Here is a 123651-nt window from a genome sequence, read left to right as displayed (position 1 = left end):
GATTTAAGATAGGAAGGTAAAAATAAAAAAAACACTGTTCATTCATCTGATTCTGATATGATTCTTGTCATAATATGAATTCTAATAGTTTTCCAATAAGGCTGTCAGTTGTGTTTCAAAGTGTCTTCAGCACAACACAATAGTTTTTTGTGTGTTTTTTTTTAACCTTCATAACAGTGTTTTCGTTCACATGTGTTTTCCTGTTGTTTCCCTTTAGTGTCTATTCCTTGAATAACTTTTGTGTAATGCGTGCGCCTGTGTGTTGTGTAAGGCATGCGCCTGTGTGTTGTGTAATGCGTGTTTTGTCATGCTCTTGTACTATTGTGTCTATTTTTAATTTGTATAGAGTTGCTTTTCTCGCGCGCACCTTGATAGTTTGACTTTTTGAGTCTCCAAAGATGTTGCACAAACATATACTGTAGATGGAAATCTAAAGTGCTATTCCAGATATCTTGCAAATGCTTATTACGTCAAACTATAAAACACTGACACAATGTCCCATCAGGAAAGTCACCTGAAGCAAACCCAGTCAGATAACACATACCTCAAACAAACCACATGTACCGAGAATTACATGCTGCTCAAATAAATGAGCAGGTTTGAGTCTGTGTGTGAGAGCGATAACAAAAAATCCTATCCTCTCTGGAACGGTGACAGCAACGCGAGAATGCAGCTGTGTGTTTTATTGTCGGCCATAACGAGTCCATAGGCCGCTTTACTATTTAAAACACCGGTTTGGAGAAAGAACCCACATGGCCGCGCGTAGACGTATTTATGGCTGGTGCATTGTCGTATTTTGGCTTGTTTTACGTGGGATTATTCAGCAGGGGCTGTGCAATCCCACCACAAGGGTCTGGTTTAAAGGAAATTTTCCTTGGCTGCCTTTGAGAAAGCATCTGGTGGATAGATGAAACCTCAGTTCTAAATCTCACCTCTAACATCAGCCGGGGAAATTGTGTTTGGATTATCACGGCCTGTGTAGCAGTATGGAAGTGATCTTAGCATTTGGCTGTTGGTAACATGTAATGCTTCGGACGTGAGCGCGGCTCAATGTTTCGTAAATGTATCATTACTGGAGGATTCAAACACCCCGTGTGGTTCATTTGATGTAATACACTTTTTGTGTGCTAAATGTTGCGTTTACTTTAGGCTTCACCTTTAAGCTTTAAGGGCATGCAAAGCTCAACAACAACACTTCTACTTCAGGTTTTCATTTTCACATCTGGCTCATATTGTTTCGTTGCAGCTGCACCAACTTCAGCAGCGTGAGGAGATACTAAGATGCAGCGTTTTGTTTCATGAAGTATTGACTCTGACTTGAGGTGGATATCGTGAAAATTCGTAAAAGGGCAACTAATGTGTTGATTTAAGTGTGTCTTAAATAGATCTTGGACCTCTATTTTACTCATCAGTATGTGTCTGTTTGTAAAAAAAAAACCTCTGTTTTCATTCAAATACTATAAATAAAATAAAAAATGTGTTTAAGCCCCGCCCCCTGAACACTTTGTTTTTCTGTAGATGCAATCTTTTTTTCCATAACCACACACACTCTGCTGTGACTGGTCAAGCATTGAGGTTTGTCACCGCACGTCATCAATCTCCAATCTCCACCTCCAAGGGACTCAGTGTCTAAACAAAGCGGGTGTGATAACAGCTGGTTGAAGGAGTTACTGCATCTCGGAAGACTTCAACGTCTGAAACATGTGAGTGAGTCAGGAGAGTTGGGTTTTCACATTAGTTGCCCTTGGTAGTAGCATAACCATCTAGACCAGGGGTGGGCAAACTCGGTCCTCGAGGGCCGCAGGGTGTCCAGGTTTTTGTTCCAACCGATCAAGAGGACACATTTTGACCAATCAGGTGTCTTAGGAGTGTAATCAGTTGATTGCCAGTCTGGTGTTGCTTATTTCAGCTGAAACCTCATTGGTTAAAATGTGCATGCTGGATCGGTTGGAACAAAAACCTGCACACGGCCCTTGAGGACCGAGTTTGCCCACCCCTGATCTAGACGGATCAGAAATGTGGCATTTAACTACAAGGTCTTGGTTTCTGCCAACACAATGCTAAAATATATAAAAGATTACGCCTACAAAGAAGAAATAATAATGCGAAAAATAAACTTTTGATTAAGTAAACTACTAACAAGATCATGGAACTAAAATGTTCTAAACAATGAAAGAGAGATGCAGACCTCTGCCAAGAAGCTCATATTTTCCCTCATGAAGTCATTTTCATCAATTAATTCCCTACATCTGTTTTATCTGTAACTCATCATTTTTATCATTTCTACTAAAAATTTAAATGACCTCTTAAACTTGATCAGACAACAAAGTGGAACTCAAGCTGCAGTGTAGGTCAAGTAAATATGGTTCTACAGAATCTAGACGGCAAATCAGAAAAACCACCCAGATGTCGTCATCTGTTCCTTCTCCTCTTTTATTAAAGCTTCGGTAATACATTCAAAATTGTCAACAACTTTCCGTCCAGCTGCACTTGATGTGCATCATCTTATTATGTTAATAACCTGCTTATTATGAGTTTGAAGATACATTAAAAAGATATTAATTGTTCATGATAACTTACAATTACTGTCATTAACTGGTTTCATCTTTATCTTGTTGGCCAAGATATTCTGATGAGACTATTTTATAACCTCTTTCAACAAGACAGCAATTAACCTGTTACTAAACCAGTAAATTGTTGTTTAATGGTACTGTTTAAAGATAAGCATAGATCAACAAGAGCCTCTGATGACTGGAAATATTTCATACTCCCTTTTATTTTTTTTAGAATCCCTTATTAGTCCCACGATTGTCTTAGTAAGTAAATAAAAAACATGTTTTTTTAAAAGGACTTTTCGACTCACATCATGTACCTACTTTCTAAAACTATCTATTTTGGTCTTTTTCAGGGGTAGTTTCGTGGTGTGGAAAACCTATTTTTACTTTCTCTTCTGCACCAAACCCATATCTTCTGTCCCTCTCTCTGCCACTGATGAATCTGCTGGCTCAGCTCCAACTTCGACTCTCTTATTTGGAAAAGGAAGGATAAATGGGCATTGCATACTGGTTTGTGTGTCCCCCTCCTCCTCAAAACAATGTGGTTTATGAGTGGTAACAGATCAGATACACCCCCTCCTCCACACCCTGATGCACACATGGTTGTCATTATGTGCCGACAGAAAGACACAAGAAGAGATACAATCATGACGAGAAAACGTAATTGTGTCTGGACGGGGTTTCTTTTATGAATAAAGATGATGATGAGAAGCTGATAACGGATATGGATGGTCTGGCTGGTTACTCCTCAAAAACAAATGGTCAGACGACCCGTTGACATCCAACTTGTTTGAATAACATTAAACATCCTGGTTGAAAGTGGAGTTTTAAAGGTCAGATGAAGCTTTGGGTTTCACCTTAAAACATTTTAGGTGGATCCTCACAGTTGAGACCACAGTGGATTGAAATTGCTCAAAAGAGACACACAATGGAACAAACCTGACTCATCAACTTCGACCGTAAAAAAGGCAGCTGGACGACAAATGTGCCAAACGGACACAACATCGTCACCAGAGACCAACTGAGTGGGAATAAATCTGCAAACACCAAATACTTTATCTTTTATATGTTTCGTGTGCGTGGTTTTGGGTCCTACAAGGCAGGACAATTCTTTATGTCACACACACACACACACACACACACAATGTTTCTTTAAAAGATCTTGATTTGTGAGAAACATCGCCACCTTTAGACACCAACCTCAGAATGAGAATTTTTATTTCCATTAAGAGTTCAGGGTTGCATAAATAAGGTAATAATAATTAGTTTTGGTAGCGTTGTGCAATATTAAACATAAATTAAAATCTTAAACATAATACATAATATAAAATACGGTGAAACTATTAACACAGTGCAGATAAAGAAATGAAAGTGTGTATTATTGTAGGCATGTGTTCAAGAGTCTTATTGCTGTGGGGAAGAAACTGTTGTTGGGGCGGTTCTTGGTCGGATTGACCGGAATCTCCTGCCCGAGGGGAGAGGAATAAAAACTCCTGGTTGTTCCATCTAACTGATAAGATCTTTCCTGTGCCAGTACTATTCAGTGTGTTTACTCAAGCTTCATTATCCTTGAATACACCACACGCACCTGAAGAAAACCGACTTTACTCCAAACAGGTTGAAGAGCTCCCCCTGAGGATGCATGCCAGACGAGGATTCATCCAAGTTCAATTAATGCTGTTGCTCCCATTGAGGTCAATGAAGCGTGTATTTCCGACACAGGGAATTCAAACAGAAAAAAAAAGGAAAAGAGGAATGTAAAGATACTTGTTTGCAAAGTTTATGCTGTATATTTATATCTTCTTAGTTCTCACATGCTATTTTTTACTAAATCAGTGTTATTGATAGATCTTTTGTTTAATAGATTTTGGTTTTTATTTCAGGGAAATCTCAGTGTTAGGGAGGTTAAGTATGTTCGACCGTCTTTTATTTTAGTAATAGTTCACCAAAACTTCTCTCATTTTCTTCTCACCCTCATGTTGACTAAGGGTTGGGATTAATCATATCCTTTATAGAGTTATAAGCAAAAAAGGTATGTTCATTTTAATGTAACAACTGGAGCTGTGTTGTATTAAAAACCTCCAAAAACCTCTGTACTGCTCGTCTGTAACGTCTTGAATTGAAGCCTCGACATGAGGAATTGTTCCCCAAAACTTAAACAAGTCTTATATGTAGCTGTAGTTAAAACATTAACATGCTACACGAACAGATCACTCTGAATAATGTCAACACTCAGTCAACATGAGGGTGAGTAGAAAATGATCAAAAATATCAATATCATATCACTTTAAACCAAAATTGAAGCGACTATTTAAGAGGCAGATTGGCGAAAATTGAGAAAGTGGTGAAGAAACAAAAAAAATTAAATCTAAAAGACAAAGACGGAAAGAGGGCCAAGATTTCCTTCTCACAAAAGCTATTTTTATGGGAACTAGGAGTCTCAGAAATAAGTCATCAATCCAGCATGTTCTGTCCTTTGACCATAATTCCAACACGATCGAGAGGAAATCCTGTCAAGATGCTCGAAACACTTCTATTGTTTAGAGGTGAGTAACTTGTATGATTTCATGATGTTCTTCATTTGAACCTCCATCATTGTAAATCCACTTTTTTAACCCACTTTTCATTTTTTTTTTAAGTCTCCACGTTGGTCAGTTGAATGTGTCTAACCTGTCCTGGACACAGAAAGAAAAGGCATTTCAAGTTTCTCTGGTGAAGCTTCCAACACAAAGAGGTGCAGGGATGACAAAAACGTTTGGGTCTTAGTTCATTGACCTAAAGATCTTTGACCTAAAATATAACATTAGCACATAATGCTTTCTTATAAAACCATTGCGTACTATTCAGAAGTGTTGAAAAATAAGTAGCAGGAGAACTTCTCTATCATTGCACACATCAGAACGATGTAATCTTTAGTAGCAGCTTTTGGTAACTATACAAATGACACACAAAAACACAGAGCTAGCTGAAAAAGCATATTAGTGCCTCCATATTTCTGGACGAAACTGTACATATCATGCTTGAAATATTCTTTTTCTCTCTCTGCCGCCGCTGCTTCTCTTTGGAGAAAAAAAAAATCTTTTCGTTTTCGTTTTGTTTTCTGTTGGTTTAAAACAAAATAAGTGAAAAGCACAAGTCTCCTGTTAACACCCACAGCCAGATGTGAAGGAGTTAAAGTGAGCACTGGAATTCTCCAACAAACCGAACACATCTTCTACAAAAAAATCAGTAATCAGGTCTTGAAGCCATCAAAACAAAAAAAACACTTCACCCTGGCTTGGTCTGTCAAATGTATCCATGAAGATTATTATCAGAACAGTTCCTGCTAACACAGATGCTACGTCTCTGAATAGTTTTTTATTTATTTATTTATTAAATAAAACATTTCTAATGCTCTCAACAGTCATCATCAAATAAAAAAAATGTTTAAAAAAATGATTAATTTTATTATTTCATTTATAAACCAAAATGGAAATCCATACTTGCACACGAAAGGTCTGACAGTTCAAAACATCAGGTCGTGTGAGGACAGGTTTATCGCTCCACTTGTTGTTTCTGTCTTCACGCCTCAAGGTGAATAAAAATTGCTCTGTGACAGAACTGGCATGTCAAGCTCACAGAATACTCCGGGACATGGCGCCGCCGCAGGAATGTGGGATCCCGCTTCGGTGTCAACCCTTGATTTCATTGTGCAGGAACATGTCGGCCCACTTCACACAGAGATGCGCCCGATGTGTGAGAACGTGTGCGAAGATGAGCAGACGGTTCAGTCGTGACTCATGCCGATTCTATTTAGTGCTGCCGTACAGAGTCTGTGTGTGTGAAACAGAAGATAGTGTACTATCAGGTTACTAAACCAGTTCGAGTAAATAAGACAAATGTCATATCCTTGTCTGAACCCAGAGCTTTTTTTACGCTGCACCTTGACTGGTATCTGCTGACCAAATATCATTCCATGTTGATTTAAACGTGACAGATCTGAAAGAAATGGATTGTAAGAATTTGTGGTGTAGCACTTATTTGTCTTAAGCTTATAATAATATTGACCCCAATGATGTGACATCATTTTAAATAATTTCTCTTTTTTTTTTCAACAACATAACCCACTTCTGCTATTGGTCACTTAAACTGCTACTGCAACCATCACCGAAACTGATAGTTCTAGTTTGATTATGACTGTTGCTTCTGCTACTGCTATTAGTAATACTGGTACTAATACCAATTTTATTCCTACAACAAATACTACTATGGCTTATATCTGTACATAAGAAGTCATTGTACCTTTGTTTTTTTCTTTAAAGTGGCTCTATATTACATTGATTTTTTTTCTGTGATTAGTTCTAGTGGTTCTCTTCACCTTATCTCTTTGTCTCAGTAAATTGAGGGTTTGAAGGCAGACCTGGAAAATGTGCAGCCCGGGGGCCACATTTGGCCCTTTGTCTTATTTCTGTGGCCCTTATGAAGTGAATTGTGCCTCTTTCTGTGAATACTGTACATCACACCTAAAATTAGTGAAAACAGTTACCAATATATATATATATAAAATATATCGTTTATTTTTCTTGTATTTCTTGATTCATTACCCATTTGCAATAGTCCCAGTTTATAATGTGGCCCCAAAGGAAATTTTATTTTGTACTTTTTGCTTAAAATGAAAATAAAACAGTAAATGTTGGTTATCAATTATTCATAGACGTGGAAATATGGAGCTCTTGTAAGGGCCTGGACAGGACTATCATCTCCAAAAGCCTCCTAATAATATGATGATGAATTATCGATGAGTAAACTGTGAATTCTTAAACAATGAGACAAATGGAAGTACAAAGAATAAAAGTATCCTAAAAGATGTTGATGGTGATATTATTTCGCAATACTTTGAGTTTCAAGTCTGAAAGAAACATACATTCTAAAGTATTTAATGTGATACATGTATACTTAAAATGGATAAAACATATTTATATAAAACGTGGAAAAGTGATGAAAGAAAATGAGAAATAAAAATAAATTAAGACACTTTTTGTAAAAGCTACACATAATTAAGTTTTAATAAATGTACCACATAAAATAAATGAACCTTTTTTTGGGCCAGCGTCCTTCAGAGGAAAACATAGAGATACTGTAGAACATTTCTCTCAGGACACATCAAGTCAAAGTTCAAAAGAGCTCTAAGCAGGTAAATCAAAGCTACTTAATTTACACATCAACGTTGATATTTGAAGGAAGAGCGTTGTTGTGCAGACCGTAGAAAACATTTACGATGTAATAAAATACTGATATAAGTTAGAGATTATTTTCTGCCTGAAGTCGAACTGTGTTAATGGGTTTCCAAAAATCACTCTCAAGTTCGGAAAATTCATAAAAGACAAACCTGAATTCTTGGGAATTTACTGTACTGTTCCCTCTGGCTGTTGAGCTACACCGACTGCTATGAAACCAGTTCTAAACAAGTTCTAAAATGGAGTTGGCAACCTCAGCATGTACCATTTTCCTAAGTACCAACTCTCAGTAGTAGTCGTAATGAAACATCACGAAGGGGCCAGAACATGGCTGGAGGGCAGTGATGCTGTTTACCTCCACTTCTGCTCTCACTTGGCTGACAGGCCAGTAGCTCTGGTCCTGACATGTCAAAAAAAGGAAGACATTTTTGACCCCAAGGCTGTTTTTGCATGGCAGCATTTTTAAGGACTAAAATAGCAGTAGTTTAGAAATATTTTTGGTAGTTCCTACATATATGAAGTGACATCGTGAACAGATTCATAGAGTTAATGTATAGAAGAAAAAAAACCTGGGCACACAGGGGCGCTGTTGAAAATCCCTGAGTGTGTGCATGAATGGTTGCACATTCAGCAGCTGGGATAGGTGGTGGAAAAATGAATTGGCAAACTATCAACAAACCACATTATAATCATGCAATGATTGCAATCCTACATCTCATACTGTAGATTCTTGCCAACACACAAATCTATGAAATAAGGAATTAATGCTTAACTTGAAAAACAATTCCTACCAGATTTTCTCTTTTGTATTTAATCAATAAAGAATCATCTCAGCATCTGCTACAAGGTTTCCGTCATTCCACTTGGATTGATGTGTGAAGGTTGCACAATGATAAATGTAGTCCAACAGAAATTGGAAGGTGAATGCAGACATTGATGGGTGCAGTCAGGGCAAGTCTCCAGCTTATGGCTCCACTGCCAAGCTACATAAAACAAAATGATCCGTCTGTTAGAAACACACCTGTGTGCAACAACTTTCATTACTTTCAAAATAGATCTTTCCAATTCAGATCAAAATGATTGATGAAAGAAACAATGATTCATGAAAGACACGAATGTTAGGCAACCAGATTCTTCTCAACCAACTTACATTAAGTTTGTTCAAAATAAAGCACTAATATTTTGACATAAATTATTAATTTCTTAACTTCTCTGTGATGATGGCGTAATTTGTAGTGGGTCAGAGACCCTAATTTGTACTTGCAGCCTTTTTGAACTCACCAGGAAAATAAAACCAGAAACTGACATACAAAAAGATTTGTTTTGTTGACAAATGTACAAAAACAGAACATTGGCAATGTTGAAATAGTTAATTTCTGACATTGCAGTTGGAATGTTTATGCAATAGAGGGAGCCAGGAACACTGTTTGTTTTCTACTTATTACCTACCTACCTACCTTTGAATTAACTTTTTTTTCAAATCATGACTTGTTATAACTTGTTTTATTTAATGTCTCACTTTGGTGAGCCCCTTCGTAAATTGTATCATCCATCCCTGTAACAATCAAATATGATTGATTTCATCACTGCTCTGCTTAATTATCTGAATGTTATTGGATTATTTTGAAAAGCGAGATCAGTTATTTATACTTAATATACTGTATCTGCTGTTTCCTACAGTCAACAACCTTGGCTTCCATGTATAATCTCTCAAAACAACCCAATTCACAGTTAAATTCCAATTCTGAAAGTACAACTTCACTGAGGACTGAATGTGTAGAATATGAAATAATCCAATAGCAAATACTATATTAATCCTTTTGAATGTGAAGTTACACACCAGCACCAAGTGACAGACTGATCGTATTATAATACATGAGAGTGGAATAAAAATTATTTATTTTTTACTGTGAGTGTGTTTGAAATCAAATACCGCAGCCTAAATGTCCTGCAGCTGAAGCCGGAGTTCTTCCAAATCTACTAAACCATTAATGCATGTTTAGATTATATATTAAGTCGTGAAGACCAAAGTTGGGAAACAATGAAACATTTTTCAAATACTGCAGAGGCCTGTAAAAACTGAGAAGGGTTTCACTCCACGGTACAGTTAAAGCTCTTTCATATTTCCCAGCTGATGCCATCATACGAAAACAAATGAGGTGATTGGATCGAAATGCTTCACTTTATAATAGCAGACATGAAACACAAGAGCAGGTGGAATCGTGAATGTGTCACGTATGGTCGGCCTCACGAGACCAGCATTGTATTAAAATCACATTGTGTTGGTGTGTGAATGCAGCAACCTCATGTGAGGAAACAATGTGACGCTTAATGGAAGAGCTCAAGGAACAATAGATTCCGCTTTTAGAATCTACAATCAGGGAATGTTTGTGCACAGAGATCATAGAACCACATTGCTTACTACATGGTTTAATGTGACCTCATCGTCAGACTTTGGTGAGCTAGTGCTGTCCAGGAGACAACAAATATGGACATAAACATGGACTTTATAATGAATGTTGGTGTTCCATTCAAACTTAAAAAAGGGTGGCAGGAGTAAATTTAAGATAATGTTGTCTTGAGCTTGACGTGTCGAGGTACTTCTTGTCCGGCTTTTTTTTTTCTTTTTTTTTTTTTTTAGAATCCCTTATTAGTCCCGCGAGGGGAAATTCAGTCCAGCACTCTCCAGGGAGAAGGAGAAATGATGAATCCTCCTTTTGTTTTACTTCCAATGATTGATAGAAGCAGCCAACAAATAAATAAAATAGATTTCTCCAGAGAAGCATCGTGACAATTCACCTGAATAAGTGAAGAAAATACAAAAATGGGGATCAAGAGTAGCAACATATATAGACCTGAAAACAAAGAAATCCAGCTCTTGGCTAAGCTCTTTCTCCCCCAGGACAGACATAGAAACAGGAAAGATTGAGGTTATCCACTTTTCTATCTGTAGATTCTTCCTCTTCCTAAAGAAAAAACTGACCTCCAACCTGAACAGAACATTCTTTCATTTTATGACTCAATTTCATCTTTTCTATTCATTATCTGCAAACAGACATGAGATCTGGTAAAATAACTTACAGATGTCTCACACAGGAAGTGCTAAGAATTATAAATTATAAAGAATATATATGGCATTATTGCTGGAAACACAAAATGGGAAGAAAATTGAAAATGTATTTAATAAAGCAACAAATGAATATTTTCTACATTAGTGAAGAAGAAGTCAGGGATGTCCAAAATTTAAATAAAGTGAGCCCTCACATACACACACACACATACCTACACACACACACACACACACAGGTGCACTGTAAATCTCAGGTTTAGCTGCAGTTGAAGATCGACCTGGTCTGATTGGAGGAAAGTGTTTGAAAGCGAGCCACGAAAAAACACACGCTATGATTTCCCTAATGATAACAAAAATTCATGCGCGCACACAGCAACACACATATGGCTCTGGTTATATGTTGTGCTTAAGGTTAGACAGGAGAAACATTTCGCCATGTGGATCTGGATTTCATTTTCCCTAAATCAGATCTCCTTCAAGAGCAATTAGAGCCGGAGACCATGGCAGATGTGTGTTTTTGTGCGTTGCCAGGAGCAACCGGGGGCACTGATGGAAACAATAGTATCGCTGAAATGTACAACGTGCTGGCACAACTTTAATTCTGCTAACACGCAGAAGTCAGTTTACAGTAATTACCTGCCAAATGTTGTTACGTTTTACGCTGTTTCATGCCAAATAACACACAAGCGCGCACGCACAGAGACACACAATGTACACACACGGTGTTAATAAAAGATACAAGCCAAATCTACAGCAACGCGTGTACAGGAGCCTAAATAACAACTTATCGAGATGTGTTTGTATGTTAAAGGAGCCATATATTTAGATTCTAAATTAATTTTTGAAGTCCTGGAAATTAAGAGAATATATTGTATTATGGACAACCTTAATAATCATCTGCTTTCCTTACGTCATATTGTAAATAGTCAACTATGCAGCAAAAGCACAAATAACACCAACATTTTACCGTCTTAGTTCATTCTACAAATCATTCGACTTTTACTGGCATCAATTAGAGAATCTTCTTGAATAAACATGAGAGATTATGAAGAAAGAAAGGTATTATATTCAGATCATTTTGGAATGCCTTGATGGTAATGCAGATTAATAAATCATAAAGAAAAGTAACTCAGCATAGATAGTTTACTAGTCAGATATTCTATTATATAAGTAGCCTATGCTGAGACAGAATCACTGATTTTCTTAGGGTATTCTACAGTCACTGAGAAAAGGAGAAAATAACACGAGTAAACCACCGAGCAGATGTAGAGCCAACTGGTCTAGCAATGGTCTCGACTTCACCAGAGTGTGTGTGTAGTTGCGGCGACAGACAATGCCCCCCCCCCCCTCTAACCAGAGCTTTAACTGCCTGTCCTGTAACCATCAAACACTGGTTTCCTACAAGGCTTTGGAGCGAGGGGAACATGAAACGCAGAAGAGGAAGACGAAGGTCCCCACTTCTCCTCTGGATATGGTAATAGATGGGTAGGGTTGGCGGCTGTTGCTAATTGGTAGCTTGGTGTTTAAAGAGGGTCCATCAACTGAAAAACCTCATGGGAGGTCTTTAATTTAGGCTACTAAATACGCCCCTCTCCTCCATGCACAAACCGACAACGCATGAGCTGCAGACATTGATGTTTAGTTTGAGTGTGTGCGTGAATGTGAGTGTGTTCCCCACATGATGTCTCCGAACAGATGAAATGATGAGGCACATGTGGCGCCCGCAAAAGAACAAGTCAGGGGTCAATCCTGGTAAGTATCAGTGGTCACAGACTCGACTCGCCACGAGGCCACCTGAGGTCAGTTCGTGTGGGTTGCAGGCTGGAGAGTCTTTCTACTGTTTATTCTGCACATCCTCAATTTAATTTAGAATTTAATGGTTTTTAGATGTTTGTGTTTTCAACAATTTTGCCAATGTTATCTTCTCTTTTAAATAAATCTGTTCCATCCAAAGTGTATGATTAAAGCTTAATAAATAAAAACACTTGGCAGAACCGTTGTTTTTTATTTTCTGTCTACAAAGGTGGCTGCAGTTTTAGGACCACTGGTATGTACGGGTGGTTCCATCATGATTCCTCACATTGTAGGATCCTTTAAAAAAGATTATTTTCTACTTACTCAATCCTGGTTTCTTCATCCATCCTCCATCACTGACAAAAACCTTGACATCACAACGCTGATCATCTGACTGAGGAGAAACAGTTCAATTGTATGGAAAACAATTATCACTAGCTTCACCATCGGTGTAACATAAGAACTCCAATGTTAGAAGTTACCGGACCATGTTTGCTGAAGAAAGGAAAAAAAGGACATATTTAGAGATTCCGCAACAACCTCCCATCTTCTCTATGATGAGCTGTGTCGGATTGATAGGATCCATTCCTCACCATCATGTGCTTAGTTTGACGCTAAACATATATCATTAGGTCATTTGTTGCCCCCACTGGTTTTTATTCCACTAACTTTAAGTGGTTCCATGTGACTAACCTTTATATATGTAATTTGTTGGGATGTGTACAGACACCAAAATTACTTATGGTGACATAAACATGAGTTTGTTATAATGAAATATTTGATGTATCATTTGGAAAAATGTGGAAAATCAGCTTTTAGCAGACACTTTTCTCTTTACAGAATTTGACTTACAATAGAGAAAAAAGGAAGTAAATAATTGTTATTTGTAAAGCGAAGATAATATACAATAAAGTGGCAAACGGTAAGACGGGGCAAAGTACTGAAAAGTGCTTCAAGAATGTCTTGAAGGCTTCCTGATGCTTCCTTTTTAGGTCTGTTGGGACAACACTCCATCGGAGCAGAGTGGACGAGTTGTATTAGGAGATTTCACCAGATCACTAAAGTAGGTAGGATTAAACCCGTTAAGTACTTTGAGTGTTAGCTTAAGTAACTGGAATTTGATGTGGTCAGCCATGGATAGCCAGTTTAGCTCAGTGTGACATTTGCCCTTTTAGATCATCTGCACTGGTTTCACAACACTGGCTGGGAGGCCTGTTGGGAATGTGTGTCGCAGCAGTTAAGACAGGAGATAACTAAGTTCTCTACCAGGAATTGGCCTGTTAGAAATGGTCTTAACAGCTTCAACTCATTCATATATGTCAGAGAGAGATTCTGAGATTTGTGCAGAAAATTGGAGCATGATAGATAGAGCACAGCATTGGTATGAGAAACCGTGTGACCAGTGTTGGTGTACAAGAAGTGTTGTAGTCCAGACCACACTGACTGAGACCAAGTAATTATCTTGACTGGGGAGTATCAAGACCGAGACATTTGAAGGTCGAGACCAAGACATTTGGAGGTCGAGGGAGGGACAAGACCGAGACTACATATAGTTTAAGAACCCCGGTACATATCAAAGAAAAAAAAAAATGGAATAAAAAGCCATCAACTTTCTTTAACTCAAATATGCTTTTACATAAATGCGAAAGCACCATTTTATTTCCGGAAAGGTATATATTACTTTTCTCTGAACTTGGTCTTGACTGGTCTTGAACCGAAATCCTGAGTCCACCCAATCCGAGACAAGACCAAGAAAAAATGCATTCTATAAGATTTACTACAATTTGTATGTTTTTTGTTTGCCTCTAACTAATATTGCAGCAACAGCTAAAGATAAGGAAGATGAGCGGACCGTTAAAAAAATGTCTGTTTGTGTATTCGTGCAGGTGGATTTATGATCTGATAGAAAGAGATGGATCTACAATATTTAGATCCCCTTCAGTGGATCTGTAACAAGTGAAGGATTCCACAGACCCAAACACTTTTCGCTTGAAACTGAGAGAATCGCTGCGTGAGAGAAACTTGGCAAGAGAATATTAAAACTTTGGCGCATTTGTCTCATGAGTCTCCATCAGCCGAGGCAGAATTCCCCTTCTCGTGTGCGAGCATTCCTCAATCATTCCTTGGCTGTGGGCTCTGGAAACAGCCCAGGGACGAGAAAACATTAACATTTAGCAGCAGGGCCTGTTGGCTGGTCTGATACTGGACGCAGATCACCCTCAGGGTTCTTGTTTATATCGCCGTTCAACTTACCTTGGAGCTGGAGATTTCACCGGGACTGTTCTGTTCTTTGGCTCTCTGCTCATGGTAACGTTTAGGTCCAGGTGACCAGCACAGAGATCATATATGCTCACTCAAGGAATCCTAAACAAGAGCACATTATGACAAACATTATTAGACGTGACGCGTCGATGCACAGCACCTGAATCAACATGGCTGATCTGCTCATCATGTGGGTTAAAGACTACATTACACTGTTGAACGTTCTTTACAGTCCATCGAGTTTCATACTTAAAGTACATTTACTTCTAATGGATGCAACTTTATGGAATCTACTTTACAGATCCATTATGGCGAAACAAAAAGTGACACTTACATCTGTACATTAGTTGATGTAACACATCTGTTGCTGCATTTTTCCATCTTTATTTTATCTTTAACAGAACCAGTTTAGAGGATTTGAAGTAATAGATTCTGATTTCTGATGTGGAACATCTTTATCACATTATAGACAAGTATCTGACCTTAAGTATTACATTAAGGATTCCTGCTGCTGTTTACTTTTGGTTGTCAGAAAATACAGAAACAAAAACATCTGGCTTGAGCTTCGTCGTAGCTGTGAAAAAATGATGGTAATGATATGAAGAAATGTCCACGGTCCGTCTCGGGGAGCCATCCGGAGCCGAAGATTTCTTGAAATGTTTTATTTGTGGCTCACCAGATCGGTTCAAAAATGCAAGTAATGCCCTTAAATTCCAACTTCAAATGGGAAGCATATTAGCAGTACTTGACTAGATCTGAGGAGATTTGGTGAAAGTAATTGAGACATAAATAGCTGAACGCAAGCATCTTAAAGTGTTTGTTGTGTGGGTCAATGGCATTTCAGAATTAGGACGCTTCATGTTTTCAATCACTGAATAAGCTGAATCAAAAATAACCTTGGTATTTGTGCTGTGTTCATGGTTTTTTAAATGTATAAATGCACTGGCTAAAATACCCAACATTGCCCAGCTATTGAAAATATGCATTGTGTGCCTCCTTTATCTTGAAGATATTTTGTCGAGAAGTTTACGAGGCAAACCTACTATTTTATTTATATAAATATATAGATTAATTTCATATGGTTTCCCGGTGATCCAATTGTTCATTCCTGTAATACAGTTTGGACACCTTTAGTCAAGGCGTGTGAATGGAAAATGTCCTTTATATAGTTATATAGTTAGTCATCAATGTACTGTAACTTATGTACTTTATGTAACTAGTGCGACACTTCATTTAAAATATATATTCTGCATCAAGTAGCAAACACCAAAGTTGTGAATAATAAAAGGATTTTATTCTCTAACCTACTACCTGAGCATCTTTTTTGATCTCATGGTGGATCATGATCTAATTTTGTACTTTACTTCTTGTCCTTCTTGGCAACTATAATGTGAAGGCCAGACCCTTCCCGCCAACCCATTTAATGTGGCTCGCGAAACTTCTGACCCCTTATTTAATACTAGTTTAGTATTCAACAAAACCTAGATCACCCACAACACAGTGGGAATTCACGACCTGTGATACTAAAACAAGGTTGTTTTTCATAGAGAGACGGTTATAAATGTCACTTATTAATCCGAGAATTGAAGATAAAAGCTAATTTGCAAAAAGGGTAAAAGTGTTTAATTATAAAGGAGTCAACTTTTAATAACTTGTCTAGCAGTTTTGACAGGTTAAATTATTCCATAGAAACTTAAATGGAGGCTGACAGCACAGTCTGTTTAAACCCATGCTGAAAGTATGAGATCAAGCGAACAAAAACTTTTGAGTTACATTATACATCATCTATTTTGGAAGCAATGACCTCACAACCGCAAACAGCTACGTAGCAAATCTTAAGGGAACTTCTAAATAAAAAACATTAGATTTGCGTAGGGTGTGAACCCCGTACGACTTTTTAGGTCTAGATGAAAACTGAAGTTGAAGTGGAACTTGACACAACTCCACAATATTTTGAGGATTTCTTAAGCACCTTTTGAACGCTCAACCATGTACATCAAGCATCTTTTCTGCATTTACAGAGCGTTTTACTTCATATCCTCGCTCCCGTTTTGTCTTAAAAAGAGATGACATGATGTGATGAGTCGAAGCATCTCTTAAACATTTTCAGACTTTTGGGGCGGACTTGTGTTGAAGACGAGCGACTCGGAGCTCCAGGGATTAAAAACATAAAAAACTGCCGTTCCTAATGAACGCCGTCTGCCTGACGTTGGAAACTGTGGCCGTCGGTGGGGCCTGTTTTTCATCGTGTTACTTAAAGTGAATTACATCGGGTCAACGACTGCAGGTCTTGTTGCATTTCACAGTTGACTCCACGCCAACTTAGCTTGATAGTAATTTGGGGAATGAAAAACTGCAGCATCTCGCCGAGATCTGGCTTCGGTATTTATTTGAAGACTTGGGGAATTTGAGTGGGCTGATCTTCTGCCGTGAAATTGATGATGATCTCAAAAACAGTGAAATAGAACCTATAGGTTTATAGCAGTTGGTCAATAAAGGTTTCAATACTGTTTTCACTTAGGTCTGCTAAAGTGCTCACAAGTAATACTAAGAAACTGAATATCCTGTGATTACACCAAGTTTTATCTGTATCTCCTCAAAGATGCACATTATTGTGACAACTTTATGTCTTTTCTGCTGAGATTCATGTTTTGGAAATCTCTTAGAAGAGTCGGGAGGATTCCTGGATTCTCTGGGAGGAAAATAAGGAGCAGCTGCTCCTCCTGAGGATCATGCTGGATGCTGTGAAACTTAAACAAGTTGCCGTTCATCTATAACAGCGCTGTGCAAAGCTAATCGTGCAAGATTAGTTGATAAGTGTTTTTATGAACTGATTATGTGTCGTGATATAAAAAAAAACACAAGTCACAGGTGTGCAGCAGATGTGGATCAATAATGATGATGTAAAGATTTTACACGTTTCAGAAAATCATACTTTGAACTTTTATTTGGATAAAAAAAAGAAAGCGTGGCCATATTTTTTCATTCCCAACTTGTTTGAACCACATTTTGAGAGTGAGCTAAGACAAATAAATTGTGGGGCTTTTGTAAGGGGCTACAGGAATTAATCTGAAAAATAATAATGATATTTAAAATAAATAAATATATATATTTTTTATCTAATACTGTAAAATAGAATATGAAAAGGTGTGACCATGCTACTATGCTTATTTATGGCAATAGAAATAGTTGAAATCCTTTAATAAAATATATAGAATGATATTAATGCTTTTTCTATATATTTTATTTAAAGATTTTCAATTAAACTAAATAAGTATCTATGTTATTATCTGATTATCTATATGCACAAAACATGAAAATATGATAGAAAGGCACTACAGTATATTATAATCAGTCCTTTTATCAACATGAAAAAATGAACTCGGAAAATATTTTCTGCGTTATTCATCTTATATTGGACATTTCCGTTACTATTAATAACTTTATAGGATTATTAAACACCCCAGCTGGTGACAATTTAATTAAGGTTAATCCTGCAAGGAAGTTTTGTTACATTACCACACTTTAAATAAAATTTAAAAAAAATGTGCAAAGGTGATTCGTCACAAATATCAACGTGTTGGAGAGCAAAAACTAAATCAAAATTTAAGTACTAAAAATGTTGTGAATACGTCTCAAGTCAGAAAAATGAATACTAGAAATGAAGAAGTTAAACAACAATGTGGGGGAACGCTTCACCAGCTGATCGTCCAGGAGAGGACGAGGGATGGCTTGTTAAATCTTTTCCAAAGATAAAACACTGGATACAGTTGGACAGGAAGTGAAAATGTTGGAGAGTGACACGTAGTACAAATGTCCTCCCACTAAACAACTGGTGCACCATAAATATCAACGTTTTTAATTCGTTCCATGTGGAGAGACATGATTTCCAGCTTTGGGAAACAAGCCGTCACCATCAGTAACATCCATAACAAAGAAGTGAAGAGGCCAGGAAAACGTCTCCGTCTCTGGTGAGTTCAACTGCATGAGTCTAAATTTGTAAGTTAACCAAGTGTTGTTATTCTCCGAGTGTCAGTGTAAATACCAGACGTTATCGTAACAGACAAAATCCCCTTCGCTTTGACTCCAGACCAATATTTCCTCTGAGTGGTGTGTGTCTTCTGAGAAGTGTGTATTTCTCAGAGGATGGAAATTAAATGTTTTTTAAGTGAACTGTGATGGACCGGCGACCTTGCCAAGGTGGCGCCGGCCTCTAACCCCGTGTAGCTGGGATTGGCCAGGACCCAAAAGGTGAAATGTGTGTGCACAGAACATAATCAAATGTTTGACATTCTTATTTTTTCGTGAAATTAGATGAATAAATACTAAACAGTTAAAAAGAATGAGCGTGTTTAATAATAAGTGTCTAAGTATTATTTAATCATCACACTGAAAAAAAAGTATAATATTCAAAACAAGAACTTCCTTGATGTTGAGAGCAAAGGTGTTTCCCAGGAAGTTTTGAGTTATAGTGAGCAACACTTCCTTATACCTTTGACGTGTCTTTGATCTTTTGTAATTTCATGTCTGTAATCGCTTAACTGAACTGTGTCAGGAGCAGGTGAAGGATACCGAGTCTAGTCCTGCAAATGGTCCCTGTTTTAAACATTCTATTGTTTTCTATCAGAAGATAAAGGGATAGAAATGGTAGGAACTTGGAAAAAAAGAAACTCAGAAAGTGCAGGAATGGCAGAAGATTGTTTTCAGACACTTCTGGTCACTGGATAATAACTATGACAGATCTGGACTCTTTGCTTATTAATTCAAGGTGTGTTAAAAACTGTAGAAAAACAAGCTACTTTAAGTAAATGCTTAAATGGTTGAGATAGTAAAACTAAAGAGTGCACCTCTGTAAGCAGTTTGAAGCACTTGTTTATCTAAACAAAGCACATTTTCAAGTAAATCCAACTTTTTATTTGTGATTATTCATGATAACTCAAGGCTTATGATTCTGATTATGTCTATAAACATGTATTTACATCTGATCTAATGCTATGAAGCTGCATAGACAAGTGGAGATATTGGATTTATTATTGAAGGAGTTTTAAGGCTTCTAGAGTCGACAGGTTTGTACAAAAGCTTGAAAACTGGACTGTTTTTTGAAAAAATACGAGTTATAAATTAAGAAACAACCGGAGCGTGATGAACATATTGTTTTAATCTTCCACATATAGCTGCGTCATCTCTGTACTGTTGAGATAAGAATTAAACCCTGATTTTCTTTAAAAAAAAAATCATAGTTTTTATCGTAGTTGTGAGAGGTGGGTTCGGGGGGTTGTCTGATGGAATCAAGGAACCCTCAGAGCTGATTGCGACGTCAGCGTTTGCTGCTTCCACTTACTTCCATCAAAGGAACTGATAGGAGGTTTCAGATCTCTTAGATCAAGCGCACACACACACGCACACACACGCACACCTTCAGTTTGTGGTGATCCTCCTGGTTATTCAACGAGCGGTTTCACGATCAGTCTCGCTGCACACATGTGAGCCAAAGTGGAAGACCCCCTCCCCACAGCCGCCGCGGCGTGCTCCCTCTAATAAGAACAACCTGTCAGAAGTGCTCCCCTCACTCACCACATCTCTGTGGTCTCTTGTGTTGTCTGCGAGTGTGGTACCAGCCAGGACCTCGGGGGTCTCGCCTCAATCCACATAATGGCTCCTGATCACAGGCCTGGCAGCGACTAATGGCAGCATCTCTTTAATGATGTCTCCATTGATCCTTGATTCTATTTCAGGACCACTGTGGCTTCCCCCCCCCCGAAGCTCCCTCCACTCCTGATGCCGTGTCTGTCTTTACAAGGTGCCATTAGATGAGGTCGGGCCCGAGCGGGGAGCGTGGCCCACTTTGACGTGGCTCCGGGTTCTTGATGAGGAGAATGATGAGGCTAATTGAAAGCTTCAGCTCGAGGTTCTGCGTTAACAAGTGGCTGCTCAAGTATATTTTTGGACTGAAACAATGCAGTAGGATTGAGCTGTGCGAGGTTTACTGGAGTTCAAATCCGAGGAAGCAAAGGAACGAAGTATGAGAAAACCTCTTAATAAAAGATAAGCAACAAGGTCAAAGGTCAAATGTAATCATAACTAAAGAATAATACTTTGATAATTGATTGATTGTTTTAGTAGTTTATTAAATAATTAAGGAATATGATATAAATAACGCACTTCATTAAGAAAATGTATTTTTTGGCACAAAATAAAAATACAATTTAGAGCTCATTATATAATAATTATATCTATGTTTATATTTATTTTTAAGTGCAAAAATAAAATAATTCAATTATTATTTACTATGGGATCAAATAAGAATAGAATCATTCTGATTAACTACTTTTTTTCTTTAGTTTTCAGATTTTAAAACCAGGTATATATCTCACATTATTTTAATTTATTGTTTTTTATTTATCTAATTTGATTTTATTTACTCCATTATTTTATTTTGAAATGTGACCCCATGAAAATCCTGTTTGTTTACAATACAATAAAAGTTTCTGATTCGGATATATTCACACACAGTCACGATAGCTGCAACATCAGGTTTCAAGCTGTAGTGATGACAGTTTCAAGATATTGGTTAAAAGGTCAAACAATCATTGACGTATTGTCCTTCGCTATCACACAATGAATGCCATTTATTTGTTCATAAATATGAGCCAATCTTTGTACTTTCATAACAGATTGAACTACAGACAATTACAAATCTAGCATCTGGTCAACAGGAGAAAACAAGACAAAAACCAAACCAAACCCTACAATAAAAAAATATTTAGAAGAATAGATAACTGTAAATATTGCGCAACCACTTGTAAGTGGTTCCACTGACGCACACAAAGAACTTTTTCTTCAGGGTCAACATGAGTGAGTGGAGTGTTTGAACAAGTGTTTCTATAGATTTAATCATTGATCATTGTGACTGCTGGAGCACCTGATGGAGAGTGAGCAGGATGTTGGTTCAGGGTTTCCTTTCCCTCCTGTTGTTTCACTCTGGACTAATCTTATTACAACACTGGATGTTTTCCCTCAATATTGGGGATCATATTGCTGGAATGTGTGGCAGAGACTTGTTTCAGAATCTGTTTCCTCACACTCAAGCCTGTGAGGAGGAACTGGAGAAGGTTTGGACAGCGGTGTCACTTTCCATCATAATATTCACTTTCCCCTCAGAGGCCAGCATTATTGTGAGGCCGTTTCCTCTCTGCTTGCAGTGCACCTATATTGGAAGTATTCGCTATTAAAAGTGTTGTCAGATGTTACCGAGGTCAAATGTTGACTCTAAAGTTTTCCTGCCCAAGGCATCTGGGATACACTTGAGATACTTATTCAATCACAAATAGACTGTCAAACAGGAGATTGTTTTTAAAAAAACTGAAGCAAAGTTAGTGTGTTTAATAATGTGGTTTAATTGCGTTGCTAATTGAAATTTTAAAATTGAAATAATTTTGTGTTGATGCGCTTTTTTTCTCCCATTGAAACATTGGAAACATGCAGTTGAGTCAGAACTAAGATGTCAAGGAAAATGTTGTCATCGTACGGACGAAGTCTGGACTTAATTAGCGTCATTACTGTGACAACAGCACCACCTTGTGGAAGCATTAAGTACATTCCTTCAGTCATTTTTCTACCGCTTATTAAAGGGTCGCAGAGAGCAAGTGCAGAACTCAGCTTGGATGAGAGGTGAACGGTTCATATACAACACAACATGAGGTAAGTTTGGTGGTGGATATGTACAGTGGATAGAATTAATTAAACAAATGGCAAACATGTGTATTTTGGACGATTTATTTACCAAGTTTTGTTGGATTGTTTTCCTACACATATAAAATGACGGTAAGAGGTCATAACAAAAGGTTTACAATAGAAAATAAAGACACTTGATGAGTCGGTTTATACATGTGTTGAGTTGAGAGAGCATTTCTGACATCTGTCCAGAGGATAGTTAAACAAGTGACTGTTAACTCTTACAGTTTACTCTGCACGTGAGAGCCATATCAGGTTTGTCGCATTGATCATGTCTTGAATACAACTTGAGGACCTGGTGCTAACGGACAGTGAGACTTGGATGTTGGTGGTGAGGACCAGAAATGTTGAAGAGCTCATTCGGTGGGAGGGGCCTCAGGAGGTTCCCGGTTCACTGAAATAAAATCAACTGACATATTAGAGAGTCTATAGATCGACCTTCCGGTCACCCACCTTCTTCTCGAGCCTTCATACGGGCGACAAAGTTGTAGCTCTTGTTCCTGCGGTAGTTCTCATAGGGGTCATTGAGTGACACTCCCACGCCTTTGTATTGGTCCCATTTATCTCTGATGTCACCTCCTTTAATGGGGTCTTGGATACCCTGCTCCTTCGCTCCCAAACCACCACACCCACTCCAGCCTGCAAGCACAGAGAACTGTCAGGAGACTAGATTTATGACAACGAAGCAGAGACAAAAACTTTACCCATTTTCATCAGCAGCTGATGGCCTTTGTTCTCCTCGCCAAGTCTGCTGTCTGGCGGCAGTTTTGAAGGACCAGCCCCGAGACCTGCTGTGGCGCTGTGTGGAAGTTTTATAGTTAACTCGGTGTTCGATTGTGTTTGAATCACAAACCAGGGCCGATGCTTACGTTGGGGAGGAGCTGCGGGACTTGTTGCCACGTCGTTTTTTACCAGGCGACGTTGATCTAGACCTGGAGCGGGAACGACTACGAGAAGATCTGGATCGGCTCCTTGACCTGAGGAGATAATGTACATCACAGCAATTGTTCATTCCCAGGGATACTCTATATATTTTTAACCGGATTTATATTCAACAACGATTAGTCGAGTCTCCCTGTGTGTCAAGTTGTGTTGTGCATTTTCAGTTTGTGTTTATTTTCACACCTGGATCTGGAGTAGGAGCGGGAGCGGGAGCGAGATCGCGAGGAGCGGGATCGGGAGCGTGAGGACTTGGACGATCGAGAACTGGAGGCAGACGATGACCTCCCTCTGCTGCCTGAGCGACTCCTCGACTTGCTGCCACCACGTCCGCTGCAGCAGGTAAAACAAAGTTACCAAATGTACCAACATCTTAACCACAAACCGCATTTCAAGTCAAGTAAAAGTTGCATAGAATCTGGCTCGAGGCCGAGTGAACATGTCAAGATTCACCTGTTTCTTTTCTCTTGTCCTTTTTTCCTCTTCGCTCGCATCTTGGCTCTGAAGAACTCATATAGACCATTCTGTTCCCATCCTTCACTGAAAATAAAAACAGGGGTTTAATCAAAACAAAGTTAATCTATGTTTTGGTACAAAAATACAGCATCAACCATGTTTTCATTTACCTGTTGCGGGGACGATCGTGGGATGGCGGACTGTAAAAGGCCTCCACTGCAGCCAGCAGACGCTCACTGGGGGGCATGGGCGGAGGCAACCTGATGTCTTTTGGATCCAGAGGTTTATAATCGTAGTCCTCGAGCTGAGTGACAGAAGTGATAATGTTCATTGATAATTCCCGTTGTTAAGTCAAGCCTTAAACTCTGCGGGCCTACTTACTTTGACCAGGGGAGCCATTAAACCAGCAGGAAGATCGAAATAGGGAACGTTGGGAACCAAACTGGGGTCGTCTTGGACCGGATGTGGCCTTTGACGCACGTGAGGTGAGTGACCATTGAAGCCGTGGGGGGGTGGACCAAAGTCTGCGTGTTGGCCGCCACCACCACCGCTGCCTCCGCCGCCGCCGCCACCACCACCACCGCCGCCGCCGCCGCCGCCACCGCCGCCACCTCCGCCGCCGCCGCTTCCACCACCACCACCGCCGCCGCCGCCACCTCCGCCACCACCGCCGCCGCTGCCACCTCCGCCCCCCCACGGAGGATGTTCAGCCCCCATACCTGGTGGTGGGAGTCTCTGGTTACCATGGTGGTGTGGAGGGGGGGGACCAGGCATGTCTGGAAACAGGAAAGACATGAATAAAGCATGAAAAGAACATCCATCTTAAATCCAAACCAACGCTTCTCTCACCTCTGCATTCACCCCCTGGAAAGTCTCCTGGTGGGTAGTCGAACCGGTGAGGCGTGTAGGGCGGCCTGTCGTAGTGGTGTCTCGGGGGGAAGTCCTCCTGCATGAAGCGGGGAGGGAAACGTCCAAAGTTGTGTGGAGGAGGAGGGGGAGGCTGGTTGAAGTGACGGGGCTGCTGGTGGGGTGGGAACGGTCCTCGGAAGTGGGGGGGCCTCTGTGAGGGACGGCACAATGTTCATCAGTGGAAACACAACAAGAGCGGCAAGAAACGGGAGTGACCGTCAACACACCTGCATGCGTGGACCAAAGGGCGGCTCTCTCTGACCCCACGGGGGCTGCTCCGGCTGGTTCCCCCACGGTGGCTGTTGGTCATACTGGTTCCAAGACGGCGGACCTTGATCAGAACCTCCAGGACCACTCCAGGGTCCCCCTTCTCTGGGCGGACCTCCACTCCAGTTGGGTGGCTCCCTCTGCTCGTTCCACATTGCATCGTGACTGTTCCAGGGGGGGCAGGGTGGCGGTGGCTGGTTTGGGTCAAAGGGGGGCTGCAAAAAAAAAGAAATAAAGAAATTCAGTAAAAAAAATAAATAAAAAAAACAGAAAATCTTGATTCAGATTTAGTTTTTGCAACACAAAGAGATTTTAAATAAGACATTACTGGTTGATTGGGATTCCAGGGCCCCATGTGTTGAGGATCGAACCACCCAGGTTTGCCTGGAGGGATATCGGGGGGTCCGCCACTTGGATCCATTGGTCTGGATGGAGCTTCTTCATACTCCCCTGGTGGAGGACCTGTCATCGGAGGTTTGACCTCTCCTGCACACCAGAAGTCACATGTTTAGAGCTAAAGTCAAACATTTTGTATGAATCCAACCAAGTTTAAGGTGTAACTAGTACCCAGCCAACATAGCCCCCAAGATCTTGCATTTGATGAGACATTAAAACTATGTTTACCATACATAAACTTTATATTTTTTATTTAAGTTAAAGGTTAAACCGCTATGTTTGTGGCCCTGCAGACTTTACATTTGTTTGATCATGGATTCAATGTCACTTTTTGTTAATATCTGTGATCTTCCTCTCACCCGCTTGTGGGGTCATAGGAGGAGGCTTCTCGTGCTCGATGGGAGGGGGCAGCTGGGCAACAGGGGCCACCTGAGGAGGGGGTTGTTTCAGGTTTGCCAATAATTCCTCGTGTTGTGCCTTCAGGGTCTGGATCTGCTGCTGGAAGGCTAACTGGATGGGCTGCACCACAGCGGAAAACTCTGTGACAAGAGACGCCTGACACAAAGAAAGCCTTTAGTGAAGGCCTAGGATGAAACATACTTGGTTCTTTGCTACTTGCTTAATTCCACTCACCTGGTACTGGCCAAGACCAAGTGCTGGATTCTGAAGCTGCTGAATGGTCTCATCATTAAAGTAACCGTTCTTCTCCCAGAGCTGCAACAACTGAAGGACAGCACACACAAGGTTGAGCTCTTTAGACAAAACAAACCTTGAGTAACTCTCATGTGAATGCGTGGCTTGTGTCATTACTAGGAGTCGAACTAAGATCACACATATTCAGATCTTTATAGGCTTTTGGCCATCTTTGGTTATTAATTTAAACTCAAATATATTACTAAAACTACCTTTTCTACCAGAGTAACAAGGAGTATAACACGATTTTGAATACACCCCCACACCTTACATACATTTAAAAGTTAATTCTCATCATTCTTTTTTTCTTCTGCTTTGAACCTAAAGGGGTCACAGGAAGAGTTGAGAAAACTGGAAAGCCATTTACCCGAGTGATCTTCTGCTGTTTCTCCTCCTCAACAGCCAGGAAGCTGGTGCAGTAAATGGGAACGACTACTTTCTGAAGCGCTGCCAATAAATCCTTCTGCTGTTTCCTTTGGCTGTAGAGTCACATTAAAAGACAACAAGGCAACAAAAACTTTAGCACAAAAAAGTGAAATGACATGGTTATCACAGAACCTTGGGGTTTGACTAGATAATAGCTTTAAAGAGATGATGCATAAACATTTGTACCAGTGATGCAGAACATCGTTGGTCAAATAGATGAGGTGTAGCCGAAGCTCGAAGTGAGCATCTTCAGCGGTGATGCGGTTACGGAGGTGTGCCGTCATCAGTTCGCACTGATGCTGACCCTTGGCGTGGGTGAACATCCAGTTTTTACCAGCCTGAGATAAGAAGAGAGTTTTATCAGACACTGTTTGCACCAGTAACGAGATATAAAAGGTGGCATCCTCACTGAGATGGCATCCTTGGTGCAGGTGTCAATGATGGGCTGAAGAAGATTGTCAAATTCTGTGATGTCCAGCTGAGTGTCCAGCAGCAGTTTCTGGACCTGCTGCTCCATTGCGGTTGCGACGGCTGCAGTCACCTGTTCCTGCAGAAGCACCATCAGTATATTAACTACAATGTAACTGCAATTTAAATTGTAAATGTATTACAATCATAGTTGTTTATTTTAAAGCATAATCTGTTTTCCTATTAGCTTGACATTTATTTCAGGGTGATTTTTATGAAACATTTTGAGATAAATCCTCCAAGTGAATTTTCTTTTTTTAATACCTGTCTTAGTGTGTTCAGGTGTTGGAGGTTCCACTGATACTGTTGGTTGAGCTCGTCCATCGAAGGAGTAGATGGCGGGGGGATCTGTGGAGGAGGGATCATCGCCATGGGTGGGGGAGGAATGTCTATCAAGTCTTTGGCTCCTGGGTTGTACAGATCTGGAAAAATAGAAGAATAGAAATGCGACGTAATTTATGATATCAAGATCATATAAAGCTCTGATGCAAATGTATCGAACATCGAGGGCGTTGAAAAAAGTATCACAGCCACATCAAACATTCAGTGAAATTAGAACAGCCTAAACTGCAAGTGATCAAAATGTAACTTAAAAACATAAGAAAAAGTGCATGCAGAGAGACATGCCATTGAGGACCTTTGAAGCTGTTGGAACTTGATTCAAGGGCCATGCCATACAAATTGAAGAGAAGCCAAATTACAACAGGAGAAAGGCTTGTTTCTTCGTGTTTTAAATAGAATTATATAAACATGAATAGAGAAACATGCATTTAATTGAAATAATCAATATGAAGTTTGATATAATATAAAAACGTGTACATTATGTAAGGAAATGGATAAAGCTTCTGCAAATCACCAAATAAGTAAATGTTGTTATATTGTCACCAAGGCACAGTCAGTTAAGAATACTGTACAATTATGTACAAAGTATTAAAATATTTAGGACAGGTACGAGCCTCTTCTACAGTGTGTCCTCTTATCCTTTTAAATAATGAGTAGGTGAGCAGTCAGACAGTTTCTAATGACCATGTTAATCAAGGTTAAAAAATATTTAAGATAAGGTCCCCGGCTGTAATAACACATATCAAAACATCCCATAGACAGGTCATTTGTAATTCAGACATTCACAGTGTCTTTTCAATATTGAAAGTGAACCAAAAATTGCCAGGTCATCGAAAAAAACGTTACATTTGTTGGAACCCAAATACCATAATAGCTTATATCAAACAAAAATAGGAAAAATTAAACACAGACAAAACTAAAACATAATAATATTGAATTAACGATATTAAACAAAAGTGCAGGAAAATCAAGCAAAATATTTATTTTTGTTTGTTTTTTGTCTGATTCTTTTCTTTTTTTTACATCTTGGTTTCCAAATAAATACCTTCAGATTTATATTCCTCCCCATCGTGGGTAGAGGGATCTAAGTGGAGAAAAGCACATGTGATCATATTCAATTAAGTCAAAGTATTGACGATTTCATGCAACCCTTATCAGTGATTTTCAAGAGAACATGGTCCTCCAGGATTGTTATGCTTAATTAAAAGTTCAATACAATCTACTTTTTTAACATCTTCTTGAAGATAGAATATATGAGTGTAACTGCTTTGAAGCAGAAAAGTAGATGATTTGGATAATGTTTTGTTCAGTTTTGAAGATCAGATAGAGATTTTTTTAAATTTTTTACATGGATAGACTTTTATCTCCTAATGATGATAAAGACAATGAAATAAGTGAAAACAATAACACAAGAGCAATTATTAATGATGAAACCTCAAATAAAAAAAGATCTCAATAACAATAGGTAAACAAACCCCTTTGGTTTTATGTGCCCTAAATTTAAATGTATACTCACAAAGACTGGAATTGCATTAAGACATGACCTTTTTTAATAAAGACATAAGATGTATAGAATAAAGGTGCTTCTTAAATTCAGACATTGTAATCTGTCCAGCTAATCAGAAATGTGTATTGGTGTCAGTACATTAGGCCTGAGCTGAATTAGTAAACCGTTTGCAAAATATGATCCAACGTGAGGTAGAGGACAATATAGAGTCACCAAATGGGATCTATATTTATTATATTAGGTAATCATGCTGAAAATGTATGGACATCAGTTAACAGTCTTTATCCATCTACCATAATGGGTTACCTCATTACACTAATCATTACATTAGTAGATTAAATTAGAGGACAGTTTTAACTTGCAATAATAATTTAGGTGTAACATTAATATCTAGTTCTTATTTATCTCATGTATAGCACAACAGCTTATAACATGCATGTTTATTACATGCTTACATGTGTTACTTTTCTCCTGTTACTTAAGCTTGTATTATTTAGCACGTAGATCGTTTGTGAGTATTTTTTAAAACATTAATACCAGACTGCTCATTTAATGGAAAGTAGTCTGATGGCATATGGGTATTATTATTATTTCCTCTATGTAATAAATCCTATAAACATTACAACCACAGTATTTTGTTTCACTTTCTGATTACATACGCTGCTGTTGCTCCATGGCCAGCCTGCACCTGTAGTAACTGAAGTAATCGCCCCCAAAAAGGAAAGAGAACTTCAGGTTATCCTTCTGTTTGTCCATCGTCATCTTTTCGAACTCTGGTCCGTTTCTTGCGACAAACTGGGCCAACTTGTCAATGACATTTCGCAGCTCCTGATCTACAATAAAAAGGGAAATGGAACATGTAAAAAAATGGGTTTTCTAGAGTGTCCAATGGGCAAAAAATGTGTTACAGCTTCATTGTTGTGCTGCAACATTGAATCATTTGCACTGACTGAGACTACTTTACTTGTAAATCAATTACATGACTGTATTTTACGTTTGCAAATGAATTACAATTTGCTGTTGAAGGATGTCGGGTCAAGTAGCATTACAATTATCTATTGTAGTATATCGTACAACCGAGTGGTGAAAATAATATAGTACATAGAATGATATGCTAAAAGCTAGCAGCAGGTTAGCGTATGAGCTAAGCGACGTACAATGGAAAGTCTAAAAGTATTTACCTTCAGGCGGTGTGGGGATATCCATTTTGGAGCTTTAGTTGCAGCAAAAATGCTGAACCCCAAAACAGTCCGGAAAATGTACACAGAATACTCCTGATGGTTAATAAACGTTTAATTGAAGTGTAGCCACTGGCTTGACACCGCGATGCTCACCGGAAGTAGCGTCAGAGGAACGCGCCAGAGATCGAATGACTGAATCTGAGAGGAGCGACGCATGTGGCTATGGTGGGTCACAACAATGTTTTTTTATTTTTTATTATTCTACTTAAAAATACACCATACGTTTAATATTAATAATAGAGATTATGTTTAATCCATTTAAAACTATGACTGTAAACTATATAAAACCCACTTAGCACTTTTTTCCAAGTTTATAATCGATGAATGGTGATAGCGCTATTGTTCACCAGTAAAAAAAAATAAAAAAAATAAAGCAATTCTGAAATATGTTCAATACATTTGTAATGGTTTTTAATGGAACCTTTAATATATTTTTTATTTTATTGTGTAACTTTTGAGGAGCCCCTTATTCTGAAAAAGGAAAACGCTCACCTATGCGTCATATCCGGCTTACACAACCTGTTCACGCTGCTGGCTAGTCAACGTTGTTTAAGTGCGTTGTGAGGCTGGATATTTCAGGTAATGTCTGGCTAATGTCGTTTTTCTTCTTTTTCTATTTTGGTTTCACAGCAATGTTATTTTATCAGAAGATTTTCTGAGCTATTAACCAGTTTGTTGGAGCAGACAGGGGCGACTAGCCTTAAAGCGTGGAACATGTCAGAGTTATGTTAACTATCAGGTTCTATAATTCATACTTGTTTACCTTTAAAATAACTTTGATTTTAGTAGCACAGCTAACCCACGCTTGAATCTGAACTCGTATCAGAACAAAACCGTATTGGACGCAATAGTTAAAGCAGATTGATCTCCCAAAACCATTTTAAGTTTCTTTCTAGTTTCATGTTACATTTTGTCATTATGTACAATATTGTATCGAATTGAAAACATACATGGTCGTAAAGTGTAAATGTTCCTAAATGTTCCAATATATGAATAACATCAAATGCATTCATTATTTGGTTTATAAATACATTCTTATTTTCTTCCATCAGCATGGCCAGCGTGGAGCAGGTTGCTGCGGTGGGACAGGTTCTCGATGACCCGTCACAGCCACTGAAACTGAGGTTTAGAGCTCTTTTCACCCTGAAAAATTTGGGAGGTAAAACACAGCAACATATCTTTCAAAAATCATTTTAATTTATCTTTACGTAAACCCATGTGCATTATATTTAAACAGAAATAATGGACTAACTGTTGACTGAATAGGTGCTGAGGCCATTGAGTGGATCAGCAAAGCCTTCACCGATGAGTCCGCTCTGCTGAAACATGAACTAGCCTACTGTTTGGGCCAGATGCAGGACCCACGAGCCATATCCACTTTGACTGCTGTTCTCAAAGACACTGATCAGGAACCAATGGTCAGACATGAAGCAGGTGAACACAGCACGTCAGCTTTGATTGATTCAATAGTAAAATATTTTAGATGAAAACTGATTTTTGTCTCATACTTTGTGCACAGGTGAAGCTCTCGGAGCGATCGGTGATTGTAGCGTTCTGGACCTCCTTAAAGAGTACAGTCAAGATCCGGTCATAGAGGTAAGAGCACACACATGTTACCTTTAAATGCTCAAACATCACTTCAAGCATCATGTCACCAATCAGATACTTGATTTGTCACAAAGGCATTGAAAACACTAAATATCAAGGTAGAATCCCTGATGGGTCATTTCTGTGTGAAGGTAGCAGAGACGTGTCAACTAGCAGTGCGACGGTTGGAGTGGCTTGAGAGTGGAGGAGAGAAAGAGTTGCAGAAAGGCAAAACTGACAACAACCCCTACAGTTCGGTGGATCCGGCCCCTCCAGCAGAAAAGAAAGGCGTGTCAGATCTGCGCACCGCCTTGTTGGACGAGGACCTGCCGCTGTTTGAACGCTATCGTGCCATGTTTGCACTGCGTAACCGTGGTAGCGAGGAGGCAGTGCTGGCTCTGGGAGACGGTGAGGATGATACGATGTTCTCCACTGTATCTGAACACCTGCAGATTGATAATGACATGTATAATGTGATACAAACTTTAATGATTTCAAAAAATATTACAAATGGCATTAAATAAATTAAGTTTGAATTATTCATTTGACAGAAGCATGGATTTTATCATATCTTGAAGAGGTTGAGAGCATAAACATTTAGAATGGTAGTTTATAATGTGGCTTCTTCCCTCTCTAGGCCTGCAGTGTTCCAGCGCTCTATTCCGTCACGAGATTGGCTATGTCCTTGGTCAGATGCAGCACCCAGCTGCCATCCCAGCCCTCAAAGCTGCTCTGGAGCTTTCTGGTGAAAGCCCCATGGTCCGTCACGAAGCAGCTGAGGCACTTGGCTCCATTGGGAAAGACGAGTGCTTCGATGTTCTGCAGCGATACTGTGGCGACAAAGAGCGCGTGGTCAAGGAGAGCTGCGAGGTGGCTCTGGACATGCTGGACTATGAAAACAGTGACCAGTTTCAATATGCAGATGGAGTAGTCAGGTTGCAGGGTTGATGTCTGACAGTTTCCAGCTGCATAGGATGAATATCACATTTGATACTGAGGGATGTAATGGTGGCTGACAGAAATGAGTTTCAATCCACAGTCTTTGACTGATCTTTTGATGATACGGACTGCCTCGTGCACAGCAAAAGACAGAAATAAATGTGGAATCAACTCGTAAATTGCCACTCCTCTCTCCCATTCGATCTCTAGCATGTTGACTTACTTTTTGCAACAATTTATTTTATTGGCATTTTAAACTGCAATTACGAATTTCATTTTCCCTTTATTCTGGTACTCTTGAATTCTCTGCCATATAAATACTTTTTTTCTGCCTCTTGTTACAGTACATTTATTTTCTGGTGAGTTTAAAGTCTCCAGTGATTCTGGAGTGAAAGGTGTAGGGTCTGATGGTTTTACTGTACTGTAGGTGCAGGTTCAAAGTGAAATAAAAAAACCTGTATGTCTATTTGGATTTTACTTGAGCATTACTTCTGGATGATTGTTTTGTGCCTGTGATCATATTTTGCCGCTACTTCATCTAGAGAATCACCTTTCCATGAGAAGCATATTTGGTGGGTCAGCAACAACAAAGGCCCAATTATTGGGCCTTTGTTGTTGCTGTTGGAACTGAAGTTATATCCATGCAAAAGATGGAGGAGGACCCATTTGCGGTGCATTAGCCTTCTGGTTGTGGCACATGTCTGAAATCAAAACTAAACTTTATTATACAATTTTGAAAACCTGGGAAAACATTCACCTTGAAATATCCCGTCATAACCACTAACTCCCAACATTCTGGGATTGTTGAACACATACTTAAATACTGAATATCTTATAATTTACATTTAGGCCAAACCACTTAGCAATATTGACTTCGAAATTTTGAACATAGAAACCTAGTTTAAACATCTGGCTTGCAGGATTTAAACGATTTAATGTCCTTCTGACAAAAATAATTTGAGTCAAATAATCTCATAACGCGCCTCCGAGTGTTAGGTTTCCATAGCAACTTGCTCTTCCTGGTTCATCTTGTTCTCCGTTTTCTTTTGCTACTTTTTCACTTCAACATCGGTGCAGCGGCGAACTTGTTGTAGATAAGTAACTTAAAGTACAGTTGAAAGGACGAGTAGACGGAACCATGGGCGAGGAAACGATGCAAAAGTTGATGCAAGGAGCGACTTCCTTCAAATCCTTCTTGTTAACGAAGAGCAAGACAAGCAACACAAACCTGTGAGTATGAGCTCAAACCACTCTAACGTTAAATGTAAAATCTAAATCTCTCATCGATTTTAGATAATTCTTGTTAAATATATAAAGTTTTGACAAGTTAATCGCATGGCTTTTTTGTCAACGCCTGTTTCCCGTTTTTCATATATATTTTTTTAAAACAAAGAGAAATAACTCCATTATATTGGATTCAGACATTTTTAAATCTCTACCTGTTGTCAAATGAAACACTAACCGAGCCCATTGCCCAGCTATGACCACCTGACCAGGGTGCTGATGAAGGTGATGGACGAGCGCCCTCTAGATGCGGTGGACATGTTGGAGGACATCAGCATCGATGTGAAGCGTGCCTCTTTTGAGAACACCCAGAAACATATTCAGGAGGTACCACAGGTCCTGGCAACTGAGAAACTGGCTGAAGAGCAACAAAAGCTATTTAAACAAGAGACGGACCAGGACCAGGAGGACCCGGTACACACACACACACACACACACACACACACACACGCACACACGCACACACGCACACACGCACACACGCACACACGCACACACGCACACATACACACATACGCACACGACTTGAACTTCACTTTTAATGACCATTAAGATGTTTGTTTTCTTTCTTTTATTTCAAATGTACTTATAATACTTCCATTATAGACCATCATATATTTTTATTTTAAAGATAATTGTCTGAGGGTCTTCATGCTTAACAGAAATCTACAAACAATGAATCATTGCTTTGCTGCTGCTGGCTCACGTACATCAAATTCTCTCTCTCCTGGGCTGAAGCTGCCTCTTCCAAACGTGTGTGAGATCGCGTATTACCTGGAGCAGGCTGGTGTGGGTCTGGGCCGGGAGGAGATGATTAGGATCTTCCTGGCCATGAGGCAGCTGGTGGAGTCTCAGAATCTGCAGCGTTGCAGACTGTGGGGGAAGATCCTGGGGCGAGAGAGCAACTACATCGTGGCTGAGGCTGACTATCCCGATGGTGAGGAGGAAGAAGAGGAGGAGGAGGAGGAGGAAGAGGAGAAGGAGATTGAGGCGGCCGAGGCGGAAGGTGACGAGGGTGACGGAATGATGGATGAGGTGAGAGAGACTTAAGCTTTTAACTGACTTTGAACATTTGTGTCAAATGATTCTCTGTCTCGCAGGAGATCCCACTTCCCAAGTCCACATATAGACCTCCTCCACCGGTGCCCAAGGAGCCGATAGGCTCAGGAGCCAACAAGTTTGTATACTATGTGTGCAGTGAGCCTGGTCTACCTTGGATAAAACTTCCTCCAGTCACTCCTGGTCAGATCACAGTGGCACGACTGATTAGGAAGTTCTTCACGGGCAGACTGGACGCTCCAGTGCTCAGTTACCCACTGTTCCCTGGGAATGAGTCCAACCACCTGAGGGCACAGATCGCTCGCATATCCGCAGGAACTCACGTCAGCCCGCAGGGCTACTACAAGGTGGTGGATGAAGATGAGGAAGAAGATGAGCAGGCCTCCCGGGACACCTGCGAAGTCAACCCTGACTTCGAAAGCATCCCCGTCGCAAACATGGTGGATTCCGTGAACACATGGGTGCATCATGTTCAGCACGTGCTGAAGCAGGTAAGCCGTCCAGGTCTATAACGGGACACCTTCCTCTACAGCTTTGGTACATTCTCCTTCAGGGTCGCTGCACTTGGGTGAACATGAGTGTGAAATCTAAGGAAGAGTCTTTTGAGGATGGAGACGACGACAACGACGATGAGAACGAGGATGAGCCTGAAGAAATCGACCCTGAAGTTGGACGCCCCCTGCTGACATCCATCTCATTAGATAAAGGTCAGTCTCATGACTCATCGTGGCTAATATGATGAGCTGACACAAAAGTCTGGAAGGTAACATTTCAAATCCGGTCCTCAGGCATGTTCAACGATCAGGCCTGGACCGTCATGAGCTCCAGTACTTGTATATCTCAACACGCCATAGCCGTGGTGAGGTCCAACATCTGGCCTGGAGCCCACGCCTACGCTTGTGAAAGGTAAGCTGCAAAATGAACAAATTCCATGTTTTGAGAAGCAGGCGTTTCATCGAACTATCTGTTTGGTTGTAGGACCTTTGAGAACATCTACATTGGCTGGGGCCAGAAGTATATAATGCTTGGGTACAGCCCTCCTTTACCCCCACTGCCACAGAAGCAGTACCTGACCGGGCCTGAGATCACAGAGGACCTGGACCCGACCCTGGAGGAAGAGGAAGAACAGAAAGCTTTGGCACAAGAGGCGGAAGACATGATTAATGACGAGGAGCAGGACGAAGAGGAAGAGGAGGATGATTGAACATTGAGACGTCTGGCTGAAGGATTTTTAAAGTATTGTCAAAGAATTGTTTCTCATTTTTATGTGTGTATGATATCCATCTGTATTGTTTTAGGCAGCCCCTGCTTTCTGCACAGGGAGGACTTTCCTGAGCTTTCTTTTCATCTTTTGGGATTTTAATGGAGCAGATGATTTACCAGGTAAACGGTGAGAGCACAGAGGGAGCAGCTTAGCTTGAAAGACAAACCTGAGGCATTTTGGACAGAATCAATGTGAAGAAGGTGATTAGTGACCATTGGATTAGAAACACAACACAACAGCTACACTAAGTTTCATTCTTTGGCAGTCAGCTAAGAAATAAACGTTGACATGTTGAATTTTATTGTAGTTCATATTTCCTTGAATTCTCTCAGAAAGATTGGACAACTTGTATCTCTTTTATGGAATCAAATGAATTATCTTTAGGGCTCAAAAGTCCCACTAAATGATCATTAAATGGACCTGCTTCATTGCTTTAAGGAATAAAGGTGAATGTTAATTATTGGTGGAAAAAATCAGCTGTATTTGAGCACTGGCATTTTGTTCATCAAAACTCAACAAGAGACATTTTTTTGAAAAGATCGGTCTTTACAACCAAAAATTAAGATCTATGTAAATAAATGTGCATACAGATTCATAATAACTATTTCCTTGTATTTGTGAATATTCTATACTTGATAACTAATAACCATAATGCAGTTTATATACCAATATATTAATCTAACCATTATTAATATAATATATATATATTAATAATGAATTTCAATTTTCATCCTAAATATTTTAGTAATTGTCATTAAAACACTTTGAATGCTGCCTATCATTTTTCCCTAATGAGTCCTTAAAACTTCATAATGTAACAATAATTATTGAATATTTTCTGTAAGGATTGGTGTAATTATTGAATAGTCATGAGTCTAGTAGAACAACTATTGTTTTAATGGTGCCCTTCATTATTTATGCACCTGGTATTTGCATTTATTTCCATCATGGTGGAAATGCTGAGAGGAACTTTTGAGGTTTCCAAGATTAAAACGGGACTGCCAAGAGCAAACAAATGCACATGTGGAATGAGACGACAGTGCTGGTATCATTATTACATCACAAATCCATCCTTCTAAAAAATGAAGGTAATCTGCTTTAAATGAAGGTCACAATTTAATCAAACTTAAGCTTTTACTGCATCCATGGTTTGTTCAGGAAAAATGGGAGGTTAGATCTGAACCGCACCACTTGTTGAATGCTCTTTAATTTCTTTAAAATACAGTTTTATTAAATGGTTTAAGCAAAAGTTACCACTTGTTTTCAGTCATCTTAGTCGTCCTCTTCCTCTTCATCTTCTTCCACCTCATTAAGTTCTGCTTCTTCCTTTGCTCGCTCTTGCTCCTGCTCCTCATCCAGACTGGGGTCCAGGTCCTCTTTGATCTCAGGTCCACCCAAGTACTCCCTTTCTGGCACTGGGGGGATGGCAGGACTGTACCCTTCTCCCGAATACTTCTGGCCCCAGCCAATGTAAAAGTTCTCGAAATTCCTGAACAGAGATGCATGAGAGGATTTACTAGTTATTGTCATGATACTTTAACAAGTTTAGGGAAAATATTGACATTCACTTACCTTTCGGAAGCATATGTAAAAGCCCCAGGCCAGGTGTTGGACCGTACCACCGCTATTGCATGCTGGGTTATAATCTTGGTGGAAATCATGACACTCCAGGGAGGGCAGTCAAACAAATCTACAACAAAAACAGTCAGGGAGTAAAAATGACACATTTATGATGGACAAAAAACAAATCCTCTTACTGCTGTAGCAGATGCCAGTTTTATATCAGGGGAATAATGACTGCAGCGATAGAAAGTGAATTTAATGTATTTTATAGGACATTTTGTTATATTGATTATTATTTTTTTAATAGTTGAAAGATAAAAATATGCAAATTGACATTACTCTTGACTTATGAAGATACTTGTTTTGGTCAATTTTACAAAAAAAAAAAAACAGTATAGAGGACCTTGTTGCAGGCGATGGATCCTGCTGATTCAGCGCTATGTTGAGATATGTATATCATTCTTTTGACATTGGGGGTTCTTTGCCTGTCATGTTATTGTTTTTGCTGTTTATATCTAAAGTTAAATCAGTGAAAAACAACATTTACTGACGTAAAGAGGCCGTAACCTCAGCCTGATTAGTATAAAATTGGGTAGCTTTCTGGTTTCATATTACATCAAGAAAAGCATTATTTGGAAACCAAACATTACTTTCGTCTTCAAAAAGTGGAGTGAGCAGCGGTGGTCCAGACTCTGGCTCCGCCTCTTCATTCTCTTCCTCTGCCTCTTCAGCATCTTCATCGTCATTGGACAAATCCTCTACTTTGACTGCCAGGTTTACCCAAGTACAACGGCCCTGTAAGATGGATATGGTAAAACAGCTAACCAAAGAGGCAGGGGTGGGGTTAGCTACATCATCTATACCTGCTTCAGGATGTGCTGAACGTGATGCACCCATGACGTGGGAGAATCCACCATATTTGCCACTGGAATGCCTTCAAAGTCAGGGTTAACTTCACATGTGTCCCGAGCCGCCTCCTCATCTTCATCACCGTCTTCATCCACCACCTTATAGTAGCCTTGCGGGCTGACCTGAGTGCCTGCAGAGATGCGAGCGATCTGGGCTCTCAGATAGTTTGCTTCATTTCCAGGGAATGGTGGGTAGCTGATCACCGGAGCGTCCAGTCTGCCTGTGAAGAACTTTTGGATCTGTCGGGCCACGTTGATCTGAGCTGGATTGACTAATGGAAGTTTATTCCATGGTAAACCAGGTGCATTGCACACGTAGTACACAAACTTGTTGGCTCCGGTTCCTGCTGGCTCTTTCGGTACTGGCGGTGGGGGTTTATATGTGGACTTGGGAACTGGTATTTCCTGAGTAAGAAAAATACATTTTATAGTACATTTTGTATATCTTTATAAAAACCAAACACAAACAGATACATGAGCAGATATTGTCAACCACCTCAATATCCTGCATGGACATATCGGACAGGTCAGTTTCCTCGCCTCCGCTATCGTCTTCTCCTTCATCGTCCTCCGGATACTCAGCCTCGGCCACAATGTAGTTTTTCTCTCTTCCAAGAATCTTGCCCCACATTCTGCATCGCTGTAGGCCATGGGATTCCACCAACAGTTTGAGGGCCAGGAAGATTTTCATCATTTCTTCTCGACCCAGACCTACACCAGCTTGCTCCAGGTAAAACCCAATCTCCATCACATTGGGAATAGGTAGCTTTCAAACAAGAGAGACAGAAATTAGTTTAACTTGATGGACTTTTTTCTACAATTATTTGGACTATTTCGATTTTCATCTATTTTTCCAAGTACTCCAAGAGCAGACATATCAGCTTCTAACCATTCAAGGCCAGAGTATTCAGCTGATACTTCTCTATGGTCATCGGGTCAATGGTCTCCTACCAATCAATGGCCTAACCTTGGCTTACCCAGACTAGATGTAAGGTTCCCTTAACTGTGCGCTCGACTTTGCCAGAACTAAAGTCATTAGTCTTAATGAATTTAATGAATGTCCAACAATTACCGGGTCCTCTGGGTCAGACTCCTGTGTAAACAGAAAGCCCTGCTGCATTGCCAGTTTTTCAGATGCTCTGGTCACTTGCAGGTCCTGCATGATGTTTTGTTTGCTCTCAAACGAAGCTCGCTTCACATCGACGCTTATGTCCTCAATCATATCCACTGAATCGTGTGGCCGCTCATCTATTATCCTCATCAGTATTTTGGTGATGTGTTCATATCTGGAGATCAACCAACAACCATTATTCACCTTATAAAAATTATCCAGAACCTCAAAAAAACCACTTACAGGCTTGAGCTACTTTTGCTGCCTTTCTTTAACAACAACGATTTGAAGGCCTGGGCAGCTTGCATCATCCGGCGACGATTCTCTTCATCCATTTCAGTTTTTATTGGTTCTTATGTTGATTAATGAAACAAAAGTCTGATCTTTCCTAAATAATGAATCACTGGATTCATATGTATCTTGTATGTTCACACAAATGAGCTGCATTCAGCTGTGAATCTATTTTGACTGAGTAGGACCAAAGAAGACCTTTGAACTCTTTTACTTCTCCATAAAACTGTGTTACAAAAAAAACAAAAAACAATGAGTAAATAAAGACAAAAGAAAAAACAAAGACAACTATTACAGAACCAAAGGAAAAAAATATGATTTCCTCATCCTGGCAATAGTCATCACACTTTCCTTTTTCAAACCAGTTTCGAGCTAACGAAGGCGAGTAATGAACCTGCGTGGGTTAGGTTATTGGTTTATAGTCAGTATAGGTCAAGTATAGTCACAAATCTGACTTCAGCCTTAAAAAGGTGTTCATAGTCCAAAGTGTTTTTGTCAGGATTCACTTACTAAGGTGACAACTACAAATGCAGACAGGATCAAGTTTACAAAAATGACAATTTAATAAAGACACAAAAAAAACAACCATAATGTCCAGAAGATGGCAGTAAAGTCCTAATAGTATTTCCTCACAGTAATGAACAAGTCCAGAGTCCTTTCTCTATATAAACATATATAATAAAACATATATAAAAAAATCAAAGGGGTAAGTTCCAACAGGGCAGCAAGGCGCACTTTCCCCGAAGTGGAGTCAAAAATGACCAGGTGCGACTGGAAAGGAGCTGACAACTGCTGGCAGGAGGTCAGCCCTCTCTGACTGGTTGACTGGGGATGTTATCCGGACGTGATGCTGGAGGTGGAACCGATGGTTTTGCAGAAAGCTTGCCAGACCAGCGAGGTAAATTGAGGACCTAGATCTGACAGGAGAAGCGGTCGATGATCGTCAAGATGGTTGTTTTTCTGTTGATTGGGGAAGACCAATGATAAAGTCAGCGTTGGAAGTCCGGGAGAAGGGATGCTTGGTGGAAGTAAGTTTGGTTAATGCAGCGGCAACCTTACTTTAATCCTGTATTATGTCCTGGAGGTGACCGTTTTTTGATGTCATCCAGCATAGTTAGGTAGTGAAGCCACACAAGGGTTAACCACATATATTTGTCTACAATTAAATAAATGTGAGCCTATTTTCCATTCACTTTATGATCATTTACAATGTATTCTTATCACCAAAATCAATGTCAAATAAAAAAGTCAATACCACAATCCGAGCATTAACATACCTCACCACCATATTTCTCTCTATACTCAACTGAACTGGTGTGAACATTACACCATTTTGTCACTTGAGGCGAAAGGAGAAGGACAACAAACAACCCCAAAGCCAATTACACGAATGCTCAGACCAAAAAAACTAACAAACAGGAAAAATTCAAGACTGTACAACAACTCTCAAAAAAAATAAGAATAAAGGATCTCAGAATAAGTTACAACTGGCACGAACTGACAATGATTGAACACATACTGGGACTTTAACGAACAATGCAGTTATCAAAGTGAGGCATGAATTAGGGAAATAAGACATGTTAAAATAATTGAGGTAACAAGCAGACTGGAAAAGTGGCAGGTCATATGACAGGTCATGTGATTGTTCATGTGAAAGGAATACGGCAAAAACACAGACAGGCAGAGCAATATTAAAAGAGTCTGACACATGGTATCAAATGCTGCTTATATACTATTTAATAAAGAAGAAAGGATTTGATCTAATGAACTGTACCGCTTCTAGATCTACGTTCCTGGGCAAATGTAGGACAAGAGGACATTGATCATATTCTTGATGATGGGGTATTGGGGATGAAGATCATGAGGAAGAGAATGAGCCAAAGTCATCTCCCAGGCATCCACCCAGCGGACATTGACCCCTTTGAAGACAGCCCTTAGGACCTTTTCTCGCTCCATCGTTACAAAATCACTGTTGCTCCATGCCACGCTGGTTCTTAAAGAGCTGAGGTTTGAAGATCTGATGACAATCAGGGTTTCTGGAGCTCTATTCAGTAGTCGGATAACGGACCTACGGATGCCCTGGAGCCGCCGAATGTAAAACTCGATTGGGGTGGAGCCGAAGTGAGCCCAGACACCGATGACCACAACTGTGTTTGCTCCCCCGACCAGTGTGTCCAGTTCGTTAGCAACATAGCGAAGCTCGGCGACGGGGAGAGGAGGTGGTAATTGTTGAACAGGGACACCATGGAACCTGTATTGCACTATTGTGTCCCTTGTATAATCTATAGCCAAAAAAGGTCCAATATTCGTTCTGCTGTTTTTGTCAAACAGCTTGAAGTCTATAAACAGAAAAGAAAAAATAAATGTATTATTCAAATAATAAAGCCAACCAAAATAATGACAACTCCTGATGTGAAACACAGAGAATAGGAAAAAAGGAGAAGAAGCAAATGAATATGTCAAAAATCACCTTGTGTGCTAGTTAAATATTTGTACCACTGCTTGACAGTGGAGTCTCCATACAAGTAGATACTTTTATTTTCTATGCATTTACTGATGGCTGCAGGAGAGTTAAGCCGCTGAACTGGGGCACCAGTCAAACCTCGCCACACGCCTCGGTAGTAGTACCCAGGCGGCTGGCTGACCTTTGGAGTGGTTCTGACACCTGTGTATACAAAGTAAAGTAAAATAAAAACTCATAAGAACAATCTTAGTTGGCATGTACAAGTGTGCTCACCTTGAATCCTAGGCAGAACAGGGATGCTTGCGACGGTTAAGGGAGGAATGAAAACCTTCATGTTGATTTTACTGAGGAAGAAAGGCATTTGTTAAATATATGTATGTAAAATAAGTCTGTGTGTGTGTGTGCGTGTGTGTGTCCACCTGATTTTAGTGTTTCAGTTACGAATTAACAAAGTCTGGTCAAGAGAAAGATGGAAGGCTCGAGGGGGGGTTGATGTCCCCAACATGGGAATTCAAACTGTAATTGTAATTTAATGAAAAATAAACTATATGTTTTACAAAGCAAGTGAGAAATATTGACAGAATTTTAGTTTTAAGTGTAAGGGTAAACAAAAGAAAATTGAACTGTGTCCAATTTCTCAATCCATTTTTTCTCTGTCTTTCTGGTGTGTCACACTTCCCTTATTTATCTTGAGCATGACCTTTAGTTAGAAACATGCTTACCTATGAAAGAGCTTTGAGTAGACTCCAAAGTGTGCAGTAAAATATCTTAGGGAATGAGTGACTCTGGTGTCACAGTCCAGATTCTTTGGCTTGTAGCAGAACCACGGATCCCCTGTTCTGAGGTCAGTGAAGTTGCATATTGGCTCCATTGTGGGACGCAGACAAACATTACATGGCCTTGTTTCAGACTCGTCCGCCTTGCGGAAGATGCTAGAAAATTGGAGTCTATCGGGAAGTTCTTTGGCTTTCTTTTGCAGCACCGCTATGGCTTCACTGGTGTGAATTAAAGTCACCTACAAAGGAAAAAGTAAAGCTTAACTCCTTATTAACATGTTTTTTCTTCTTCAATCTCACCTCAACTGTTGCACTTCCTTTCCAGAGTAGAGAAAACACAGCAGAGTAAAGTCCGTTGAGATGATCCACAACCTGACCAGTGACACCAGCCCGTAGAAGGGGGTTGTGTAGTCGGGCAATTATGTAATCTCCTTCAGTGTTTTTAGATTTTCCCTGGAAGTCTTTCATTTGTATCATAACTTTTAGTTGGTCACCGACGTGCCACTGCATCCCATGATTGTTAGGTACAATAATGAAATGGCTGCCACGAGGATTGCTTGATTTAATGAAAGAGTAATTTGCTTTTATCGGCGGAGTTTCAGGCCAGCGATTAGATTCCAGAAGGAGTCGCTCTTCCAATGCATCTGCTGGCAAAAAAGGGTGAGGCGTGCAGGAAAAGACGTCATTGGGTGGAACAGTAAGGTTTGGCTGTGAAGTATATCTCAAGGTTTGTTCAACTTTATTTGGTGGACATGGAGATCTCCTCAGAAGAATGAAAACAGACATTCAGATTTCACTTTAAACAATATTCACATATATATTTATGTACATATGGGAAGGTGCATTTAAAAATGCATTGATATCTTAAGGTGGTCTAACTTAGGTCCAGAGCTGATAAAAAAAAAATAAGTAAGACTTTTTGACACCAGGAAGATAAAACCAGAAACTGACTCAACAAAAGCTTTAAAGAAAAGAAGCTATGTCGGCTCTCAGACAAAAAGCCCCTGAGTTATAGTCTTATCCTCATTTGGTCTTTATTATCTTGATGTGTTTTTCTCTCTCCACTCACCATGTTTTTATCCAGGTAGTGTGACAGAACCACAAAAGTGATTGACAGACACAAAAGTACTGCAAACAACTTTTGACAAGAGGACTTAATTGGGCTTCCGTTCGTCATGATCCTAGGTCAAGGTCTTCCAGAGTTCTGCCTGAAACGAACACATGCAATAAAATGAGTGACAAGAACTGATTTAAGTGAAATATGCAAACAAGCTATTTTTTTTTTAATATGTACTTATTTTTGCATAATTACATAGACCTAGAAATGAGCATATTACATTTTCAAACTTAATGTTGTTTTCATCCTTGCAGTAAACGTTTTTTTTTCTATTTTCTCTTGTTTAATTTTTAAGTGAAATCAAACTTTCAAGGGTTGAAGCTTCTTTTTTTATAGATCAAACTTATAGAGAACAAAGTGACATTTACGACAAAGAGCTAGGTAACCGATATAATAACAATCAAAAACATGGAGAAAATGTCAAAAGAACATCTGTCATTAACAATGCTCAGTCCACTATAGTTTGTTTTTTTATTCCACTTCTTGTTACTGATTGACATAGAATGGTGTATTTTCAACATAACGTTTACTAACCTATGGAGACTGAGTTAGCATATTCCAATATAAACTTAAAAACACATTTCCAGAAAAAAACTGGAAACTGAAGATATATCCTCAGATTTACCCACAGATATGTACTCATGTTTATCAAATGTTCATGTTAACAATATTTCTGGTACAACACTGCAGAAAACGGGCCAGAAACTATTTCCTTCAACTGAGAAAAATCTCTAAACTTGGGAAAAAGATGTCACAACATGATCTGGAGCTCGTAATCCATGCAATTGTGTCTTCTCATTTGGACATTTGTAACAGTTTATTTTCATGTCTAAACAAGGAGTTGTCTCACCTGCAGTTAATACAAAACTCTGCCATAAGAATTCCAACCAGCTCTAGTAGAGGAACTTACATTTCCCCAATCCTTAAAACTCTGCATTGGCTGCCAGTTTCTTTCAGGATCAACTTTAAAATTCTGGTTCTTACTTTCAGATCTATTCATGGTCAGACTCCTCCTTACATCAGTGATCTGATCCAACCTTACACCCAAGCTCGGGCTCTGAGGTCTGTGGATTAGAATCTACTGATGGTTCCTGAACACGCTTCTTGACCAGAGGAGAGAAATCTTTTAGTATATATCTTAACTGTGTATTGTTTCTGATTGCTTTACTTACTTGCTTACTTTTCTATTAGAACTTATATTGAAATATATTCCTGTATTCACCTTCATGACATTTGCTTTTATTATTCAAGAAACTAAGGTTGAACTATATTAATTTTAACATCCTGCATTCAAGTGGGTGATCAGTGTGTATTGAAAGTGTCAGAACTCTGGGGTATCTGCTTAGAAAGGTATGTGCTATGAAGCTCATCTTTGTTAAGATTATCTCTGCTCGTTAAAATTTTGAAGACCCAGAAAATAATGTAAACATCACAGGTTTTAAGTGACAACACAGAAGATATGGCCGAGGCTGACAGGACAGACTAATCAGATAATTTATGGTTGTATCAGTAAGGGTTGACAAGAACAGAAAACAGACAAAAAACATTTTAGTTTTAGTTAAGAGATGGAGTCAGATAGAGCCCTTATCCAGCTATGGGGTAAGAAGGGGGGCCATGGAGGCAAATGAAAGAAAGACATGTCTGGCACTAGGAGCTTGTATCTTGATTTTTGTAACTGTACTTAGGTCTTACATTGCCTATTATTCATAATCATTTTACCTTAAATAAATGTATCTGTGAGAGCAGTACTAAGAAAGGAAAAGCAAACATTAAACGTTAAATGTTTTGGTTTAAAGATAAAAGCTGATTTTAAGTAAAAGCCATTCTAAGTTTAACATATAAATAGTAATTTGCGTCAAAACTTAATAAGAAGATAAAACCATTGAAAATACATGGACACATATAGTAATAAAAAAGATATGTTTAAAAACTTTAAATGTTTAAAATCTAAGGTAGACCCTCCCCTTATATGGACACCTGAGTCGAGCAGGCTTGACGGGTTGAGTGGTGTGGGAGCACACAGATGTTCTACCTGTCGATTAGAAGAACTGGAATTTTCATATTTTTCTTTGATTCAATGGAAAATAAATGGACTTCAATGGATTACGTCTCAAGGTCTTGTAATAAATCTAGCCGGGACATTAGTAAGGAAAATAAAATAACCTAAAGACAGTAGAAACGCACAGCCTATATCAGGGAGTTCAGCTACTACAAGCCAGTGGACCAGACAACATACCTGGGTGTGTGCTGAGCGACCGTGCAGAGGGTCTCAAGGAGGTCTTCACTTCCTCAACAGCTCTCAGGGACAGGTTGTTATTCCATCATAATTCAAAAACACTGCCACTCATACCTTCTGCCGAAGAAATCCTCCCTATCTAGTCATGTCCCACATCAAAACCATCCACTGTGACACCGTCTCTGAGGACTAGTTTGGAGACCCATGCTCTAAGATCTGGATAAACTGGGCAAACTGGGCCTCAGCACCTCCCTCTGCAACTAGCTGCTGGAATTCCTCGGTCACAGAAAATAAATGATATGAGTCTGAAAAGCCCCTAGGCAGCATCACACTTTGTACAGTAGCTCCTCCAGGCAGCGGGCTCAGTCACAGTTCTCTCTAACAGGACAGTGAGGACATCTCGACTGACCATTGGTGCACCACTCCCCTCCCCGTGGGACATTAACACCACCCGCCTCACTCGGATCACGATTATGGACGATGCAAGTGCACCAGCGCACAACCTCTTAATTCCCGCACCATCAGACAGTCTGACAGGAGCTAGAATATTTCTGAACCACACCAAACCACTTTTACTGACTGCCTCTGAATCATAACTGTTCGACTCAAGTTAAAAAGGTTTACACTAATCCGATCTAAATCAAGAACTTGCTTTTTGACATGCAAGACAACCAGGAATACCTGTCATTCTTTGTGGGAATATTCCTTCAATATGCTTTAAAAGTTATGCAAGCAAGTGTCTTTCAGGGAGACTGAGAGAAAAAGTGCCAAGAATGAAAGATATATATGCATATGTGCATTGGAATGACCCAAACAAATAGATAATTCTCTCCACTGTCCTTAGCACTCTCCTCACAGTATCCAGTCCAAGGCGCTGCATCTGCATCCTGACCTCCTCTCTGTAGGCCTGGTCGTCCCTCATAAGGCCCACTATAATCTCCCCCTTTTTTCTCTTGCACTGTATCCTCCCTCACTCCTCTCTCCGTCTCCCCCCTCCTATCCTTCCTCCCAGCCGGTCACAGCAGGAGGCCGTCAACAATGAGTCTGGTTCTGCTTTCTAAAAAGAAGTTTTTCCTCGCCAACCCCACAATGTGATTTACTCATTGTTGAATTGCTGGGATCTGTTTTTCCTTTCTCCACTATAGTCTTACTTCAAGTGACTTAAGATAACTTTCTTAGGATAAATAAAATTGAATTACCGTTGTGTCATCCGCAAACGTCACAATGTGGTTGTAGGCAAACTTGGGGGGAGCAGTCATGTGCCATTAAAGTGAACAGGAGGGGGCTCAGGACACAGCCTTGAGAGCCTATACTGAAGGTGATGACATTGGAGGCGCTTTTTCCGACGCGCACTGGTGCTGGCTTGTCTGTGAGGAAGCCAAGGAACAAGTTACCAGACATCCCAGTTTGTGTACCAGGCATTGTGGGATGATGAACGCTGAACTGGAGTCCAGGTACAGCATCTGCACATGTGGCCTGCCATCTGTCCAACAACATCTGTTAGTCTGAAGCACAGGTGGCAAACTGGTCCAGAAAAGGGGCGACAGTGCAGGTTTTGGATCCAACCAGTCAAGCACTTATAGTTCAACGTCAGTCAGGAGTTGCTTGACTGGTTGGAACAAAAACCTGCTCCCTCTAGGCCCTATTCTGGACCAGTTTGACATCCCTGGTCTAAAGCAACCTTCAGTGTGACAGAACCTGATTCACTGGCTGTTCATGTCCCACCCTTGGCTCAACAGCTCACCATTTCTACGACAATGTCGAAAGAAATCGCAAATGAGATTGTTGAATGGAACAATAGAGGTGGCTCTGTTGATACAATACTCAAACAAACCTTGATTTGCAATTTCACTAGAAGAGCAATTTCTCATTGCTCTTCTAGTTGTATTATTTGTATTTATTACAAAATAGCTTTTTTAGCTTCAACATTTCCTCTCTTAAAAAAGATACAGTGTGCTGCAATATGAAGCTCAACAAATAGAGTGAAAGGCAAACAGCGATCTGGTTAGCAAATCATTCTGCTTTAGCAATTAATTCATTGGTTGTATGGAATTCAATAAGTTTAAGAATGTGAGAATATTTTTCACTCCAGTTAAAATGAAATGATCTCTATGTAGATGGGAAGTAAGATAGCTTTCAATGTACCGTCCTCCAATCATCTAAAAGGCATGACCTCTTTTTATGTGTCTTTATAACATTTAACTATCACTCCGATGGGAACCAATTTTTATTACAAAGTCAATTAGAAAGCTCCTCCCTATGATGTTACTACACTGAGTTTTTTTCTAATTATAGTTTTACATTTTATTAAGGGATATTTTCATGCGATTTCATAAACATCTTGTAATAATTACTTAACGACAATTCCAATAGGCACCATAATCATGTCACATGTAAATAGCATCCTCATAATGTTACTACAGTACTCTAGTTTTTCAAAGTTTAGTTTACGATTTTTAAAATAACTTCTTAACTACAACTTCCACTGGTACCAAAAGTGGGTCACTTATAAAGAATCTCCCTTTGATGTTACTTCACTCGTTAACATTTCAAATTATAGTTTTAAATTGGATTTTTATTTTTTAATACAACACTTCATAAACATTTCGTAACAACTCAAATGGGCACAACATTTGTCAATTATAGAGAAACTCCCTATGCCGTGACTACACTCAAAGAAACTACCAGAGAGATCCACTCCAGGACAGAATCATTCGTTTTTCAAATATCCTTTTCAATATCTTGTGCACATACTTCTACAATAACTGTATTATTCATTTAACATTTAACAGTAAAATAGTCTTTCTCTATAAGTTGCTCTATAATTCACCTACATTTAGTGCCCATAGATGGGCTCATTCCCTAAAAAGAATGTTTCTTATTGTGACTAATGAAACATATGTAAAGAAAGAAGCACCTACAGACGCTACTGGAACCGCAAGTATGTTCAAACTGTAGTAATTTGTCTTTGAATTAGTTTTTCGTTGCCAATGATTTTGTTGACATGCCATGTCTGGGGCTTTATAGAAAAAGGGTCAATCGGGCTGTGTCACATAGTTCTTGTTGCGTCTTCGCTTAGCTCGTAAATGCTTAAATCAACACTGCTATCTAGGCTATTATTTGAATCGTTATTGTATTTGTAAATCTGAATAGTAGTTCTAGATTTTGCCAGAAGAATGTCTTAAAAAAAAATACGCAGGCGATCTAACCGATGAATGCGAGTAATTGTTGATTACAATTCACATAATGTTTATTTGAAGTCAAACGAGTTATAGTATATTCACATTTTTGGATATCAAAACACATGTTTAAACCATAGACTATTTGAAGATCACCCTCGTTGCATTTACACATTTAAATAAAACAAAAATGTGCCTATACCCATCGTAGTTGTATTCAAGGAGTTATCTCATGTGAATGATGAAACCTTAAAAAGTATTTACAATTGTAAAAAATTCATTAACATGATCGGTGGATTGTATCAAGGTCGCTATAACTATTCTTTAACACTTTATTTTAACCTTTTAGTTGAGAGTTTTTTTTTATTGTTATGTCAGTTTTAAAATGAAATTGCCTAAAGACAGTGTATTATTATTTTTATTGTTATAATAGTTTTTCTGTCAGAACTATTTCGGCGGTTAAATACATGGTTTGATAATTCTGACATATGACGTCATCAAACGTTGCCGGAAGTAGATCACGTGCCGAAGAAAACTCCAGATAAACATGGCTGCCTACATCACCATGATCGGAGCGATCAGAAGAACTTTAGTAAAGCAGAAATGTCCTTCTTTGTTCATATCTCGTGTCGCTAACACAGAGGGCGCATGTCTCAGTCGCCCCCGGTGTTCTCGGAGTTATTCGAGCACCGAGTGTGCAAAAAGTCATGTTTCGGCCATGACAGCTAGGAGCCGACTGGCCGCCAGACCTCACCGCTGGAAGCGGGTCTGTAGTTCTCCGCTCGGAACCAGCAGCCTTCTCACGCCGTCTCGACGGTTCTTGGTGCAAGACAGAGCGTTCGGTAACCAGGCGAGTAACGCGGGCTTCTCCGGGGAAGACGACGGTGGCAGCGTGGGTTCTGGAGGCGGTGAGTCCAGCGGTGATGGAGGAGCATCTTACGGACCTCAGATGACCGCCCTGACCCCCATGATGGTCCCGGAGGTGTTCCCCAATGTTCCTCTGATCGCCGTGAGCAGGAACCCCGTGTTCCCCCGATTCATCAAGATCATCGAGGTGAGATGATGCAACCGTCAAGAGGTCAAGGACGAACAGGGTCGCTGATGTAACCACCGCGTTTTTATCTCCGTACACTTAACACGAGGAAATGTCTTTTCTGACATATAGTTGGAGATTCTGACACGTATAAGATAAGTCTAAGTAAAGGTAGTGTAAAAAAAAGTCATTAGTAATGTAGAAAAGTCTTTCAGTTTTCACTTGACAAGATGTTTTTTATTGAACTTGACTAGCAACACAGAAAGCAACATCACCCATAGTTTATAGTTTTAGTCTTTCTGTCAAAAGATTTATCCAAAACCAAATGGTTTTTTTTTTCCAAACATTTTTAAAAAAGAATGCAGTCTTTCGGATATATACAAATAATACACGTATCATTATTGTTTGAGTTAATTATATAACCAGTCAGTAGTTAATATAAAATCAAGGGTATTGCAGCAACTGTTAGTTTGGTTAAGAGCTCATGAATTATACAATAATTAATCTGCAGGATTTAATTAAGACCCAGTATTATATTTTTTGATATAGAGAAAGAAGGCTGTCAAATAAAAATACCTATTTTACTTTTAAATACAACTGGTTAATTAATGTTTGATACATTTAATTCCAAACTAACTGATAAAAATTATGATGAATCATGACAATATCTTAATTCTTCCGTCATTGGTGTCTGAAATATTTTATTTAAAGGCAGCTAATGTGAAAAGGCTTCCTCTCCAAGATGCAGTAAGTCCCTCATAAAGATGTTTTGAAGTAAATGATAAAGTTACCCCCGTCTGAAATCTCCACAAATGAGAGGTTACGAGACTGGAGTCCATTATGAAGTATTAATGAGACTCTTAATTCAATTAGTTGCAATTTAAACATGGATGACAAATAAACGGCTAAGTCTAAGTTCTATTTATTGAAACAGTAACTGCAGTGGAAAATTTGATAAATACAAAATAAATATTTTTAAAAACCTGTTTAAATTAACCAAAATGCAGGGTATATTGTTTTTTGTTAAACAATGAACTGTATTTTACCAAAAGTTTGTTTGGAAAAAGCATTTGTATCGTTTAATTGCTCCAGAATTGTATTTAATACAGTACAATGATTTGTGTTTGTTGTCAGGCAGTACACATGGCGGATATAATGAATCAACCATCACGTTATAATTGAGCAGCTCTGAGAGGGTTAATGTCAATCTGTGTTTATGGACAAAGCCCAAGTTCTATGAGTGATTAAATGATGTTTAAGTGCATTTTTGCTCTGCAGGTGAAGAACAAGGCGCTAATGGAGCTGCTGAGGAGGAAGGTTCGTCTGGCTCAGCCGTATGCTGGAGTATTCCTGAAGAGGGATGACAGGTCAGTCTGCTTGATTTACAACACACTTGGGTCCTTTTGGATCCTGGTTTCAACCTTGACTCATGAAGAAAGATGTCCTTGAGGACAGCAAGGGTCGAGTCAGTCAATTTTTTAAAATATGTGCATGTTTTGATTGAGTGTTGGTTTTCTACTGCTGAATAAGAATACATGTTAAATGATAGATTCGACATACTCTCGTTCTTGCTTCTGCAGTAATGAGTCTGATGTGGTGGAGTCTCTGGAGGACATTTATTCCACCGGGACCTTTGTTCAAATCCATGAGATGCAGGATCTGGGAGATAAACTGAGAATGATTGTGATGGGTTATCGCAGGTAAGATTTTTTTCACTTTGCACAAAAAAAACATTGTTGATCACTTGTAAACTCTCTCTCGCGATCTCAACAGAATTCGTATCAACAAGCGGCTGGAGGTGGAGCCTGAAGAACCAGTGACAGAAACACCAGCAGAGTCTGAGCTGGTACAAAAGACCTGGTCACGCCGCAAAGCCAAACGTGGCCGCAAGGACCAAACGGGTTCTTTGCCTGAACAGATGGAGGACAAGGTTAGTCACATGATTTGGCAAGTTTCCGCAAAACACTTTTTTTTTATTTTTTTCACTGAAACAAAATCATCCTAAAACACAAACCTGCCAAAACTAAATGCTTACTGTAAAGTTTTATTGTTTAATATTATCATAGGCTTTTAAAAGTGTTTGGGTTTCCAACAGAGGAGGGTTAAGGCTTTCTATGCTCACACTTTTCTCGCTGCATGAGTTGCTAACAAACCATGTCCAGATTTATTTAGAAAAGTCTTGTTTTACTGAAATCACACTTTGAAAAGAAGTTTCATAAAAGGTCAGATTTTTTATTCTTGGTTTGATTTATCTTTCATCAGTGTCGGTGGCCTTACATTTATTTTCTATCAAGATTTCAGAAGTAGACCTGAGTGCTGAGTTCCAGCCGCTTCCTTCTTCTGAGATTCTGATGGTGGAAGTGGACAACGTACAGCACGAGCAGTTCACAATTACGGAGGAGGTCAAGGTGTGTTCCTTTATCTATTCCTTTTTTATCTAGACTGGATGTCTCTTTAAGGATAACATCTTTTTTTTACCTTCATAATCTCTGCAAGAAATTAACTGTTTTTGCAGGCTCTGACCGCAGAAATCGTGAAGACCATCCGGGACATCATCACACTCAACCCCCTCTACAGGTCCGTGTCTTTTTAAAACACTTGTCGTGTCGCTAACTATTACATTTACATGTGTGTTTTCCACGTATCAGAGAGTCGGTCCTACAGATAATGCAGGCTGGTCAGCGGGTGGTGGACAATCCCATCTACCTGAGCGACATGGGAGCAGCTTTGACTGGTGCAGAATCCCATGAACTGCAGGACGTTCTGGAGGAGATCAATGTGAGCAGCAGCATGTCTGTCACTCAGTTTCTCTGTTGTATGCAAGTGATAAATCTCCTGATGTCAAAACTTGGGCCCCATTTCCTTGTTTGTTTCTGATGAGGAAGGACTTTACTGCTCTAGTCCTATGGAACATTTGTATTCTGAGGATTCGTGAGGCGCTGTGAATAATCAGGTTGTTTCTCTGCAGATTCCCAATCGGCTCTACAAGGCTCTCTCCCTGCTGAAGAAGGAGTTTGAGCTCAGTAAACTGCAGCAGCGACTTGGCAGAGAGGTATTTCTCATCATCCTCCTCACTACTGTAGTCTGATTTTATTATTACTTATTATTAATTATTTAAACATATAAACGACCAGGATACTTTATAAAGTTTGTTACCATGACACAAAACTGTCTAAGTGATATTAGTAAAGCTTGCATGATTTGATTTTATTCGCAGGTGGAGGAGAAGATCAAGCAGACCCACAGGAAATATCTACTGCAGGAGCAGCTCAAAATCATCAAGAAGGTACAATGAACATCGAGTTCAGTGAGTCAGAGCAGGGATATGACAGCATTTGGTTGCAGGAACTGGGTCTGGAGAAAGACGACAAGGACGCAATTGAGGAGAAGTTCAGAGAGAGACTAAAAGACCGAACTGTCGCTCCACACATTATGGACGTCATCAATGAAGAACTCAACAAACTAGGCTTGCTGGACAACCACTCGTCAGAGTTCAAGTAAGTGTCAAACAATCCTGCATGTGGGGATCCTCTTGTGACGACAGTGATGTACAGGTTTAGAATTTATTTTAAAGATAAATTAAAGTATATGGCAATTATTTAACTTTTATTTTCAGTCTTTATAGTATTATTTTAAGTAGAGAAAAGCTAAAACAAATTCTAGTCTTTTGTCATTTTATAATTCACTAAGACAGAGAAGATGCATTGAATTGATAATATACGTTCATTTGTTGGTCGGTTTTCTGGTAGTTTATAAGGCCAGTGTTATCCAAGTGTTTTAAGCTGAGTTAGTACTTGAAACAGGAAATTAAACTCTGCCTCCACTTCCTGACAAACATCTAAAACACATTCAAATTCCAAAAGTGCTTTTTTTTTCAACAGGTCTTCATTTCAGCCCTTCTCAGTGAATTCATCACGTCATTACCATGCCAAAATTCATAGTCTCTCATTATTTTCAGATACAGATTTTTATTTGCAGCATAAGGAGAAACTGTTGTAATACATCTGTCCGCACTACACATGGAAACCTTTTCTTAATCAAGTGACAAGATAGACTTCTGATTTGTGACTCTTTCGCAGTGTCACTCGTAACTACCTGGACTGGCTTACCAGCATGCCTTGGGGCACAAACAGCGAAGAGAACATGGCTCTCGATAGGGCCAAAGAGGTTCTAGAAGAGGACCATTATGGGATGGATGATGTGAAGATGAGAATATTGGTAAGAAAATGCAATTTTCAGTACATCTACATTTATTTCCATAATTATTTTGTAGATTTTTGTTTTGTTTTATTGTGAATTATAGTGATGGTTCAGTAAAAAAATAAATTTCACTCATTTTCTACTTGCCTTCATGTCGACTAAGAGTTTAGTTTATCTGTTCTTTTTTTAGAGGCAAAAAAATAAGACTATTTTAATGTTCTTTGTACAAAAACTTAAAAACATCCTAATGTCTGTAATTTTGTAGTACGTCATTTTAAGAATCTTCTTTGTGTGGAAACTGTTCATCCTCTGACCTCAAACCAAGTCCAAACATAACGCGGTTGATCAACTAAGCTGGTTCATCTTCATGTGTGCAGGAGTTTATTGCAGTGAGCCAGCTGCGAGGGTCCACTCAGGGAAAGATCCTCTGCCTCTATGGACCTCCTGGTGTAGGAAAAACATCCATCGCTCGCTCCATCGCCAGAGCCCTCAACAGACAGTACTTCAGGTTCAGCGTGGGAGGGATGACGGATGTGGCCGAGATCAAAGGACACAGGTTCGGATTGCACGACAGAATCCTATCAGCAGTGGGCGCTAAAATAATGTGTGATTTGCTGCAGGAGGACATATGTGGGAGCAATGCCGGGGAAGATCATCCAGTGCCTGAAGAAAACCAAGACTGAGAATCCACTGGTGTTGATTGATGAGGTGAAAGGGAAACTCCCTGAGAATCTGAACTAATTAAACCTGCTGATAAATAAATGGATTTAAACATTTAACCCACAGCATTTCTTGTCCACTCCAGGTAGATAAAATCGGCCGCGGTTATCAAGGAGATCCATCGTCGGCACTGCTGGAGCTTCTGGACCCTGAACAAAACGCCTACTTCCTGGATCATTACCTAGATGTCCCTGTGGACTTGTCCAAGGTGTGTTCGGACCCTAAACCAAGACCGTCTAGATAATGCATGAGGGTCGGTTGAATTCAGATTTCTGCTCCACTGCAGGTGCTCTTCATCTGCACGGCCAATGTGACTGACACCATCCCAGAGCCGCTCAAAGACAGGATGGAGATGATCAACGTGTCTGGATATGTGGCCCAAGAGAAGCTGGCTATTGCAGAGGTAATTTCCAAATTCTGCTGCCAGTCAACAATATTAATACTTTAAGTTGAAAAATAAAATGGTGTGTGTGCCTCTAGCGTTACCTGGTGCCCCAGCAACGCACTCTGTGTGGACTCGACGAGGAGAAGGCTTCTATCTCACCAGAAGCTCTCAATCTCCTCATCAAGCAGTACTGTCGGGAGTCTGGCGTGAGGAACCTGCAAAAACAAGTGGAGAAGGTAAAAGAAAATAAAGGAACCCAATGTGATGCATAACTGGTTTTCACACTAATATGAAGAACAAATCTTTTATGAGGTTTCCGGGCCACAGATAATCATTTTTAATATATTTGTTAATGTTTTTTTTGCTTTTTTTTTAAAGAAAAGGAAAACCCTTATTATTGGGTTTCTTTTCAAGCCAGTATCTAACAGCACCACTCCAGCAGAGAAGCCACTCTCGTGACTGTATATCTCCAATCCCACAGGGACATTATATACTGTGACTGTTGGGAAAACATTAAAAAACAAAATCTTGAAATGTTAGTTTTGCTGTGACATTGAGAAATTATTTATCAATATTACATTAATATTTACACAATTTTGATGCAGTATTATGTTGACCTTTAAAGTATACATTTTATTGAGTACTGTTTTGATCACCTGCAGGTTTTCCGCAAAGTGGCGTTCTCCATCGTCAGCGGGAAACAAACCTCGGTGACGGTGTCGCCTGAGAACCTGCAGGAGTACGTCGGTAAACCACTGTTCACCGTGGACCGAATGTATGACGTCACCCCGCCTGGCGTGGTCATGGGTCTGGCGTGGACGTCGATGGGTAATAAAACTGTCACTGCAGTCATTGGAAGGCGTTTTTTATGTTGTTGTTTTTTGTTTAGGAGGTTCAACGCTATTTATAGAGACGTCGCTACGCCGCCCTATTGGCAAGGGGGATCAGAAGGCTGAAGGGTCGCTAGAAGTCACAGGTAAGTCATTGGAAGAGTAAAGGTTGAAGACATTTGTGGATCAATTCTATTCCAAATGTGGCCTCTGTCACCTGATCTATGGTGATGCTGCCTGGGCTCGGTGTCAATGAGGATCAAGATATATTTAGGGGTAAAAAATGAAGGGTAAAATGGTTAAGATCTAGAACACTGCGAGAGTCATGGACAGCTGCGCCACCAAACCAAAACTTGCAATCAGCTCCAGGACACTGATAAGAAAACCACAGATAGATGGTGTGTTGAATTAGCTTATCTTATCTTCTGCGAGAGCTTATTTGGATTCGCAACAAGGCTCCTCTGACTGTCCTCCAGAGAGGGAATAAACCTCCTCCACCTGCTGCTGTCTGGGACACAATATCTCCATCCCAAATCAGGTTCTGTAATTAGAATTCAAGATTCTCTTTAACGGTGTCACACACACCAGCACCAGCTTTGGTCCAGCGAGGAATCCAAATCAGATGAGCTGCCTCTGTGCATCTTAAATCTGTTAAATAAGTTGATTCAACATATTTAAATGAAAAAAAAATCAGGGGAGAATGCTCGCAAAAAAAGGTGTCAAAATTTAGTGTTTTGCTGTGTGCAGGTCAGCTCGGTGACGTGATGAAGGAGAGCGCCAAGATTGCTTCTACGTTTGCCAGAGCCTTCCTGATGAACATCGACCCAGAAAATGACTTTCTGGTCAACTCTCACCTGCACCTGCATGTTCCTGAGGTAAATGTTCTTGTTGTGATTCATGTAGAATTCTGCATACAGCTCCATTAAGAAACGTCATTTTCTAAAACATGACAAATAATTTTTTATTTCCCAACCCTTTTTTTGTACTAAAGACCGGTTTAATGGTCGCCTTCAGAAAACAACGGCAAAGATAAATCAAAGAGTTTGTGTATTTCACTAGTTCACAGACTTCCTTTTAAGTTTAATTGATTGAAACGAGTGTTTTGACGTGTCAAGGGGTCACAGGCAAATGTTACTTTAGAGAAAATACCATCTTTTTCAAAACAAAACCTTTCAAACCCTGTTTCTCACTTAACTGGCGCTGGTCCAGTTCCAGGTCAGGAAACCTGGCTTTTGCCGTGAGCCCACAAAATCTTTCATTGATTTAATTGTTCGCTGTGTCTTTGTAAAATCATGTAAAATGAGCTCTTTGGCAGAGGTATGTGCTGTCTCAGTGCTTTTATACTTCATTACTGCCACAGCGTCTCTCCTTAGAGGTTTATTGAGTTATTACGATTGGTGGACAGGAAGTTGACTTTGTGTCCACTCCTGTCATGTTGATTTTTAGGGTGCAACACCGAAGGATGGACCAAGTGCCGGCTGCACCATCATCACAGCCCTGTTGTCCTTGGCAACCAACACATCCGTGCGCCCCAACATGGCCATGACTGGAGAGGTGTCGCTGACTGGAAAGATCCTGCCTGTGGGAGGAATCAAAGAGAAAACTATCGCTGTAAGTCCAGTGTGGGCCTCAGTGTCCACATCCTCATTATATACTCTGACTGCTGCGAGGTGCTGTCACGCTCAAAGATAGAGAGCCTAAATATAATTGGGTAACTTTAAAAAAAAAAGGATAAAAAAATAAATAAGAATGAGCTACAAAATTGTAATTATGCCATAACATTAAAAATTGGTAAGTAAGTAAACTAAGGCAAATATTTGTTTTGCTTTATATACATAAAATATCTACAATTCTATATATATATATATATATTTTTATGTGTATAGTAATATATAGTATTCTTTTAAAGTATTATATTTTAAATACTGACTTAAATGAAAACTTTGCACTTTTAAAAGAGCTGGAAAAGCATAAGCTATCGTTTCTGATGATTCAGCAATGCTAAAAAAGTATTTCTATTTTGTCTGCGTCATGTCACAGATGTGTAGATGCGATTGTTCAGGCAGGAAATGATTTATTAAAGTAAAGGGCATCCAGTCAATTGGCAATAAAAATCAATGTTAAACAGCCCTTAAATCACTTTTAACACTGAAGGATAAACAGTGTTTCATAAACAGTGCGCCTTCAGCAATACATCCCTCGCTGAAGAAGGTCTTGACACCATGGTAAAGTGAGCTTTGTTTTGATGGACAACATTCCCAAATTGAGTTTGACACCAGCCTGTACTGGCAAGGGTACCAATTGCACATTTGGCCCACATGTCGCTCTGGAAGTGAAATCAAGTACCAAATCTACAATTTACTTTAATGATCTAAAACCGTTATTTAAATGACGTATATTTAAACCTGAATAAAGTGTCACTATGTTTGTTGATTAAATTGAATACAGTTGTCAATGATGTCGTCAGTGACCTCTATTCTATCTTGCACATTTCTGACGAACCAACCCAACAAATTACTAAAAGGCAGACTTCAAAAATCAACATATAACAGCGTAACATAATTCACGCTTCTATGTCTGGGTTTCTGTCAGGCTCGCCGTGGCGGAGTGACGTGCATCATCCTGCCAGCTGAAAACAAGAAGGACTTTTCTGACCTGCCCGACTACATCACAGAGGGACTAGAGGTCCACTTCGTAGATCACTACAGCCAAATCTACCCTCTGGTGTTCACCAAAGATCAGTCCTAGAAGAGCATGTGCTGATCCAGGATCTGTCTCGATGTGCACTGAGCAGTCTGAGATGGAATATCTTGCTGAAAAAATCCAGAAGACTTGGCTGGGATGATTAATATCATGTGACTCACAACAGGTGAATAATGGAGAAACAAGGACGCACGGCTGCACTGACCAGACCAGAGCTGTTACACAAGGACCATGATGACAAACGTGTCAACACTTGTTATGACCACCTGAATGACGACCTTTACTTATCAGATGACCTATATAAGGAATACTCCGAATAAATCTCTTTGTATTTATTTAACACAAGTGTGAATCAAGTGTCTACATCCAAACTATACTTGTATTTTACTGCACCAATGTTGTTCTTTTCCGACCTCACAAGTTGTTGTAATTCTTCTTGATCGGGGGGTCTCCACTTCAATGGCTCAGGGGCCACCCAAGCTACATTCTTGTAGAGATTGGATTGCAGGCTGGGGCCTCTTTCTGCTGCGTGTCCTGCATCTATCCTTGTATCCTAATCTATATTAATATTTAGATGTTTAATGGTTTGAACATTTTTTTGTTTTTTGTTTTAACCATTTATGTCGAATTTAACTTGTCTTTTAAATCGGTACCGTCTTAACTATAAATACTGTATATATATATATATCATATATTTAAATGATCACATTTGATGGGATGATCTTTATTTCTGAAACATCTGTTATTGTACAAAGATGAAGTATCCTGCACAAACAATCTACTTCAGGTATATTGAATTTCTTATTTGCTGGTTTCCTCTTTTTTTTTTCTTTTTTTCTTTTTTAACTAAAATCAATTTAATGGCCTCTTGTTTCCAATATTTTATTTTTTATTTTTGTGTTGTTCTTTTGTAGTACCAGTTGGCTGTGAAAAATCTTTTAATTTTCGCTTTTATTCTCCAACGTGTTTTACGGAAGTGAGACCCCGCGCCGCTTCCGGTGTGTGCGCCAGCTTGACTGTTGGTCCAGCGCTTCAGCAGCGTGCGTAAGTTGGGGTTGAGCTGGACCGAACCACAGATGTGAATGAACGCCTGGATCCTGCGTTTTCTCTTCTATCCCCGAGTTTCTTCCCTCCGAGACGCCTCGCTTCCCCTCCTTTTTTTTTTCTCCCTCTCCCGGCAGAATCGACGCCCCCTTGTCCCCCGGATCCTCGCTCTGTTGTTCGGAGGATGCTGCGGGCCCGCGGTGTTCTCCTCTGCGCACCGTGGATGCATCCATCAGCTGCCGTTCAGGTCCTCGCTGCTCTCGCTGCTTCATCCTGAGCGGACGACATCGCCGCCAGTGAGCGGGACCACAGCATCCCTCGGCGGCGGAAAGGAGCGCAGCATCCGTCCTCCTCCATCCTCCTCCTCCATCCTCCCGGAGCTCAGCATCAGCAGATGTGAGTGGTTCTGTCTCCCATCAGTGGTCGTGCCGTCGCTGTTGGGTTTTTCTAGGAGCGGGTCTTGAAAGAGGGGGTGAGAGAAGGGGGTGTCCAGGTGGCCTGCAAGCCCGGTCAGGTCCAATGGTTTGGGGGAGATGCTCCTCTTTTTTTTTTGTTTTGTTTTGGCTCCACCGTGTCTGTGAGGGAGACTCGGGAACATCAACATGGGATGACAACAGCTGAGTCCATATGGACCGGACTAGGTTGGGTGAGAATCATCGGCTACAGGTAGAAACGTGTGACAAAAACAAAGGCAGGTGAGGTGTGAGTATGTCCACCTCTGCAGGAGGTAGGTCAGGTGTTTGGTCAGGTGGCAAAGATGGGAGGAGAATCTTTGTGAACCCCTTTTTTAGATGGACCGGGTCACCTCCCTCGCTAGTGTAAGCTACAGGTCCTGCTGCTGACTGGTGTTTAGAAGACGTTCTTTGGGGGTGTTTATTTGGAGGCTGACCCGTGAGGGACTTGAAGGAAAGACGTGTTGGATGAAGACATGTTGGATAAGAACATGAAGAGGACATGCGTGGCTGGAGAGGAGGATCAATAGAGGTTAAGGTGGAGGACGAAGTGATGGGAAATGCTGACAGAAGAAGATGGTGAGCGAGTCATGCTGGTGTGAAGAATCTATTGTGGTATTGTAAGCAGGTTTAGAGAAGAAGAAACCGGATTAGAAAATGATATTGGATTTAACATTCAAATAATAAAACTATAATACACTATTACGGTACATAGATATACAGTAAGTAGCATTACAGTTTACTAATGAAAACTTCATTATGTTAGACAGAAAGGAGTGTCAGACTCTCTCCTGCCTGCAGCCTGGGTGAATGAGTCTCTGACTCTGTTCCTCCTCCTCCACTGAGAACAGGCTTCTTCCTCCCGACCAGTCCATCCATCCTCTTCCTATCTCTGGCTGCGACGCTGTATTAAAGCTAAGGGTAAAACTCCAAAACTGATCTTGTACCAACTATTTAATGCTATTTTATTAGAATTATTCATGAGTGGTCCAATGCTAGCATAGCTTGTTGAAGTTGTTTGTTTAGGAGACTTGTTTTTTTGTTTTTAGTAGTAATTTTTGTGAGTATTTCTATAAGTTTTCAATACAAACTGTATGAAATGTATTGAAATGAAGATATTTTACATGACTTAAACATTAACATTTTAATATGATGCATTTAAAATGCAATATATCATATTAAATGAAAAAAAAAATGCATTTTTTGATGGTCTAGGATTATTACTAATTCAATGTTTCTATCTTATCCTGTGTGATTTTTTTTTTCCAACATATTCATAACCATTAAGTCCCTTTTTCCTCTTTTCTTTGGCTTGGTTTGGCAGCCCCTCAGAACAGTGCTGTGAGTGTGTTGCCCCCTGGTGTGAAGGGTAGAAGCCCAGGGCATTATTCTTATCCGGCGTGTTGTGGCAGCTCAGGTTGGTGTTTGTTTGACGAGCACGAGTGAAAATTGAGGCAGAAATCTCCCCAGGACTGCCTCCCCTCCTCATCTAATGATGGCCTGGACGCCAAAACTAGAAACTAAACGTCCTTGATGACTCACACATGTTTCCTGTGGCAACAGTTGATGAGCAAATTAAGCAGGAAAATGTGGCACTCATTGAATTATTGGCCGAGACACAAGGCAGCGATGCTACGGCAGCAGTTCTTCCTGCTGTCACTGCTGAAGCCTCCGCCGCCGTTGATCCTCATCTGCTCCGACGCTCACGCTCGGCTGATGCTCACGGTGCAGCCGCATGTCGGTGTCGGGCGTTTTTTTTTTTACTCGCTGTCGGGACGGCAGCGTAAAGTGGTGACATGTTTTTGACAGGGAGAGCAGATGGGACCAAGGATTTTCGAGAAGTTTAACACGGAATACAAGGTTCCACTGGCTTTCAAGATAGAAGCTCCGGGGCGACAGTGCATGAGAACGTGGGAGGTCCAGATTTATATTCAGTCGTTACTTTATCAGACACTCTCGTCGATGTCTGCCAGATTAAGTGATGAGGTGCTGAAGACGACGCTCAGTGCAGTAGTTGTAAAATATTTAGGAAAAAAAATGTCCTGAACATGACTTTAAGGGAGTTTGTATAGAATTCCCCCAAAAAAGGTTTGGTGCATCTTAAAAAGGGACGTCAAGCACGAGAAGTGCATCCTGCTCTTCAAACACTCACAAATCACCCACTACTGCTTTTAATGCTGGTCTTTTAGCATTTTAATCATAGACGGATGACAAGCCGGGACGCTAGTCGAGTAAAAAATGTGCTTTTTTTTTTTAAATGTCAAGAGAAAACGATTCACTTGCAAAAGTGCATTAGCCGTCATAGAGGTTGAACAGAGAGAAACCAAAAACAAATGTAACAAACCCCACTGTAAGTAAGTAAGTGAGTAATTATTATTTCTAAAGCGTCTTTCTAGACCAGGGTCACAAAGCGCTTTAACAATCAAAACAATACACATTTAAAATATATACTTTAAAAGACCAAGACACAGACACAGGAGTCCCAGAAAATCAAGGAAAAGCTTGCAACATAATAAGAATGTCTTAAGATGTTTCTTGAAAGTGTCGTTCCAAAGCTTAAGAGCAACAGCCGGGAAGGATTTCTCTCCTCTGGTACGGAATCGTGTTCAGGAACCATCAGTAAATTCTGATCCACAGACCTCAGAGCCCGAGCTGGGGTGTAAGTCTGGATCAGATCACTGATGGAAGGAGGAGCCTGACCATGAAAAGATCTGAAAGTAAGGACCAGAATTTTTAAAGTTGATCCTGAAAGAAACTGGAAGCCAGTGAAGAGATTTCAGGATCGGGAAATGTAAGTTCTTCTACTAGAGCAGCTCAGAATTCTTGCTGCAGAGTTGTGTATTAACTGCAGGCGAGACAGCTCCTTCTTGTTTACACACCTTGTTTAGACTGTGGGACGTGTAAAGGAATATCTTACCTTATCTCATGTGAGCTACATCAGAGCGATGTAAGAAGTATTCAACACCTTCAACAGCATAGAAAAATATGATCATTTCTATTCGTTTGTCCTTCATCTCTGAGCATTTCTTGAATTTATTTCCCAGATGAATGATATGACTGAAGCTCAGTCACATCTAAGGTGCGCCAGAACTCACTGGTGGGTCACTCCGCTGATTGTCCCACCAGCTGTGGAAACTAAACGATGACGGATGTCGGATCTAGACAGAGATGGAATTGCATTACTCCGCGATGAAAGTGTCGTCCGTGAAGATGTTTAGACCTAAACATGAAACACTGTCATCTAAGGAGAGCCCGGTACTGTTCTGTGATGCATTTGTTATCGGGCCACACTGAAAGATGAAAACTTTTTTATAATTTGTGGACAATTGATTTTCACCATCTATTAGGTGATTTATTTTGAAAGAAGCAACATTAGCTTGTGACTCTTGACACATTTGGTTAAATTTACTCCTAATAAACCAGTAAAATAATAAAAATGAACAAACAAAAACTTGAAAAAAAAATCAAATTTTATATAAATAATGCTAATATCCAACTCGTCTTAAAGTGAGAAGACTCACACGTACAGAACACAATCGTCGGCATACAATCAAACTGAGTAAAATAGACAGAAAATCGTTACTAGTCAAGAGCACCGGTTGATTCACAGTATAGTAAGATGTCATTTTTAATGCACTTTATTTCTTTTTTTTTCCAGTTATACTATTTTTTTAAAACGTTTTTTTATCCAAAGGCATTAAACCAGTTAACACGCGTGTTCAACTGAAGTTTGGCCAATTTTGTGTATGTGTTTACTCATTTCATGTGGCCGCGAGAGTTTTAACTCTTGTTTTATATCTGGGTCAAGGTGACCCGAAGGCCGAAAACAAATGTGTTTGTGGTATCCCTTTTGTTGTCTCAGGGTCATGGTGTTGTCAGGACTCCGGGTTACCTTGACCCTAGAGATAAAGCAAGGGTTAAGTTTAAGCTTAGTTTACAGAGTTAAAGTTTGCCCATGGACACGTCGTTTGCTGGAATCAGGGATTTTTACTGTGGACTATTAATCTGGAAAACAGAAAATCGAGTGCAAGTATATCGATATACATTATATTTGGCATTAGATCATATTTTATCATGTTGTTTGTAAGTAATTGAAGCTCAACGAATCCTTTCTCAAAGTCATGTATGGAAAATAAAACATGGCTGATGATGAGGCTGATTCCAGATCAGCTATACATGAAAAGATAACTGGACAGAATCCCGTAGAGGTCGAGCCAGTATTCCAACTTTCCTGGATGGAACAGGACACCCGTGTGACCTCTAAAATCTATTAGCGCCACGACCCCACTGATGCATCATGGGGAGGAGAGCGAGCAGGAAATACTGTGTGTTTGACCCCTCGCCCTCCTCATACATCACAGGTGACAGCGCCTCGTAAAAAGATGACTGTGTGTGGTCTTCTCATCAACTTCTGGGATGTTTAACAGCCTCGCTGCTGTCCTCCAGTGATATGTGGCGAGAAGATGTGACGCCGAAGGAGCGAATGTTTCGTCCGAGAGCGAAGAGGTTACACACCGTCCTACTAGAAACCACATCAATTCCAGGGAACTGATGTTTTTCAAATGCGTGAGGCATCTGCTCGACACAGACCGTTATTTGTGAATATCTTCCTGTCACAGTTATTGATCGCAATATTTGCACATTTTACGGCTCTGTACTCGGATCACTTTTATATTTATCTGTTTAACCTACGGAAGTATTGCAGTGCCACCAGAATATTAATGGTTGAATTTTACATTTACATTTGTGACATTTACTTTTTTTTATTGTTGTTTTAAACTTTGTTTTTTTTTAATGTTATAATTGTATACAATTATTTTTATATTGAAAGGTTGACTGTGTTTTCATAGAATAATTAGTCAATAATTTATATAATCAAAGTTTGAATTGGACTAATTGAACACAACTTTCTGATTTATTTATTTTTTGAATTAATGCAGTGTTTAGCACATGGTTTGATATTCCTATTCAAATGATTAAAAAAAAATCTTAATTCATTATTTGTTGCCTTTTATATTCCATATAAATTATTTTAACTCAAACTTATGTTTTTGAATGATGAGTAATTGAAATATCAACGTCAAAATAGTTTTTATAAATATTTAATGTTATTATGTCTACAAAAACTAAACTAATTCAACCTTTTAAAATATAAATTAATGGATTGAATTGTTAAATAATGCTTAAAAAACGTGTTAAATGTAACTGATCTATTTCCATAGTATGAAAGTAGTTCATAAGACGCAGCTTCAAAACCTGGATCCTGTACTAGTTCTGAGCTGCTCCCTCAGGTCCTCGGCTGTGATGGCGGTTCTGTCGGTGCTGCTGCTGACGGTGCTGCTGCTGGCTCTGCCGCCCGTCGCCCGGGCGTACCCGCCCTGTCCTGTGAGCTGCCGCTGCTACAGCCTGACGGTGGAGTGCGGCTCCACGGGCCTGCCCGGCCTCCCTAAACATGTCTCCGCGAGCACACAGGTGCGTCCACTGAACCCACGGCTTTACCCTCATTCACACTGACTCGACTGTCCCTCCACACAGACCCTCTTCCTGCAGGACAACGTCATCAGCCAGATCCGGAGAGAGGATCTGACCACACTGACACACCTGCACTATCTCTACCTGCAGGTGATCTTGGACAGCAGACTCCTGTGTCTGCTCCATTTTGTTACACTCTTGAAAATGTACAGAGGGGTCACACATCTATTTTAAATATTAATAATTAAGTAATTAATTGATAAGTAAAGTGTTTTGAATCACACATTGCATGTTTCGATAATACTGTAAATATATTTTTCTATTGGAATTATTACCAAAACATAAAGAATTTCTCTTAACCCTTAACCCTTATCTCAGGGTCCAGATGACCCGAAGGCTGCAAAACAAAGATAACACAAGGGTTAAGAAGACCTAACAACATATAAATTCCATATGATCATTTTATTATTTAAATATTGCCCCTGATACTATTAAATATTTGTTTATTTATTTAACTATATTTGACTTAATTATGGGCTTTTTTTGTTTTGTGTTTTTACACATTAATGCTTGTATGTTATGGCTTTTACAAAGACCATCTTTATTTAAGTGGCATCACAAAAAAAACTTTGCAGGAGCCAAGCTCACAAGCAGATAATTTCCCACATTGATATTTCTGTTCCTTTTACTATTTATTTGTTAAACCTCAAAACCTGTAACACAAAGATACTGAAAATCTTTTTTTTTCAACTGTAAAGTCAAGTGAAAGAAATTTGAAGCCTACTATACACTTGCTAGCTTAGCTAGTTCATCAAAAAAGAGTCTGAGGTGAAATATACCACCACCTACCAACAGTTTTTTTTAATTAAATTCTAAACTGAATCCAAGATTAAAAAACAAAATCTGTAATTTCTAAAAAGAAAAAAAAAACATTTTTGATTATATCTCTTACTTGTCAATACCATGAAGGTACAGGAACATTTATGGATCTATCATGGAGAACCTGGAAGAGACATTTTAAGATGAAAGATACGATTGAGAAGATTGTTGTTCAAAAAGGCAACACAAAGCGAGACTGCGTGTCACATTAAGTGTGTCTGATGAACTCTCATCCGTCCAGAACAACACCATCTCAGCGGTGGAGCCCAGCTCCTTCCAGAACCAGGGGCAGCTCCTGGAGCTGGCCCTGAACGGGAACCGGATCCACCTGGTCAGTGCCGACATGTTTCAGGGCCTGGAGCATTTGCGCATTCTGTACCTAGCGGGGAATGAGATCACGCGGCTGCTGGACTACACCTTCCGAGGGTTGCAGGTGTGTTGCATCTCGCCTGAGGTTTGATCTCGTGTAATTGTGTGTGTTTGTGTTTGTGTGTGTTTGTGTGAGCAGCGTCTGCAGGAGCTTCACCTGCAGCGCAACAGCATAGAGATGATAGCAGACCAGGCTCTGGTGGGACTGAGCTCTCTGGCTCTGCTGGACTTGAGCAGGAACAACCTTCATACCATCGGGCCGGCTTCCCTGAGACCTCTGGTCAGCCTGCAGGTGCTGCGTATCACAGGTGAGCTGGATCTACCACCAGATGTCATTTATTAATCTATAAATCTAGCAAAATATACTTTTTTTGTGTGCCGTCACCTCGATGTCTTTGATATATAAATGGTGTCGCTGTGTTTAAGGGACAGACCATTTAAATAATGAAGTGTAGAGCAGGCGGATCACGCAAACAGAAGAAAAATAATTAATAAAAACCTGATATGAAAAAATGAAGATACAGCTTTAAGTCCTGCAGCCTGACAGCAAGAAGGTTCTTCCTTCAATTCCAGCTTGAAGCAGTTGGATTTTGGATCTGGTCCTAACTGTGGGGACCCTCTGTCTTAATATGTGTGTGTCGGGTTGAGTTCTGTCCAGGGTGCACTCTCTTTGTAGAAACGTTTTGCTAGAGTGAATAAGCATTTTCTGATGTTTTCCCCTAAACAAGATGTTCAATTTGATCAAAGTTCATTCACTTTAGAAAACAAAACACAAGAGACAAAATTAATTCTGTGAACATGTAATCATTTCCAACATTACAACATTTAAAAAGTAATTATAAAGAAGCCAAGCACACGTTTGGTGTTTTACCACCATCAATATCAGCTATTTGAGCCACATTATTATTATTATTATGATGATGATGATTAACCAACAACTGAATGAAATGTGACTCTTACTAGAAAGTGTAACTTTTATTTACAGACCAAAGCAATAAAATACTCAAGTCACCATAACCCTGCAAATATTGCTACATTAAAGGCACACAGTTGTGTCATCTGTAGAGAAATGGAGGAGAAAGAAACAAAAACAAGAAACAGTCAATGGGACCTTTAAGTACTGCAATGCATGCTGGGAGAGTTTTCAGCCCAAGTTATTTTACCTGATAATAACAACAATTCAGTTAAAATATGTAATGATTTGTGTATTAAATAAATCATGTTCCATTGTTTATTTGCAGGAAAACCATCATTTTTTAATGAAAAGTAACAGGATCTATGAGCAAACTTCATGTTTAATCAAGTGGAACTTAAAGATCAACTAATGTGAAAACTCTCCTGAGTCACTCACATGTTTCAAATGTTGACGTCTTTGTCTCCAAGATGCAGTAAGTCTCTCATCGTGACCATGTTAGGAAGTTATTACTTTATAAAGTTCTCCACCGTCTGAAATCTCGGCGAACCAGAGGTTACGAGAGCGGAGTTCATTATGAAATAATAATGTCTTCACTCCTCCAGCCAGCCAAGAACTCATGAACGTATATAAAATAACAACAAACTTGACAAAAAGTTATAAAAAGTTTTTATTTTTTGCTCTCTGACCTTCTGAACTCTGACCCTCACCCAGACAACCCCTGGCGCTGCGACTGTGCGCTCCACTGGCTGCGCAGCTGGATCGACGAGGAGGGTCAGCGGCTGCTCAGCTCGGCCGAGCGCAGGCTGGTCTGCACGGAGCCGCCTCGACTCTCGCACCTGAGCCTGGTGGAGGTTCCTCTCAACAGCCTGGTGTGCATCCCTCCCTTGGTGCAGCTGGAGCCCAGAAGACTTGCCGTGAGACTCGGGGAGAGTCTCCGGGTGTCCTGCCACGCCTCCGGGTACCCCCGGCCACAGGTTCGACTCCCTCTTTTGTTTTTTCATACATTACACGCCTTCAGGCCGACCTGCCCTTAAATAAGAAAAGGCAGAAAAGTCAGCCAACAGTGACTTTTCTTCACTTTCTGACTTGAAACCAAACTTATTCTTGGGAGGACTTCCCTGCTGTTGTTGTTCATGTCCTTCCAACATAACACCAAACGTAATAAAACGACACATTTTGTGTTTTAATCATTACAGATTTAATGTTTCATCAGCCAGAGCTCAGCGAGGTCAAAAAATCCACCAAGAAAGTCTGACGAGGCAACAAAGATCGATACATATTTCCATAAGATCATTTCTTGATATGGATCCGAGGCTCTCAAATAGGATTTGAGAATTAGGATAATCCAATTGTTTCCTCCGCTAAGAGGGCTCTGCTTTTGACGGCGTCTGTATGTCTGTTGTTGGAAAAAGAAAGATTTTCGTAAAGATTTTGGACAAGGAACAAACGATTACATTTAGGTGTGTTTGGGATTAGCATCTGGATCAACGGATCATTATGATACTTGCCAGTTTAAATTCACACTCATATTGTGTGAGCTAGTTGTGGAGAGCTACTGCTACTATTTCAAATGCTAAAAAAGGTGTCAAATTATGTGGATAAAATTAATGTAGGGCGAAAGAAAAATGGGTAAAATAATATGGGTGTGTATCTTGAGTGCTCTTGTATTGGCTGGATTAGAAGATGGGTAGTAAGAAACCGTCTTTTGAACAGGTGACCTGGAAGAAGGCGTCCCAAGGAAAAGTAGCTCTTTCCCCCCGAGGTCTCGTCCAGGACCTGGCTCCAGGAGGAGGGGTGGAAGAAGGGGTGTCTCCGGAGGAAGGTCGAGTCAGTCTGCAGAAGAACGAGGGCGAGCGCTTCGACCCGGACACCGGCAGTGGGATGTTATTCCTCAGCAACGTCACGGTCGCTCACGCCGGCTTCTACGAGTGCGAAGCCTGGAACGCGGGGGGCGTGGCCAGACTCACCTTCCAGCTCGCCATCAACTCCTCGACGTCCTCGTCCACCTCCTCCTCCTCCTCCCTTTGGGCGTCGTGGTCCCAGGTGTCCTCTCCGTACTCCCCCGCCTGGCCCCGGCTGAGGAACCACGGTCAAGTCCTGGGCTCGGACGTGAGCCGGGAGCCGCTCTACGCTCTGGGCAGCATGGCTTTCAGCGCCTTGGGGGCCGCCACGCAGACCGCCATCGCCGCGGGGATCTCTCTGCTGGCCCTCACCGCCTTGCTGCTGGTCGCCATGATTTACAGTCGCCATCATCAACGAGAGAAGGTGCCTGACGGAGCTGAGAAGGTGAGTCTGACGTGTCATCTAGTGCGTGTGAGGGGACTTAAGAAACCATCAGCGACATCCATCTTGACCTATATTGCAATTTTATTGCCTGTTACGTTGCAAATTTGTAGCGAGTCCCTGCTTTCTATAAGATTTGTCTTTATTTTTAAAAAAAGATTGTTCTCGTCTTACCTCATGATGTATTTGCAGAATACGTATGAGTCAAGGTTTTATTTAATTAAGTGCACAACCCAAGGAATAATTTAATACCAACTGTAAAGACCTTTTCCTACCAAAAGATTAGTAAAAAATGTAATTAATATTTGATTCCACTCCGGGTGCAAGGGTTACTGAGGTCTGAGGTGCAAAAGAGGACACATTTAATTTCATCCTGGACGCAAACCAGCCAAATCTAATCTAGGATCATCAACATTATCTCTTAAGACGATACAATCCTGACAATCTTTTTCTTTTTCTGAACCTGCAGGAGGAGAGCATCCTGTACGTCAACGACTACTCCGACGGGCCGACCACCTTCGCTCAGTTGGAGGAGTACCGGGACGAGAGGGGCCACGAGATGTACGTCCTCAACAGAGCCAAGCCGGTGTTGCCCCCGCCGCCGCCCACCGCGGTCTCCACCACCATCAACCTGGGGGGCCCCGCCCTGTCCGACACCACCAGCCTCACCGCCTCCTCCGGCCCGGGACAGTTGGCGGTGAGTCCCACGCTGACCGCCAACAAGCAGCAGCAGCTGGACGGGGACATACGGACCATGAGGAGGATGGGGGGCGAGGGCGGCGAGGCCGAGCCCGTCATCACGTCGGAAGCCGAGGGGATGTTTTTGAACCACACCGGTCTGTTCATTGACTCTCAGATCGCTTATGAGATCCACTGCTGAGGACGGGGCTGATGCATAGAACTATAATGCCCAACAGTCACTGGAGGAACATCCCTGACGTCTGAACAGTCTGAGTAGTCGAGCCAGTCGGTCTATTCGCTTGGTTCAGGGAAGAGAGTTGGTTTAAACCCCCCGGAGCTAAAACTGTCCAACAAACTTTAGTGATGACAGTCTGGATGTCATCAGTGTTAGACTTGTCTGACCCCCTAGCAGCCAATGAACACTTTTTAATCACAGCATTTATCTACTTTCATACCAGCAGCTTTTCACTGTCTTGCCTGTTTAAAGGGTAACATGTGATTCCAACCTCTAGAAATGTTGTGGAGCTTTATCACTTCGACTTTCTGTGTCACACATCTTTTTTTTCAAACACCTGCGGATTAAGTTGAAGACGGCTTTCCAGAAAGGTAGAAGGGTTGACTGGCTGGTCACAGAAACATTTGGGGGATTCTGAAGGATGCTAGACTGCAAATATGGCTCAGGAGATTTTGGTAAGGACCTAAACAAGCTCCATAGAAGGTTTTTGGAACCAACTTACCTCAGTCACTCCAGGTGTGAGCTCCGTGCGAGGCTTCTGCTCAGCTGACTTTGTTGAAGCAACAAATACAAATGGGCGCCAACCACCCATTTCGAAGGGTACCTAGAGAGTGGCAGACCAGAGCTGTGGTTGACCCAGCCTCCCAAGGAGCACCACTTGACGTCGCTGTCCAGGAGAGACTCTGGATCTTCTAGATCCTTGATCTTTAACTCCTTGACTAGCCTTCTAGGGCAGGTAGTCAATCCAGTACCCAAGAAGTTGTCGAGCCATTTTAGACCTGCCATATAGTCATCGAGCCAAAGCAAGTTGTGTTTTAGTGCTTTAAAGTGAGGGTCCTGGTTACCCTTACCTCGGGTCACTCCTTTTTTTGCTGATGATATTGGTTACAATCATCCATGCATAGGAAGAAGCCTGGAACTGTGTCTGGAATGCTGGGGAAGGAATCTGTAGCTGTGCTCAGCTGTGTGTCCTAGACTGTTAAGTACACAGATGTCGCCATCCTTTGTTGCGTAATCCAGGATTAACCTTTCAAGAGAAGCAGCAGTGGGATTGATGGGATCTCAGTTCAGAGGGGTTTATTCTGAATTCAGTTTTTTTTAATCACATCATTTATTCAATGTAACTAAATCACGTTTCAATAAGTGGTATTTATTTGGTTTTTGAACAGAAAAGGAGGGTGGGCTAGCGAGACATAGCTAAAGGTCTCCACTGACTATCTTTCCACCGTTTTCAATGAGATCTTGGACTTGGTGAGTTTGTCCAGTTTACTCCCATAATCCAAAGACTTAGAGTTTCATGACTTTAAATTGAACATGGTTGTCTGTCTCTATGTGCCCTGCGCTGGAATATGTTCCCTGCCTCACGCCAGGTCAACCAGATCACAGTCATGTGACAAAAGTGGCAGAAGGAAGAGTTTGAGACTCTTTTTGGTTCATAGATCCAGGAAACTAATCACAACTGCAGACTCTTTAAACTCTTTTGCGCACCTCTGGCTTAATCCAAGACTACCCTTAACAACCTTTGATGTCACTACGTCGCGCTCAACTTTATTTGTCTGTACCTGTGCACCCTCTTCCTTTTCTCGCATCTTTGTATATTTTGTAAACTGAAGCCTTTGTCAAATTCTGTTCTTTTAATGTTTCTTGCGTCCTCCGCGGTGGAAGCATCCATTCGTTTGGAGTATTTCATGTCGTCGATATAATCAGGAACAGTGAGATTTTACTGTTTTTAGAAGCTTCACATGTTTTTTTGGTGGACTGCAGATGCTCTTGAGGTCAGCTGTGTACAAATGCATGTAAAGTGATCCACAATAAACAGGAATCAGGTGTGAATTGACTATGATATTCTTTTCCTTGAGTAGGTTCTGGGATTTGTAGTTCATGTTGCACAGACAGTCATGTAAACAATGATTAAAGATAACTTTTGTTTTTTCCAAGTAGTAACTTCTGTGTATCATGGTACAAACGGACTGAGGAGAAAACAGGGAATACCTTAACGCACTGTTTTTGTAAGTACAGTGTCAAATATATGGATGTTAGAAACTAAGTGGTTGTTATCAAGAAGACGTATATCATTTATAGATATGTTTTAAAATTAAACTCATCTATTTTTTTTTCTTATCAACAAATGACTAATGCAAGATTTTTTTTGTTAACTTTCATGTCATCTGTCCAAATGTACCTTTGGTTGTACCAGCAATTAATATCAACAAGAAATTGAAGAAAACAAGGCGCTATAAACAGCGTTTACATGACTTCACTACTTTGTTTTAATAGCTTGGAGCTTGGTGTCACGAGGCAAACCACCAACAAAAATGTTAAATAATGATACTCTGTAGCCTATATTAACAATGTAGTAATATGGGAGAGTATCACATGATAACAGTCCCAGTAACAACAACAGCACATATATTTGAAAATTGCATAATATTTGCAGGTAATTCATGTTTATGGCGCATTTCAGGGAAATTTTGATATTTTCCCATGGGACACATGACGATTTCTCACTACAGTGGTTGAAAAACAGAGTGAGAGGGTGTCACGAGCATTCATAGAACCCGGGTTACATTTAGGTAACTTCAGCGAGGAACTGGAGCCACAGGTTTGAAACACATACGTTTCCTGTGGGTTACCTGAATGTAACCACGGTTCTAAAAAGACTTGCAACGCCCTTTGGCCAAGCCCAGTTCGAAGGGACTGTTTAATGAGAACCCAAAGGTCAATAGTTTCTTTAAGAACTCGTAAATTGTTACATACAAGTTTGAAGACTCAAAATTCAACATTTTTTTCATAAAAAAACATTTGCTACTTAGGAGTCACTAATGGTGTCGGACCAGATATGATATTTATTGAAGGATAGTCTCGCTCTTATCTCTGCATTAAAGCCGAGTCATCCAACAGTAAAGTCACGCAGATAAGTGGTCAGGACTCTCAAGAATGAAACTGAAGTCATCATGTCGCTGTTGACGGATGAAGACATGATCCCAGCTGCTGCCAACACTCCACTTCCTGTTCTCCCTCCTGGCGTCGTCAGTCACACCTGAGTCACGCTCCTGTGCTGGTGAGTCCACTTCTGGGTTTTCAGTGAATATTTCCAGCAGTTGTAAAGAACGTGTTCATCGTTGTGTAGGATGTGAATAGTTTGGATCATGATGTCAGTGATCAACAGTTTCATCGTGAGCTTCCAACAATCCTGGTTTTTATATCTAAAGTAACTGTTTAATATTTTTCCCAACGAGTACTCATGGTTTACTCCTGGTGAATTTTTAGCAGCACAAACAATGAAGTATTTGGATAATTGGATGTATGTATGTATTTATATGCATGTATGTATGTATGTTTGTGTGTATATATATATATATACTGTATATATATACATTTTTATCTCAGACAAATCATCCAAACACACAACTAACTATATGTATTTCTATTTTTATGTAGCCAATTAGATTTCCACTAATAAAACGGAGAATATAGGATTTAAGTGATTAAAAACCGTCAGTTTTCTTAAAGCTTCTTAAAATGTAAAATACATTTTTTTTTTGTCAGTAATTCGTCACATAATCTGTTTTTATTGATGGTTTGTTTCATTGAAGCACCTGAGTCATGTTGGATTATTCACTTTATTTACTGGGAACGAATGTTGTGCTGCTGTTTTTAATATTAAAAAAAACCTAAATAAGTAAGTAAATTATATTTATAGAGCACTTTTCCAGACCAGGGTCACAAAGCGCTTAAACAATCAAAACAAAAATCAAAAAAATATATACTTAAAAGATCAAGATAACACTGAGAACAACACAGGAGTCTCAGAGAATCGAGGAAAATGCAACTGCGGTCACAGAAAGTTACAGTTTCTATAAAACTAATGTTGGGGGGTTCAGAGGGGAACATTTGAAAATGTTACTGTTCAGAGTCCAAACAGTCCTTTTTAATGACTGACCTGAAAAAAAAAAAAATTTTTTAAACTTGCCTAAAAAAAAAAATCCATTTTGAGCCAAATGTCATCAATTCAACTCTCTGTTCACCAGTTTTCTTGTCTGGGCGCATTGAACCTGGTTCTCAACCAGCGGGGGCGCTATACTCGGGGGACCGTCGGCCCGTTTGCTCGCCACGCTTGAACGATCTGTAATCCCTTAAACTGGAGTGTTTGATCTTGTTGGTGCGTGGGTTTGTCTCGGTCACTTCACAGACAAGCATTGTGAAATGTTCAAGGTCAAATCCTCAGTGTTGGACTTGGATTAGTCCTTTTAAAAAAAGAAAAGTCTTTCTAGTTCAGCGTCTGTCTTCTTGGCTAATTGGACCTGCGAGTGAAGCAGATTCCAGGAGGAGTGAGTTATTTATATTTGAGGAACAGCTCAGCCAGAAAGCAAATCATTGATCATCTCAATCTACAGCTTTGCTTATGGTCTGTCTCCATAGCAACACCAGGAAGAAAGCGTACCAACGGTAGGAAGGTAGCCTTAATGATTCCTTACTCGTCTTCCTACTGCATCACATCATCTCAGGATGAAACCACTCCTGTATCAACGTGTTTTCCTCCTTGACGATGAAACCTTTTCTGAATCCGAAGACTCATCAGTGCAGTGGCGTCAAACTTGATCACTCAAGGGGCCATAGCTTTAGCCGTCCAGGGGCAGGTTGAATTAAATGTGTATTTACTAAGGCAGTATGTGTCTGATGGATGTATATTCTTTCCATTTTGGCTTAATTTTTGTCTTTCACTAAGCACTCTCATAATATTCCTCATATTGATTCACGTCAACATCAGTTTTACTCCTATTGAAAGTCACTGTCGAATTGTTGACATGAATAATATTATTGTATCTTCTCTTAAACATATTTTTGGATGATGAAGATAACAGGGTGGTGGTGAGAGGACGCTGGCGGGTTTGGCTGCCGCTTCTCCCTCCTTGAAATTTGTTTTAATTTGTTTCCTACGGCCCTTACCTGGGTCTTTCGACTACGTATCGCTGCTTCTTCTCCTGCTGCATTTTCGGCTTGCAAACCCTTGCTGGGTGACCACTGGTACCGTTGTGGCTAGCCATTGCTGGGTAAGACCGCTGCCTTCCTGCAGTCAGCCACCGCGTGACAACCACCGCTGTCCCCCGACAGGTTTCCACCTGCTCCCGGCTAGGACCGCTGCCACCGTAGCCCAGGCTCGGCTACTCCATCCGCCATGATGCGGTTGGTATTCCTCTGCCTGCAACTCTTTTTCCATCTGTCACCGAAATCCACCTCCTCCGTCAAACCGGCCATGGCTCTACGCTACACAACTTCACAACTTCTCCGGCTAAATCATCAAACACCTCTCACTACGGTACTCTCCACTGCAATAAAAACCGCTGGACTTCTAAGACGCCGCCGCTACATTCACAGAGGCTCCCGTCGCATGTTTGTCCTAAATTCCACAGAGGAAAACAGTCTCACTTCTCTCTGGACCGACCACAGCTACCGCACTTCCTCATTCCGTCATCACAACAATACGCGTCATCAGTGCAACCTTCCGGTGAACGGCCTCAACCTCCGCCCGGTACCCACTGAAAATAGCCCTGTTCAACACAAGATCCCTCAACAATAAAAGCCTCATTTTAAATGAATTCATCACTGACAATAAACTGGACTTACTCTGTCTCACTGAAACCTGGCAAAAACCCCTGGACTACCTTGCATTAAACCAAACCACCCCTTCTGAATATTCATATATGGACAACCCACGCACTAAAGGCCGGGGGGGAGGAATTGCTGCCATTCACCGCCAAACCTCAACCCTCGGCCCCTCCCCATCCCTGCTGCACCATCTTTTGAACACCTGGTTTTTAAACTCCCCGGTCAAAAACCTATTATCATTGCTGTCATCTACCGTCCTCCAAAACCAAACCCATCCTTTCTGTCAGATTTCTCAGACTTCTTCACCCAACTGTCTCTCATCTCTTCATCCATTTTACTCCTTGGCGACTTTAATATTCACATTGACTCCCCGGACTGCAAAGCTACAACCGACTTTCTGGATCTACTCAACTGCTTCAACCTGACCCAACATGTTCATTTCCCCACCCACAGTCATGGACACATTCTGGACCTGGTCTGTTCCATTGGCATCCACATCGAACATCTCTCACACACCGACCTCACCATCTCCGACCACCTAGCAATCACTATAGAGATCAACACTCCCACCCCACAACACAAACAACAACGCTCTATTACTTTCCGGAATCTCAAATCCATCTGTCCAATCGCCCTCTCCACATGTATATCAAACACTCTAGCTGACTCCAACCTCCCTGAAAACCCAACTCAAACGGACCTCATCAACCTTTACAACCACACTCTGTCCACCAGCCTCAACCACCTGGCCCCCATAAAAACAAAAATGGTCAAATTCACTCACTCTGCCCCCTGGTACACTCCTGAACTGTACAAACTCAAAAAACAACGCAGACAACTGGAACGCATTCGCGATAAAACTGGACTCACTGTACACAACCAAGCCTACAAACAACACACTCACCTGTACCAGACTGCACTCCATAAAGCCCGCTCCACCTTCTACTCCAAGATCATCGACTCTGGCTCCTCAAACCCCCGCACTCTGTTTTCCACCATAGATAAACTCCTAAAACCAACGGACAACATCCCACACTCCTTCACCCCTGACAAATGCAATAAATTTCTATCATTTTTTCACTCGAAAATTGAAATAATACACAACCAGCTAACAACCTCCTCTTCCACCTCCCCTGACCCCCTTCTTGCAGACCAAAGTGTTTCCTTATTTTCACCCATAAAAACATCTGACCTCACCAAAATGCTATCTGGCATTAAACTCTCCTCCTGCCCCTTGGATCCCATCCCCTCTACCCTTGTCAAAGCCTGTCTCCCCAACCTTACCCCACTCATCACTGCCATTTTAAACTCCTCCCTCACCTCTGGTACGGTACCCCAATTCTTTCAAACTTGCTGCCATCACACCTATCCTCAAAAAACCCGGCCTGGACCCTGAAAACCCTGACAACTTCCGACCCATTTCAAACCTCCCATTCCTCTCCAGACTGCTTGAACGTTCTGTTGCCATCCAGCTAAAACAACATCTCCACTCAAACCAACTGTATGAAACATTTCTATCCGGCTTCAGAACTCACCACAGCACAGAAACAGCACTACTCAAAGTTACCAATGACCTCCTGCTCGCATCCGACTCTGGCTCACTCACCATTCTCCTCCTCCTCGACCTCAGCGCCGCCTTTGACACCATCAACCACACCATACTCCTCAGTCGCCTGCAATCATCCATTGGCATCACCGGCTCCACACTTTCCTGGTTCAGATCATACCTCTCAGACAGATTACACTTAATTTCCATCAACAACTGCACATCCAAAACCATCCCAGTCACACATGGTGTCCCCCAAGGTTCCGTTCTGGGTCCCCTACTGTTCATCCTCTACATTCTTCCCCTTGGACACATCATTCGCCACCACGGACTACAATTTCACTGTTACGCCGACGATACCCAGCTTTACATCTCCACAGCAACCATCACTCCTGCCATTCTCTCCACCCTCACAACCTGTCTCACTGCAATAAAAACCTGGATGAACAACAACTTTCTCAAACTCAACTGCAATAAATCGGAAATTATCATCATTGAAAAACTCAAAACTCTGCTGCCAGATTACTCGCCCACACCCGCTCTAGAGAACACACTCCCAATACAGCAACAAATTAATTTCAAGGTCCTGCTCATCACCTACAAAGCCCTCAATAACCTTGCCCCCCCCTACCTCACCAACCTCCTCAAACGTCACTCCCCCACTCGCGAACTCAGATCATCTGACACCAACCTTCTGACCCCCATCACAAGATCAAAACACCGCACCACAGGAGACAGAGCTTTTGCCATTTCTGCCCCAACCCTCTGAAATCCCTCCCCCCAAACATCCGAAATTCAGACTCCATAAACTCATTCAAAAGCCAACTCAAAACTCACCTCTTCAAGAAAGCATAAGACCCCTGACTCCACCCATACCATACCTGACTCTATTTTGAATTTGTTTTCGTGTTCTTTTTTTTCTTTTCTTTTATGTATATTATATGCAATGTAAAGCGTCTTTGAGTGACCTCCAAAAAAGCGCTATATAAAACTTATCAATTATTATTATTATTATTATTAAACAGTCAATGGGCCACATGAATTGTGTAGGCGGACCAGATTTGTCCCCCAGGCCTTGAGGTCGGCATGAGCATCAGGGCTATATATGTATATTTGTATTACTGTCAAGCATAACTATTAAGTTTACATTTCAGCTCATAGCTCATATTTATGTATTCACACTGAGAGTAATACAGACTTGGATCAGTGAATCAATCCAGTGCGACTCAAACATCATTTGACGTTTTTTTCACACGCACAAATCTCCAGATTTCAACTGCATGGAAGCTTCTTTAGCTGAACAGGTGAAGAGAGAACTCTCCACATGTTGTCCTCGCATACAAGACTCCTCAATACAAACATCTTGAGCTTCACCTCACATTACATCACCCTTCAGTTCAGTAGTTGTGTCCACCAGCCTCAACCACCTGGCCCCCATAAAAAACAAAAATGGTCAAATTCACTCACTCTGCCCCCTGGTACACTCCTGAACTGTACAAACTCAAAAAACAATGCAGACAACTGGAACGCATTCGCAATAAAACTGGACTCACTGTACACAACCAAGCCTACAAACAACACACTCACCTGTACCAGACTGCACTCCATAAAGCCCGCTCCACCTTCTACTCCAAGATCATCGACTCTGGCTCCTCAAACCCCCGCACTCTGTTTTCCACCATAGATAAACTCCTAAAACCAACGGACAACATCCCACACTCCTTCACCCCTGACAAATGCAATAATTTTCTATCATTTTTTCACTCAAAAATTGAAATAATACACAACCAGCTAACCACCTCCTCTTCCACCTCCCCTGACCCGGAACTCCCAGACCCCCTTCTTGCAGACCAAAGTTTTTCCTTATTTTCACCCATAAAAACATCTGACCTCACCAAAATGCTATCTGGCATTAAACTCTCCTCCTGCCCCTTGGATCCCATCCCCTCTACCCTTGTCAAAGCCTGTCTCCCCAACCTTACCCCACTCATCACTGCCATTTTAAACTCCTCCCTCACCTCTGGTACGGTACCCCAATTCTTTCAAACTTGCTGCCATCACACCTATCCTCAAAAAACCCGGCCTGGACCCTGAAAACCCTGACAACTTCCGACCCATTTCAAACCTCCCATTCCTCTCCAAACGGCTTGAACGTTCTGTTGCCATCCAGCTAAAACAACATCTCCACTCAAACCAACTGTATGAAACATTTCTATCCGGCTTCAGAACTCACCACAGCACAGAAACAGCACTACTCAAAGTTACCAATGACCTCCTGCTCGCATCCGACTCTGGCTCACTCACCATTCTCCTCCTCCTCGACCTCAGCGCCGCCTTTGACACCATCAACCACACCATACTCCTCAGTCGCCTGCAATCATCCATTGGCATCACCGGCTCCACACTTTCCTGGTTCAGATCATACCTCTCAGACAGATTACACTTCATTTCCATCAACAACTGCACATCCAAAACCATCCCAGTCACACATGGTGTCCCCCAAGGTTCCGTTCTGGGTCCCCTACTGTTCATCCTCTACATTCTTCCCCTTGGACACATCATTCGCCACCACGGACTACAATTTCACTGTTACGCCGACGATACCCAGCTTTACATCTCCACAGCAACCATCACTCCTGCCATTCTCTCCACCCTCACAACCTGTCTCACTGCAATAAAAACCTGGATGAACAACAACTTTCTCAAACTCAACTGCAATAAATCGGAAATTATCATCATTGAAAAACTCAAAACTCTGCTGCCAGATTACTCGCCCACACCCGCTCTAGAGAACACACTCCCAATACAGCAACAAATTAATTTCAAGATCCTGCTCATCACCTACAAAGCCCTCAATAACCTTGCCCCCCCCCTACCTCACCAACCTCCTCAAACGTCACTCCCCCACTCGCAAACTCAGATCATCTGACACCAACCTTCTGACCCCCATCACAAGATCAAAACACCGCACCACAGGAGACAGAGCTTTTGCCATTTCTGCCCCAACCCTCTGGAACTCCCTCCCCCCAAACATCCGAAATTCAGACTCCATAAACTCATTCAAAAGCCAACTCAAAACTCACCTCTTCAAGAAAGCATACGACCCCTGACTCCACCCATACCATACCTGACTCTATTTTGAATTTGTTTTCGTGTTCTTTTTTTTCTTTTCTTTTATGTATATTATATGCAATGTAAAGCGTCTTTGAGTGACCTCCAAAAAAGCGCTATATAAAACTTATCAATTATTATTATTATTATTATTAAACAGTCAATGGGCCACATGAATTGTGTAGGCGGACCAGATTTGTCCCCCAGGCCTTGAGGTCGGCATGAGCATCAGGGCTATATATGTATATTTGTATTACTGTCAAGCATAACTATTAAGTTTACATTTCAGCTCATAGCTCATATTTATGTATTCACACTGAGAGTAATACAGACTTCGATCAGTGAATCAATCCAGTGCGACTCAAACATCATTTGACATTTTTTTCACACGCACAAATCTCCAGATTTCAACTGCATGGAAGCTTCTTTAGCTGACCAGGTGAAGAGAGAACTCTCCACATGTTGTCCTCGCATACAAGACTCCTCAATACAAACATCTTGAGCTTCACCTCACATTACATCACCCTTCAGTTCAGTGGTTGTGCTGCAGCCTCTGCTGAAGTAAAGTCCTGTCCTTAAAGAAACCACAAACTTGGAGGCCAATTAAATTCAAAAGTTCCCTATACAAACAACTCTTGGTCATTCTACGAATCCAGTGTAGTTTGTATCAGGTCCATTTCATGAACTCTCTTAAGATAATTTAAAATTACCCCATGATCAGAAAGTCCCACATGAAGTAAATGAATATTCTCTTTTTGGTCCACATTTTCATTCATTTCAATAATGCCTATAAAGACTATTCTTTTAGAAAATCAAAGACAACGATATAAATTCTGCAATTTCTAAATGAAAAACAATTTATTGTTTACTAGAGTCCATCTCACAGTGTTGCAAATTTTGCACCTGGGTCAGATCATTACTGACACACCCCTCACCATCGTGTCATTGACTCTAGTTCGCAAGAACTCGGCTTTGACTGCCAATCGGTATATTTAGCTGCACCCGTGCACGGCATAAGTTATTCATAGAAAAAAAAGTATTTAAGGTGTTCTTGGGTCACCTCCATGATGGTCTTATGCGTATATTGTGGTTAATAATAACATGTGATATTGTTGAGGTTCTGATAGAGTCTGTTCCTGCAGTTTTGACAGGTTCTCTTCAATCTTGTTTGTTATGTTGTTGAAAAGAGGAAGTCGGCCGTCTTCACGCATGTTGACATTTGTTTGCGACACCCAGCAGGTTTTCACACTGAATTTCCCCTAATTTCAGTGTGAAAAATGTTGTTCATCCAATGGGTGTTAAACCCATGAACTTCACGACGTAACACTGGCAAACACTGATCCAATTTTATCTCAAAATATATTTATTTGATCTTTGTAGCTTCAAAACAGGACAAAACACACTGTGATGCAACAACATTTCAACGTTCAATTTCAACACCGGGATAAATTCCAGGAAGTCCTTGTATGACCCGTCCAAAGCCTATAAAGCAGAACCGCTTCCCTCTCGACGGCTCCATCCGCCTCTTCATCATGAAGTCATTCGTGGTTCTGGTTCTGTTGCCGGCGCTGGTGCTCCTCGGCGCCGACGCGGCACCTGACGCGGTCGCCTGCAGCGAAGACAACAATGTCGCAGCCCAGCGTCTGGCCATGCAGGCCATCCACGACAACCACGACCACGGCTACAAGTTCAAGCTTGAAAAGGTCCATGAGAGTAAAGTGAACAAGGTGAGGTTGATCACATTGTAAAAGGTGATCAGAGATTTTACTCCTGGAACAAACATGTGTCTGCGGCTCATCTTATCCACAGGTGCAAGACGGCTGTGAAATCAACCTGTTGATGGGACTCAGGGAGACCATGTGCAGCGTGGTCAACCCCAAGAATGTTGACGATTGTGGCGTGAGGGAACTGGGTTCCAGGGTAAACACACCGACTCCTTCTCACTTTTCAAGAGTGATATCATGGAGACGCTGACTTGTTGCTTCTGCTCTCCAGGCGGTGGTGGCGAACTGCACCGTGATGCTGGAGGTGAAGAACGACGTCTCCAAAGTCACCAGATACGAGTGTGAGACTCGACAAGGTCAATATTTAACTTGTTAAGTTTGCGCCTGCAGAAGAGGATTGTGTAAGATGAGCAAACATGTCTAGACTGGTGAAAGTTTGAGCTCTGGTCAAGAATCAATCATGTTGACCAGAGGTCAGTGAGGAACCAAGGGTTTGAGCAGAATGTATGATGAGTAAATGTGAGGGTGTAACTGTTCTGAGGGTACTAACACATATTTGTGTGTAGAGGTGACCAACGCGGAGATGATGAGCATATGTCCGGACTGTCCTGTGCTTATCTCCCTCAACGATCCGGACAGTCTCGCGGCCGTTAACCTGGCAGTCAGGGAGTACAACCAGAACTCCTCCCTCACCAGCGTCTACGTGCTAAACGAAGTCGGCCGCATCCTGTCATACGTAAGAAGCACCGGCGTTGAATTCCGCCGCCTCTGGATTCTCACCTCTCTCCTCCGACAGTACATCATGGGGATGGGGATGGGCTACAGCTTCGAATTCAACATGGTGGAGACTCGTTGCCCGAGGGGGTCCAGGATAGTTCCAGAAGCCTGTTTACCTCTCTGCCCCCAAAGAGCTGTGAGTGTGATCCAACTTTATGATCGAGTCAGAGCTTGACTAGCTGTTGAAGATTAGCAGGTTGTTGACTGGTCTTTGCTATTCTAATTCTTATTTTGAACTTCGACATCAGAGGATCAAGACCAGAGAACTGGTAAAAGGGTTGTTTCGAGGTCCATCAGTACAACTTCGACTAAACCTCATTTTTGAAAAGAAAGAATCAACTGTTGCCATGACAACCACCTACTGCAGTTTGAGCACACACACCACAAACCTTGACTTTCGACGGCTTCTTATGTTTTATTCACAAAACTCTCGGAAGGGGACCGTCAGGGTCAGAGAGCTGTCGGCCACTCGCTATTGAACAGAACCTCAGTGAGAATTGTGTTAATCTTTTTGCTCATCTCTGCGTAGAATCACGTCCAGTGCAAATCGAGTTTTAACAAGAGAAGCGGAGTCCGGGCGCCCGAGTGTGAATCGTATCCAGCCCAGGTGAGTCACGGATCACACTTAAAAACATCACCTATAGCACCTGTTGGTAAGATAATTGAAGAAAATGACATTATTTCCTGATTTCTCCGGACAACAACTGAAGTAGCAGACCGGATTTATTCCTTATCGACGACACAAGTGCTGTGTTCCACTTGTCTTGAGCTAAACACAACTGACATACGCAATACTCAATGTTTCCATAGTTAGTTTCAAAGAAGACGGTGCTAATAATGTGGCTCTTCAACTATTTCCACAGGACCAACATGTTCTGGCACCTGGGGAGATGGAACCTGTGTGCTCGCACCGTCACAGAGTACCGTTCCCTCTTCCTGGACCTCCAGCTCCTCCAACATCTCAGGAAAGGCTTCCCCCGTTCCAGCCAATCCAACCACCTCCGCGCCCGGATCACACTCACATGCCGTGTAATGAGCCAAGATTACAAAGTGCAGATAACATCCATCCTATTTGTAGCTGGCCTGTTGGTCAGGTGCTGGCGCCCGATAAGGAAATGATCCAACAACAGTCAATGTAACTGAGGTTTGACACAGTCGGACAATAAAAATATAAAATATTCTTGGGATTGCAGTTATTCTTCAGTTAAATTAAGGAGCGAACCACAAATATGCAATATCAAAAAAGGCTGCTTCTAGAGTGATGGGATCACATTTAAGCAGGAGTTTCAAACTTGACCACACATTGGGCCAAAATCCTTTTAGATGTCACAGTCAGACTGTCGCTCAATTTGTTCTTTCTAATGATTTTTTTGCTTTACATTATTTACTATAGTTCTTTAATGGTTCAATACACTTCAATAAAGTGTTTAAAATAAAATGTATCTACAAGGGCTTTCATTTTTGTGTAGCAATCAAACTTCAGGCCTCTAGGAGTCATTGCTCCTCCGCAGCAAAAGGAACAATAAAATACTGCAAGATCCTGGTAATGACTGAGGACAAGAGGATACCGTCGACTCCAGCAGCTTTTAAAGCTGATGTTTGGACATATTTTGGTTTCAAAACAAATGAAAGCAGTTATGACTTCAAGAGTCACATTGTCTGTAAATTCTGCAACACCAGAGTCAACTACTTGTACTACTGCAAACGTATCCTTGTTCCTACAGTATTTCATGTTGTATCAGCCAATTCTTGCCAATACACTACCCTATTAAAATAAAGTATTGTGTACAATTTTCTGCCGGACACTAAGGTTTTGCTCAAAGTTTGTTTCAGAAAAAAAGGTAAACTCTATGGCACATATTAAGAAACCGAAAAGTAATTAAAAACAGAGAATTAAAATAATTTTATTTAATTAAAATGTGCACGTATTAGAAAGGCAACAACAAATATATTACAAGTATTGTACACGTCAGAACATCGGCGCGAACAAGATCAAGGACGACATGCTTTCACCTGTAGCACTCGCGTCACTGCTGCTTCAGGCAGAAAAATAAGCCGAAGGCACCGGAGGTTTGGTTCTCTGAGGCAGGTCTGGAAAATGGAAAACACTTAATCACGTTCATGAACACAAGCATCTGGCTCCAACATCAGGTATGACAGAATCTACAGTTCAGGTCATACATTTGGGAACACACTCCATTAGAGTGTGTTTTAGTCTCATCCATCTCCGCCTCACCTTTGTTGTGCATTAATAACTGATGGAAGTATTACAGTGTTTATTATTCCTGCCTCAAAGCCATTTTCCCTTCCCTCACTTTGAAACACAAACCGATATGAACAACAGTGATTAGTGTTTAATCAAGAGGCACGACTTCCTAGGGAGATCGCTGAGGTCAATAACCTCCAACTGACAGGTGCAGTGACTCATTGCATACTGATAACATTTCAGGGACCCAAATCAGATTTGATTTTTATCTTCAAATGGGTAACATAATTGTACCTTTGTGCAGAAGATTGGAGGGCAGACCGTAGACTGGAATGCTGTCATCTCTTCTCTCAAAGTATTTTGAGTCCAGACCTGCAGCATCTCCTCTGAGGTCGTCAGGGAGACAAATCAGACAAAGATGAATAACATTAATTCAGCATCAATCCATCGATATACATTTCGTCGTTTTCACTTTCAAATTTATTTAACAATATTTTGGCCCAAGAGCAGTTCGATAGAAAAGGGGCATCTTGATCAACACATGGACAAAGTGTGATCCAGCCATATTTGGATCTTTGTCTGCATTTAGTGTGACCATCTCTGGTGTTACTTCATGATGTCATGACACTAGAAACCAGAGATTACTCACATGTGTTTGCTAGCCTGCTGAAGCGTTCGGGGTTCAGCAGAAGAAGTACCGACTGCTAACAGTTGGGTCCCAACAGGTTTCATGGCTTGAGGATAAAACTGCGCCTGAAAGATGTACCTCTTTAACAACATATAAAGAACCCCAACGTTCATCTAATGGTATATCATTGACAACTTTTGTTCAAGTTCAAAGCTTAAATAAAAGGCAGGAGACTCATGTTTCGTTTCCATTCAAGTTGTTCTAGTCAGAGCAAAATAAATATAATATACATCTATAAATTAGATGACTTCAAGTCTCTCTTAAGTAGAGAAAGTAACAAAAGTATAATAAGTAAGAAGTAAAATTGAAGTACCTGGAGGTGACCTAGTTTTATAAAAGGCAACTTATGTGAAAATCCAACTCTCCTGACTTTCTCACGTTTCAAATGTCCTCCTCTCCACATACAGTAGGTCCCTCAGCAGTGAAGTTATTACTTTATAAAGTTCTCCTCCGTCTGAAATCTCGGCGAACAAGAGTTTTCGAGAGGCGTCGATTATGACCTAATAATGGCTTCACTCCTCCTCTAGCCAGCTGTAATCACTCCCCGCTTTGTTTGTACAACGAGTGCCTTGGAGGTGGAGAGTTCTGAGATTGATGACGCACTGTGACAAACCTCCATGCTTGGCCAATCACAGCAGAGTGGATGTCGTTATGATAAACGAGATTTAATCTCCATAAAAGGGAATTTTCAGTAGCAGAACTTAAGTACAATTTCTAATGAAAATATTTCATTTAAAAGATAGTTTTCTATTTAAGAGACACTCAAATCAACATATTAGTTGACCTTCAATGAAGTGGGTTTTCTTCTTCTAATTTATTTTGTTTACCATGTTGACTCTACATGTTATTGTTGGTGTTAGGAGCATGTATTAAAAATGGCTTTAAAGAAGGCACCGCTGATAACGGCAGTAAACAATTTCTCACATTTCTCAATAAATCTCATTGATGATTCTTCTGAAAATATTAATGAATGAAGGATTTCCTAAAACCAAATTAAGAGACTGTTTAAACAAAGTTATCAACCCACCCGAAATCCAGAGGTGGCAGGTAGAGGAGCTGGATAGTCCAAACCTTCAGGCTTCTTGGTCAGGAGCTTTTCATTCAGCTGCTTATTTAACCAGTTGATGACTGAGGGAAAAACATCATCTGTCATGGTCATTGTAGGTTCTTGTATTTGAAACTCTGTCTAATAGGATCCAGGGTAAAACACAATCCCATAGTGCATATGGCGGTTAGAGCCTCTGCTTCGGTATAGTATCCATTTCTAAAGCTAATTGTAATGGAAGTCAGTTTTGTATGAGATCGATTCAAGCTTTTCTGAAATCAACTCTCTGTTCTTTGATGTAGTGGAGAAACGCCTTTGATACGCACTTCTTTCATGTTTCATTCTAACTTACCGTTCTCATTGGTTTTCAGGACTTCTTTACTTTCATTTAGCTTTTGAACCGTCGCCTCAAGCTGTTCTTTGAGCTTTGAAATCTGAAGAGAAAGAACATTTGATTTTTGAGAAATATTCCTCCTTTTATATATCCGGAGCACATGACTATTTCTAGGGTCTTAGGTTGGACAAGGGTTCAGGGGTCGATTAAGTTGACAAAGAATTCAATCAAATTTGTCAAACAGCAGGTCACTAACTTAAGGTAACTTCCAAATAAAAAACAATTAACAAACCTGCTCGTCCTTGTTGGTGAGCTGTTGCTGAGCGCTCTGAAGATCCTTCTCAACAGTTTGAAGCTTCCCTGTAGTTTCCTGCAGCACCTTCTCCTGCGACACCGTCACCGTGTTCTTCACTTTAATTTTGCCCACCAGGCCTCTGACCTCACTCTGCAGCTTCTTAATGATACCGTTGGCCTGAATAAAACAAAAAGTGTGAATATTTTCCTGCCGGTTTCTTGAAGAACAAGATTAATTTCCGTTCACCTGTTAATTTGATTAGATTTTAGCAAAAACTGATCATGTTTATAATAGCATTTACACTGAAGGGTTAGACGACATTTGTAAAGTCTAGTGTTCAGGTTTATAATTCTGATGACAAATGGTAATGAAAAACGATATAAATAAAATGTGGAAATCACTCCTGGGGTGTCACAAAATTACTACCAATAATAAATATAATGCTAAAGAAAGAAAGTTCATGTTCCTCTTTAAACTCTGGATATAGATTTACAATTCCCGTGTTCAGTCCTGTTCATCTTGTTGTTTTCTCTCAAACACTAATAATAAAAACAACAACACAGGGATTTCAGTTCAGCAGCATCACAGACCTTAATCAGCTCTTCAGACAGAGACTTGACTGTAGACTCCAGTTTCTTGGTCTGCAGTTTTTTCATTTCAGCAGCTTCTTCTGCAGACTCCTAAATAACAGATAAGACTTGTTGTAGAGAATGATAGCGCTATGAATGTATATTTGTGCATATTTTCATGGATTTACAGACACACAGTAAAATCAATGTCAGATAACAATGTTCTCGCTTAAGGTTTCTTGTTGCCAGCAGCAGATTATTGACCTCAGAGGCAAATTGAAATCACAGTTAGAAACAAATGGCAAAAACACCATATTTAATTAATTCGAGTATCTTACAGTTAGAAAATATGGTAAGTGATGAGATATTGATCAACTATGTTTCCACTCGCCTTCTGTCTCTGCGTGGCCTCCAGCACCTCTTTGGTTCGGCCCATCAGCTGATCCTTGTCTTTGTTCTCTTGGTCCAGGACGGCCACTTTCAACTGAAGCTGGCTGACCAGTCGCTCCTTCTCGTGTACTTCAGTGTCCAGACTGCTGTTGTCCCTCCTCAGAGTCAGCAGCTGCTGCTTTGATCGTTGACACTCCTGGACAAACAACCATGAAACTTTTCTTTACTTGGTGGTACGCAGAATAATCATTGCTTACATAAGAAATGTGGAGTATTGAATTTTCAGCTGACGCCTCAATACTGTGGTTTTATGGAGTTATATTCCTCAACTAAACTGGAATGTAGACTTTATGACTACAAAAATAATTCTTATCAAATCCAGGCCATGTAAAACAGATTATACAACAACCGGTAAGTGGTTTTGAGAATTCTCCTCTTACACGTTTTTCAGAAATATATGTATTAATATTTGATTAAACTTCTTAACCAAAACAACTTCTCTCATGAATAATAGTTTGAACTGTAAAATATCTTTAGGGAACCCTGATTTGATTTGACACTTAAATAATCAAATTGAATATATACTTATAAATATAACACACATATAAATATTTTCTACTCCAAATATACCACAAGTATGGAGGCCAAATTCTGGTAAATTCCATCCAAGAGGTTGGGCTAGCATCGATGACAGAACACCAGGATAACTTGACAGCTCTACTCTCAGCAACCTCTTTGAACTTTGACCTTGTTTTTGGTTCAAATGGTGGCCTGGTTTTTATCCAACTATATTTATACATATTTCAGATTTGCTTCCTCTGCATTTTTTGTTGATCAACAGCTTCAAAACAGTTCGGCATTAAATTGACGTCCCGTTTTTTTTTTACTGTTTTTATTTTATTTTTGAAAAAAACGATATTGATAAGTGTTTCTTTACAAGCCTTTATGTCTCATTCAAATGTTTTAATATCCATTAGTTATATAAGAACCTCAATATTGTCCACACAAAATAGCCTCACATAGTTGTAAGACTGAGGTCATAACTGGCTTATGGGCCTGAAATGATCTGCAAACATGTTGCAAGTGTGAAACTGCTAACGTTTGCTGAAAGAAAAACAGGACAGAGGAGGACGGGGAGAAGGATAATGATGATGATACAGATCTGCAACAAAGCCCTTCAACAGAAGAGGCGCTGACATGATCAGAAATTAATCACTGCAGACTTATTCAGTTACATTTTCCTGCTTCCTCACCTCTTCTGCACCCACTAGCTTGATCTTGAGGTCTCTGATGGTGGATTCATTCTTGTACTTCCTCTCGGTCAAGTCTCTGCAGGAAGTCTCCAGCTCGGACAGTCTGCTCTGGAGCTGCTGACTGCTCTTCTTGTGAGAACTCTCCAATTCCTGGCGGAGCTGCTGGGTTTGCTGCTGCAACTTGCTCTGTAACTGATGCAGGCCAGCGAGGACACATTAATGAAGACTGACAAGAGCAAACGCGTACAATCTTACCTCTGAAGCCTTTTCTCTTTCTGACTGCAGCTCATTACAGTGTCGGCTGGACAGAGAACTGGACTGAGACGTCCACTCTGAGCGCAGTTTGTCCAGCTCTCTTGTTTTCTCAGAAAGAGTCTGTCAGTCGTATGATATGAAATGTTCTTATTAATACATTTGAACTGCTGTGTCAACATAAGAAATTCTGTTTTTCATTTCACTGCAGCTCAGTTTTCTGTGGGGCTTCTATATCAGCAGACTGCCTGCCTGGCCAAACAACACAATTCTCTACCTTGAGATGTATTATTAGTGTGCACAGCACTCGACCCTGAACCTGAACATCAGTACAAAAGAAGAGAAATCTCACCTGCTGCGCATAACTCAGCTGCCTGCTGAGGTCCTCCTCAGTTTTCTTCAACTTGGTCTCGAGGGTTTGTTTTTCTGCCTGAAAAAGCCGAATATGTTGGAGTATAATTTTTTGATTGTTTTATTACCTCGTCAATTACGCAACCATATCAATGCCTCATAACATCAGAACCACAGATTCCAAGACCGTTAGATATTCAGCACAGGCCAAACGTTTGGAAACACCTTCTCATTCAATATTTTTCGTGATTAATTGCACAATAGATTCTCATTGAATGCATCAAAACTATGAACGAACACATGCATAACTATGTACTTTAAAAAAATGTGAAATACCTGAATAAACTGTCTTATATTCTAGTTTCTTTAAAATAACCATCTTTTTCTCAGACTTTTGGCATTATATTTATCACCATGAAAAATAGTCACCTTAAATGTTTCTACTTCACTGGTGTGTCTTGGGGTTACTTAGTGGAATTGTTTTCCTTATAAATGGGGTTGAGACCATCAGAGGATGTTGATACAGAACCAAGTAAAGAGAAATGACTGACCATCATTACTTTAAGTAATTAAGATCAGTCAGTATCAACAATTGTAAACACTTTGGATGGACCCAGAAGGTGTGTCCAAACGTACTGCATTTGATAATATTTGCATTTTGACATTAATCAAAGTAAAAAAAAGTTAATATTGATGAAAAAAACAAGTCGCAAGTTTAAAATATTGCAAATGATTGTGTTTCTCCTTCAAATGTTAGTTTTCTTTTAACCATTTAAAAAAGCAAAAATGAAAAATAAATAAAATAATTAACCGGTTATACACTTGTATATTCTCATGTAGGTGTCTGGTCGCCGTACTTTAATAGAAAATAGAACAATTCTTATCATTTTGTTATTGTCGACACATTCACGTCAATCATTCAACAAGATATTTGATTAGGAATATCTACCATGAACGACAACGACTACTCACCTTCAGAGAGGAGAGGCACACTGCCAGGTAGTCTCTCACGTGTTTGTCGGACCCTTGACTGAGCCTTAAAGACAAATGATTCAGGTGTTTGAATGCATTTGTTTCTACTACACTGAAGTTGGCAGGACCTTCCAGAGACGTCGTCTGACATGACAAATGCAGGAGAAACCTTTGGAAAAAAAGAACAAACTTATTTCAAGGGTGGATTGAGAGGATTTGACAGAATTAAAAAATAACTTGAAGTCATGCGAGAGCATTTGTCTTCTATGTTGACACCTTGGATTGTCAGACCCTTGCTCGGACGAACACAGATTCAGCAGGTCGATGAACTTTTGAGGGAAAGATGCGAAGTCTATGAGCAGCCCCTGCTGAACCTTCAAACTGCACAGAAGAGAAGATGTTACACAACACACTTAATAAATCAACAAAAGGTGTCTGAGAAACTCACCTCTGAAAATCTTCTTCTGAAATTGAGAGGTTGAAGAGAAAATATGGATCAGCATCATCTGTTAATCTCACGAGAAGATCCTGTCAGCCAGAAAAGCAAAACGTTTGTATCATTAACGACAATGTGACCATGGAAAACTTGCCATCTACAATGTAAAAACAAATTATCTTCAAAGTGTGAAGAAAATGTACAATTCAAAAACATCGACTAGGAGTACGATGACTCATGATAGTGTTTTTTTTTCCCATTCTAGCTGCTTTAATGTTCAGTTAAAAAACCTTCAAAAGATAACGAATATAAGGATTGCCAGCTACACAAGCAGTCAAGAAGTAGAATCCATGTTTAAAAAATTAAACATAAAAGGTTGTTACTCACTCTTTTGTGGACTGGACTTGTTGTTAGCTGCAGCTCAATTGTGACCCGGATTTGTGACTTCCTGTATGAATATTATACTTTATTTCACCGTTCAGGAAAAGCGCTATATACAGTGCCTTGCGAAAGTATTCGGCCCCCTTGAACCTTTCAACATTTCGCCACATTTCAGGCTTCAAACATAAAGATATAAAATTTTAATTTTTTGTCATGAATCAACAACAAGTGGGACACAATCGTGAAGTGGAACGAAATTTATTGGATAATCTAAACTTTTTTAACAAATAAAAAACTGAAAAGTGGGGCGTGCAATATTATTCGGCCCCTTTACTTTCAGTGCAGCAAACTCACTCCAGAAGTTCAGTGAGGATCTTTGAAGTGATCCAATGTTGTCCTAAATGACTGATGATGATAAATAGAATGAACCTGTGTGTAATCAAGTCTCCGTATAAATGCACCTGCTCTTTGATAGTCTCAGGGTTCTGTTTAAAGCGCAGAGAGAACCATTACTGTTGTGGAGAAGTTTAAAGCCGGATTTGGATACAAAAAGATTTCCCAAGCTTTAAACATCTCAAGGAGCACTGTGCAAGCAATTATATTGAAATGGAAGGAGTATCAGACCACTGCAAATCTACCAAGACCCGGCCGTCCCTCCTAACTTTCATCTCAAACAAGGAGAAGGCTGATCAGAGATGCAGCCAAGAGGTCCATGATCACTCTGGATGAACTTCAGATAACTACAGCTGAGGTGGGAGAGTCTGTCCATAGGACAACATTCAGTCGTGCACTGCACAAATCTGGCCTTTATGGAAGAGTGGCAAGAAGAAAGCCATTTCTCAAAGATATCCATAAAAAGTCTTGTTTAAAGTTTGCCACAAGCCACCTGGGAGACACACCAAACATGTGGAAGAAGGTGCTCTGGTCAGATGAAACCAAAATAGAACTTTTTGGCCACAATGCAAAACGATATGTTTGGCGTAAAAGCAACACAGCTCATCACCCTGAACACACCATCCCCACTGTCAAACATGGAGGTGGCAGCATCATGGTTTGGGCCTGCTTTTCTTCAGCAGGGACAGGGAAGATGGCTAAAATTGATGGGAAGATGGATGGAGCCAAATATAGGACCATTCTGGAAGAAAACCTGTCTGCAAAAGACCTGAGACTGGGATGGAGATTTATCTTCAAACAGGACAATGATCCAAAACATAAAGCCAAATCTACAATGGAATGGTTCACAAATAGACGTATCCAGGTGTTAGAATGGCCAAGTCAAAGTCCAGACCTGAATCCAATCGAGAATCTGTGGAAAGAGCTGAAGACTGCTGTTCACAAACGCTCTCCATCCAACCTCACTGAGCTCGAGCTGTTTTGCAAGGAAGAATGGGCAAGAATTCCAGTCTCTCGATGTGCAAAACTGATAGAGACATACCCCAAGCGACTTGCAGCTGTAATTGCAGCAAAAGGTGGCGCTACAAAGTATTAGCGCAAGGGGGCCGAATAATATTGCACGCCCCACTTTTCAGTTTTTTATTTGTTAAAAAAGTTTAAATTATCCAATAAATTTCGTTCCACTTCACGATTGTGTCCCACTTGTTGTTGATTCATGACAAAAAAAAATAATTTATATCTTTGTTTGAAGCCTGAAATGTGGCGAAATGTTGAAAGATTCAAGGGGGCCGAATACTTTCGCAAGGCACTGTAAATACAAATTACTTATTTACTTATCTTACACAAGTACAACCAAAATACATGTGAAAGAACAGTGGTAACGGCATTGTACTTACTTACCATCAAAAAGGGTCAAATCAAAGGATTTTACATTTTTGACACAGTTTATTTTCTGTTTTCCGTTTTAATGAAATTTGATTCAAAAAAGTATTTCCCATCTGTAGTTTAAATTACACAATTAAGTTATCAAGTGACATCAAATAAACCTGTCTGCTTTTATTTTCTTAAAAAATGTGTAGCCAACTTAATCTGGAATCAAACTAACATAAGAATTAAGAATTTAAAATGAGTATTGAAATAGAACGATTAGTAGTAGATTATACTTTACCCATATCTTTTAATTTGTATAAATGGTCACAACTTTCTCTTCAAATGTGTTATGTCTCTATGGAGATTTAGTGGATATGCAACACTGATATGAGCCAATATAAACATTTCATATTGTATTTTTTTTCCCTCGGATGTAATTATTGAGATATGATATTCCTTTATTAGTCCCACGAGACTAAACAGATTTAGATAAAATAGGGGGAAAATTAATACAAAAATATGAAAATTATAAATAAATATAATGATAAACAGCATTTTTTTAAATACACAATGTTTTACAAGTGTAATAGTTTTGAATTATGAACTTTTTTGCATAATATAATTATAATAAATATATAATTATTTTTATTTTTTCATATATTGTTAACAAATGTATACAAAAGTGAGCACCGTTTAATTATTGAAATTTAAGACTTGGTCTGAAAAAAAACTGTGTTTCTGGATTTTAAGTTAAAATGGTTATTTTATTTTGATTTATACAAGAAATGTAGTAATTAAAAACATTTGAACATTATTTTTATTTTTATCAGTTTTTCACTAAAACATGAAACATCTGGTACCTACAATTGAAAAACCACCAGTACATTTATAATAAAGTTTGACAATTAAAATGACTAGATGTTATGTTGTGTTTAAACGTAACAAACTACAGTTGACTAGAGAAATTATTCGAAATATCTGAAATCTCCAGAATCTCGATACACAAACAGTTTTTTAACCAGATATTCCTCTGTTGACATCTTTGGAAAACAGACACTGTTAGGCTCGCGCCTTACCTCTCCTCGCAGTCTCGACACCTGACGTTCACTTGCAACACTTTGCTAAAAAGTTCTTCCATTTTCCTGTCATAGGTTCTCAAAGTATCCTCGATATTTACACAAATTAAGTGAAACAAACTTCTGTTTTTTGAGTTGGCGCTTTCCAGCCGCCAAATGTTTGACCCCGGTAGAGGAAAAAAAATGGAAACGCCCCCGAGAGAATAACTGTTGTCGCCCCCTGCTGGCTTGGGGAGTAAACCGCATCCATTGTACCGCCAAGAATGGAATGAACTTTAATGCCAAAAATAAAAATAGAAACAATTATAAAAATATATAAATTATTAAATATATCTTTTTTTTTTATGAATACTTGTTGGTTGAACTTTGGGGCTTCACTGTTGATTTAAAAAAAAAAAAAACACATCACACTCATAGGTTGGATTGTGGTATAGCTGTTTATTCATGATATATTTTTGCATAGGGAAAAATTTCCAGTAATGAATCCATCAGCGTGCGCTGACAGCAATGGCTAAATATGGTTATAATGGCATATCAAAGATGTTCATATCCTCCAAAGCGGATGGTAGTAAGTTACAAAATAACTTGAAAAAAAAAACAGGAGCAGTGACTCAGAGTACACACTTGGTGGTTCATTGGACAGCAACGCTTCACCACAGTGCAGACATTATAAACTGTTTCCGTCCAATTGTCATCTCAAAGCAACAGATAACATGCAAATAAAGGCAAAATACTGACATTTGATTCAACATCCGACGAAAAAAGCTGTGTATGATAACTGTTTGAAAAGCTGCTAAATCTATATCCAGCCGAGATCCGCCGTCTCATCCAGTTGCATGTCGTTGAGTGAGTCGATGAAATAAAACTCACAGACCTGGTTCATAACAAATGTCAATTACATCATTATTGCTCATTTCTGACAGGCAGTCAGATTGTCTTGACTTTTACAAAGCAGGAAGTGATAAACAAAATGTTAAATTTACCGTCTCCTTTTAGGGACAATACCGACAGTGAACAAATTGAAGTTTTGTTTAAACAACATAATATGGTAACGCGCTTATTTTGTTTTCTACCAAGAATAATTTAAGACAAGTGCTTTTGTTTTACTGCTGATGTTGAAGACTGTGGTTTGAGATCCGTACTCTGGTCATGCAAGTTTTATGTTCCCTCTGATACATATATAATCCTATCTGGAAGCAAGCAAAGCAGACCGAAGATATACTATCTGTAAAATGTTTTTTCAAATAAGCTAAATGGCAAAAAAAAAGAAACTTGTGTGCAGCCATAGGTTTTAAAAAAACGAAATAAGAAAGAGAAACGGAAAAAGAAGGAGTCAAGTTTGAGTTTGTGAGATGGAAAACAGAAATCGAATCAAATCGTTATGAAAAAGCTCACTGTAAGGAAACCAACCCAAAATATTTTTGGAAAAACATGCACAGTGATTTTTTTTTAACTGCTAATTCAAAATTAATTAAAAAAAGATAAATCGAAATCCGTTTTAAATACACTGTGGCCTCAATGCTGACACCAGGATTCCATGAGAAATCATTAAAAGCATATTTTTGCTTCACATGCTTGAACACCCGCCCCTACTTCTCAATGGCTACATTATTTAAAGAAGACAAAATAATGATTTATTATTATTGGTTTCTTATCAAAGTTATAAGTGGGAACAAACCTGCTGAAAACGACAGAACTCATCATTTGGTGGTGTTAAGGTTAAGAGCGACTAAGAGCAGAAAGAGAAAGAGCACCAGGACCAGGTGGACGGATGAGGTGGTTGGAATTCAGATTCTTTTGGAGGATGTTCAGTTTATTTTGCTGGTCTTAGACACACTAAGATCCAACTATCTTAAAGAAAATGATAGTTTCAAAATTATCTTATCTGGTGAGTTATAATCAAATCCTTAGTAATCCAGTTTTTTAAATAGTAAAACAAAACAGTAGATCTCTTGGTGTATATCGATCAGAGCATTAACTTCTAACGCGTACAGATTGATAGCTCCAGGGATAATTAAGTGGCTCCATGAATTAGTCAAGACAGCAACAGCAAACAGAATGACTCAATTTATTTATGCTTGACTGAAATGTTACCTGGCAAACGCTGCTGCTTTGGCTGCCAGCTTGGTGCTCTGGTGCCAGGCGTCACATAAACGCTATCAGGGGAGCAAACTAAAGGACCCAAGAATGAATATGTCTCCATTTGAAATTGTTATTCGCTTGTGTAGATCCAAGAAAAGACATAAAACTGTCCAGGAAGAATCGGAGTAGTCCGTCTATAATGGTTTTGGTGTCAGAGCGAAGGTTTGGTTTGGCTAGCTTGGTAATAAGCTATTGTGCTGATTTATTGCGAACAAGCGTTTGTCGTGATAATCTAAGAGGCTACAATCAAAAAGGGGTTTTCAAATATATATATTCATTCAGTGTTGGGTAAGATTGAAATATATTCTATGATTTCAACTGCAAACCTTTCAGAAAATGTATGTCATTACTTATCTCAACACTTTCTATAATCTAATGTCCGAAAAAATGTGCAACTTAATTCTCAAACACAGGATCCTCACAGTTTCAATGTGGGTTTGAATTACAAAACATGTGTCACAAGATATTGCTCAGACAGATGCAAATTTCAATGTAAACATTGACAATCAAATAGCTACAATAAAGGTTTGATTTGTGTATCCATTAAAAAATATCCATATGTGTCTCTTTATAGATTTTTATTCTCTTTACCAAATGTTTTAACGTTTTTCTGATTCGTTTTTTGCACAAAATATATAAGAACAAGATAGTCTAGTGTAGCTTGTGATCGGTGTCATCGTTTTTCAAGGGTTTTAGCAGTAGTTTGACATTTGTCGTAACAGTCAATAATGAAGTTGATATCAGGGATCAGCCACTAATAATTTAAAGTTTTAAGAACTATGTAGAACAAGACAAGTCTACTGCTTCTTGACCAAATATTTGTACGAGATGAGTAATCCATACAATTAATGCAAAAAAATGTGTGCACACAGTCGCTAACAAGCAAATTCTACATAACGATGTTTGAATAATATGTCAGAAAAAAAAGATTACAGTGAATAGAAATTGAATTAATTAACTAATTTCTTAGGAATTGAAAGATGAAAAACATGTTTAATTTAATTTGTAGCGTTCTTACGAAAATAACTCACACAAAATTAAATCAATTTCTTGCTCAATGGATATTACATTCAGCTTTTTGCATCAATTAAACAAATTAGTTACCCACTTGACTTTTGTTCAACAGTATACAAATTCTGTTTAAATATTTTTATGTAACAGGCGAGCTCTTGGTTCTCACATCCAGATGTGCGCTCTTTTAGAAAGGAACAGGATGTTCTTTTTCCTGGATGTTTTCCAGATAGAACAAAGAAGAGTCAGACCAAAACCAGCGTGTCAATGAAAATACTCTCTTAGGTTTAAGTTAAATATCGATTGTTACCTCTATACCTCGACACAGAACTACAAGTTAAACAGATGGTCAAGCTCTTGATTTTTAGTGGACATAATGTTTTTTTATTCTCCTACAGGTCATCATTTTTTCAAGTTCATCTAAATAAGGGAAGGAAAAGTCACTGTGAAAGTGTTACTTCAGGAAGGAGCTACTTGTGTGATTATTGCTTATATGAAGTCTCACTCTCAGCGGGATCAAACGCTGTTTCTAATTTTGTCCTCATCTCTCAACAGATCAACAGCGCCACTGTGTGGTCAAACATAGAAGGTCGACCCAGGTCAAAGCTACACAAACTAGAATCCCTTATTACTGCACTTTATTGTCAGATTTATGTGTTCACATTTTCCATTGGCGATAAACCTGAGCAGCTTTGTTTAGTAGCAGGCATGTTTTTTAATTCAATTAAAAAATAAGTTAATTTCATTCACCATTACTTGTACACATGCCTGTGTTGTTACATTTTGCACAGATAAAAGCTGTTTACTTCATGAATTACCAGTCTGCTGTGTTGTCTCGACAAGCTGGAGGATTATTCCCATTAAGGTAATCTAAGGTATTCTATGAACAGCAGGTAAAAAGATAGACATGTCGCCATAATCCATACACAACCACTCACACATTCATTAGCCACACTTGATGGTAGATAAATATACAAAATTGTTGGTTCAAATTGTCTTCATTTCTTTCTCCTCTTATCTATTGAGCACTCTGACACGAGAACACCTCGATGCGCAAATTGGATAATTCGATTCTTAATCTCTCATTTCATTTGGCACAATCTTAAACAACGCGGGGCAAAATCTAACTGCGAATGTAACATGAAATATTAAGTTTATTTGTAACACTTTAAAACATCTGTTACTGCTCGAACCTTAACGGAACATTCAGCCAGTTTAATGAGTGTTTAACACTCTTATTTAACGCACGAACATAACGTTTAGAGGCATGTGAAGCCTTGGTGGAGTGCAATGTTAATATCTGCCTCTAATTCTCTTGTTTAGTTTCTCCATTTTATGGGGTTCTCACTCCCTGGCTTTGAAAAAGCCACCAGAAAACAAGTTAAAGAAACATTTGCATGAATTCTCTAGATTCAAGTGCTGCATGTTTTTCCACACCGTTGTATTAAATGCTTAAAGCTAACATAAGATACACATAAAAGGTAAAATTGGAAGTAAATAAAAACATAAAACCTTCTAAGGTGTGTAGTGCATGTGGAGAAAAAAAGAGTAGTTATTTCAAACTGAAAACTTATTTCAACGTATGTACAGGGGTTTCAAAAACACGAGCATAGTACACATTACTACCTAAATAAGTGTCATCGCTTCTCAAGCAGGTTTTAACACCGTTTAACCTTTAATTTTAAAATCATTATTGTACTTGATCACAAGTGTCTGCAATGAATCAATTAAAAATGATCAAATTTACCTGTTTGACATTTATGGTAACAGTCAATCATGAAATTGATATCAGGGAACAGCCACTAACAATGATTTAAAGTTTTAAGAAGACTTAAGTTAAAGTAAGGAAACTTAACTTTCCAAATAGTCAGCTCACACACATGCAGCTCATTCTTGTTAATGAATAAAAAATGATATTCAAGCTGTCAATTGACTCTATCAAACATTTCAAAAATGTTGTTGACTTAAGAGAAGAATAAATTACCCAGTTCAGGTATTTTTTTAATGTCATTCTGACTCTCATGTAGCACTTCTGTTTACTTTCTTGTGTTCTTTGGTTCTACTGTTGTTCCCTAACTACTTAAACAATCGTTTGGGCTTCAATAGTTTCAAAGATGCAGTGACCAAACGATAAAAAAAGATGAAGAGAAAGCAAAAGTGAATGTATTTTTGTCATTAAATGTCCTAAATGCTTGACTGCTCCTCTGACCACCTGTGTACCTGCTACACTGCTAAATGTCGAGCTATCAAACATGCAGCTTTTTTTTTTTTGCTTTTTTTTTTTACTACCTTCAGGGAAAGTATGTCCACCTTACCAAAGTGTATTACTGTTTGTCAACCAAAGGCAAGGCACATAATGTGTTTCATGAAATATCGTGCAAAAATAGAAGTTTAACGACGAGGCCGTTGTTAAAATTCAAAGAAATAGTCGACCACCTTTGAACCAGGCGGCGAGAGGAGGGAGGAGAAAGAGCAGAATGAGGGGAGAGGTATCATTATGAGCCATGCATTCTTCTGGTCAGCACAGCGACCGGGGTAGCACCATGCACTATACATCAGCTTGAAGCCAATTTAAAATTGAAAGCTCACACTGAAAATCATGTCAGCCCTCCCAGCATACCGCTGGACCCCTCAGAGGTTTTGATGCATTAGACCAGCACCCCCAAGCCAAGGACTCAATTATACTATCCATCTGCAGCATGGAGAGCCCATTGTCTGCCTGGTCATGACGTACAAATGTCCCCCTGACAATTGAATAGTTAGGTAAGGTTAAGGATGTAGGAAATGTAAGGGAAGAGGTCATGGCTGGGGTTTGAGAAAGAGACTTTTTCTTCTCCAATCACTGCCAGCTGTAGCTACAAAGCTGACATTACATCATTGAAATGAAACAGTTGCAATAATAGAGTTTTTCTGTGTTTGCTTTTCTCATTTGGACACAGTAATCAACAGGCTTAGAATCCCTTAATCCTGGTGCGTATCTTTCTTTTAACCTTGTATGCCAACACGTGGTTGACAATAAGTGTGTTTTACAAATATATAAAAAGGTGTTTTCCTAATAATTCTATTTTTTTCTGGAAGTTGTTGGGAGCGGTGCGTCAACATAGGTCTGAATCATCTCAATAATAAGCGTCGCAACTGCTAAAGTGCTGTACTCTGGTTGTTTGGGTGACCACACGTCAGACTTCATCACTCTGGAACTTACTGAGGTTTTCAGGGAAAAGTCATAACACGTTTTACTGCATGTTAAAAAACTGCTGCTGTGACTCCACAAACGTCTGCCGTTGCCCAGAGTGATAACACGTTTTTCCTGGACGGGAGCTCAGGCATGAAATCATCATTTCCACAGGCAACGTCTTTCTCTCGCTGGCGATCTAAACGTGTGGTGTTAAGTGATCAGAGGAGGCTGGAGGGCAGGGCGGTGTTTTTCACTCGTGTTCACATACGCTTTGATCTTAGAGAAGTCAAACTAAAGTTTGGATCAATACTACTGTATCAAAGTCGTGTGATTTACAGTTTAAAATTCTGAATATTGGCTTTACAGATACATTTAAGTAATTCCTGCTATAGTATTTTTCACAGTCCATAATAAAACAAACCAAAATGAAATTTCAAACGTCTTATAGACAGCTGGGAAGAGTGCTGAGATTACTCAACTAAATGTACTAGTACTCTGAGGTTACCAAGGCACATATACATCTATCAAATCTCTACAAAAATCTATCAAAGTAAAAGTTAAAATCTTCAATAATTTAACATTTATTCAGAGCAATTTGCTTTATTGCTCTCAACAGTGCTATTATGGGAAATATAGATTAATATATAAACCGGTCAGGATTCACTCTAGTTTTACAATAATTTTGTAAAAATGACCGACAAGGACTTTTGTTTTGGTAAGTTTGTTTTTTAACCCATATAACATTTAAAAGGTAGATAAAAAACTAGCTAGCTCATTAGCTAAATCTGGAGGTTTTCTTATGGGTTTGATTTAATAAGAACTTAAAGGAGGTGTTAACCTGGCAAGTAGAGGGGTTCTACATGTGTTCTGATACATCCTGTGGATTCATAATTTGTCATTTTAAGTTTGTTTTACAATGAAATGCTTTGAAGTCTGACGGCAAGATAACAGATTCTTGAGAAAATATTGAACTCACTGAATGCTGTGAACTCTGGTTTATCTATAAATAAGTGTTCAAGTGAAGATGAATGGCGATACTTTGGCCTGAAAACAAACCCCATTTCCAGCTGACCTGAGAGTGAACCTGGGCCTCAACTCTCTACAGATGTGACTGTACAGATGTGCACGTTGGCTCGGGGTCCGGTCTACCGTTCAGAACCTCTTTTGGGAGCCAGATCAACCACATATTATTTTTCAAAGAAAGCAGGATATTGTGCTCAGTTCAAGTTGCCCACCCTTCCACACCATCAAGTCATTGCACTGTTCCTTAAAAATGTCATTACTGCAGTCGTAGTGCAACGTCAGATCAACCTCATCCACATACAAGTATAAAACCCAACACTGTTTTCTCTGAGACACAACAGTCTCCTCCTTAGGAGGACAGAGCAAGGATGAGAGTGAGCGAAGGATTCACATTCAGACACACAAACATACGTCATCATTTCATGCCACAGATTCACACAAGGTCACCTGGTGACTGACTGCATTCATCGTCCTGTTGTCAGGCATCTTTCCTCAGTTAGACTGAGCCAATATTTCCAACGTTGAGCCTTGGGCTGTTTGGATAAATAGTTCCCCCCCCCTGTCTTCCTCCAGCAACAATACTGTCGCACTGTGTGGTGTTGGAGGAGGGATGAACATAGCTCTTATATTCACAGGCTCATTGTCTTCTGGTTTAAAAAAAGCACAAACCGTCTTTAGAAACATGAGCCTCTCGGAGCATCTTGATGGTTTCCAGCTGATGATTGTCAATAAAAAAGACAAAGCCTCAGTCTTTTGGTGAGAAGAGAGGGAAAAAAAACACCTTCTTTTCCTCGAGGTGCATCAATAAAATACTAAAAAGTGCAAAGAAACGTTCTAAGATCTCTTTTGAGTCATTAGGAAAAAAAGCAAGTCTTATTTGCATATATAAGAAGCAGCACCTGCAGCGGAGAGGGGCATTCTGGGAGTTTTAGAGGGTGTGATGGGGACACATTCGTCCCAGGCAAGAGGCGAAGGAAGTCGAGGAGAAGGAGGTAAAGGCTTGTCATCCTGGGATCACATGTTGGGGGACAGGATTTGGCTCCAAGCCTCCGGTGGTTCGGTTCTCCAGAAGCGTCCAGAAATTCCTTTACTTGTGGAACCTTTTAGTGTCTTATGGCTGAGGTTGTTCACACTGAGCAAAGTAGCGTCTCCCTCGTCACGTGTCTCCTCCGCGTCCACGCTCGTATGCAACTATATTTCAACATATAGCAGGCATACAGTCATGAACGCAAAAGTAAAAATACCTTCCTGTAGCGTTGAGGGTGACATGGGTTCTTCTTCTCCACACCAGAGCTGCCATGACAACCACACCTCCTCCAGAGTTCACTCAGTTGCCCAGATACCAAGACTGGAATTAAGAAACATAATTAAAACGCTTCTTATGTTCTTTAGTTTTTATGTGACATTAATAAACGATGAGAAAATGAGAAAAAGAGAGTTTCTCGTAAGAGTAATAAATTATGTTGCTCAGTTAGTTGAGCGTAAGGTAAGGGTCATAATAAGTACAGTAAATCATTCTATCTATCTCCAATTCTGGTAGTATTGTAATAATAAAAGAAGTTTGCATGAGAATAGTTCTGGTACCTGTGCCTGGTAGAGTCCACCAGGGTCTCGTGGGGTGACTCCAACAAAGGAGGAGCGGCTAGCTGGGGGTGTTCCAGGAGCGGAGTATGCTACAAGAGGTAGATAACACCCTCTTTAATAACGTTTTCTATAACCTTATGATGCATTTTTTTTTATCACAATTGTACATATGTCACCATCAAGAACATGAATCATGGAGATAATTTAATGAAACATTTTTGAGTCTCTATTTCTTATATTTACCAAAATCTAGATGACATGTCAGGTAAATTATAAAAAATAAAAAATAAATGTTTTAAATCATTCTGAAAATCAGAAAACTAAGAGGAAGAATTTGAGACTAACTTGGTGAAGTTGGAGAGCTCTCCCTCCCATCAGTCGACGTGGTGGAAGCCTTGGACTCGGTGGACAAGGTCGGCCTGGGCAAGGAGGACGGGGTAGGACCTAGGGAGGGCGAGGGTCCAGGTGGCGCCAACATTTGAGAGGAAATGTAATGACCAGTCACTTTGACTTGATTACTGCCATTCAACTGTAAAAAAAAAAAAAAAAAGAAACAAAGAAAATAATTGAATCATCGAATCAAGACTGTTTCTGTCATTAAATGACGATGACAAAAGATGCACTCTCTGAGTCAGCAAACCTTGTAGAAATGTATATAAATATGTATTGCTCTCGTATAAATAGCATCATCTTCAGCCTCAATATTGTTGATAAAATATTTGTATTCCAGCCCACAAAAATAAAAAAAGAATCAATTGAACCATGTATAAAACTAACAAATAATTGTGTAGTATTAATATTACATTGTAACTACATTATTTAGAGTACAGCAATAACTAATATTATGTTTACTTATGAATTAAAATATAAATGACATGGCAATAATGGTTCATGAAGAAAATAGTGAACATTTACATTGTGTAAATGTATTTTCAACCTATGGGGAGTTAATAGGGTAAAATAGGAAATTAAATAACAAAGAATACATTATAAGTGTTTGGTTTTTTTACATAAAATAATGCAGAAACTACTTTTAATATGATATTCATGTCTTTGACTCTGTTAATGAGGTGTAGCTGGGTCTACACCGAGTCGTCAGTCAGTGATGTTTCTACTCACCGAGCTTGCCGACTGATTGGAGGGGTCACAGGCCAATGAGACGAGATCTTTGAGCGGATCCTGGGCCAGGTGAGGAGGGTAGCGAATAGCTCCATGTGTGAAATAGGATGGCGAGGGGAAATGAAGTGATGAGGAGGGGTGGGGGCGGGACAAACCTGTGAAGGGAAATCAAATATTGTAAAAAAAAAAACATCCATGTTGAAGAGGGTGAAGAGCAAGAGAGTTTCAGAGGAAGAGTTGAGATGTTCCACTGACCACTATGGACTGCGATGACCGGTCGGTGATGTTGCGTGTAGGAGCCAAGTCTTGGCGAGTCTTCCTGGGGGGAGGGACTGTCCATCTCCGTCTTCTTGACTGGAGGAGATAATCCTACAATCACGACAAATCACAAGTGTTACTTAAACCAGATGGTGATTTGAAAACCAAACAATGATTTGCTATTAAACATAAATATGAATGTCCAAAGAGCAGTGACTGCTAGGCAACATACCATAAAGAGAAAAATAAAATACAATTTTGAAAATAGAAATGTATTTTTTCTACCTCCATCCATGTCATCATTCCAGTTCCTGGAGCTGCTGGCAGGCGAGGACGGTGAGTGGTAGTACTCTCCTCCTGGACTGTCCACCTCTTCCTCCATGGAGCCGGACTTGTGACGTTTACTGCTGCAGAAAGATTAAAACAAAATGTTTATAGACACAAGACACTCCTTTGTCATAATATATAGTAATTTGAACATATACTGTATAAATGGTTAAGAGAAATTGGAGAGCAATTAAAAAAAATGTTATCTTCATTTTTATATTGACACAAAACCTGTGGCCAGCACCAAAGGATATTAACCGCCTCCCACCGGGTTCCCATCAACAATGGAAGTGCACTAAGTCTAAACTTCAATTACATTACTTAAAAAACCTCTCAAATAAATGAAAACATTTTTGCATTGTAATATATCGCACATTTGCAAGGAAAATATTCACGTGAAAGGACGTGAAGTGATCATGATGAGATAAAGAAGATTTTTTGGCGGACCCGAAATTAAATCCCAAAGCATACCGTGTGTAATTGTACTTCAGCGGTGTCAGTAGTTAAGCATTAACAAAACATGCAGCAGCAGCACTATATGTATTTTCATGACTCAGGCACAATGCAATATCCCTGTTCCAGTACCGTCCAAGTTGCTTAAAGTTGGGTTGTGCTTGCCCCGTACCCTTTTTTCATCTATCCCAACTTTAACCTTAGCGTTATCTCAAGGTCGAGGTGATCCAGTGAATGACCTCCACCACTGCATATCTAATTTTGGAAGCCTGGGAGGTCGTTCATCTTGACCCAAAATAAACACGAGGGATACCACAAACACATTTGTTTTTCGGGCCTTTGGGTCACCTTGACCCTAAGATAACACAAAGGTTAACCATCTCCCGCAGTCAAACTGACGATTTCTCTTCTGTTCATACATCTGCAGAACAATCTTTAGTTTCTTAAAGTGTCGTCAGATTCTGTAAGTGTCAGCAGAGTGAGGTACCCGCTGGACGAGGTGCTGGCCAGTGGTCTTCGAAGGTTGACCGGCTGGTTGGCCGACTGATTCAGGTCGTAGGCCAGGTGACCCTGCAGCTCCCCCATCGAGAAACTCGGTCCTACTCCGGTGACGACTGGAGCTGTTCATACGGTGACAACACAGATATACAGCAATGAAAACTCTTTAGAAAAGATTTGTGGAAAAACTTTCTGACAATAAAAGCATCTAAGATTATCGTCACTAGAATCTGTAGGTCTTTACGGTTGAATGCTTCAAGACTTTGTGTCAATACTATGTTATGATAGTATGTAAAAATGTAATCTGCTTCTCTTCACGCTTCAGCTTGAAAACACAAAGAGTCAACTTACTTCTTGAGACCTGCACAAGCTCGGTAACGCTGAAAACCCCCGACGTGACAAAACTCTCCTGGAACTCTGGCCCATCTATAAACCACAGCAGCCGTGTGTCAGTAACTTTTATTTGTCGGTTGCACTTTACTTCAGGATTTGATCATTCTAAACATTGGACCCTGGACTGGTTCTGTCTCTTCTCTGTGTTGGTTCCCGTTCTCCTTGTATGACATAATGGATAAAGTTGTTATTGGAACAAAATCTGTCCCATATGTTCTCCTGGAAAATAGATCTTAAAGTTCTTAAGTAAAACCAGAAATCCGGCCAAGGCTGCTGTGATGTGAAACATTTTGAAGCTCGTTTTAGTTGTTTTTCTTTCTATAGATATGATAGCAAAGTTTAGGTCGATAAATGAGAGAGGTGGGATTTTTAATGAGTTATAATATTTCCGAGAAAGTCAATAAAAATTAAGTTTGTTAAAATGTTGCAACTTCAATAGAAACAACTCTTCAACTGTTGGTCTAACCATGGCTCACATATTAGCTTTTAGATGGACCAACGTTCGCCAAGAACAATGTAATTCAGGCAATCCACTGGTCGGCCTACTAGCTTGACCACCGGTAAACAAAATAAAGAGAGCGTTTAACAACTACTAAGACGGACACCATGAGTAGGATCCACGATGGATAATGCTTGACAAGGAATGTGTGACAGCCTGATTTTTCGCTAGTGGACGATGAAGTCATGGTGGAAGCTGCTGGACTCACACGAGATGTGTCAGAATGTGTAAGTAAAAGATCAGGCGCTTATGTGCCACCACTCTGATATAGACAACATTGTAGAAGAACTAAAGGTGCAATATGGGGGTTGTTTTGAGCAAATGTCTCTTCTGTTGCATCAAGAAAGGTAGAATGGCTGGAGGTGGTTCTAAATTGGGTGGGGAGAGGCAGAACTGTAGCCTTTAATCTAGTATAGAAGTATGAAAAAAGCAAGAAAAAAAAAGATTGATATTTCAGTCACTGGGTTCATCAGATCCTTCAAGGACACTACCACTTGTATAGAGCTCATAACCATTTTTCTTCTTCTTGTTTCATAGTTAAAACTGGGCTCTCATTAGTTCAGATCTTTTTAAGCATTCCACACGAAAGAACAACTTGAGATCCAGCCCTTACAAGATATTTGTCGGCCCATTCAAACATAAATAATGAATGTGTCATCAATGTGTTATGTAGTGTTATTACATTTTTTGATAGAGAGTGATTTTTTTTTATGGAGAGCCGAGGAACTTCAGTTTAGATAATGTATCATAGCCCTCCCAGAGATAAAAAAAACAGTAGATTTGGCGACAAATCGACAGAAAAATATCTACACAAATGCTCAAGGCATGAGAATTTTGTGTCACAATGGCTGTGCCTAGTATAACACAAGGGGACACTTAGTTGTTGCCATTTCAATATATAGTTGCTTAATTACTTGTAACAATGTATATATATTTTAATTTGATTGACTAACATTCAACAGGAAATGGTAGTGGAAAGGTTAACTGGACTGGACATCTTTATGAAAATCTGGTGTGGATGTCCCCAACTATGTGTCCCTAGAAACACATTGAAGCAGGAAACTTGTTACTCTAATCATGTCAAGTTGGTATTATTTGGTTCAGTTGTTTTCAAGCCATACATCACATGTAGTGAGAAGGCATGTGTTCTCAAGGATGAAGGAGACTTGCTCGGGTTTAGGGCCGACTTGTGCAGGGAGGTCAGGAGGAGTGTCCCACGAGTGACCAAAAGACTACAAAAGCAGCAGGAGCTTCTAGCAGTTTATTGTAAAGTGGTTGTTGAGAAATCTCAACATTCACTTCCCACTATCTGGACATTTAGATCCATGTGTCGACGTATGTTGTGCTGAAAATACGTGTTCATGTAGTATGTATTTTTAGACACTTAGATCATTGACATGACCTCGTCTCTATCTGTAGAGCAGACTTGTTATCTGTCCTTTTTTTTTACTGGTCGTATGATATGCTAAAAGAGCCAAATATCATCTGAAGAACTCCGAGTGAAACACCAACCACACGCAATAAAAGATGACATTTACCAATGGTGGCTGTCCGACTGTCCTCCTGATCTGAGGTGGTTCCTGTTCGACTGGGACTGCTGCTCTGTTCAGCCTCTGCCGACAGAGAGACAGTTAGTCTTTTGATTTATGCCAGCGAAACTGTCTCACTCTTGAGGCTTGCTTAAGCTAAACATTAAGTTGGTTCAATTTGTGAATAAGGTGGTGAACAACTGACCCTTGACAACTTTGCTGATAACTACTGTAATATTTTGCAGTTGGCATTTCAAACAGGAGCAGATTTGACCTTTTTCTCACAACAGTTTCTCTAAACCGTGTAAAGAAGCTATTGAAGTCATGTAACAGCTTCAAGGTAAGACTAGAGAGCCACAGCAGAACAGAATTAGAACTGTCCCGGTGAGCATTTGCTCTGATAATGAAGCCTCCACCCATGTGACTCTTTCACTTCAGAACCAGGGCTTTATATTAGGTTCAGCATCTTGTTGATGGTCACCTGTGGCCACCAGCTCCAGTCCAAAACTCTGAGGAATTCTGAAGGATGTGTGTCTAAATGTCAAATGTTTTATCTTTTTCATGGAGACTGGAGGTGTAAAAAACTACTAAAGATATTTCCCTTCAATGTCGCATTTTTTGTTCATGACCTAATAAATACAGTTTCAGATGTTTTGGAACAGAATATTATAATAACACATAATTTGGCTGAACACAGGAATATTTTCAGGAATTTTTATCACCAAGGAAAAATAAAACATTATTCCACAGAGATTCTCAAGGGTTAGATGTCAGATGTTAATGCAGTTATTTTAGAATTATTTTTAAGATTTTTAAAGAATTCCATTTTTTGGGGTAATACAGTCTACAGCATAACATGCTATAAGAACATTCACAAGACATTATAAGACATTTGTAGACTAAAAAGGGAAAGGTCTATAAAAATAACTGGTTTATATAATGCATTATAATCCAATGTATACAATGTTTAATCATATCAAATATATGATGACTTTAAGTAAAGTGTAAACACTTCTTTTTGTTATTTCAAGTAACCCTGTATTTGGCTTATTCCCAATTGGAACATCTTGTCTGAATAAAGTATTTTATAAATTATAATAACATAATACATATTTGTTTATAAACTTTGTTATCCTTTGTTATACATGAATATAAACCTTACTTCCTCTACAGTGTGCAACATTGCTCTCCAGTGGGAACCCACCTTGATGCATTTCCTTCATGGCTGAAATACTGAGAGTTCACACCCTCACACACTAACTCTCTATAGTTCAATACACTTTCAATGGTATTCTGTGGTCATGTTAAGTCATGACGGAGTAAAACAGGACAATCCAGCACATTGAAGATCAGTACCTCTTTCTTGGACGTAGTAGGCGAGGTAGAGGTCAAGCTCTTTGACGGACACCGAGATGTGTCGAGGCTGGACACAGAGGACTGGATTGGAGCAATGGCATCCCTTTACTAGCCGCTCTCCGTCTGTGCTTTCCAGTGGGATTCCTTTAAACAGGATCACCATCACCAAGTCCAGCCTCCACACCTGGATGAGGGCATAAGTACAGAGATTAGTTATCATTAAACAACCGACTTTGGACTGTTTATTTTTTATTTATTTGGCTTCTCCGTTCTCAAGTCTATATTAACTAACGATAAAAGCTGCTTACATTTATAGGTAATAAGCCTCTAATTCTGGGTCCTTCCTTACACAGGAGGCGCCCAAAAGTTGCTTAAAGCCGGAATAGTTTGCCAACAGGAGAACATCATATGTTTTTATTGACAACATACATTTTTTCAGTTGTCCGACAGTTAAACATCTTACCTTGTCGGCTTGTCGCAAACAGTCAATACGTCTCATTTTGCCCTTCTGGTCAGGATTGGACAGAACACAGCATGCCGCTTTCTTCCCCGTTATTGAGAGGACAAAGTCTTCCCTGCATTCTGGTCGGATGTCCTTACGCAGCTTGGCCAGGAGACGACTGGCCCACTTCTGTTTCACCTGATTTAAGAGATGAATAGTCCAATATGTATCAGATGCTCTCTACTGTAGTTTCTATTAAACTAACATTTTGATGTTGTTTCCTTTCTTTTATATTCTCTGTAACGTTTTATTTTTGAACAGTCATTACATATGTCGTAGAACTATTTAGTCATTTTTCTAACCATGGTCTTCACCACAAAAGTGATTAACTGCAGTGGCTCAGAGAGAATGTTTTCATATGATTCACGGAATTTATTGTCATTCCATTCAATGACTGAACGGAACAGAATTAGTTTCGGGCAACGGACACAACAAGAGGCTTTATCCCATTCTGTAAACAAATGTACAGGCAGAAAATTGGCAACAACCAAACATTTTTAAAACAGTGCTGTTACACTAAAATAGTTCGAGAGTTGTTGTTCCAGAGCTTACTAATGTGCATTTCTAAATAATTGTTGGCAACCAAGACCAAATATTTTAGAGACATTTTTATAACTCCTTTAACATTTAAGAAGTTATTTTTCCATCCCGCACAAAGATTATAAATAATAAAAGTATTACTAAATATCAACACACCTCAGGCTTCTCCCCAAGCAGTTCGTCTTTGACCGCTCGCTCTTCTTCTTTGGTCATCCTTTTCTCGTGTTTTTTGAAGTACTTCCTCTTCCTGGCCTGCAGGTTAAACCACGTGTAGGCAAAGGCACGGACTTGGGGCAGCAGAGCCTCGATGAACGGATGAAACTCGTCCTGCAGGAAGGTGAGAGAACAACACATGCATAGTTTATTGTTATTTGACAGGACTGAGCATTGAGGTGGGTTTGCTTGAGGGGGAAATAGGCCTACAAAGACACAGATGCAAAAGCTGTTTTCCAGCAGGAGAAAAATATTAAAAGCAACAAATCAAACAGAAAAGGTTTTATGTTCTTATAATAAATGCAGTTCAACCGTTTAACCTATGAGTTAAATCACTATTTTGATATTGCATTCTTGTATCAGTGAACTATTCTTTAATAAAACATGCATGATTCTTATATAAATACAAAAAAATACAGTTGTCTTTGCCGTCTCTCTTACAGACTTTTCTCACAGTCGTGGCCATGTTTGTTATATTGTGGGAGCAAGTCGGAGATTCTTCTATGGGTCTCATGGTTCTTCTGTTCTATCTATCTTGTTAGATTGTTTCCTTGAAAACATTGAAAAAACAGTGACCAGGTGGCATGCTGTGAATATCTGTAGGAAGATAAAAAATATATATATAATGAATGAATCAAGAGCTGATATAAAAGCTGCAATTCTGATGTATAATGCGACCGAAACCTTCATTTAATCCCTGTATGAACTTCATGTTAGAACGCAGAGGTTTTGGAGATATATGTTGGAACAAATAAATCTATGTAGTAACAGAATAACACTTTATCCACACAGGTGTTTAGATTTGGAAAACCATAACTAAGACAACAGTGCATATGTCGTTGTTATTTTCTTTATTGATTTTGGATGGTGGTACGAAACCAACTGAGAAGCAAGAAAAACGTTGTCACTGCATTATCCAAGCTCATCAGTATAATAAAAAGTTAAACTATAGCGCAGCAAATAACAATGCAGACATTTGAGGTAAAAAGAAAATAATAGAATAACAGTTCAAATATTATTTAATTCAACATATCTCTGCATACTCCTTTTTCCCCTTCTGTTAAAATATAATACATGTAAAAGTGAGATCAAGGAATGTACCTGTAAGATCAGTCCTAGTCTAACTTTTATACTTTGTTATTCTTCATATTTGTACATCAAGCTACATTAACACAGTTAGTTGCATTCTTTGAACTAGAACACTTGATTGTTATTTATTTTATAGAACAAATAGACCGTTAGTTATTGAATAAATACAATCATGTTACTTTCCTGTGGTATGTTTATATGTTAAAGCCTGTTAAATGATACAAGTCAAATGTATATTTCTCATGAACTCAAAAACTGGTACATGTTACTTTGGGAAACCCCCCAACGTACACATACACGTAAGCCACACGACAACTGTGGAACAATGGCCAAACTATTCCCCAATTTTAGCCTCAACTTGTGGTTGGAAGCTCGGCAGGATTTCCAGTAAAGAAAGTCCTTGAGTTGAAATTTAGGAAAAATATTATTTTCCCTGCCCTACAGCTGTCAGACAGATCTATTTATGCTTTTTTTTTCTTCTTTCCTTTCTTCTGTCTTTCGTGCTGGCTCTGTCTGCGGGCACAGCAGTGTGTGGCACTGTGAAAGTCAAAGGAACATGACAGACAGCTACAGTTCATCTGCAGGTTAACACTGGGACTTTAAGGGAAACTACTGCAGCTGTGAACCTTTTACCAAATGAAAAAAAACATAATCATTCTTAAGTTGTTGAATAAAACTGCTTGGAAGTATCCAAATGCAACATGTTGAATGAACTGCCTAAATACTCTATCTACTTACTTACTTACTTACTTATACCTTATGGGTAATATTCAGTGGTTATTGTGGAGACTTTTAAACACAATAATAATCACAAAAATGTGTGCTCTGAAAAAAAATCAAACATTACAAATCAAAGACACCAATTTATTAAAAAATATATATATATAAAACTTTTGTATAAATTAATAATTAATAAAGTAAGTAAGTAAAGATTATTTGTAAAGCACCTTTCTAGACCAGGGTCGAAAAGCGCTTTAACAATCAAAAACAATACACAGTTAAAATATATACTTTAAAGCACATTATCAATACAGTTTATCTATCTATTATTGAAACAATTAGCACATTTCAATGCAATTAGCATTTATACAATTACATGTTTATTTTATAAATGTAATCGACCTGAAGCTTTTCTTATCCAATAGTTAATTTTATAGAGAATTCAATTGGGTTAGATATTTGAAAGCACCTTTACAGTTATCAATTAACTGGGAACAGGATTGCTGAGTGTTTCATATCACTTTCTATTTTTCTTCGCCCGTTCTCTATTTTCTATCCGGGGTTACCACAGCGAGTCAACTTCTTCCATTGCTCATCCTCCAATAGTCACATCTCTATGACCTCCTCTAGCATATCCATGAACCTGATTGGTTGGCTTCCTCTTCTTTCTTGGATTGCCAACTCCAAAAGTATTTTTCCAACATCCCACTGTATCTCACTCCATCATAGAGAGGGCTACAATACAAAGTACATTCTAAGTCAAACATTTGTGGATTTTTCCATTATTTATAAGGAATAGAATTTTGATTCCAACATTTGACCCTAATAAGTTGACAGTTATATTCATATTATGAATTATTATTATTAATAAATAATTATATTAATGTTTTTTTGTTGAAACCTTTTTTAAGCTTAAGAAAACACTGCTTTTCGTTATGGGTTTGCTTACATAAAAATCCTAAACAAACGTATTTGACAATTGGTCTATGTTTGTGTCTTTGGCTAGTTTCTTTATGCAATTAATAATCTAATCCTTTTTTTGCTGCCCATTCCCTATACATTCAACCCTTTTAGAAAAAAACCACTGTACATTTATTTAACTTGCAATGAAAACCACACAGTCCAAGAGAAAAATAAATGAGTATAATTTCTACTGCGAGAAAGAGATCGCTGCTGGGAATAAAATGACAGAGTTGGCTTAAGGGAATTTTGGCATTTTTCTGGGCTGAAAAATATATACACATATTCACATTCGTCGAGTCTGCATTAATATTTAAAATGGCAATGGAAGGAACGGTCACACTGGTGGTTGATTCAGTGAAATCCTGGAGGTCAAGAAAAGTAACTTATACTATACGGTGGGGGCAGAAAGAAACTAAGATGAGATGGAGAAAAATGACTAAGCTAGTGTATTGAAATACACGTATTGGAAACCTGTCCAGTTCTCAGGCTTGTACTAAGAGATAATTCAATTAAGTATGTATCTATTGATTTATCTATGTAATAGAGAAATAAAACCCTATGACTGTTCAATGAAATGAGACTCAAAATAACTTTCAACAAGCTGTTCATTCAAGTACTCGGTCAGGCAGGAAGACACGGTACGATATCATGGACTGAGTTCACCTATAAAAAGAGACCACATGTCATCCTTGGATGTACAAAACATTCCTGCTTTGAGAGAAAAAACTTGAAAGACTTTTTAGTTATCTGTCTTTTATTGTAAGTTATTAATTTTCGTGTAGTCCCACCGTCATGAGAAACTGCTTTCGTGGATTCAGAGTTGTCAAAAGGGTGTTTTACGCCAACAACCCAATACAACAAATAAGTTTTCCTAGTGACGACATTTGTACAATATTAGAAGAGAGTGAATGAATCACTGCTCAGTTATAAACTGGTGTTGGTGAAGATAAGTATCACCGCCACAGATCATTAGACTTTTAAATGGCTTTTGATGTCGCAAACAGAACATTAAGAGAAATAGTGTCTGGACAGTGACTTTATTCATAGGCAGCGAAAATAAGACCAAATCCAGAGACGACCTTTGGGTCATATCGTTCGACCAGCTGTACTTCTCTTGTCATTTTATATAACCACCAAACCAATCAACTGACAGTTGATATACGGTCTACGATTTCGTAGCAATAAACTACATAATCTTTGCGAGAATTTTATAACTTATAAAACAAGGTGGCTAACATGAGGAATGTAAGTTTTAATGTAACAATTCAGCAGTTGGCTCATGCAAAAACAATTATTTCTCATTATCTACCTACAAAACACAGATTATGTCACTCCCCAATTTTCCCATGTTTGTTTTTGGACAGTGGAATAAACAGGAGTACCAAGAGGAACCCTCTTGCTTTCAGTCTTCTTCATAATGCTTTAAGTGAATTGTACTAAATGAAAAAGCATTTCATCAATGACATTCCTTTAGGTTTAAAGTAAAATGCAACCATGTCATAGTATACATGGCATCAATTCCTCTAAACTTGCTAGACCAACGCTTTGCAACCATTTCAATAATAGAGTAACTAGATTAGTCACTGTCTTTCGAATCAAATCAATGAGTATTGACTCTTTTATCAGTACTAACTGCTCAGTGGGTCATTGTAAAACATAAAGACTACATCAGAGCCACCAAACAGGGGGGAAAAAACAACATCTTAACAAAATGGAAAAAAAATATTATTTCACATTTTGCATGTTAATTTAGTTGGCTTTATGGAGAATTACCACCCGTTTGTGTTGCAGCTCCATTCTCTTCACTTTGCTGCCATTTAAAATTGATGTCTCACTTGTCAACCAAAATGTCATATCTCATATTGAAGTCTTATCAAAGATGTCTCAGTTGCCACTTGATATTATAGATACATGAACCCCGGGGGGAGTCCTGTGCAAGACGTATTGCAATGTGTGTTGTCAACCTGCCTCCACAGAACACAACAACCAGATAGTAAGTAAGTAAGTAATTTTATTTTATAGAGCACTTTTCCAGACCAGGGTCACAAAGCGCTTAAACAATCAAAACAATATTCAATTAAGTATATAATTTAAAGGGCAAGATAAAACTGATAACACAACAGCAGTTCCAGAAAATCAAGGAAAAGCCTGAACAAATAAAAACGTCTTAAGATATTTCTTAAAGGAGTCAGTAGATCCATCAAGCGCAAAGAGATAGTTCAAAATATGACTCCAAAGTGGAAAAAGAAAAGTTGTTCCAATATAACCATTATGTAAATGTTTATGTTCAAATAATGTAAAAAAAAAAAACACATAAAAGAAGATCAAATATACCAAAGTTACCCTATAGATATATATATTTTTTTAATTGTATAGATGTTCCTATGTATTTGTTTGACAGCTCCACATAATGTGGCCCCTAAAATTCAATGGTTCACCCCAGGTCTGGAATCTGTCACATTTCCAAGTTCACTTTGCAAAACGAGTTTGTCGTATCAACATTTAAAAAAAACAACTACATTTTCAAACACATAAGTTAAACCATGAACTAGCTTTCGGTGACCAAGAAGAAAAGTCTGACGCCGCAATAAAGCCCGAAAAGAGGGGTGATCGGGGGGTTACCTGGGACAAAGACACAGGAGAGAACATCATGACCAGAGAAGGATCACAGCAGGGCTCGTGAGGACAGCAGCAGCCCGGGGCTCGCGGCTCTCACTCCCATGGCGTCGTCGCCTCGGAGCTTCCCGCGGATCCAGTCCCGGTGGAAGGTGAAAGAAAACCGAGCACTTCCTGATTCTGAACAGAACCGAGCTCAACTAATGATGACACGCCAGAAAAAAAAAAAAAAAAAAAAAAGTTGAGTCCGGAAGAGAGAAAATGTTGGGGCAGAATGAAAAAAAAAAAGAAAAGGGAGAAAGAAAGTTGAAAAGCGAGTGTCAGCAGCGGAAGATCCGGAGGAGGGACCGAGTGTCACGAACAGAAGGAAGGAAGGAGGCCGAAGAATAAACGAGGAGAAGTGAAATGACGTTATGATCGAGCCCAGCCCAGAACACCAGCTTAAAGCTGCAACAGCACAGAACCTCTCGAGCACAGCAGAGGTTTGCACAGGAGTGGGAGGGATCGTTGGGGAAAATAAAACTACTATAGCATTAACACTAACATACATGACAAACTGCACCAGGGATCCTGCAGTGGTCAGTGGAAAAGATACTTCTGCTCCAGAAAGTAGGCTCTTGGTATAGGCGACATAAGTATCAGTGGAGCCAGTCGAGTGTGTACTGATAGTATCTGTTTAAATATTGTACCAAAGTTATCATAGTGTAGCATGTGATAAACAGAAGTAGGAAAAGTAGTATATTGGTAGGATCACTACTGATCCACGACATTGTAACTATAAAAGGTCCCTTTTACGTTAGAGTTCCTTGAAACTATTGTGTAGATGGAATAATTCCAGAGAACTATAATACATCGGGAGATCCGAAGTCACTTGACAGTTTAAACACGTCACAGCGAAGTAACGACAATTGAAAAGTCAGTAAAATCGGTAAAAATTGGGCAGTCAAAATGCTTGTCTTAGTGATGAACTACTGTGATCATCACAAGCCTACCTTTATCAAGTTAAAAAAATGTGTTTAAACTAAATAGGTTTTTAGGTCCGAAAACAGCTAATGTGTCTACAGCAGTGGTCCACAACTACACAGCAGAGGACCAGTACCGGTCCACAAGGTATTTGTTCCTTACGAGGTCACACAAAAATATGAATTGTTTGGTTTTATATTGTATTGATTATTACTATCTGAAAGTTTTGGTTACAGCTTTTGGTTAAGGGACAGATTTTCTCCTAAGTCATATTAGCAGGTGACTCTTGGCATGTCAAGACACTATTAATCTCAATATCTGACATCTACATTTTTTATTCGTTTTTTAATATGAATTCTGGCTTGTTACCTCAAAATAGTCACATCAGTAATCAGTTGTTGTAATTTATATATAAGAACATTTAACGTTAAAGCTCATCAGGCTTGTAAAAACTACATACTTTTGAGTTTGGATTTACATATTTTTTATATGTTTTTAAATACATAGAATGACTAATAGAGAACAACATTTATTGGCAGTAGTTTTTAGGAGCATGACGTAACACTGAGGAGGCATGTCTCTGCTAACCAAGTAGTTTATCTTTATTTGTGTTTTGATAGTTGCTAGGTAGCATTTATACACATCAATCATGAGGCTATCTTTGGAGTTCTTATTTTGTGTGGAATGTACATTTATATTCAAATAACATTTAAAATATCTGATGAACATACATATTGTTTTTGTATTTAGATGCTGAGCTTAACTAGCTGTGTGGCAATTTTTTATTGTTAAGTAAGTAAGTAAGTAATGGTTATTTTGGTTAGAGCGCCTTTCTAGACCAGGGCCACAAAGCGCTTTAACAATCAAAAACAATAAACAGTTCAAATATATACAATAAAAGGCCAAGACACATAAGACAAACACAGGAGTCCCCAAAAATCAAGGAAAAGCCTGCACAAATAAAAATAAAATCTTAAAGGCAGTCAATAAAGTAAAGCTATTGGAAATGGTGGGACATGGTCTCTATAAAAAGTCCTAGGTCTGTCCCAGTGCCTCCTCCTGATTTAATATACCCAGAGCGGTCCGACTGTCTATCTCAGGGTATACTGTGGAAGGTGCTCTAGGAGATCATCAGGCAAATTAGTCCCTGTATAAGTGAGTCAGGGCCATATTGTCATAATTCATAGAAATACATCATGAAACGTGAGATGAAAGCAAAAATATTTTTTTCCTTATGTATGCATGAAAAAGATATGTATCATAACTCCTCAGGTGACCCCTATACATGAAGGTAACATCCAAGATTTAGGTCATTTTCAATCATAGTGGGTGACAAGTGAGTCCACTTCACAACAGTAGCTGGCAATCAGGAAATGGTCCACCAATTTGTATAAGACCGAACAAGCAAACAAGGACATAATTTAAAAAAATTAAAAAATATATATTATTATATTACATAGTACATCTTTGTCAAAAGTGATACTAGTTCATTCCATGGGCATTCCATTTCAAAAGAAACTTTTTGCTGAAATTATGAATGTTCAAAAATTGACAACAAGCAATCTTATAGTGACCAAGTATTCTTTCAAACTTGGATAACTTAGTTAATTTTGCTGGAAGTGAATTTAGTCAGTGACCTTTGATGGGTTCATAGACCAAAAGGTATCATTTATTCCATCAACACTTTGAAATAGATAATTGCTGCTTTTAACCTGAATTATTTTAGAAGGTCATATACAGTATAAACGCAAAATGTGTTTCTTGTGTAGCACATTTTACTTTACACAAATTAACTGTATTAGTAGCTTGCACTGGATATCCAGGGGTCAAGGTTCAGTGTTGTATTTATCAAGTAGAAGATTGAAGGTCTAATAAAATTGTGGATTTATACATTCACTATGACAAGTCAATTTCAATGTGGGCTAATTGTTAATAGATAGATAAACTTCATGTGTGACAGGTGTGCCATGTCGTGGTTAAAACACATTTCAACTGCAGGTAAACAGGGGATTTATATTTCTACTATGACATATTACAGTTTAATAAACTGTCACTGACGATGGAAAAAAAAAATAAAAAACTGGACTGTCCACTGCTACTGTCCACTGCTGCTGTCTACGTTTGATCGCAGGCAGCAGCAGTGGATTCCAGCGGGCAGCAGTCACAAGTCGAATCTGGGTCACTTCACATCTAATGGATCTGATGGAGACGATTCGTCACTTCCTAACTTCAACTGAAATCCCAGCGAGTGAATCCATCTCTGACACACACACACTCACACACAGACACACACACGCACACACGCTCCAGCTCAGCGGAGCTTCACTGCTGCCGCAAGCCGTCAGACGAGGCCCTCTGTCGGCCGGTGCTCTCACTCTGCCCGCATGCTGCAAACTGCGGCCATTTTTGCTGAGTAACACATTCGCGAACACACTCCAGCGAACTTCAAATTGTGCCGCCATCGTCCCGGGGAAGAAGCTGGACTTCTAGCAAAACAACTTCTGGAGCTGCTTCTTCACACTCACAGAGCCCCGTCTCGACCTGACAACAAACGTGGCCACACATTCCAAAAGGGATGACAGTTATCAGCTGATATTGTATCCCGACTGTACGATGTCGGAATTAAAACAAATCGGCAATAAACTGACAATCCTAAAAAGACATATTAATAAAAAAAAACGCCAACTTCCATTTCGGTCTGTAGTGTTCGCTTCCGTGTTTTGACAGCGACTCCAGTTCAACGAGAGCGCGCACCAACTCTTAAAAGTTGGGATTTCCAAGAAATATAGAATTCCCCGCTTTTTTATCAACACACCGAACGCTAGGAGACACAACATATATTCTAAAACCACTACGCATTTTATTTTCGAGTATCCACGGTTGCGTCGCGGCACCAACAAACCTTTATTTGAGTGCTTTTCGAAGGGGGACTGGCATTGTGTTAGAGCTGCGTAGCCAACGTTAGTAAATCAACTCCTCGCATTGCGTCTTTAAAAAAAATAAAAAAAACAAAAACATATCAAAGATGACATCACAGCACAGTGAGCGGAGACCGGGATGGTTGTGAAGCAGTGGAACATTATTATGGTTCTGGAGCTGGTTTCAAATCCTACCATTTCGAAGCCCGAGCCGCCACCGCAGGAAGTTAACGCTGATCTCAACGCCTGCCCATCTGGCGCTGACGGTGCTTCTCATTCCAGATCCATTCCTGCTGTCGTGCTGCTGCCAGCTGGAGCGGGTCGGCGCTGATCCAGACCAGAAGTGTCCCACGTCAAAGCTGGGGATTCACGGCAGTAACCCCCCCTTTCTCAGAGAGACTTCCCGCCCCCCCGCCCCGTAGTCTGCGGCAGAGAAGACACATGGACTAGTTTCACCTTCTGGTGCTGCGAGCACTAGTTTGTGTCCCCTGTCCCTCCCTGGCATCCCACCTCTGACACCCTCGTGCTGAAGCCCCCCTGCCATCTTTTTTAACCCCTCGTTTTCTTTAGTCACTAATGAATAATTATTTAATTTTATTAATAACTAATTCTTAATGACTAGTTATTACCATCAAGCTACCTGATGTGACTGCAATGACTGGAAAAAATGCATCTGTATTTTTTAATATAAAATAAATAGTGTATTCTATGTTTTATTTGAGTCA

At 39.8% G+C, this 123651-nt stretch overlaps 10 protein-coding genes across 12 annotated transcripts; 5 read left to right on the top strand and 5 right to left on the bottom strand.

Moving 5' to 3' along the window:
* Positions 1 to 22659: 22659 nt before the first annotated feature.
* On the bottom strand, positions 22660 to 30372 carry cherp (calcium homeostasis endoplasmic reticulum protein). The gene is made up of 21 exons (XM_087784397.1): positions 30216 to 30372; positions 29694 to 29867; positions 28573 to 28611; positions 27450 to 27607; positions 27127 to 27264; positions 26904 to 27055; positions 26659 to 26770; positions 26232 to 26321; positions 25958 to 26153; positions 25531 to 25688; positions 25163 to 25417; positions 24876 to 25086; positions 24710 to 24802; positions 24408 to 24637; positions 24197 to 24330; positions 24024 to 24110; positions 23757 to 23903; positions 23501 to 23608; positions 23336 to 23430; positions 23085 to 23270; positions 22660 to 23025 (listed from the first exon to the last, which is right to left on the bottom strand). The coding sequence occupies exons 1-21, from the start codon at positions 30238 to 30240 to the stop codon at positions 22988 to 22990; spliced, it is 2826 nt and encodes a 941-aa protein (XP_087640523.1). The 5' UTR covers positions 30241 to 30372; the 3' UTR covers positions 22660 to 22987.
* Positions 30373 to 30773: 401 nt separating this feature from the next.
* On the top strand, positions 30774 to 33267 carry dohh (deoxyhypusine hydroxylase/monooxygenase). The gene is made up of 6 exons (XM_087782895.1): positions 30774 to 30854; positions 31328 to 31434; positions 31542 to 31709; positions 31795 to 31871; positions 32015 to 32270; positions 32500 to 33267. The coding sequence occupies exons 2-6, from the start codon at positions 31329 to 31331 to the stop codon at positions 32808 to 32810; spliced, it is 918 nt and encodes a 305-aa protein (XP_087639021.1). The 5' UTR covers positions 30774 to 30854; position 31328; the 3' UTR covers positions 32811 to 33267.
* Positions 33268 to 33508: 241 nt separating this feature from the next.
* Positions 33509 to 36709, top strand: LOC148086214 (radial spoke head protein 4 homolog A-like). The gene is made up of 8 exons (XM_087784396.1): positions 33509 to 34031; positions 34280 to 34499; positions 34824 to 35120; positions 35186 to 35635; positions 35698 to 35851; positions 35933 to 36050; positions 36123 to 36380; positions 36443 to 36709. Exons 1-7 carry the CDS (start codon positions 33940 to 33942, stop codon positions 36346 to 36348), a joined length of 1557 nt encoding a protein of 518 aa, XP_087640522.1. The 5' UTR covers positions 33509 to 33939; the 3' UTR covers positions 36349 to 36380; positions 36443 to 36709.
* An 888-nt stretch (positions 36710 to 37597) lies between these two features.
* LOC148086213 (radial spoke head protein 4 homolog A-like) lies at positions 37598 to 40598 on the bottom strand. Its single transcript, XM_087784395.1, has 7 exons — positions 40234 to 40598; positions 39952 to 40165; positions 39376 to 39645; positions 38835 to 39284; positions 38622 to 38766; positions 37981 to 38098; positions 37598 to 37897 (listed from the first exon to the last, which is right to left on the bottom strand). Exons 1-7 carry the CDS (start codon positions 40323 to 40325, stop codon positions 37681 to 37683), a joined length of 1506 nt encoding a protein of 501 aa, XP_087640521.1. The 5' UTR covers positions 40326 to 40598; the 3' UTR covers positions 37598 to 37680.
* Positions 40599 to 42066: 1468 nt separating this feature from the next.
* On the bottom strand, positions 42067 to 47796 carry LOC148086212 (NXPE family member 3-like). Its single transcript, XM_087782984.1, has 7 exons — positions 47731 to 47796; positions 46616 to 46670; positions 43822 to 44165; positions 43468 to 43760; positions 43019 to 43089; positions 42752 to 42946; positions 42067 to 42620 (listed from the first exon to the last, which is right to left on the bottom strand). The coding sequence occupies exons 1-7, from the start codon at positions 47794 to 47796 to the stop codon at positions 42067 to 42069; spliced, it is 1578 nt and encodes a 525-aa protein (XP_087639110.1).
* Positions 47797 to 50575: 2779 nt separating this feature from the next.
* lonp1 (lon peptidase 1, mitochondrial) lies at positions 50576 to 60568 on the top strand. The gene is made up of 21 exons (XM_087784394.1): positions 50576 to 51107; positions 52365 to 52453; positions 52667 to 52786; positions 52860 to 53016; positions 53381 to 53494; positions 53602 to 53663; positions 53735 to 53864; positions 54055 to 54138; positions 54304 to 54372; positions 54432 to 54583; positions 55166 to 55304; positions 55664 to 55842; positions 55907 to 55994; positions 56092 to 56214; positions 56293 to 56409; positions 56487 to 56627; positions 57054 to 57219; positions 57281 to 57367; positions 57969 to 58096; positions 58668 to 58832; positions 59814 to 60568. The coding sequence occupies exons 1-21, from the start codon at positions 50601 to 50603 to the stop codon at positions 59967 to 59969; spliced, it is 2973 nt and encodes a 990-aa protein (XP_087640520.1). The 5' UTR covers positions 50576 to 50600; the 3' UTR covers positions 59970 to 60568.
* A 370-nt stretch (positions 60569 to 60938) lies between these two features.
* Positions 60939 to 74088, top strand: LOC148086210 (leucine-rich repeat-containing protein 24-like). The gene is made up of 8 exons (XM_087784393.1): positions 60939 to 61364; positions 66712 to 66892; positions 66956 to 67042; positions 68013 to 68204; positions 68280 to 68448; positions 69768 to 70030; positions 70770 to 71342; positions 71809 to 74088. Coding segments are annotated over exons 1-8 (1878 nt in total). The 5' UTR covers positions 60939 to 61362; the 3' UTR covers positions 72220 to 74088.
* Positions 74089 to 84039: 9951 nt separating this feature from the next.
* Positions 84040 to 86203, top strand: LOC148086209 (alpha-2-HS-glycoprotein-like). The gene is made up of 7 exons (XM_087784392.1): positions 84040 to 84249; positions 84332 to 84442; positions 84518 to 84602; positions 84813 to 84982; positions 85043 to 85159; positions 85553 to 85630; positions 85887 to 86203. Exons 1-7 carry the CDS (start codon positions 84055 to 84057, stop codon positions 86160 to 86162), a joined length of 1032 nt encoding a protein of 343 aa, XP_087640518.1. The 5' UTR covers positions 84040 to 84054; the 3' UTR covers positions 86163 to 86203.
* Positions 86204 to 86902: 699 nt separating this feature from the next.
* sass6 (SAS-6 centriolar assembly protein) lies at positions 86903 to 97170 on the bottom strand. Its single transcript, XM_087782894.1, has 16 exons — positions 97036 to 97170; positions 94202 to 94262; positions 93827 to 93906; positions 93655 to 93759; positions 93379 to 93547; positions 92408 to 92485; positions 92059 to 92178; positions 91804 to 91995; positions 90552 to 90746; positions 90182 to 90271; positions 89589 to 89768; positions 89315 to 89396; positions 88945 to 89045; positions 87879 to 87982; positions 87524 to 87615; positions 86903 to 87114 (listed from the first exon to the last, which is right to left on the bottom strand). Exons 1-16 carry the CDS (start codon positions 97095 to 97097, stop codon positions 87062 to 87064), a joined length of 1764 nt encoding a protein of 587 aa, XP_087639020.1. The 5' UTR covers positions 97098 to 97170; the 3' UTR covers positions 86903 to 87061.
* Positions 97171 to 97453: 283 nt separating this feature from the next.
* nfic (nuclear factor I/C) lies at positions 97454 to 123328 on the bottom strand. Of its 3 annotated transcripts, XM_087784391.1 has the most exons (14): positions 123133 to 123328; positions 119483 to 119492; positions 113601 to 113771; positions 112866 to 113042; positions 112403 to 112586; positions 111056 to 111130; positions 108977 to 109051; positions 108615 to 108747; positions 107633 to 107754; positions 107345 to 107458; positions 107090 to 107244; positions 106316 to 106499; positions 105971 to 106059; positions 97454 to 105734 (listed from the first exon to the last, which is right to left on the bottom strand). In XM_087784391.1, exons 1-14 carry the CDS (start codon positions 123201 to 123203, stop codon positions 105714 to 105716), a joined length of 1581 nt encoding a protein of 526 aa, XP_087640517.1. In that variant the 5' UTR covers positions 123204 to 123328; the 3' UTR covers positions 97454 to 105713. The 3 variants fall into 3 exon arrangements, with proteins under 3 accessions (XP_087640517.1, XP_087640516.1, XP_087640515.1); XM_087784390.1 differs by lacking the exon at positions 119483 to 119492 and having other exon boundaries at positions 123122 to 123323; XM_087784389.1 differs by lacking the exons at positions 119483 to 119492; positions 123133 to 123328 and adding an exon at positions 119052 to 119470.
* Positions 123329 to 123651: the final 323 nt, after the last annotated feature.

Source organism: Callionymus lyra, chromosome 2 (genome assembly GCF_982586985.1).
Source record: "Callionymus lyra chromosome 2, fCalLyr1.hap1.1, whole genome shotgun sequence".
Taxonomy (NCBI): Eukaryota; Metazoa; Chordata; class Actinopteri; order Syngnathiformes; family Callionymidae; genus Callionymus; species Callionymus lyra.
The sequence above is the reverse complement of the archived record's forward strand: the minus strand, read 5'-3'. Positions and strand labels throughout refer to the sequence as shown.

Coding starts and splice junctions, on each gene's coding strand:
- cherp (XM_087784397.1), bottom strand. CDS start 30,240: ATGGATATCCCCACACCGCCTGAAG. Junction 27,265..27,449: donor ACCTGAACACACTAAGACAG/GTATTAAAAAAA, acceptor GTGCTTCTGCAG/GAACAGGTGACTGCAGCCGT. Junction 23,904..24,023: donor GGACAAGAGAAAAGAAACAG/GTGAATCTTGAC, acceptor TACCTGCTGCAG/CGGACGTGGTGGCAGCAAGT.
- dohh (XM_087782895.1), top strand. CDS start 31,329: ATGGCCAGCGTGGAGCAGGTTGCTGCGGTGGGACAGGTTCTCGATGAC. Junction 31,710..31,794: donor AATGGTCAGACATGAAGCAG/GTGAACACAGCA, acceptor CTTTGTGCACAG/GTGAAGCTCTCGGAGCGATC. Junction 31,872..32,014: donor GTCAAGATCCGGTCATAGAG/GTAAGAGCACAC, acceptor TTCTGTGTGAAG/GTAGCAGAGACGTGTCAACT.
- LOC148086214 (XM_087784396.1), top strand. CDS start 33,940: ATGGGCGAGGAAACGATGCAAAAGTTGATGCAAGGAGCGACTTCCTTC. Junction 34,500..34,823: donor ACCAGGACCAGGAGGACCCG/GTACACACACAC, acceptor CCTGGGCTGAAG/CTGCCTCTTCCAAACGTGTG. Junction 35,121..35,185: donor GTGACGGAATGATGGATGAG/GTGAGAGAGACT, acceptor TCTGTCTCGCAG/GAGATCCCACTTCCCAAGTC.
- LOC148086213 (XM_087784395.1), bottom strand. CDS start 40,325: ATGGATGAAGAGAATCGTCGCCGGATGATGCAAGCTGCCCAGGCCTTC. Junction 39,285..39,375: donor TGTCCATGCAGGATATTGAG/GTGGTTGACAAT, acceptor TTTCTTACTCAG/GAAATACCAGTTCCCAAGTC. Junction 38,099..38,621: donor TCCACTTTTTGAAGACGAAA/GTAATGTTTGGT, acceptor TTTTTGTTGTAG/ATTTGTTTGACTGCCCTCCC.
- LOC148086212 (XM_087782984.1), bottom strand. CDS start 47,796: ATGAGGGACGACCAGGCCTACAGAGAGGAGGTCAGGATGCAGATGCAG. Junction 42,947..43,018: donor TGTTCTGCCTAGGATTCAAG/GTGAGCACACTT, acceptor TTGTATACACAG/GTGTCAGAACCACTCCAAAG. Junction 42,621..42,751: donor ATATTTAACTAGCACACAAG/GTGATTTTTGAC, acceptor TTCTGTTTATAG/ACTTCAAGCTGTTTGACAAA.
- lonp1 (XM_087784394.1), top strand. CDS start 50,601: ATGGCTGCCTACATCACCATGATCGGAGCGATCAGAAGAACTTTAGTA. Junction 52,787..52,859: donor ATTGTGATGGGTTATCGCAG/GTAAGATTTTTT, acceptor CGATCTCAACAG/AATTCGTATCAACAAGCGGC. Junction 53,495..53,601: donor CAATTACGGAGGAGGTCAAG/GTGTGTTCCTTT, acceptor CTGTTTTTGCAG/GCTCTGACCGCAGAAATCGT.
- LOC148086210 (XM_087784393.1), top strand. Junction 68,449..69,767: donor GCAGGTGCTGCGTATCACAG/GTGAGCTGGATC, acceptor ACCCTCACCCAG/ACAACCCCTGGCGCTGCGAC. Junction 71,343..71,808: donor TGCCTGACGGAGCTGAGAAG/GTGAGTCTGACG, acceptor CTGAACCTGCAG/GAGGAGAGCATCCTGTACGT.
- LOC148086209 (XM_087784392.1), top strand. CDS start 84,055: ATGAAGTCATTCGTGGTTCTGGTTCTGTTGCCGGCGCTGGTGCTCCTC. Junction 84,250..84,331: donor ATGAGAGTAAAGTGAACAAG/GTGAGGTTGATC, acceptor TCTTATCCACAG/GTGCAAGACGGCTGTGAAAT. Junction 84,443..84,517: donor TGAGGGAACTGGGTTCCAGG/GTAAACACACCG, acceptor TCTGCTCTCCAG/GCGGTGGTGGCGAACTGCAC.
- sass6 (XM_087782894.1), bottom strand. CDS start 97,097: ATGGAAGAACTTTTTAGCAAAGTGTTGCAAGTGAACGTCAGGTGTCGA. Junction 90,747..91,803: donor AGCTAGTGGGTGCAGAAGAG/GTGAGGAAGCAG, acceptor TTGTTTGTCCAG/GAGTGTCAACGATCAAAGCA. Junction 89,769..90,181: donor TGTCTGAAGAGCTGATTAAG/GTCTGTGATGCT, acceptor TGTTTTATTCAG/GCCAACGGTATCATTAAGAA.
- nfic (XM_087784391.1), bottom strand. CDS start 123,203: ATGAGAAGCACCGTCAGCGCCAGATGGGCAGGCGTTGAGATCAGCGTT. Junction 112,587..112,865: donor GTTTGCGACAAGCCGACAAG/GTAAGATGTTTA, acceptor GCCCTCATCCAG/GTGTGGAGGCTGGACTTGGT. Junction 106,060..106,315: donor GAGCTCTCCAACTTCACCAA/GTTAGTCTCAAA, acceptor TACCTCTTGTAG/CATACTCCGCTCCTGGAACA.